Source organism: Cinclus cinclus, chromosome 8 (assembly GCF_963662255.1).
Source record: "Cinclus cinclus chromosome 8, bCinCin1.1, whole genome shotgun sequence".
In the NCBI taxonomy this organism is placed as follows: Eukaryota; Metazoa; Chordata; class Aves; order Passeriformes; family Cinclidae; genus Cinclus; species Cinclus cinclus.
Genome location: NC_085053.1, coordinates 17,920,184 through 18,064,362, shown reverse-complemented (window position 1 = coordinate 18,064,362; position 144,179 = coordinate 17,920,184).

The window sequence follows — 144,179 nt, the reverse complement described above, 5'->3', positions numbered from 1 at the left end:
ATGTATTTCTAAAGGTGTTTTTTTTTAAACAATGTGGATCTCAGTTCAAATTTTTTCCATGGATATTCAGCCAGCTACCATTCCCATGAATCTTCCCTTTTTAAGCATTTACCCCTACCTAAAATGAAATTAGTTAGTTTAATCATCTTTGATTTATTCCAGGGGGAATGTCTTCGAATCATTTCCCATTGAAGAAAATTAAATTTAAAAAAAGATCCTTCCATATTCCCAGCAGAATACATTTTTCCTTTTCCACCCACATCTTCCGTATTGAGAAATTACCTCACATCCTGCTCTGTGGAATTGATTTGGTGACAGTTTATTTGTTTCTGATTAACACAGACTCCCTGTTCAAGCAGCAAGTATTTTTTCTTAGTCCATTTTGCCTTCTATTAGCAGATGATCCTTACTTTCATTTTTCTAACTTCTTTACCGCTTCTTTTTGGATTCTACAGGGTTTTTTTTATTCCTGGAGTTAAGTTTTCCACTTCCCTTCTCCCTTCTGTTTTGGTTTTTTCTGTTGTAGTTTTTGAGTCTCCCAGACAACAAGCATATTATTTTGCTTTCCTCTGTTTCCCAGATTGCTCCACTTGTTATATTTTTACAGACTTCCCTGACTCACTAGTCTCCCTTGAGGAATCTCTTATATGACCTCTTGCTCAACAACTGCCCATAATTCTCCAGTTGCCCATTCAGTTTTCTCTCTCTTACACCATTTCCTCAAATCCACATCTTCATTCAACATTACCCCCAAGCACATCTCTAATAAGGTCCTCCCTTGATGAACTTTAGCAGATGACATTGCAGGCAAATATATCTTTCCATATAAGATAAACCCTACAGTTTCTGAATACAGTGCACATTGTCCCTGGATTTTTTCTTGTACCTTCCATGGCTGTCTTGCCTCCTTACAGAAGTATTTCCTCTTACATGTACCCGTAAGGCAAAAATCCCTCTCACTGCTAGATTATTTCTTTCTTTTTCTAAGGACTCCCTGTTGCTGGTGACATAGAGGTTGGTGGGACTGAATAGCTGTGCCATTATCAGCTTGGATACTGCAGCACTGAGGAGTGTATTGCAGGGTACAGAGTAATAAGAGCAAATTTGGTTCACAGTCCATCTTTTACAAAGCCATCTATCAACCAGGAGGCTGCATTACACAGCTATCATATACAGGTTTGCTATTGAGACTAGACTTCTGAGTGCCCTGCTGGAGTCAAATTCATCTGTTATTACCTGGTGAGTGGTCATTGGAAGTGGAGTGGTCACAATTGAGAAAATAAGAAATAAAATTTGGGGTCCAACTTACAAGTAAGATATTACCAAAGAACATAGTTGAGAAGTTCTGGGCAGTGCACAGGGAAGGATGATATTTCAGTCCTGTTAAATACTATCTGGGGAAGTATTCAAAGAGACAGAGCCTAGTTGAAGGATCCTTCCCCTCTCCTAATAAACTAATGAAAGTCCCAGACCTCCAGTGAGCCAAGAACATTTCTCAGAGGAAGCACTTTAAATGGTACACCAAAAACTGTGTCATATAGCATGTGTTAGAAAACCCAAATATATCCTCCATTACTTTTTCCAGTGTCCATGGGATCATTTATCTGTAGCAAATTTTACTTAAATAAGCAGTTTCTCATTCATTTAAGTATAGTACTTACCCTATATTCTGTTCAGATAAAAGCACCATTCTGGATTCTGTGTTACAAATAAATGTTGGCATCCCCAGAAATGTGAAACCCAACAGACTCATGCTGGACTCAGCTTGATTTGCAAATGAGCTAGAAACAGACTTTAGTCGTGGTTGTCTTTGTACAGAGTTTCATTCTATGTACCTCTGGACAACCAGTATTTTACAGTAAGACATGCATCTTGCAAGGCAACATGTGAATCTTTTGAGTGCTAATACAGGCCATTTTGTCCCACCAAATCTCACCAATTAGTAATTCTTGAAGAATGCAATTAAATCCATTCCCATTTTCAGATGTTCATGAAAGAACACATGACCAGCCATTCTACTATCTTTTCATTACTTTAGGTCTAATTTCTGAGCAAAATGAATCCATGTAGAGGTTCACAAAAATCTACCCCATTGTGTACAAAGAACTTTAAATATTCTGAACAAAAGAAACAAAGTTTATTTCAGGATCCTCTTGGATTGGATGCAGGTTCAAGAGGGTTGAACATACTCTCATATTTCTCTAATCAGCTTAAGTACTGCATTTAAATCAAATCAGGAGTGTGCAACAGGTAATGTTTGTGGTATTTATGGTAATAAGGGAGAAATTCTGAAGTGGTTGAATGCAAATTTTTTGTCTCTCTTTTGTCTTGATAGATTTTTAGATAACATTGAAACCACTGGCTGGAACACACACCATCATCCTGTTAGGGATCGTCCCGCATGCATGCTTTGAGTGCTGCCATCCCTTAACTATTTTAAAAGCGCCTGCACACTCACAAATAATAAATCTGCCATGGCACACTTGGAAATAACCCATCTCCACTTGTACAAGTTACTATGTTCAAAATATTTCTGCGTTTAAAGTCGTTTCGCAGGGTTTACCAGACTTATAATCGTTTGAGGCTTGCAGCCCAAAACCCCGGGCGCACGTCAGGCGGAGTTATTAAGTGTTTATAGAAATCTGATCAAATGGACCATCATAAGCTGGGGGGAGCAGGGGCGGGGGTGGGGGACTCGGTGTTAAACTCGCCCATAAAGACAGCTTTCCTCGTCTCACGGCTGCCGCATGAAGAGGGAGCTGTAGCTCTTCGAGCCGCAGCGCTGCCGGCTCAGCGCGCCCCGCCGCTCGCCGCGCTCCTGCGCTCGCCCGCTTACTCCTTCCTTTTTTGTCGTTGGCTTTTTTCTTTTTTTTTCTTTTCTTTTTTTTGTTGTGGGTTTTTTTTTTTCTTTCTCTCCCTTTATTTTTTTTTTTATTCCTGTGCCCCTGTGCCAGTTAATTTAAATGTATCTGTTCAAGTGGAGATAATCCATGCAAATCAGAGGCACTGGCTCCCAGTGCTCGATTCACAAAGAGAACTCAGCTTCAGGAGGTCACTCGTTCACAGCTGCTCCTCCCATTATATTTTTCCCTTATTGCAGAAGTACTGCATGTATACAGTGACTGAAAGGACTCAATTCACTGCAACTGCTGCCTGGCTTTACTTACAACTTTCTTTAAAGGGGGACTTACCTTCTATCACTCTTGCTAAGGTAGGAAGTCTGATTCTTCTAAAGACATGTAATGCCTCCAGTGTTTGCTCTTTATCAGATCCCACTATAATGATGTATATTGTTGTCAGAATTAGGTCCTAATAGACTTGCGCCAGGTGCCTGATGCTTTTATTACTTGTGTGTATAGATACAACTGTTTAAACAGCTCATTTACTGTTTATTTAGCCAGCTATGTATCCTCTACCCCTTGGTTCTCTTTTCCCTTACATAATGGCAGGTAGGAGGATCTCAGTGCAGAGGCTTTCTAATCTACAAATGTAATCTGCAGCCAAGTTTGTATTCTGTTTAAAAAAATGTTTTCTAACGTCTGTGTAACTAAATGCAGTGAATTGTACCCCCGCAAAAGAAAACAAGAGAGCTTTCTGGCCTGAAACCTTAGGAAGGTGCTATCTCTGGAGCAGAACAAACTGTTGAAAGGTTTTAAACAAAAACAAAAAGGTCACCTTTTGCTTTGCAGTGTTGTAAACAAGGAAACTCCAGGCCTCACTGCAAATGGGCCTGTCATAAATTTAGACCACAAGATAAACATATAGTTAGTAGAATTACCAGCAGAAGTAATGAAATGGAACTCTCACTATTCTGTGTTAATGTTTATTGTTTAGAAAGGTTGAATGTGCAGTGCTTGCTCTGCAAACAAAGTGCAACTCTGAAACAACTATTTGAATGTGATTCCTAAAAAACTCCTTAAGAAAAGGAAAGTCAGTCACTACGTCATTAGTTGCATTCCAATTTTGAGCATACATCACTTGAAATATTGAACTAATACATCTGACAGCACACACTGGTTTTATGGAAGCAGACAATAAATCTAGCATTTATTAATGTATATTTCTTTGAATACATTGTCAGAATTTAGGGCTGAAAATAGTTATATAAATAACTATATAAACAACTTTAGATATGTTAAATCACAAGTAATGGATTTGAAGACTGATATACTGCTAAAATTAGAATTTTTCTGACTTGTACTTGTCCCACAGTGAAGTTCTTGTTTGTTGTTTTGCACAGCTGGATTTAAAAAATGACAACAATTAGATTTTGAGCCACCCTGCTTTTGGATAACTTGCTATCTAGCATAGTCAAGTTAATCAAATAACAGTTCTGTGAGGCTCTAAACAGAGTTCAAAATTAAAATTTAGTTAACCAGCCAGGACAGAGAGGTATTCCTAAACATACCCTATCTAATTTCTTGAAGAACGCTTGAGTCATACATTTTCATTTTACATTTCTGGATTGGATATTTTTTACCAAAAATGCTTCAACAGATTATTTGCTTACTATATTAAGTATTTCAGTGCCTAAAATGTGCATCTTGCCTCTTTGATATACAGTCAGCTTTTTTGAACAAAAAAATGCATTCTGATTTTGGAGCAGAGTACAAACCTAGAGAGCCTTATCATTGTTAGCATAAAGAAGACTTCTACACAAGTATTACTGTGCAGAGGGCAATCTTTCTTTCTCTGGCATTTGTAAGGTTACTGTACATAGAATTTAGCAGATAAATATCTTCTGCTTCATGGCATTTTGGAGATCCTATTGGTATGCAGGTTACCCTGTGAGGATGGCAACTGAAAAAAAGAAATATGTTTTATAGCAGTGTGTAATAAAAGCCCTTCACAATGATGTAAGTAGAGTCTGACCTTTCCTTCTTATCCTGTAATTAGAATTTTTATTAACTCTTTCAAGTGCAGAGTTTTTTTTTAATAAATTAATGTTAGAGAGAATGAGCATGTATATAATGTGGAGGAACAAACATATATTTTTGATATATGAGTTTTAACACTAAAATTTGAGATTCCTTTCTAGACAGGAAAATAGAACTATATTCTTCCCAGAAACTCAACTTGCTCCACAGAAAGAAATTTTGATTTACAGAAGAGAGGCATTTGATACTGGCATCCTGCCTCCCAAGGAAAAAAAAAAAAAAAAAAAAAAAACAAAAAGAGAAGGGGAAGAAAGAAAGCATTTCTAAAAAAAAAGGACTTATTTTATTTTGTGAAGGACAGAGGAAATGCATTTTAGAGAAGAGAGCTGAACTTAAGGAAAGACATTAAGGATCTTTTGTCTGACTGAATCTCTGGCCAGGGTAAAGTTGGGAAGTAAAGGTGATCCCTGTGGAGTTTAGCAATATACAGAGATGAGATTAGATGAGTCACCACTGGAGATATGAAAAAGGCCTTTCCAAGGAAGATTTTTTGTAAGTGGATTAAAATATTCTTGGAGCAGACAGCTATTTCCTGATTCTTTTCCATCTTTTACCCAATGACCAATGTCTCACAGGGACAAAAGTGGTCCTTAGTGAGTCAGCAGCAGCATTTCATACAGTTACTTCCAAATTATGTGCTCAGGTTTCCTTTAAGTACACCAGGTTTACTTGACACAACTCAGTTTAATTCTTTGATACACTGAAATAAATGAGATGAAACCTGCTTGAGATGAAGTATTATTAAGGCCTCTGAATGTGTTTTCAGTAAACTTTCAAAGGAGCGAGACCCTGTGTTTCATTTCAGGTTAATTTATGCTATGGGGTTTTCTAGAGAAGATTGTCAGAGACTTTCTGCAGCCAGTTCCTTTTTCCCATTGGTTTGGTTTCTTCCTCTGCTTTTGCAAACCTGCCATTGCTATAGTAACTCAGTCAAACCTCTCCTGTAGAAAAAGTTACCTGATGCTCTACTGTAGCGTGCCTTGCAGCAGGATCCATAGGATGCAGTAAACCTCGTAGCTGTATATAATGTAGGGCTCTTGCTCCCATCCGGCCCTTTTTTGCTGGTTTTACCATCTTAAAAGAATGCTTTGGAGTTTGTTGTTAAGTTCCATCCAACTTCTTGAATGCCTTGTTTACAATTCTGAGCTAAACAACACTTTGACAGTATTCTGGAGAGAGGAAAAAATGGGAATCCTAAAAAGTAAGTTGTAGAGCTTTTGAGAAAACACATGGCTAAAAATAGGAAACTTAATTGTCAACAAAGTCCTCAAGGATTTGTTATTAGTATTTTCTATAATTGAGTAGAAAGACTATGTTCCCCACAGCTTCTCATCAAATTACATACACAATTATATCATACTCTCCTTTTTTATGATTGCCTTGTGCTGTAGATTTGTAAAATGCAATATTGCAGAATGAAGACATTGAATATCCTTTGCAGATAAAGTGTGCTTATACCTCCAGGGGTTAAAAGCTGAATCAGATCTATAACTTGCCTACTGACAGCCTTTGAAGTAGCTCCTTATTTAGTTATTTACTTATTTGGTTGGTTGGTTGTTTTTTACTCATTTATTTTAGTCTAAAGATTTGGATTGACAACCTTTAATATGTTTGGAATTCTTCAGCAGATATAAAATGCTTGGTAATGACTGAAGTTAACCTGAGGCTTTCTATATCCATCTTCCCCAGGAACTGCACTGAAGCTTTAGTAAGAGTTGAGAATTTTATGCAAACAACTATTCTCATGAGAACTTCTCATTTTTCTGCCCTATCTTACTCTCTTTATAATTTCTAGAGGTTTTTAAGCCAAGTCAAATCCTTTTGCTTCCCTCTCTCCCAAATACCTGTTCTGGGAGTCTACATGAAAATTTTCACAGATGAAATGCACCAAAGAGAGGCTGATAAAAAGAAAACAAGTAGAGTGGAAATTAATCTTTAAATGGCAAGTCTGTGAAACACTGAACATGGTTATCTGACATTATGTCAGTGAGTGTTATCTCTTGAGAAATGAGGAAGAGCAGTCCACACAGGAAAAGTAATTGTTGCTTTATTTCTGTCTGTTTATTTGGGATAGCTTGAACTGCCTCCCACTTTTTTATTTTTCTCAGTGTGAAAAGACTAAGTATTAAAAAGGCAGCCAGTAGGCATCTGACTCAAAAGCAATGCTCATTTGACCTTTGGACACAAAATATCTAATGAAAATGAAAATCTAAGCAACCTCAAAAATCACTGAGTACAAGAAATGTGGGTCAGTAGAAATTCAACACTTTTAAAAATGAAAACAAAATAAACTACTGAAATCACTTGGTTAGATTAATGTTTATTTCTCCATTCCACATCAGAGTATCAGATGCTGAACTTTTGCCGAGCTTACCTGAGGCAAATGATCTGTGGCAAAATTCTGGATTAGTTTTAACAACTCCAACTCGAAGATTTTGGAGAAGAATACAGGGAAAAAGGAGGATAAAAGATCCTTAATCAATACATACATATTTGTCAAAAGCTAGGTTTTATAGGACACAAAGAGTACATAGGAATTAAGAGGCATTTAAAGTGTGTGATGCTGCCCCTTCTTCGTTTAAAGGTTACACTCATCACGTAAGGAACTTCATCCTTCCCACTGTTTCAGTTCTGCTGTTTTAGCTGGGGGCTGGTTGGTATTTTTATCGTTTTGGGGAACGGCATGTGAAAACGCATGAGTGTGAATGGATAAAAATCTCTCATTCACTAGACACTATTTCTTAGTTCTCTTCCTGCCTAGTTATGAAGGAAGAAGCAGAAAAGACAAAATTTTTTCCATGTGAGACAAAGGACTGAGAGAGGGATACAGGTTCTGTCTCTGGAGAAATAAGACTAGTCACAACAGGCCTCTGGAGCCAGGACTTTGATACCTGACTTGCCCCTGCAGAAAATCTGTGACTTAGAAATTGTGCTCTAAGGAAGAAGATGAAATACTTGTTAAAGTCAAGTAACAGTCCCCATGCAATTTTTGTTCCTTGTCTTTGCCATGGCTATGTTACAAGAGCTCACAGACAGTAATAATATAATGTCAGTTGGCAACCTAAAATTTAAAAAAGGGAAGAAATCTTTTTCTCCTCCAGTGAACCTGAGAGTATATAATTCCCATTACCCTTACAGCTGAGGCAAGAACGGTTTATCTGGAGGAGGGTACATATATTACATATACATATATACACATAGACATATATATACACACACACACACACACACACACATATAGCGGATGTATATTTAGCTTTACTTACCAAAATTTCATTGTCTATGTTGAGTACAAACTTGATCACTGCAGAAACAGCTAGGTGAGCAAGAAGGAAGGCTGGAAGGGAGGATCCACAGGCATCCCGTGTTCAAGTGACTTTGTTCCATATTTTCTCCATAGATTCTAAAGTTTCTGTTTTACCTGTCCAGTGACTAACGTCTAACCTGATGCCTCTTTTCTCAAGGGAGGAAGAGATGGTCAGCAAAGAGGTGTTCAAAGGTTAAAGATAAGTGTTGAGCCTGCCAGAAAACTGTGCAGGCATTGCTTGATGACTTCCCAAAGTCTACTTGCCAGCCCCGAAAATACGTCTGTAAGTGGCAAGATCAAAAATGTGTCAAAAGTTCATGCTAAATGGCAAGTTTTTATGTGAACCTAGCAGGACAGACAGACAGACACTGAAGAATATTGAGGACAAGCACATTACAGAAGACTGATTAAAAGAAAAAAACATGGTTTAGAGTCAGAACATTTGGATTTAATTTACTTAGAAATTACAGTAATAGATTGTGTAAAAACAAATACAGCATGCCATTTCTGGGCATCTTCTTTGTGGTGTTTTCTATGGATGTTTTCCCTAACCTTATAGTCTCTTCACCAGGCTTCCCTCTATCTGCCACAAAAGACCCACAAAAAATGCATCATAAAACCTGTTTAATTTCATACAAAAGATTATACTAAGTGTGCTTTTAATGTAATGATGTCAGTGGTGGATGATAACATGTATTAGGTAGTGCAAACTGCTGATTATCTGTCAGGATAAATCTGTTTATTTCAGAAATAGCAGTCTGACAACCCCCTGTTGTTAATCATGAAAGTACATGCTAATGCCAGGTACTGTTTGGTTGGAGTTTCTCAGAGGAATTTGTTTGTTAGATTTGTGCTTTGACAGTCTTTACACTGAGTTTTGCAAATTTTCTGTATTTTTTTCACATATTTTTTAATATATGGGCTAGAACAAAGATGCTGATCTACAACTTAGGTTTGCAGCAATTCAGAGGGAGGAATGACTTGTGAAAAGAGAGAGTAGATTATAGGATTATGCAGTGGTTCTGACCGTGCCCAATGTGCATTCATCTGTAGTAATTTCAGTGCAGATCCATTAGTGGGGAGCAGAAATAAAGCAAAATGAAAGTTAGGGAGTTCTTGTTTCCCCCGAGTCACTCCTCTTAAATTTGTTTATTTATTTTTCAGCATTTACAGCAATTCTGAATTATATCCTGAACTAAAAAGACCATCTCCATATGATGTCCATACCATTCCTTCTTAATGAGGTAAATGGCAAAGTTAATCAGACAGCTTTTATAATATTGTGAATTTGACCCAGATTTTGTAATGTAGATAATTACTATTACGCATTTTGAGTGAAACATAAATGGAATACTGAGGTACAGTTTGTCAAACCTTAGGTGAAAAGGTGTTTTGTCTGACTTTATTGCATTTTGATCATTTCATGAATGCCATAAAAAGCTGAATAGCATAATAAAAATTGATATTTATATTGACATTTCAGGACTCTAAATAGAAGCAGAGAAAATCTAAACAGTCCTCTGTATCTCTGCAGCTGTTCCTCCAAAACCATCTGAGTTCTGACTAATTCACTCTTTCTCCCCATATACCCTCAATTGGAGCTAATATAAACATCTCTCTCTAAAGCAATTTCTCCCTGGAAGATTATGCACGTCTTCATCTTAATTCAGAATTTACATGTGTACTTTGCATATTTTTGCATCAGTATGTGTGTTTTAAATTAGATAAAGGTCACTGTCATTCATAATCAAGAAGAAGGTGCATAAAAGGTCAGGATTCAATAAAAAAACTGATTAGATGTAGAGGTTTGTTCATATGATTCAGTATATCATTGGATAAGTGGAAATCATGAGTCAACAAATTAACCTTGGTATAATGGGTTACTTGCTTCATTAGGATCAGAAATGAGATTCACAATTTTTTTTCAATATACTCCTTGTTTGTCTCCATAATAAGAAGAAATACTATGGTGTTAGTAGTTACATAACTGAATATTTTTATAATTTAATTTGGCTTAAAATGTGACACAAATGACAATTCTAATGTGAAAAAAAAAAGGAACTGAGGCAGCAAATACATTTTCCACACATATAAATATCGATGGAATAAAAATTATCCACTGTAAAAACAGAGAAGTAAATTTAAAATAATGGTTTGTATGTCTTATATAGGCTTTAGCTTGAGCACAAAAAAGAAGCTGTGATGAGTTAGGCTTTAAAATCTAGTGTCAGGAGGAGGGCCAGATGCAAGTGAGCCTGAACTAAAGGCTTTGTGCTCCACATGTTGATTCTGCCACAAACTTTCCACATGTTCTTGGGCAAATCACCAGCACTGACCCTATGGCCACTCACATCTGCAAAAAATGAAAAATAGTAACAGGACTTATATTCTTGTGTCTGCAGACATGGAGTGAGCACGAGGGTTAAGATTTTAGGATTTCCACCACTGCTCTATTTGTTACACCGTATTCCTGGTCATTTTCTGCAGTCAAACAGGCAGAGCTGGGAATCTACACTAGAAAACATCTGAGGATTCTTCACAAATATTCTCCAGCATAGACAAGAAATATCAGAAGTGCAAGACCATAATAACAAAACAATCTAGCCTAGGAAAGACAGCATCAATTATACAAAATGATAATGCTATGTTCTCAATTTTGGACTGTATAAACGTTGTGTGATTTTTATGACTCCACCATAAGCTTTTCCAAACAGTTTCTTTTTACCATGGTCTTTTGGATTTTGGGGTTGATTTTGGAGTGTTCTTTCTTTTTGTCTGGAAATTATTGTACTATTTCAAGCTCTACCATAGCAGAATGGTCTATTAGAAAATCAACATTACAATTAAAATAGTTATACATGTCAATGTTTCAGACATTGTGTATTTCTGTGAGCTTTCTTCATGTCTGTGTAGAATAAATATCAAGTTACCGCTTGTTCATTTTTTCCCCCTTGGGCAGCATTCTGTACCTATTAAATCCTAAGTATGAAAGAAAATTAGACTTGCCTGTTACCACTATAAACTTACACCCAATGGTTTTTAAATAACATGTAGGTAATCTCTATTCTGTAAACATAGAGAGTTGGAGTTGCTCGTAATTAAAGCTGCAAGCATCACAAGACAAGCTGACTCTTTTCTGACATTCATATGCCTCATCGTCTCACAAAATGCAATGAAAATACACTGAACCATAGAGAACTTTATTTACAATATTGTTTACATTTTATGCAATTTTAGCACAGCCATAGCTTTACTCTATTATTTCATCCTTTGAAAGTCAGCTGTGTATGAGTAGGACTTTCAGCTGGGGCTTAGTACACGAGATTGTAGAATCTGCTCCCGATCATTAAAAGGATGAAACAATTCTCTGTAATAACCTGGCTTAGTTTACTGCAACTCCCAACTTCCATTACTTCTCCTTCAGAGGTTTCTAAGTTGCAGGCATTTGACTACTGCTCACCTTACAGCGTTCTACTGTGGGCAAACTCCTGATGTATGCTGGCCTTGGAAGTACCAAGGCACAGAACCAACATGGAATTTGTACCTCCATGAGAGAGTACATAAATTACAAGTGCACTCTTGAAGGAAATCCCCCATTGTCCCAGAACATTGAGCTGCAGCCCAGAGACAAAATAGCCTCGTTCCTTCTGGATATCACTAAGCTAGAGGATGTGTTTCAGGAATGCTTCTGCTGGGACCTGAGCAGTCATGGGCATTCAAACCACAGGAACAAGTCACCGCTAGCCCATATTCAAACACATGACATGTATTTTGGGTTCTCAGCAATTGGTGATTCACATTACAAACTGAGTTCGGTTGAGTGGCAGTGCTTACTAAGGTAGAAATATATCCTGAGAAATATTTACATAGAGAGCTGGTATTAGACAGAATTCACCGACTCCACCCCTTATTTCAATATTAGAAACTCACTATGTTCAAGTCATTTGTTCTTGAGTCTTTGTGGAGACCTAACACAGAAAAGAACTTTGGCTGCTTCATCAAACCTAGGAAATCATACAGACGAAGGAACACTCATTCTGTAATGTGACCATGCCCCGTGGCTGTCAGCTGATGAGGAAGATGCTCATCATAGTGTCCCTTCTCAGCAATATCTGCACAGTAACAACTAGAATTGAGATAAGTTCCTCATGCTCTGCTGAAGCTGAGGAAGTGACCTTGGGACACTGGACAGGATGATCTGGTGCAAAACTTCTAAAAAGTATAAACAAAACTAAGCCACAGGAGTTTTGTAGCCACAGCTATTCCAGTCAGTTTTGTGCAACACGGTAGGAGGCAACATACGAACAGGTGAGACAAGGAATTTATATAAAATGACAAGACTTCTTCAGTGTCCTCTCCATGAGGCAGTGTGGCCTCAGCTATTTATGAAATTAGGCTGCTCTGGGAAGAAGGGAAGGTTCTCTTGTCCTTGCAATATCTGGACTATGGTGCAGTATTCCCTGCCCACTCCAACTTCCTTTAGCTGCACAGATTTACCATACTGTGATTTTCTTAGTCCATTTTTTTCTGCTCTGGAATCTCTGTGAAAACAAGGTGTTGAAAAATCAAGAATCTCCTAGGTCTAACACTTGTTTATAAGGTATCTTTGGAAAAGTCACCTAGGTGAATTTTTCCAAACTTAAAGTTGCAAATTTAAATTTCATGTTTAAGCATCCAAATTAGTGGTCTGATTTTAATGTGTGCTGACACTCACATTTTCAATTGACTTCAAAGGGAGTTGTGAGTTCTCAGAAGTCTAAACCTATGAAAATCAAGCCAGTTAGAGACTAAAACTTGAAAGGTTTCTCCCATACCATTATTGTTATTTGCATTACTTTAGTACCTTGACACCCCAGTTATAGGTCTAAAGTGCTAGGTACTATATTTTATACCTCCTTTTTTTTAAATTTTGCTATATGTAAAACCTGACACACAAGGATGTTGTGATGATTGTTTTATTAACATTTGTATACAGCGTTGAAAAATAAATGCTCTGTAAACACAGATTATATATTCATAAAAACACAGAATATAATTATTCATTCATTTTTGAAACAAGTTCCATGGATTTCGAACCTGTTCTTAAGAAACAGACCTGATACTGCATGCAGAATGCAAAAAATAAAATAGAGGGGCCAAATTCACCATTTGCTCTTAAAATATATACTATAGCTGCAGTAGTTTGAACAGTAAACAGAAATTAAGTACTCATACTCTGTTCAATTTAAACAGAAATCCACACCATTTAACAACTCCTACTTAATCCTCAAAGAAATTAAGTTGGATGATGAACCACAAAGCCTTCCTTGGAAACTTTTGTCTTATCCATACCTCTTCATTTTAGTTAAGCTGATCCTTACTACAAAATAGTAGACTCTTTGTAACTGGGACCTATGCAAAGCTTTCTTTCCCCCCCCTCTAGATTCAATAACTAAACTGCTTGCAACGCCTTTGATTGTGACAAAATGTTTTGCTTAAAAGTACGTTTTTGCTCACAAACATTTAAGAAATTTTCCAAAGCCCATTTTTAGTTTAAGACTTTAAAATATGAGGTGTTCTTTGAATCACTTTCCATCCTCTGACCAGCTAATGACTTCAGTAGCAGTGTCCCCATTGACTTCAGTGACACAGCACAGCCACTGTGTGTGAACAAATACAGCCACGATCTGAGGGTTTATAAGGCTAAATGCAATATGTATAATCCACCAGATCCCTAGTTTTAGATCAAAGCAGAAAACAAGCATTTCTCAAGAAAAGGAAAATGGGATTTCTCTAAGATTGTTTTACTGTTGGTGGTTTGGCCCTGGCTATGACACCTCAACACAGGCACACTCCAGTGCAATCAGATCAGGAGTGCAGTATTAATATATGCAAAAGTGCACGTTGGTGGTTTCTATTTAAATAAGACAGGTGGTTTAAAACCAGACCCTAACTGATTAGTAAGTTTGTTCATGCAGACTTTCATTCAGGCATCAGGAATAAGTGCTCTGTCTGCTTGATAAATATCCAGGCTAAATACAAATGTTGTTATTTGTCAAACAGTAACTGTTTTAATAGGCAATTCTTCATGATCTTTAACAGATCTTTAAATTGATCTCCAGGACTCAGATGTCACAGAATAGTCCCTGTATTTCTCAAAGAATCCCCTTAAAGAATCCAACATAAGGGAAAGCATAGCACCAAAGAAGGAAATGCTTTAATTTACTTCAGGGATAGAGTATATTAGGCATAGTAATGAGGATTTTACAAACAAGCAGCAAGTAAAGGATATTATTTTTCTACAAAGCAGATTATATAGTAATGAATCTAGATAGTCATTGTATATCTTCCAATACTAAGGATTTTAATAAAAGTAATCATCAGGAATTCTATTTAGACTTTCAGACCTTTACATCTTGAACCATTTAAAACATTGATACATTATTTTAATCTGTATGGTGTAAACGTATTGATCTTTTGCTTGTAAACTGCATACTCTTCAGATAGATCAATTTTCACATTTACCATACCTAATTATGTTCTGTTTCCTTCTGACTTTAAAAGGCATAGATCATTGAGGGCCCCCTTTCTTTAACTGACAGTTTAATGACAGCTAATACAAACAATAAAATACAGCCCGAAGAAGAAAGAAGTTGTATTTAATAAAAGTTTAGCACAAGTAGTTATGTCCTGTGAGTACAAAGAGCTGTGCATGTTTCTTTTATCTTGTAGTATCAGGTAGCAGCATTAACAGTATTTTCTGTATTTCATACATAAAGTTCCATGTGATTACAAACCTGAGCCTGGGTAGTTGAATGAACTCTGCCCAAAAATGAAAAGAAAGACATATGCTCTGGAAAAAGGACCCAGACCCGTATCCTTTGGGAGATCTGGGAAAGTCACTCTTTTGGAAGCTGTATAGAGAGATAAATGTGATAACAAAGGCTTAGAATTCTAGCAGGTTCCCCTAGAACAGTACTTCAAAAATGTGAGGTGTGAAAGAAAGGCAATCTGTGCCAGATACTGATTAAATTTCAGTCATCTATCCAAAGCAGTCCCTAGTTGCTTGTAAAATGCTCCATGTAATTACAGCAACTACAGTTTTTAAAGCAATTTACACATTAGCCTTTTACTTAGGTTTCTTTTTGTGGGTACATTTCTTCTTTGGAATCAATATCCTTAAAATATACATAAATAAGCTATATGACTTTGCAGCCATATAGACTTAAAAAGTTCCATCTCTAGTATTTGCTTCACAGCATTCTTGGCTTTTGAAAAAGCTTAACTGTAACAAAATATCACACTCTGGATGTTTAGCTAACACTGTTCAGTGACCCCAGCTGTAAGTCACAACCATATTTAAAACTGTTAAGGAGTTAGGAGTTGATGCAAAATCAAACCAGGATATATTAGAAGGCTGCAAGGATAAAATAATATTAAGGGCTAAACTTTGTCCTTTGCTAGTTACATAGGTGCAAATATCAAACTTGGAAAATCCTTTCAAAATTTTGTGTGTCCTAATCTTCCAAATCTTCAAGTCTTTGGGCCTGGAAGACTTTACTAATGCAGGAGCCACTTACATAGTTACAGGATGAACACCAGCCAAGTAAAAGAGGTCTGGCTCATAGCTGTGGTATTCCAATTTTAAATTAATGTGTGAATTTTGGAAGGAAACTGAACTGACTATTTCATTAAAATTCTACTGGCTAAAACCAGAAGAAATGCAAGGAGTGAATTAAACTCCTCACAGTCAGTAAAACTGTTCCCACCAGAGCTGCACAGTGCAGCTGCAGGTAGCTTTACACTTTTGTTGTTGTTGTTTTATTCTGTTTGCTCAAGGTGCCTTTTGTATGTGCCAAGCACAAAAAAGCTCCCCAGTTATTCTGCCCCTCTTTGTTACCACGGCTATTATCCTAACTGGGGCTAATAATATGAAGCACATTTATGTTTGTGTAGGAAAACTAGGGTCACTAGAGATAATCCAAAAAGTTGTTTCACAAGGGATTATCTAGGATGCTGTTTTCCAAAACTGTCACATATCAGAAAAAGGGCAAAGCACTTGTAACTCTTGTGATTGATCCTCTGTCAAGTCATGATTGCTGTCACCAGCAGGTTACATTCCTTCAGCAAAGCAGTAGACGCTGCTGAATTTTAAGCTAAACCAGTTAGGCTTCCAGCGTCATATTCTTTTCCTTATCTCCTTCTGTACTCCATTCTCTCACATTAGAAGAGATAAATTTTTAACTGGGAAGAGAAGATGACGTGGTGTATGTTACAATATCTTAAAATTAGTGCTCCTCTCCCAGTAATATATTTGGGCCTGAGGAGTCTACATAATTTGGCTTATAGGCCCTGAAACACCACAACTAAAGCATATAATTTGCTTAAGGTGAGAGGGTATGGAATGATTCATCTGATAAAAGTTAAATACAGGCCTTAGTGTCCTGTTAGACAAAACCATAGGTTTATGATTCTTGTGAAATAACAGACTTTTACAACCTGATTTTGAAATTACATGTTTGTATATGGCTCTGTCCAAAGACTCTGAAGCCACTCTTGTACCATCAGGCATCTTTGGTTTGTAAGGCTGTGGGCAAGGATGTAAAGTTCGCTCTATCTATCCAGAGCACTTCCTGTGTTTTTATTCCCTCTTGTCTTTCAGTCTTTGAAAGTGTTCAGTGGGTACATAGATAGTTCTCTGATATTCCATGCATTTTTTAAAAGAATGTCAGAGATTTTATTGATTTTTTCCAGTGAATCCTGACATTTGTAATTTATTTGCATTAATTTACTGTAATTAAATATCTAGTGTTTTTCAAAGGCATTTACTTACAAATATATCTTTTATTAAATCAGGTAGAGATCCACCTGCTTTCCTGCACACATATTAAGGTGCGAGTAAGATTTTTAATTGAGCATTCACTTCTTGTTTTTTAAAGTTTCCATTTTCAACTCTTGTTTAAAATAGTTTTGGGCTAACTATTGACTTTTCTAATAGATTCTCCACTGAGTGCCAGTCTTTACAAAACTATCTCAGAGAGCCCCGTTGGGCCAGACTTTAGCTTGCCTTGCACAAAAGGTGATGGTCTGTCTGCTTTGACTTAGACTTCATGGAAAAGCATTCCTGAACAACCAATGGAAAATGGCTTTTCCCCCAGTGGTCTGTCACCTTACTCCACCAGAAGCTGCCATCCTCCAAGCTCTGTTTGTGGAGGAGTTTGTGTACACATTCCTTTGCATTACAGACAAAATGGACTGGGAAAGCTTAATGGACTGTTGAAGGTGAGTATGAGCTAACCCAGCTCATTTTGCCTGAAATGGATTGAGAAGCACTCACATGACCCCTTTCCTCTCTCAGAGCCCTGGGGTAGTTGATTCCCTTGATGGAAAACAGCACCAACCAATTCAGTGAGGTCTTGAAGAAGACTTCTGTCTGTGTCCTGAAAAGCAGGTTCATAACTCACATTACCTTTTCTCCAGCCTTTAGAGAAAGACTTATATCAACTGTAAATGAGGAGCTGACTTTTAGGGGAAGCTAAGCAACCAGCTATGAATTACAAGTAGGCAACACAGTTTTTTCAAAGCTATGGCCATAGCCTCTATTGGTCATTTCAATTACTGAATGTCTAGGGGCAAAATGTCCAGTCCAAGTTTAGTGAAGTCTGTAACAGCAGTAGTTAAATGCTGTCTCTGGAAAATTCCCTCTTCTCTCGATGGTGGTTCATTTTTAAAAATTACTGTCTAGATGACCGAGTCTTCTATTATCTTTAGCAAAGAAACTTCTGGAGGTGAAAGGCTCCTTCAAACAGCCTTATTTTGACTCCCAATTTTTAACCCATCTTCTCTCTTTTAAATAACGTGCAGAAAGCTCAATAACCTAAAATGTCCACATAAATATTCCAAAATATTCTTATGTTTTCCATACACATGAATGTAGCTGATGTCTCCATTATTTCATACATAAGGCAACTGATTCATCTCTGCTACTCTTTTGCCCTCTAATATAATGCTTGAATAAGGAATCGTTACAGTTCTCATTAGGTTTGTTGTGGGGTTTCATAATGAATTCCTTTTCACAAGCTGGAGAGCCTTTTGATTTTTGCTTGCATATTCATAGAAGAACTATGTCATAAACAAAGTCTAAATCTGGCACCACTCTCCTGCTAAGCCATGCTAAGACTGTGTTGTATCTTTCTACACTTTACCTCATAAAGAAAACAATGTCAATGCCAAGCATGGAAGGTGAAGAAGATTGCTATTTAAAGGATAATTTTCTGGCACATGAAGCACCATTGGAGGCACATCGTAAGCAAAAAGAACATGCATTGCTTTTCTTCCACAGGCCAAAATTCTGCCTTGGTCTATCCCAACAGAAAGAATAATACACTTCTGTGAAAGACTGTTCAGTGAAGTCCAGCTGCTCAGTAGAAATTAATCTCTTGCCATATTTACATATGTAGAGATACGTAAAAAAATACACATATTTCAGAGTTCTTTTTTAACCTACACTCCCCCTCTAACACAACTGCTCCCATGAATCAATGAGATCTATCCTGTCAACATGAAAAGAAAGGCATATATTGATAATCTACATGAATGCACTGGTCAAGCTGTGGATTCGAGCTTAACTGATATGTTTCATTCAATGGTAAGTATATTTACTTAGGGCAGCAAAAAAATTCTGTATCTACTAATGATGTGGAACTGAATTCTTTATCTCCCCTGCTGCTAGCTTGCTTTTAAGACAGAACTGGACATATCTATGACAACTAAATAGATATTTTATAAATTGTATTTAGCTACCTTTAAGGAGAGGTCCAAACCACATATTGTATAAGCATTGCCAGAAATTTAATTGAGCTTGGATGGAAAAAACAACCTATTCCTACATTCTTCTTGCCAATCAGCACAACAGAATTTTTGGTTTTTTCTCTCCTCTCAGCTAATAGGCCAGTATTACAGACAGAATTCTGACTCAGAGTTGCTGTTCTCTTTTAGGGCCTTTTTAGGGTACTTACTGAAATGTCAACAATAATACATAAAATCACTGTCATGTGAAATAATTGATAGCTGATCAGTTTCCTAATCTATTTCTTTAATACATTTTCCCCAAGAATAATGATTATATTTATAGAAATATAATAACTTTCCATGCTAAAGCAAAATGGTATTTGACATTAACAAAAGGTCAGGTGTCATACTGTAAACCACAATGAGTATTGCTTTTAAAGATTATTGAATTAAGAGGTACATGTATTTGACAAAGTATAGAATTCCAATAACTGACATAGTATCAGTGCCCTTTTACATGCCATGGATTTATTGACATTTCCTAATTGTAAAAATGCGAAGTAGTTTGCATGTAATAGGCACTGTCAATTTTAAAAATAAAAATGTCTCATTCAGGAACATGTCTATTTTCCTTCTGATTTTGCATGCACACATTTGAACACTCAAATATCTGTGTATCCCATTGTGATTGTGGTTCATAGGGACAAATAAACGCTCACTTTTGGAAGGCACTTTTGCATTGTGCATCCTCATGCAATAATGAACAATACCTTTTCTTTTTCTTGAAACAATAGTGTCACTGCTCTGTAAACGTGACCCAAGACTTTTCAGGGGAGTTAGTTAAAATGAGTGTGAGGACAGCATCAGAGCCTCTCCGTGGTATTTGCCCACACCACAGATCTGTCACAGTTTGGTGTGACTGACGAGCCTTAACTGAAGTCCCAGGTCTTTTAAGGGTCAGAATCATTGCTGGAATGATGCCAAAGGCTCTCTAGAGAAAACACCAGAGCTTCAAGGACTGCCAGGGTGTTTCAAGCTGTGAGGCCAAATTAGCTAAAAAGGATTTTTAACATTGATAGGTTTGAATAATAATACTTTGTAAATGTAGCACCTTTTATGTGTTCCTGCAGTTAATAATAATAGAAAAGCCAGAGAGAATGAGCCTTCTATTCCACAAAGCTGTGCCACGTTACTGTAACACTCCTACAAGGATAAACTGTTTATTAACAAAATGAGGTCAGTTTCACTTTAAAAGGATATTATACATTTCAATTAATCTGTATTTTCAAACAATTTTTCTGGTAGTATCAAATTGCTTTCTTATAACAAGAGGTCTTGAAGTTTTTGTTGTTTGTTGGTGCTGTGATGTTTCTTTTAAATTTACAATAGATTTTTTGATATTCAGCAACAGAGCCAAAATTCCCAGACTGGCCATGTTCACTGATTAAGAGAGAGATTGTAACCTAAAAATCTGCCTTTTCAATAGTTTCCTATATGTAGAATGAGGATTCATTCAATGGAAGGTGGTTATCTAACAGCTTTTCATTAGTCGTCATCCACCTGTCATCAGCAAATGTGTAATTCAGGTTACCCTGAACTCTTCCTTTGTTCATCCTTTCTGGACCCTTTAAGCTTCCACTCTTTCTCACTTCTTCTGCTACCTAGAGGGTTCTTCTCTGGTCTTTTTCCTTCAAACTCACAGCAGCTGTTATACCCAGGAAATAAAGTTTTTATTATAAAGGAGCAGTTAAAATTGAAAAGAAAAAAATAATAAAACACCTAAACTGTAGTGCTTTTCCATAAATAAGCTGAAAAAAATCCCCAAACAATCAAATAAAATGAAACAAAACCCAAAGAGAAAATCTGTATGTATTGTAGCATCTAATACGTTGTGTACAGTACCTCAGGTTTTGGGATAAGCATTGCCATGGTGGATAGATTGAAGGCTCGCTTGCACTGAACAGCAGCACGAAGATTGTCACATATATTTCAAAGTCAGAACTCACTTTTTAAACATGGGTGCCTTGACACTACTGCCAAATCTTGGATTTGGTCTATTAAATGAGCACTTAGGCAAATAAAACAGTCATTTGAGTGATAATTTCAACAGACTAATGAGATATTCAGATGTCAGCAATTGAAAAATACATATTGGCCTTTTGAATTTAAGCCAAGATAGGCTTTGAGTTATATTAGGAAGGTTTAAGACTTTATAGAAGGATCAAAATAATTTCTGAATTTATTTTAATCTTTCTGTGAAAGAGACAGATGGGATTAAAGTTCTTTATGAAATTCTTCACTACTTTTAGATATAAAACTTTTCTTTGTCATCTTATTAATTAGTTGTATTTTGGTTCATATGCAGATCAAAAAGCATCCTTATTCAGACATCCTCACTTTCATTCCATACAGTTCCCATCATGACACTGTTCCTGTACAAGTGCCTACATCACCTCTGCTGACACAAAACAGTATCCCTTTTCTTGCCCTATTTCTCTCTCTCCATCATCAAAACAAAGGTTAGATGAGCCTAAAGGCATCTCTGTAAGACACAAATTTTGGCAGACACCCAGACCAGCTTTTTAAAATCTAAATAGTTTTGTTCATATAAATATCAAGTATTACATTTTTATTGTTATTTTTTTACATATTCATTGGTTTTCTCAAAAATGTTAAGACAATGAAAATATTGCAGATAATATTTATCATAGAGATGAAAAGTGTCTCTTATGCTTTACTTTTCTTAGAAAATTAACTAGAAAGTGTATCTTTAATTATAATCATGACTTTCAAGAACTAAACCAAAGTATGAGCTACTCAATGTCATTCTCTTTATTATTTTTTTAGTAGTATTAGTATGCTGACTACAAGCATAATAATTGGTTTTACTTGAAGTCCCCTCTGATGAAATCCTTCTGAAGAGGCTGGGGAAATTCCCGTGCTGTGTTTAAGTGCAAGATTGTACAAATACTATAAACCAAAAGCAAATGAGACAAAATTCACCAACACAATCAGTCGTATTCCTTGCAAACCATACGCCTTACCATTCACAGGTGCAGCAGAGCAAAGAGGTTTTAAGGAGGAATTTGAAGTGGAACAATGATGTGTTATTTAACAGAGAAATTAGCTCAGATATTATTGGGCATGCTCTATGCCTATTCTGATAATGTAATCTATTTTAGCTTATTTGCTAGCTCCTTGAAATTGCTAGGTAACCATTTACTGGATTAATTAATTAAACATATTTAAATTATGCATTAGTCATGGCTTTAGAAAGTTAAGAGTAAATAACATAGACTTTATTAATTTTTTCCCTCTCTTATAATTTTCCTATTCCCAGTCTCTAATTTTCATCAATTTCACTTTCTCTTTTTTCCCATTCCTTTTAAGTTTTTGTTAATTTTTTAATAGAGCTAACTCTTTGACCACTGGCTGAGACAGGAGCAGGTGTCTTTTCTCTGGAGTGACACCAGGGCTGATCTGTGGAACAACTGAGAACAGAGTTGTCCCTAAGGACTGAGCGCACCCAGTTTTTCCCATGACAAGTTGTCAGGGCTGGAGGCTCAAAAAATTAAAGGGATTTTTTTGTTGTTTTAAGCAAAATATTTTCCACCACTTTTATATTTTCAGAACATTGTTCTGGTCTTGTACAGGAGACAGGGAAATGTAAATGTCAAACATTCACTTCTGTTTAAATGGGTTCATTATACCACAACGTGTTGCGATTTTGTTCCCTACCGGCCGGTTCTTTTCACTGTCGTACCCTGTAAGCACTTTCTTTGCACCTGCCTGAGGAGACTAATCCTCTATTAAAACATGTTCAAACTGAGCAAAGGCAGAAATAGCAGCCATTTCACTCAAACAGAATGATTCAAAACCTTGTAAAAATAAATAACTCGGGATAGCTTTGGAGAAGACATTTGGCTGTTTGGTCTGTAGCTGAAGCTCTGTTACCTCACTATATTCCATCTGGAGAGCATGCCTTGCCCTTAGGGCCTGGACCTGTTTTGAAAACAGTGCAAAGAAAACTCCCTCCCACATAGGTTCTGAGCTGCTTACGTGTATCGGTGGCACACAGACCTCATCATTCCAGGGGTGCAGTCCTCCTGCACTAGTGCAGCAATGACTGGCCAGGCTCTCACTTTCTTCAGGATCACGGCTATTTGCTTAGATGGAACAGTAATAGTATGGATAATGGGTATTCCTCTCCCAGCTTTGGGGCAGAGTTTGATTCAACAGGGAGCTGCAGAAACATTGGAGAGAAAGGTGATGTCGCTGACTGGTTCACTGAGGAGAGAAACTGCCTCCACCAGAAAACAAAGAACTGCACTCTAACAAGGCAAAAGATGAGGGAAAATCTGTTCTGACACGGTAAATCATCAGGCTACATCTGTGGGCCTGAACTGCACTATCCAAGAACAGAAGTCCTGTTAGACAGCCCTCATCAGTGCAAAGCACAGGGCAGATCACACTGCAGTGCTCAAAGGATAACTATATTAAAAAAAAAAAAAACCCTAATAATAAAATAACAACAGACACCCCTCACCCCCAAAAACATAATTGCAACTCCTGCTTATAAAGCCAGCTAGTTAATTTATGGTACAAGGTCACATTTTTCTACTGCCAAACCCATCTCTGTTGAAAAAAACGATATAGAGATCAAGGATAAACAGTGAACTGCTCAGTTTGCAGGCAGTCAAATTATATGAACAAATGTGTTCACGCTAGCTGCAATGAAATTTCAACCCCTTTCAAGTCCTAAGCATTTTGTATCTTTTTAAGTTGGGTCTATGAATGGATCAGGTTGACATATGATGACAATAAATGATTTATAACCAAAAAAGTCACTTGAAAATGCAGTACTCACCACGTTCTCTCTGTTTTGGGCAATTTTTGTTCTCATTTGCTTCATAACATTACCTTTTGTAGCATGGCTTTTGCTGTGTGCTTCCTAAGAATTTGAAAATTCCCGTCTTATGAACCAAACCAGTCACTGAAATTTTCCCTACAAGAAAGGGGAAAAAAGGTCTGTGCTGTTGCTGAGAGACATTCCATATAGCCTTAAACCTAGACAAAAGAGAACTGGATTGATGCTGGTAATTTTTCTGGAGGCCCAGATGTATCTAGATACTTCTCAGAGAAGTTGCACGGAAGACTAATTTAGAATAATATACAGCAAAAGCAGACATAAGTAAATCTGTAGATAACACCCTTTAGGTTTCTGAAGTTCAACTAGTACGTTATTTTATTTTAGTCCCAAGTATTTTGTTATATATGATTTGGTATCTGCTGAAAAGATTCCTTTCCTAATGCTAGCAAAACACAGTTAATGATAGCATGTTTCTGAATTAAGATTGCATGGAGCACATCAGCAACTGATTGTGATTTTGATTACAGATTCCCACAAATGATTAAAAATAGTAAGAACTCCTTTACAGTGCTTCACAAGTTTCACATAGACAAAGAAATTGTACACCACTGGTCATTCACAGCCTGCAGCAGAAGCTTTAGTATGGCATAATGTCAGGTTTCTGCCCTTCCTATTATGTGTTTGGGCAACTCAGCTACTTTCTGATCAGCTCAAAAATCACACCCTAGACATGTCAAAGACAAAAAACTAGAGAATTCAAGACACTGTTAAATCATAAGTCCTGCTGAGGTACATCTTATGGACCAGTTTGTGTTAATGGTTGCTCTTCAAGACAAATTCTAGCCCCTAGAGACACCCTGAGATTTCCAGCCCATGCAAAAGTATAATTCAATATATGAAGCTGCATGCCACCAGTAGGAGAAAACATGGCATATGTGGAACAGTGGAGTTTATATGACCCTGGGAAGAATGCATTACTAACGGTGCTGAATTATTATTCGAGGTTTCAGGTTTGTTTGTTTGGGTTTGTTTGGGAGTTTTTTGGGGGGAGGGGAGTTGAGGGGGGTGTAGACAAAATTACAGATTTCTTCAAAATGTCGCACTATATAAAATAAATGGAATCCCTAAATATTTTAATTTCCAGATTACACCAAGCACATCAGTTGAAACGGTTTAACAACTTTCTTTTTCTTAAAATTTTGCTAATAAATGTGTCTCATTCAGTGTCTCATTTCTAAATTATCAGCAAGGATTTTTAAATATAAACCTTTAAATACTATATGTATATACACACTATATTATTACTATTATATGTACTATATATTATTATTCCTAAAGCTGCAAGATCCACAGAATCTGGACATGGCAAGTCATAACCATAGTAATTAGTGATGAAACTCCACTGATTTTGGTAGACCTAGCCCTGATGTGATTAAAACATGACCTTTCATTGTTCTAATCATCTTAGGCAGAAACCTTCTTTCACTTATAAAGTGATATGGTTTAATATATTCTTCTTGTCCTCACTACTGCTTTTGGATTACTTTAATAACAGTTGTAAATAAGCAAACCTCATACGACTGTCTTATTACCTACTTATTATCTTTAGATCCCAAGATGGATTGGAGAGATACATGTGGGGAGATACAGATTTCAGGGGACCTTTGTCTGATATAAACACATGACTCATTAATGAGTTAACATTAATGAGAAACTGAGACAGCACTTCTCATTTAAACATCTTGTACGTAATAAAAATAAACTAAAGACATTTTTACTCTTTACTCAAAAAAAAGACATGGGACAGAACTATGCATTCTCATGCCTGGTCATTGAAGGAATAGGTAGGTTATGAGATACATGGTGAGAGAAGTCACAAATTCTTTTCAATCCGTTCGGTTTTGAAGGTCTGAAAATCACAAATGTCCTACTGTAGCCAATTTGAGAGACAACAGGGATACAAAAGAATTGTGCTGATACTGTCTTCAGGGATAAATGCAAAGCTCATTCTCAGCCAGGTGATCTGTTCATCTAATACAGTCCTTTGTTCTACACTGTAAATGTACAGCCTTTCTCAGCCTCTCTCCTCCAGCCCAGATATCCCCTTTATGCTCCCCTGAAATCCTGGTCTTTGACTCAGATCTCTCAAAGTCTGTTTGGCTGAGGAATATCCTTACTTCCTGCTGTTCAATACCCTGAGCAGGGCCCTAATTTGCTGCCTGAGTTAACTTCATCCAGGCCATTGGGCGCTTGTAAATCCCATCACAGGGACTACATGATATTCTTAGTTCTATTTTATTCTGAAAACCCCACTGCCCAAGGTTATCATATTGAGGGAGTTTCATTTCTCTGTGAAAACACAAATCCCAAAAGCTGAAAACATGAGAAATAAATAATAATCCAAATTATGGTTGTTGAAGGGGTTTTAATCTCTTTATTTTTGAGACAAGCACTTGATTTTGCTAAAGCATAAATCATGATTGCTAAACACCTAGCTATTCTGTACCACTTAGCTAGGAACAATATTATTTCAAGAAAATTAATTTTAGAGTATCTCATCTTAACCCATTATTCCTTGTATTTCAAAGAAAAATGTCAGTGCTCCTCATGCTATTAATGTCTACCATTTTCTGTTTGGTAGTGTCTAATACCCTAAGTGTGGTACTGTTTAGGCCAACTCAAATTGAAGCACAACTCACAAACTCTGCCTATCAAAAGACATGTAATGCTTTGTAGTGCCTAAAAACTGTTATGGAGCTTTAACTGACAAATCCAAAGATAGCATTCATCTCTAAGAAAACACACAGAATGACAAGAATGTTTGAAATTATAACGAATGCCAAAAGAGGAGACAGGAGGGGTGTATTTTTCCTTTAACTGAATTTCTTTGGTCTACTCCACAGCCCAGTGTTTGTTACTTTCATAAAATTCTTAAGAAATTAGAATAAATTTTGAAATTAAGATCCAGACAAGCTTCTCTGGAGTAATAGTCAGACATAGTAAACAATTACATTACATAAACCAACCATCTGAGCAAAAATGATAATTAAAGTAATGCATTGGTGTGCTTCATTGATTTATGAATTTGTTTAATGATTCCTGTTAGAGCAGAAGAAGCCATTATGCATTCACTGATTTTAAGACACAGTATATAGTCGTGTGACCTTTCACTAAAGAAGTAATATTCCTGAGCAATTAAAAAAAAATTGTAAAAGAAGTGTTGTTATGAAAAAGTTTTTACAACAATTTGAAAACATCCCAAGCCCATTAATTTTGTTCGTGAACAAAGCTGCTCCCATTTTTTCACACTACTATTCAGAAAAGAGTAGAGGAATTTGCCTAGTCTATGCTTGTATGTTGGATCCTGTCTGAAACAAATAAAAGAATCCAAGGCTAAATTTATCTGCCTTTGAGTCAGATGCAACCCAACCAGGTTCCCCGCTGAAAGACAATGGCCCACACTCCCCACTCAATTACTGTTATTCATTGGTGCTTGGTGTGCCCATCCAAAATCAGAGCTCTGCTGTGTGAATTGGGGTTAACACAGACACTGAAATACATACACTGAATATCTCTGACCCAAAGCACTTATGATCCAGACAGACAGTTGGGGAAAACCTGAGAATACAAATGAAAGCATACAAGTAATATCCTCCTGATGAAATCCAGGGAGATTTTACTCTCTGTTTCAAGCTAATTCTCAGTGATACTGAAAATCTCACCCACAAAGACCAAGCAAATGTATTATCTTGCCGTTATGGAGATAGGGAGTTTAAGCAGAAAAAGATGAAGTATTAGCATCCAGGTCTGTGCAGGAATTTTGTGGCAAAATTGAGTCATAAAAACAGGATCATAGATTTCTCCGCCAGACCAACTTCTGTCCTGTCCCCAGAAGTTTTTGTGAAGAGGGTGTTCTCCCACCCCTAATGTGCATCCATTTGTGCTAGTGAAATCCACACCAGGTACTAAAAGTAAATAGTATTGAATGCCTTCAAACCTCGACACAGCAGGAGGCATCCTGAAAGTAGGGAAGGAGGAGTCTTTTAAATTAGCTGTTGTAAAATAAATGGAAGGGTCCAGGGGGTGCATTTGACATTTATCTGTGTATTTCCTTGCTTTTGTTGTTTTCTGTCATTGTCCTATCATTCCATTCTCCTTGATTTTTATGTAAACTTCCTTGTTTGTTTGCTTTTCTGATAACTTGGAGAGTAAACTTCTCCTTCACAAGAGAAAATGCAGCTGGGAGAATAAGGCAGGGGGAGGTTTTCTGGCTGAAATACTTTCAACATGGCATCAGCATAGTTGCTTGTGACTTTGAGCACTGTGAAACATTTTGTTTGTCTTGCTTTCTTTCCTTGCTTTTCACAGTCCTTTCCAATCTTCCAAGCAGCTGATGGAAAGAGAGAATCCCCTACAACACTAAACACATTTTGTTATTTACTGTTAAATCTCTATTTTCACACGCAGCAGAGATTGCACATGTCAATATATCTTTTTAATTGTATGTGGAACTTATCACATCAGGTTGTAAGCCCCTTGAAGTCCCAGAACCCATTTTGAACTGGGTTGACACTTCAAAGAAAAAAAGGAACAAGTATGGAAAGCTCTTTGAATCACAAAGAACCAAATGAAAACAGTCTGATTGGACTTCAATCCTCAATTATGCTTTTTCCCTGTGTATTTTGTCTGCCAAAATCCATAAATGACCTTCAGAATGGCAACATGACGGTCTAGAGACCAACTCTTTATCCCTTGGTATCAATTCAGCAGCTCAGCTCATTCAGGCAGTTTGACTTTTTTTGTAGGAATACAGAGGTGGATGAGAAACTCTGAATTTGCCTCAGCCCTAAACTTGGACCTTGTCCTAGAGATACCTTCTGTCATCTGCTGAGATGGCCATTCACATTCAGTAGGTGAGAAAGAGAAGAGTTTACAGATAAAAGCAGGGGATGGTCCTACTATAACTGTTTGGAATATTTTCATTTTGTGTTGTAATAAATATTATTTTTAACAGAGGCCCATAGCTGCACAATTCTTGAAAGAAAGTGAGAAGGTAAGAAAAGGGATATTTTGATTTACATTCAGGCCAGGATACATGATGACCATTTCAATTCTTTACAATACTATTAATTAAATAGTCCTGTGATACTATAAACTGCTGAAGTATTTCAAAGATATCTAACAGAGAAAGAAAAAAGTACAATAGGAGGAGGAACTGGAAGAAGAAAAAGGTGAGAACTCCTTTTGCTCCATGAGCATCCACCTGTCCCTGCAGAACCTCGGTGGCTAGGGAAAGCCAGCACTCTCCCCTCTGCTCCACAAAATTACCTGCAGAAACAAAAGAGACAGCTGCCTCCCCAGCCCTTTTTGCTACCAACTCTCAGTGAGAAAACCAAGATTTAAAGCAACTGAAGAGTCTTTTTCTCGCCTCAGAAACAGTGCAGGAGCTAACACCCACTGCACTCCTTAAAGGCTACTTAAGACCTGAAGTACTATGTTAAATTTGTCTCTCTTTCTACGGACATTTAAACCCAAGATGGATATCATTTCAGGATGCAAAATCTTTGGATGTAAACTATTGCTGTAGCCCCTATAAGTTATCACATAGCTCATTGTCTGTCTTTGGAACATATTAAGGTACGGTGGATTTTACCTGACTCCTACACATGCTTATCTTTATTCACTGTAGGGAAGCTCACTGATGTTAGGAGGGCTTTTTTTTACTATGCATTTACTGTGTATCAGATTAAGTACTTTTGTAATTCACTGATGAATCATTGAATGAGTGGCACCAGCTTTTAAGTTTATCACCATTACTGGCAGTAGCTGGCAAACCCTTAGAGCTGGTAGAGACCACAGTCAGAAGGCCTGTCTTAAATCTAGCAGTGAAAAATTTGATTGAGATTCCATTTTAAAGAGCAGTTTTCAAGCGGAGTTTTGAGTGAAAGCAAAGTATCAGTGTGAGTCTGAAACTTATTCAAGCTGTCAATCTCGATGTCTTGTGCTTGTTAGCATGCCCAGCTTTGGTGTTATTGTTTGTTTGCATGTTAACCAAAATGTAGGTCTACATTTTCCCAGCACACACAGACTTGTGCTGACTGACTTCCATAAATCAGATGTAATTGAGTGGTAAGTGGCAGCTAACTTCCATCAAGCAAGGCTTTAAGCATAGGCTGGTGGAGCTGGCTCTGCTCACGCCTCCCCTCACCTCTTCAGGTAGCAGACACTTCTGTATCACGCAGTTACTAAAACATAGGTTATGCCAGATATTCCCCCTGGAAGGTGTCGTTTTACCCCAAAGATCAGCAGCTCAGGCTTATGCAGACCCACCTGTCTGTCCGGACTCTCACAAACCTGCTGCCTAAAGTCAGCACAGACACCAAGACCCATTTCAGCACCCGTATCATACCCATAGAATTGTTTGTAAAGACATCAGCACACATCTTCCCTATCAGTAAGCGAGTTAAATGCAGAAAAATGCATCTAGGTAGACTTGCCAAAGTAGTAAAAACTACTTAATTTTAATGTTTGACATTTTATTAGCCAGCAGCATTATGTAAGGAGGATCAACGTAACCTGCTTCAGAGATAGAGGCGTCTCCTAAATGTCTGGGCCAGTAAATGAAAATAAAGTTTAGATGTAAAATATGAAGTCTAGGAGCAGTGAGCCAAAGCGGAAAAAAAAAAAATCTAACCTATTAAATGACAAAAACGTGCAGCATACTGAAGAAGGAAAGAGACGAAGGAAAGAGATTTGGGAGATTACTGCAAAAGAAATGTTGATGTCTTTCTCTATGTGGCTGCATTAGAAGAGGCAAATATGAAGGATAAACCAACCCTAGAGACAATAAAACAAAACAACACGGAGAACCTGAGCTGTATTAACCACAATCCAGTTTAGTATAAATTTGTCAGGGAGAGCAAGAGGCTTTAAGGTAAGATTATGACTTTGGGGAAGAGGCATATTATAAACAGCATCTGCCAGAGGCAGCCACAGAAAGCATTTTAGGAGAGATTCCGCTGGAAAATGCCTCTTCCTTCCTGAGCCTCAAAGCACAGGAGGAGTTGGGAGCGGGCAGCGATCAGGAGCCGAGGAGGAGCCGGGGTGTGTGCTGCAGGGGCACGGCGCACAGGAACGCTCTGCCCGCTGCCTGGGCCTGGTGCTTGGCTGTTTCCATGGCGATGAGTGAGTCTGTGCCGTGGTCTTTTTTCCGTGTCTTTGGGTGTAATGTCCGAGCCCCAGGCTGGGGAGGTGTTTGAAGGAGCGTGAGCTGAAGTGACTCGAGGGTGCAAAATGTCCGCTGTGCTGTGGGGCCTGCCGCGGGAGGGACGGGCCGTGCGTTTCACTGCTCGGGAATATGCCTGGTGCGAGAACAAACTCGATGTTTTTCATGTGCAAAACTGTCTCCTGTAAGGTATTGGAGGAGGTACTGAAAGTGGCTCTGCAACAGGCTTTGTCTGCTTCATTCTTGTCCTGTGACAGAACTAATTTGCGTAAAGGACAGCACGTTTTTCCCTCCGGAGATTCTTTTCGTGAAGTTTAAATTTAGGGATTTGCTTTCATTAGATTTGGTTTGCCTTCCTCTGTCACTCACTTGGCTAAAATCAGCTGTGTTCCTGTCTTTCCTGGTGTCTCGGTTTCCCCTGTTTCCAGAGGCTGTGCCCGAGGCTGGCGTTCCCCCGGCACCGCACGCTGAAGGTGCTGCTCAGCGCCGGGGCTCGCTCTTCCCGTGGAAGGGGAAAAAAAACAAAGAAAATCTTTGGAAAGATGAGGGTGGGAAAAATAAGAGCAGGCGGATAGGCATAAAAAGTATTTGTAAAGTTTGGCCCTCATTGTTTAAGATGGAAATGTAGTACTGGTAACTTTAAGAAAAGAAGGTGGGTTGATAATTAGTACACATCTTTCCTATGGGTTATAATTGCCATTCGAGGTGCTCAAGACTTTTGTTATTAAGGAGGGGAAGAGAGCCCAGCAGCAGCATTTAACACATTTCTGTTGTGCAGTTTCTCGTCGTGTGGTACTGCAATATGTCATCTGATTGTGCAAACCTCCAAGGAGCAAGTGGAATTCTTGCATCACTAATTTCACCTGAACACAGTATTCTCTTTATGGCATGTGTTAACACTCTAAACAAATAGTAAGAGTAGAGTTTTCACCAGAGCATTTGTATGGTTGTGATGGATTTTAAGTAGCTTTGGAAACACTGGAAACCTTTTGGGGAGCTAGTTTAACTATTTAGTGGCCTATTAAAAAAAAAAAAAGCCACATATAACCCCTTAACTAAATTGACTTTCCTGTGGTCATACATAGTCTGAAGATGAGTGGCTGCAGCTTGTGTTTCTCTAGAGAAACAGAATTAAGATGGAATAAATAACCCAGAGTGACTTTTGCACTGAAGAAAGAAAGGAAACTAAACTATGTAGATACAATCCAAATGTTTGGGGTGCATTATGGCCAGGTCTGCTAGGTCTGTGTATTTAGTGTCTCTGGCTGGTGGACTGTATTCTTTTTAGAGGATCTAAACAATTTCAAACACCAGGCACACAGAGAATTGAGGTCAGCAAGTGTGACCTGTACCATTATAAAAAAAATTTAAGAAACCAAAACAAGCCCAAACCAAGCCCTGAAAACAAGCAGTATTCCCAGGGAAATAAACCAAGATGGGATGATATTCTTGGGCAGACTGATAGTGACCATGAAATCTATTTCAACAGTTTCTTGTTTGTTTCCTTGTTTGTTTGCTCGTGTCCTTGTTTTTTTGTGTTTTGACTGAAAAGGGAACTGCAGTCCTCTTTGTGACTCACATTTAGCCATGATATGTGACTCTGGCAAGCATACTGAGCCAGAAGTTCACAGAGCACCTGGATTCTGCCTGATTTGTGCTGTTTCAGGGTGATTAAAAATTCTTTCAGGCAGTTTATATGGCTGAGTAAATTAATATTTATAAAGCCTGTAGGATAGCTTATGTTCAACACCTCTAGGGTATTTTTATTCAGGAAAGGCCTCAGTTTTACAAAACAATGTACAGATACTTCAGAGTGACTCAAGAAGGGTGTTCAAATCTATATTGCCTTGGGACTGCTCAAAAAAAAAAAAAAAAAGCTATTTTTCTCTGGAGACACTGACAGCTAGAATGCCAAAGTAGTTAATTCCTCTGCTGAGGATATGGAGTTTGTGAGCTGTGGGGGAGTAAAGGTGAGTAATGCCTTATATATAAGGACCAATGGTAAAACATTTTTGTGATGACTTTAGTTCTCTCTCCATCTCACCAGCTCCTGGCTTGTCTGTAGGTGTGGTGCATGGACAAGACATGATTTTGACACAAAATCCCCTTAGAAAAGCTCAGCTGCAAAGCTCCCAGTGAAATGGAAGGCCAGGCTACGCTTTCTGATTTCCCATAACTTAATGCTAGCTAGATGAACATACATTTAAAGGCCATAAAGAATCTCTGCATGAGTGCAGTAAATGATAATAAATTTATTACCCTGTTATTATGTGATATCACTGGTTACCAATATAATTATCTCTTCAGAATAAATACTGCTATACATATATATATATATATGTATATATATATGTGTGTATATATATATGTATATACATATATTTGGTGGGATTAGAGGCAGATGGTTTGACCTACTGAAAGCTTTGTGTGTCTGCTCATACTAGAATGCTAAGGAAATGACTTGTTGCAGTCCTGGGCTGTGATTAAAGACAGGCAGTTCTCCTCCCTGTCCCCACACCACAGGAAAATCAGTTCCTGGAGATCTGGTCTGTGGTCTTCCTCGCCTGTATTGCTGTGTTTATTCTTGATTAATGTAAAAAAATGTTGCATTTTCTGTCCACGTTTGTGGCAAAATATTTTGCTGTTGTTTCAAACTGTATTTTTAATAGCTTTTTTAAAAAATTAATTCTCCTTAGACATCTGAATAGATACACATGTATTCATAAATTTCTGGTTAACATTCAGTGATGCTTGAGCTGATGTGGTGTCATGGTTTGGTTGTCAGTGACTTTGGCCTCAAAGCTGTCCTTTTTTGGTACTTAAGCTTGAAATGCACTTTTTAATTTTTTTTTTTTTTTTGGCAGTGTGTCAAGAACACTATAGTCAATAGTGTTTGGCACAAAGATTTTCCTGCCACTAGCATTGTTGGGTTAATTGTGTGTAAAAAAAACATGCACTGCATATAATTTGCATAAAATACCAAATGATAGAACTATGCCTTGCATCATCAAGGAAAAATGAGTAAATAGCACCAAAATGTCAATGAAAAGCCACTCAGTCTGTTAGCCCAGCAATACATCTTGTAAAAACACACAGTGCATGTTTATAAATGTAGCCAGAAGTTCCCAATACATTGCAAGCATGATGATTACAGAAGGAGGTAACAACGATCAGCTAATAATTACCATGACAAATTCAGGCCCAGATTTGGCCCAGCCTGCAGAAGTACTGCAGTTAGTTTGGGCTTTAACCATTTAAAAACAGGAGTAGTCTGTGCTGTTATTTGCTCCTACACAAATACCCTTGTGTTGAAACTGTCTCAGCTACTCAATCTCACAGTCTCCTCCAGTCAGCACCACTTAGTCTGGGATGTGATGAAGGACTTCAGCATCGGAGAAGACCTCTGAGAGAGTCTGTAACAAGTCTCACTCTTGGTTTTCAGCAGGCAAAAAGTGAAGTTGGTAGAACACAGGTTCCCACCTGTCTTTGAGCTCTCTTGCCAGCAATTTTGCTGGCGAGCCTCTGGTTGCCCAAAGCGTCTCACCTCTGAGTACTGACGAGAGGCTTAGCAATGCTGTGCAGCTTCTGCGCTGCACAGGGACAGTGAAAACAAAATCACTTCAAGAGCCATGTGAATGTACTTGGCGCATTAAATGTGAATGCTGGAGCCCTGAAATTATGGAAACACATATGTTCAGAAGTCTTGTGGGGTTCAGTGTTTGCAGCTATTTAGAAATCCTATACCTTGAGCTATTCACATTTTACAGCTTTTTACTGTTTAAGATGTTTTTAGTTTCTATGTGATGTACTCCAAGATGACAGAAGTGCAAGACTTTTTATAAGACTTGCAGTATGATTCTCTCGTGTCAGAGTATTATTTTGAATAGGAATTAAAATGTAATAAGACCAGTATTGAATTATATTTAATAATGAATTTTCCTTTAATTTTTTAGAAAACTTCTTTCACAATCAGTGGTCTGCTGGACTTGGACAGTGGACTGTAAATGTAGAGCTTTAAGGGAGTAATTTCAACACCCAGCAAAACCTTTGCCAGGCTGGATCTGTTTCACTGGAGGTTTCCTGTTGCTCTTGTACAAGAGGAAAGGATCATTCTGCAGTGTAAGCATCCTCTAATTTGAAGAAATGGCTTTATTGCAGCAGTAGTTATTACAATAACAGCTGGTACTGTCAACACTCCTGTATGGGAAGAGCTGTAGTGGTAGAGATTTGATTCTCACCTACAATAGCAAGTAGCTTATGAGCCTCTCACATATTTTTTTTTTCCTATCCAGGAGAATTAATACAGATTAGTTTTAAAAAATAAATGTTGTACATACAGATGTATCAAAAGAAGAAATCAAGAGAAAAAATTATTTAGCCCTTTACCATGGCTGTATATTTTGAGACCGAGAATAATTGCACTACCTACTTCTGGGAATGTAAGAAGCCACAATGTGGAATAATTATTTAAAAGTTTGCAGCTAACATTCATTCTTTGTGGAACGAGATGCTGAATTGAGGATTTACAAAAGCAAAAGCTATCTTAGTTAAGATGCCAGGTGTTCCAAAGCAACAATAGTATTTATTTCACTATCTACTTTCAGACAGTAATTTACTACCTGATAGATTGCTTGCCACTGGTTTTTTTTTTATATTTTAAAAAGAAAATAAAGGAGATTATGGCAATCTTCGAAAGAAGGCATTAATGCATTCAGCTAAATCTTTTTATAGTGCTTATACACCTTACATAAAGGTCACAGATGGAGGGAAAGCAAAATGTGCCACCTCCCATGTCAAATGCAGTAGTTCTTGAGAGAAGCAAATTGTTCTGTTACTTGAATCTTGTATCCATTTGGGACTGAACAATTTTTTTTCTGCAGAGCATTCAAATGTCTCTTCTGTCTGGTAGAGTATATCCATCACTGTACTGAAACGATTCTTCTAACCCTGAAAGCAGTTTTCCTCCATGGAGGAGTTTATTCTAAAGTGCCAGTTCATGTGAAAAGCCATGTACCTGAGTCGGATTTTTTTTTGTTTGGGTATGAAGTAGGGAATAAGATGGTCAGGAAAGGAAGGATGGGTGTGTGAATGTTTGTTTTTCTCCAAGAGAAGGGCATAGGCAGGCTAAATTGATTTTTATTTCCAATAAAGGGTGGAAACTGGAGTGAGAAGGGAGCTGTCAGAGGAAGTGCATGGAAGAAAAATACATCAAATAAAGCATCACTTAAATGTGTATAATTCAAGTGCAGAGGATCTATCTTGTAGGAAGGATTGGATCAAGCTTCATACTGAAGTTATGTATTTTAAATTTTTCCAGTCCCATTATTACTGTGGCCATTGCTGTTACATTACTGGTGACTAGAAGGTTGTTCGGACTTCCTGGATGGTTTCCTCAAAATGTGGGTGTCATTGGTTATGCAACATCTTCTGCAAACCAAATGTTACCAAGAAGTTATTCTCAGTATTATCTGTACTTTGACCTGCTTAAAAACAGAAATGTCTAACTTCCTTTATTCTGTGTGAAATGAAGTGGTTCAGAGACCACTTGTACAATTCCTGCCAGAAACAACCAAGACTCTAAATTAATAATATTTCCATATATTTAGCTGATCTCTAGAATATATGACTTGAAGTGAAGTTTTGGGGGATTTTTTTTGGCAACTTGTGTGATAGAAGTTGTTATTTGGCACATTAGCAGAAGTTATGGGACAGGAGGAAGTGCTGTTAGGTAAAGCTTAAGCCATTGGATTTGTCTTCCATTGCCATACTTTAAAAAAAGAAAAAAAAAATCATCGTTCAGGAAAACTACCTCAATCTTGTCTGAGTAGTATTTTTGTCTGTATTATCTGTAACAAAGACCTTCATAGTGTAACTGTTCCTTCAAGTGCTGTTGCACACTAAGTAGACTGAAGTCACTGCTATCAATTTCCTACAAAAATGGAATGTTTCTGTAACTTTTGATAGTGACCTCTTTGTTCAAGTCTTATTAGATAATGCAGGATTTTATTTTTCTTTTAAAAAGAAAAACACTTTCTTTGAGAAAGTTGATCTATACTTTACATGTAAATCTGTTTAAAATTGATCGCTTCAGCAATGTTGTGACACAAGTCTTTCAAAAGTCTTTTTAAATGACACTAGCTATTTTACAGATGCCTTTGATGGTATTAAAATCATATTGTGGTTTTGTTAACTGTGGTTGTTCTTTCCTGGTCTATCTTAAAACTGTTTTCTTTTTTAAGTTTTTAAAAGTGAAGCAATTCCTTTAATATTAAATCAACAATTTCCATGTTTTATTGTTCGTGCTACAAAACTAATTCTGGCACTAAGGAGGTAAACAATAAAATAGAAATGCAAGGGCCGGGGGAATACCCAAACACAGCCCACACTTAAAGCTGAAATGGAGGTGCTAAGAAGGACTGGAATTGGAAATTATCATGCAGTTTTTCACATGACTCCATCTACTAAGGACACCATTACAGGAAAACATCTTCTACAGCTTATTTTAGAAATAAAGTGTTTATCTGGTAATGCCTATGACATTTACAAAATGAATCAGCATGGCTTCTCATGATATGCAAAGGTTTTGCAGTGTCTAAATGGTCTTAAATTGTTATAAATGAGATTAAGACCTTCAAAGACTGTTCCATTTAAATAGCTAAAACCAGATTTTAACTAAACCAAAACAGAAATTTTCCTTAAAACCATTCTTGAGGGCGGAAACAATCCTGGGTTTCAGTGAAGTGCTTCACTTTATGTATTTCTATTGTTTTTTCATCATATGTTCCAGTGACAGAAACTGCGTGCCAGTTCTCAGCTCTCCAGGCTTCCCACGGGTCCCCAAAGTACATCCTGCTGCCCTTACCCTTTGGCAGTGCCCTTGAGGAGCCCCCAGTGCTGCCACTCCAGCTCCTCCTGGGGACAGCCCCAGCCTGGGACGGGTGTGACGCACGGGGAGCATCACCTGCAGCAAGAGCTCTCTGCTGGTAACAAGGCTGGGGTTGTGCATCCAGTACCTAAAGCTTTAGAAGCAGTTTGCTTCTTTAGAACAGAACTTTGCTGCCTGTTTCAGCAAGGATCAGAAATGGCAATGACAACATCAAAATATTAATGAGATTTTCTTGTCAGTTGTTATACGATTATAGTAAAATGATGCTTCTTGTCGTGATTTATAGGTGCTTCAGTGTTTGCAGTACAAGTGCAAGTGTTACCATTTATTGACTTCAGAACGAGAGACCATAAAAGATTAAGGTCAACTTTCTCAAAGGCTTTGCTGATTTTTAGGAGAGCAATAGATGGTATATGGTCTGACTTCTTTGGATTTTCACATGTGCAACCTGTTCAAAAATCTGGTCTTAGAGAGACAGGGCTTTGTTTAACTCTTGATATTTTTGTAGAAGGAATTTAGATGTGCTCTGTCCTATAGACAAAGTGATGTCATGTAGATATTCTCTTGGTTGGTTCAGATGCATAAAAGCTTAAGAGTAGCTAATTTTTCTTCATACAAGAACAGTTCAGGCGAGATTTCATTTCAGATGTGAATTAGAAATTTGGATCTGTGCACATAATATAAGCAGCTACAACTTTTGGAAATAACTTTCCATAGTGCCTTTAATTATGGGGAAATAATATTTGCATAGTTGAAGGAAAGCACAAATCAAAAGATACTTTTTTCACAAAATCAGTCAAGGAATATTTTTCCAGGCTTTTAAAAAGCCATTCATGACACATAAGTATCAGAATATTTTACTTTCTTTCTAACTATTGGGTTTTTTTTGCAAATAAAATCACTTAATAGCCTCTTTCTTACTCTGGAGAAAGTATATTTCTATCAAATATTTCCTAATACAGTGTAATATTATATTTTGTCCCATTATTAATAGGAAAACAGATAGCTTCCAGTAGTAATTAATGTGAGGTTATTTTGGTTTTGTAAATAACTGCTGGCTCTAAGGATCTGTGCATGGATACTGGAAAAATGCATGCAACATTTTAATACTGTTTAATTTCTAAATAGTTAGCATATAAGTGTCAGGACAGCATTATGTAGTCAAATTATTATAGCAAAATGATTTTGTTTTAATGAAAAAAAATCTCAGGTCTTACCAGAAAGTCAACCCAAAGGTACACAACACATTATGAATATTTCAACATCCAAAGAGGAGCAGTATCTCTCAATATCTGGATAAAGTAAGCAGTCCTTATTTGGCAGATGTCAATATTGCTATTAGATTGTAGATCTTAATGTTTCTACCTAGTTGCTTGATTGATGATGATAAAATCTAAGCCGTGTAGCCTTCATCAGTTTATCAGCACATTATTTGCATGCAGACTTCAGTCATTATCTCTAGATTGGTACTGTCTGGTTTCTCTTAGGGTAGGGGAATTGAGGGTTCATAGTATACGGAAAGCAGACACAGCTAACACAGAACTTTGATAGTTCTAGGGAGCTGGAGTTCATGCATTTGGCTTCGGGTTTTGTTTTCATATGCTGACAATGATTGGGCATAAATTTAATTGAGTTTTCACATGCCATTCAATAATACCTTTTCCCCCTAGGGTTCTGCAACCCAGTCTCATCTACTTTCACCAACTTCCACTCACAAGTGCCAGAAGACCAGCTGAATGCTAACCAAGCATCTAGCCTGGCACATAAACCCTCAAGGAGGCAAGAAAGAATTATCTGTATTAGAGTGGCATTTCAGAACTAATCCCACATTCCAAAAAGGGGCATATTTGGGTTTAGCAGTGTGCATTAAATAAGCGGGAGGTAAATTTGCAACAGAAGACTTATTCTGTCCTCCCTAGAGTAATCTGTTATTTGAGATGCCTTGCCCAGTAATGTGATGTGGGTCTGTGGTTGAGTTGAAGTACTTCTAAGTCCAGTGGGAAACAGATAGCATCATCTTGTTTGATTTCTTTTTATTAGTTCTGCCTTTGAGTTTGTAATACAAAGAAGGATGAAACGAAGGTCTTCTAAAGCTGCAGGATTTGGGAATTTAGATATAGCGGAATATTTCTGTGTTGGCTTTCTTTTTCTTTTTTAATTGAGGGGAGCAGGCAGGAGTTGACACAGAGAAAGGGGACAGTTGCATACCTGGTGAAGAAGCTGATTTAACTGAGATTCACTGCACTAATTATAGCCAGGAAGAATTACTTAATTTTATCCTTTCAAATGTGGTTCTTTGAACTGTTGCACCCATAATTTCCATTAAATTATATGAAGAGCTATCTCACCTCATGGTCAATCTTACCTGAACTGTAACACTTCCAAGATTGCATATTGCTCTCTAACATGTTTTCTGTCCTTCTGACAAGATCTCAAATGGGTACAAATTTAAATTTGTTTAAATTCAAACTGAGTTTCAAGTGGTATTTTCTTGGTTAATAAAAAGGCTATGCTATAGCACAGCTAGTACTGGCTCAATTTATTTCTGGATTGTACTACAGTCAATAGCCTGGGAACCACAAACATTCAGCCCTACCATAATCCATTTTATGTTTGAGATCCTGCTAGCTTCTAATACCCTATTCATCTGTGTTATTCCACAGTCGTTAGGTAACCTACCATAAAAAGCCTATATTATGTATAATGGAACCATAGCATCAATCTTCAAACAGCAATCTATTTTCATCTAATATAATACTAATATTTTGTGTTAATATTATACTTTGCTGTGAAATTCTTTTCCTCCCCACAAATTCATGGAAACATGTTAATGAATTGATGATTTTTTTGTTGTTGTTGTTTTTTTTTGGTTTTTTTTGTTTAGTTTGAGGAATCAGGTGTTCACCAGGCAAGGTGGTACATGCAAAAGGAAAATCCTGGGTGTTAATGTGGGCAGAGCAGAATTAAACCTAGACTTAACCCAGTACTCCCTTGTTAATTTCAGATATATGGGAAGAATTTGGTTGCCTTTTAAACAGTCTTTCTTGTTTTCATCTGCTCCTGCTACCTCCTACAACAATTTACCAGAGAAAGAAATGTTAAAGCATTGTCAAAAGGGCTACACTTACATGTCTCTTGTCCCAGAGCGAGCCGGAGAGTCAAAGAATTATGTGGGAGTAAATTTAATCTCAGACATTTCCTGAGTAATTTTGCAGACACAAGAAGAGTGGCTGGTTCAGATTAAGGCCAGGATAAGAAGTTAAATTTAGACTGCACTTTGATATGAAATCTTTGGAGTCAATAGCAGTGTAAACAGTTTTTAGCTATTCTCTGCTCTCTGTTTATGCCCTTGCAGGTTTTTTTTCTCAGCTGTACCAGTACCAGCATGAGAGAACTGAACCTGGGAACTGATCTAGAATTTCTGACACAATGTTTGTAGAATAAAGAGCTGGGAAAGGGGAATATTACTAAAAGGATGGCAGAAAATTTAAACGACTTTTGCTGCTGAGTATTTCATATTATCTAATCACGGCCTTAGAAATAGCTTTGTTTGCCTGTAAACAGCCAATTGCCTATGTTCTTAATGTTCATGGAGTAAGTTTCCAAAGGACAATGAGAAAAATATCTCCTCCTTTTAATAAATTCTGATTGTGCAGAATGATAGTCTTCTCTTGCAAGAAAGTGGGAGTTTGGTCTTCCACTGGCTGATCTAGGCTTGATCCCATAAATCATGTGGTCTGGGAAATAAATGGGTTGGGCTCATGTGGTTGCAGAATGTGATAAATAAAAGGCCCATTCTGGGAGCTAAATCCAATTCCAGCTTCCCAGTCTAGGCAAATGTAGTGTGATCCTTAGAAATAGTCTGTAAGGCGAGAGTGTTGAATAGAAATAAACTAAATAAACCTTCCCCTATGGCTCATTGAGAACACCGGGATCTTCTGTTTGTCTGAGTCCTCATCTGGTTTCACTCAGTAGAATGTGGATTTATACAAGGTACTGCTTATTTCCGACCGTTTCTTACCAACTCTCATAGCGCAAGAAGTTCATAGGGAGCAACAGTAATAGTTTTAAATGTGCCCTGATTAATAGGGACCACCCTATGTCTTGTGTGTTTGACATTTGGAAATATCTGTTATTTAGTCCTAATGAGACAGAACTCAGCAAGAGCCTACAACTGTTAATAGTTACTTTTAAAAACTTGCTGCTTAATATGTCCAACTGAGAATCAAGCAAAGTTGGGAGGGTGCTATTTTTGTGTCTAGTAATATTTTAATCACTTAATAAAATGCAAAGTCAATATGATTGCATTAGTGGTATGATTCGAATACATGGAAACTCAGATTTCTGGAAAGCTGTCCTGACTGGAGGCTGCCTGCTGTTTGAGATGACTATCACTTCCCCTGTGAAAGGGCAGGGGGAAATGGTTCAAGCAGGTAACAGTTTCTTAATTTGCTTTCTTAGTCTCACATCACCCACATATGGAAGAAGCAAAATCAGGTTAACACCCAAATTTAAACATAGTAGACATGTATTCTCATGATGTCAGTAATAAAAGTATGTGTAAAGCAGCATGTATATTCTGGAAAGGAAGCTAACCGTTAAAGCCAAGAAACATAGTCTGGCACAAATCTTTTTACAAGTCCAGAAAGACTCGGTGATCTACAGATAGGTGTAGCTTAACAGTGGGAGCAAAAAGGAGAAGGGGGTTGGGCAGCTGTCTGCTGTGTTAGTAGTACCAAACAGTGCCAGAGTTGGGAGTAGCTTAAATGGGTAGCAGTGCAATTCCACAAAACTATTGCTTTGTTTCATTCTGAGTTTGGAATGAGCACAGTCCAACACTAAAAGATTTCACTACACAGTGAGGATCTGGCACAAACTGTGAACATAAAAATAGAGAGATTCTTCAAATTATCATGAGTTAAGATCATATTTGGACAAATGTTAGCCTGTTGTCTTAATTCCTATGATTTTTATCTGAAATATTAAATTCTCCTTATGGGGAAATACTCAAGACAGTTTATGGGAAGAATGCAGTTGCAGTTTCTAAAAACCTGCTGGAGTAAGATATAAGAATCAATTGTTAGTCACTAAGGCAGTAAAATGCACAAATAAAATCAGTTTTAATAACTACATATTCAGAGTAGACATGTTCTGCAGGTAGTTGCCTGTTTCTGTACACACTGCACAGCGTATAAGCAATCAAGGAAATCTTTCTGGTTTAATTTAAAGGACTCTAATTTTTTCACTCTGTTTATTTATTGATGATATTTCATGTTACTGGCATAAACATATCATACCAGGGAAGAAAAAACAAGCCCGTTTATTGGCAAACAAGCACAGAGGCCCCCTTTGATAAGAATTTTTACCGTAGGCCTTTGCAGCGCTTTGATTTTGGAGGGAGCGATGAGTTGGACTTCCTAAAAGGACCATTACCTTAATATTTTCAATCTGAATACTAAAGAATATTTTTGCCCGATGAGAGGGGTGCAGCTATTTACAGGGATGTGTGTGTTGCCAGCAGTAAACAGAGCAAGGCTGGGGGAACAGATTCACACCAGCAGCACAGGAGCTGCTCTCCAAACTGCAGAATGAGACACCAAAAGATCTGTCTGGTTCAGTGCACTAATTCTGGTAGTCCTGCGCTTCTCTGAAGCTTTCCTGATGTGTATTTGGGCACCAGCTGTAAAAATCTTAACCAGCCACATTCTCAGCCACATTCTTCCCAGGGCAGTCACTCCTAGGGCCAGAATCACATAAAGCCTGACTAGATGGTTGCATAGGGCAGAAGGCTTCCTAGAGAAAGAAGAATTAGTCAAGATCTTTCTTCTGTTTGTCTGGCCCAGAGCCCTTGAAAACCAGACTTGACACTTAAAAAAAAGTTGTCTAGGGGAGGGAGGGGGTGGGGGGTTTGGGGTGGGAAAATTGCTACTTTGTCCATTACCCTTATCGGTTCTGGGCTGGCTGGCACTGATTCTAGCCCATCATCCTAGGGATGGAAATTCTTTTTTTTTTTTCTTGTATTACTCTTTGCCCATACTGAGAAGCCTTGAGTTAGATTCTTGCCTGCTTTTTAAAGTATTCCTTCTGTACTCTTAGCTGCCTGGTAAAGTAGCACGTTAATAATTCTTCTGTTACCTTTTGGTTGCCAATACACTGACGTTTGTAACAATAAAGAAAGTTTCAAAATCTAAACAAAAATTAGGATAAGAATGAGCAAAGAAGTTTCTCTCTAAACTACCCAAAGCTGTGTTATGGCCTCTTCATGTCTGAGCTCAGCAGTGGGGAAGGGGAAGCATGATAAATGACTGAGGAAGGACGTGCTTCAATAGAGCTGTGCTTTGGTCTTCAAATTAAGCCAAAATGAATTGGGCAGAAACATACTTTGAAACAACGTCCTGTTGCCCCCTCCTTTTCCCCTGAGTACATTAATGATTACAAGATGTGGGATAGGTATCTGAGCAGCAGCAAGAGCCTGCCTCCCAAACAGGAGAGGAATATGGGAACGCACCCAGAGGAAACATAAGTTAGCCACCAGGCTCTTAGCATTAAAAAATACTATCAGCAACAAGGGATTGTAATACCACGCATGTATCAAAACCAGGCTTTGGTTCTGTATTTTTATTGGGATGTTAAAGGTATAAAGTGGCTATTTTCAAATAAACAGACAATTGCCTTTGTTTCTTTTTTTCTGAATACTTGTATTTAAAGGTCAAAACTTTATTCCATTTATAACATGAACATAATAGCACTTTGCATTCCCTGGATATGAAGTGGCTTTCTAAGACTTAATCCTATTTATAGTAAAGGAAGCTGAGGCACAGAGAGGTGAAATAACTGACAAAAAAGGCCAGAGAAAAAATATGTTCCATAAAATGCAGTCCTGTTCATTGATTAATTCTGTGTATCTGGTGAGCAACCTTTTGTCAACTCTTGAGTGACTTTTTATTGTTCTTAGAGGTAAAGCAAATTTGAGAGAGGCAGAAAGAGAATATTATCTATGAAACAACATAAATCTGTCTTCCTGTGCCTCATTATTTTCTTCTTTGAGAAATCTGGGAGAAAAAGGCCATGATTTTTCATACCTTGCACTGTTTGCTCTGAATGTATTTATTGTGGATGGATTGGGAAGGTATGTTCTCAAAAAAAGTATTTCTCAGATTTATTGTTTTTCTCTGCTGATGAAAGAATTCACATTTCTGAGATTTTTATGATGTCATTTGGCTACATTTAATTTTTCATATAATTAATATTCTGATATCTGAACTTAAACTGTATAAATTTTACTGTATGAGTAAACTCTTCCTTATAAGAAGACAGTCTCTTGGATGATCTGGCTATTTTATTTCTTCCTTTTTTTATAAAAATTCTCTCCTGCTCACAAAATCCTGAATGGTATTCTCAGCGTAAAGGTTTGGAGTGGGACAAAATATGTATTTTCCCTTTCCTCAGCCTAGGACTAATGGTGTGATGGGTGCTTGCAATGGCATCTTGGGCCACAGTGGTGTGGTAAACTACAAGATCCTCAAGAGCTGCTGTAAATTTAAGAGGGCTGCCTTAGTTCTGCACTAGGAAAATACAAACAGCTTGTAAGATGTCTCCAATCTCCTTCCCTTCTTTCTCCCTGGGCTGCCTCTCCTAAAAAATGCAACTCAAAGATTGCCCAAAGCCTTTTGCCTGTATTTAATAACAGTAAGAAATAACATACTGGAATCTGTGTCTTCAGTTTCTGGTTAGATGAAATACTAAGCCATTTTACTAACAATTATGTACTAATGCCTAAGTTATCATCAAGGGAATTCATTGAGAGTTTAATAGCGCTGGAGTGTGTTTGGATTCAGAGTTTTCTCTGTAGTCAGTAAATGTATAGTGCTACATGTGCAACCAGATTTCAGCTTTGTGTGATTTATTCCATGGCTATTTTAACAGCAAGAAAAAACTGGATACCAGTTTTCTTCAATTAAAAAAAGACAAAACAAAACAAAACAAAGTTCAGGTTAGGACTAATATCTTTTGTCATCATTGCCTTCAGAATGACTCTGGGCTGAATTCATGTGCAATCTATCGTATTCTTCAAGGACATTCTATGAATAACTTCAAGTCAGTGCTACCTTTTGTGAAGATATAAAGGCAGAATATCAAAGTCAGCATTAACTTTCAATAATTTGTTCCAGGGTTAGCTAATGCAGGTCAAAGTATTCATCTATGTGATATGTCAAGCCACAACAAACTCTATGGACTGTGTATTTTCTTCAGCCAAAGTAGGATCCAGAAGTGGAATAGATGTTTGGGGATGTGTAAACAGAGAAATTCTGCTGTTGTCTAGGATAGAAAGGGTGTATCCTAGCAAATCAAGAACTTCCAATTGTTTCACTTTCTCACCTCTGATATTTTTTTTTCAGAAATATAGAACTAAAGTAGTAAAAAGTAGTAAAAAAATGTCAATATGTTATTACTAATGCAGCCTAAATTAGATGTTCACTTTGCTCAGCAATAACAGATGTTTTCATGGCTTAGGAAGTTTTTTTCCTTAAAAGAAACTTAAATGAACTTTCTCTAATAACTCTGCTTTTTAAGGAGCATGGAAATCTAATAATTTCTCCTGGCCATACTTCCTTGGCTGTTAGAGATCTGCTGTCAGTTTCTTTGGATAATAGAGATAAGAAAGCTGGGCTCCAAAGATTTCATGCCAATTAAATGTAAAAAACTCCAAGTGTCAGCACAGATACTGATAATGTGCATTTACCTCAGAAATCTGGAGGAAGAAAACCCTCATCACTAGATGGGTGTGCTAATGCAGGAGCTTATTGTGCTGGGGTTTGTGTGTGGGTACACGTGCAGGTCCTTGCACACACTGGTGCAAATGCACACACATCCAGTAATTGGGTTTGTCTTATCTCTTATCTTAGTCTCTTATCTTGCTGTTAGTGGCTGTTCTTCAGGGACTGACAGACCACTGATAAAAACATTTGGTGAAGTTGTCTCTTGATACTTGAGTTTAAGTAATTTTACTCAATTATTTTGAATTATTAGCTTGTCTTTCCCATCAGAAATACTGGTCATTCATGCTAGCTTTAAACAGGAAATCTTGGATATATTTCATGGCTTTCATGGAAACATCTTCATTACCCCAGCTGAGCCATCACTACCATAATCTCATAGCTTTATTTGAATTACTGAAGGGGCTCTAACACTCGTTTTCTAAGAATTGACACTGAACCAAAGAAGTAGGGCAAAAGCATCCTCTGAGGACCTGGAACCTGTCAAGATGGGATACAGGAAGTTGCAAGGAACTCCATTAATCATTGCCTCTCTCCTGCCAATGAAAGAATGGGGTGGTTTAGGAGAAAACACAGTGGACTCACAGGCAGCCAAATGCTGTTTCCTGAGTTTTTAGAACCCCTTTTTGCATATGGTGGGATCCGTGGTGACCTTGAGGAAGTTGTGCTGTTTATGCAGATGCACAAAACCCTTAGGCAGTCTGTATTTCTTGCTTCCAAGGGAGTTCAGGCTTTTCAGGACAGCTGAGGTAGGGTATCAAAAAAAGTGATATCCCTGCAGGGTATCTTTCCTCAAGGAATTGGTAGCCAAGGGAAGTATGAAGTGCACTAGGAACAAGGGTGCTTTCAGAGGGTAATACTAACAGTGTAGGCAGCCAGCTAGGGTAGGCTGGTAAACTTGTGCTAAGAGCTTTGGGGGAGAGAAAAAGGGAAAAACATTCAGTTAAACAAATCCAGGGTTGGTTTTATGGAACTCTGCGCAAGGAGTGGGGATAGACAGTTCTTTGTGACAGCAGCTGAGCACGGGAGACTGGGGTGCAAGAGTTAGGGGAGGATGTGTACAAGGAAAGGGCAGCATAAGCCACTGTTGAGAAGGAACAACCAAACCTAAACACTTTGAATACAACTGACCTGATCCTAAATTTTAGCAGAATTCTTCACAAAAGCAGAAACCTGGAAATAAAGCAGCCTGTACAGATTTGGAGTAGAGTTCAATACTATTTTAAACTTTGTTTCAGTATCTAGTCTTGATGCAGTAGGCATGGGGAGGGGACAAGCTGTGGCATCTCAGCTTTCAGAAAGCTAAAAGCAGAAGATTACTACAACACATTGCCTCTGGCTGAGGAAGAAAACAGCCTAACTCACGTTTTCTCACATTAAGGAGGTCTTCAAATTATGGATGAAGGCATGATCCTCTCTAAAAGCAAACAAAAAAAAAAATGAACAAGTCCTTAATTTATTGTCCAGAAGAACTGAATTAATCAAGACTGCTATACTGTGACCTCGCAAACTCTTCTACTGTAGTGCCATGTTTAGGAGCATCAGGAAGTGGCCTGTTCTAACTTATTTTTTGGCTATGGTATTAGCAGGAATGTTTTCAACTACCTTACAGTAAAGAGATCACCAACCTAATAGTTTTCAATAATACTCCATTAAGCTGAGTTTCCTAAACAGATTCAAACAGGTTTAGAAGAAGAAGACAGCTTTGGCAAAATAGTTCATGCATCTTTATACCCTGAAAAATGGTCATATTTTTGCTGAGCTTATATGGGCCTATATGTAAACAGAGTTAAAATTCTGCCTTCAAATAAGCATCAGTCTAACATTGTCATTTATACAACTTAGTGGCTTTGTAAGCAACCTGCAACACTCTTGTCTCAACTTCAAATTGTAGTAATGCCACAATATTGACCTTGTTGGCATTGTTTTTTTTTATTGTTAGAGGAACATCAGTTTCTATATTGGATCATGTGGAAATTGTAATGTAAAACAAAAGGAAAAAAAAAAAAAAAAACGTAAAAAACCAAACCAAAGAAGCACAGCCTAAACGAGTTCATAGTCAAAGCAAAGTGATTAAATTCTCTTCAGCTATAGTTTTGTTGGAACAGAGCTGGCAATTACTGCCCAAAAGTAGAGATGCTTTAGAAACCACAAAATAGTATTAGATAATCTCAATAACCTCTCAGCTCAAGGTTAGTGGTTCACTGAGTTTTGTCTAGCAAGAGACAAGTGTTTTTGCTTTATTACACCTTGGGATGCGTTCTTCCTTTAGCTGAGGTAATTTCCTAGATGAAGTGCTGACCGCGGCTGGGGCACTGCAGTTTGTCTCTTGTTCAGGTCTCTGATATGTGGTGTCTCTTCTGCCTGTTGTTGTGGCCTTTAGCCTGCTTGTGCTCCTGTGAGTCTCCTGAGGAGCAGCTTCAACAAAACCCTGCTGCCCCTTTGTGACCATGATGGGAGGCTTTGCTGTCTCGGAGGCCGGCTGCAAGGCTCTCATATGCCCTGCGGAGTTCTGAAATTCATGTTGGCAAAGGACCACTCCAAATTGCATTATTCTGGCTGCTGCAGGAAATGAACAGTGGCTGGAGTCTTGCCACGCTTTTGGTTATGCAAATCGGGAATTATGCAGAGGAGCTATTTGAGTCTTGTTTTATTTTTGCTTAATCAGTTGTCAGCATGTTTATACAGTTCAGTCACTGTCACTCGCCATTGTTTTGCCCTGACTCCATGTTTGCGGAGGAGTTATCACAGGGAAGGGCAGGCAAAGAGGCTGCTCCTTTGAGAAGCAGCCGGGTGAGGCTTGCAGGCATTCCCCAGAGGCACTGGGAGCCACCATCCTACCCAGGCACTGCAAACCCCATGAGGCAGAGAAGAAAACAGAAATTGCCGATTGGTGCATCTGCCTATTAGGCCCATTCCAAATCAGTTCTATTTCATGCTGGCTTGTCCTAAGAGGGATTCCTGTCTTAATGAAAGCTGTGCAGATCTGGAGTAACTTTATCATCTGTAATTGGGTTATCCTGGATTTGTTCCGCCCTAAGGTTGGTATGTGGTGCAGATCCTCCCTCATGGTAGGAGGAGGGAAGGGTGAAGGCAGCAAGCTTTAATGTCTGCACTGCTACCTAACCAGGTGCTGTGGCCAAGAAAGGCTGCGACAGGTAGGAGTGAGAGTTACTCCCATTAGGCAGACATGGAGTATAAACCTATCATCCTTATTGGGTAATGACTGAGTGAAGCCAGCAGCATTCACCCACCTTTTCTCGTTAGGGTGGATTCCACTGGGGCTCAGGGCTTCCCCTGGCATGAAAAGCTACAATTCATATTTCACAACACCAGCTCTTGTAAATCTCATGTGGAAATCAATACATTCATTTTTAAATTAATGTTCCTGTTTTCAGGTTATTAAGAAGTTCCTCATAGCCTACTTTGTACAGATCTTACTGTGTGTTCTGTCATATCACCTCTAATTTTGTGTTGCTTCTTAAAAATACACACTCATTTTTTTGAACTACAGAAACCCTGAAGGAAATTATTTTTCAGTTCTCAAAGCACCATTAATCATAACAGGTGTTGTAACTCATAGGGGCAAATTGTGAGCATGTTTTTCTGGGGCTTTGGGATTTTGGTGACATTAGGTTTTTTTCCCCTCAGATAACCTCATAGTTTGCAATTGCTTTCAAGCAGTGTGTAAATGATGGATCCAGTGTGTGAAACATTGGTCCCCCTCTAAAGGGTAATTATGGATTTATACCTACTAAAAATGGCATTTTCAGGATATATAGAACAATATTCCCAGCACTCAGATAAAAAGCAAAGCTAATTTACTTTTTATTTATTTATTTTTTTTTTTGTAATCATAGAATTGGTGGCAGGTAGGAACAGCAGCTTGTTCTCATAAATGAGAAGAGCTGTAAACATTGATTAATCTTCATGTAAAATCCTTTTGCCACAACCCTGCTGACAGATCATTATCCTCTCAAATGCCTGTCTCTTTAGCCATACTGCCTTGCGACTTTGTCATCCTCTATTAAGTAAACTGGGTTGTGCATGGCTTGGAAAGGAGAACAATAGAGACTTGGGTGTTGCAGTCGGGGCTGTTGGCAAATTAATAGATGACACCTCTTGCTACTTAGAGAAGCAAGAGCAAGACTAAATGAGTTCATCAGCACAGGGCTCAGCAGTGGTGTTTTGGCTCGGTTTATTGCAGCTGATGAGACACAAAACTAAAGTCTAACATTTGCTCAGCTCCTTGCATGATTGTTAAGCCTGGTATCTTGGCCAAGTTCCATTTTGGGTCATTATGTTGTCCTTTCTGCTGTTCCCCTGTAGTTTCAGCTGGATTAATTCTTTTTTACTTCCCCTTCTGGAACCAGCTATTTGGCACTCCTGGCACTCTTTGCTGGCATCCCAGAGGCTGACTGCATGTCAGTGGTAGGTGGATGTAAGGGAGTAATCTTCATCTAAAGGCTATAAAGCACTTGATCTAAAAAGATCAAAGGACCCTAAATAAAGGAAGAGATATCACTGTTATTCAGTCACAAATAGAAGGAATTTCCTATGATCATCATGTTGAGGTTCACACCTGCTACTCAAGGAGAGGAAAAAGTCTTCTGAGATCGTTTTGGTTTTCCCATTCTCCCATTCATACTGCAGCTAAAAGCCTGCCTGATCATATTGCTTTTATCCAGTTACTACTGGATAAAATAATGCATTTATTACATTGCAGTATTTCCAAGGTAACACTTTGTCAGCTACAGATGAAAATTTTTGCATTCCATTTCCTCTGCACAAATGACATTTCTCAGTCAAAATGCACATGATAAGCAACTCATTGTCCATCCAGCACTGAGGAAGAACACCTCCTGAGTTGTTAGCAATGTGCATTTGTATGTATGAAACAAACCAAACCAAAGCAAACTTTTCCCAAAGCACTATGCTGTTAAGTGTAATGAAACAATACTAGTTATTATCTACTGTTGGTAGCATATGAGAAATGCCAGATTAAATGTAAAGTGTTACAAATATATCTGTGCTAAGTAATTTGCGTATATTTGCAGAATATTTCTTGTGTGTAATCAAATACTTACCATTAGCTATAAATCTTTTAGCTGCCAGTGTTGTCAAATGCCTTTGTCCATCATATTATGGTCTTAAGCAGCCTCTATTCTGTATTTTCATAATCTTCTTGCTAATACTGTGGAATAATAGTCTTTGGCCTTTAGTTGAAGGTGGGGACTAACTATTACAATGAGAAAAACAAATGAAGTGAACATGCTGACCTCATTACAAAATAAGTGGTTGCCAAACAAATATTGCTAGCTTCTTCCTTAGAAACAATCTGATATGAAGCAGACAAGTATGTCTTGTGTTCAGCCTGTCAATACTTTGCATAAGTGTAATTAAGACACACATTTTTTACCCCCTCAGTCAATTTTAATTACAATCCTCTTGCCTTTCAATGTCCGTATTTTTCTTATTGAGGTCATGGGTCAATTTTAATATTTGGAGGAGATAACAACAGACCTGGGGTCTTCCATGGAAACTGAGATGTCAGATTATTTTTATCAAAAGCCACATTTTTTTTTTAGACTGAAGGTCCAAATAGTCAGTCGTAAGAGATGACATTGCCAAAAAATTTTAATACCCCTACTTCCCCTCTTTCTTCCAAGAAATCTTAGTATAGATTTTTTTTTTTCCTTGAGAAGAACTAGAAAATTACAATAGTTAACATTTGGGAAATTCAATTTAGTGTAAGGGAGGAGGATATATGTAAATGCTAGAATGTTAAACACCATTTCATTTTATCTGTCTTTACATTTTTTTGAGTATAATGCAAAAAAGAATCTTTTGATTAGAATCTTTGTATAAAATTAGCACATAGGATGTTTAGTTTGGGTGAAACATTAGCACGTAATTTTTAAGAAATTATGTTCTTTGGGCAGTGCTTGTATGAAGACTTTGAGCTTATTTTAGAACTCTTTTTTTGTCCTAGAAAATGGAAAAGCATGCTACTTTGTCTTGTAACTCTGGTAGTTCTAGGTCTTGTGTTTACTATCTAATTGTAGAAAAATAAATGAACAAGTAGTGATACAGTGGTAAAAAATGTTGATTGTAATGTGATTAGAAGTTTGAGAAAAGAATGTAGTTCTTCATAAAACTATGCTATATATTTTTATTACTGTGATTGCATTAGTGTGTTGGTCAATTTTCAGAGGCTTTATTTTACAGAAATCAAAACCATATTAGTTGTCTTACTAAATCATATATGCATTAATGACAAAGATTTTTAATTAAATCTGGGTAAAAGGTTGAGTTTATCTTGACAAAGTCTCTAGAAAGGCTTTACATGATGTACAGTGGGTTAGTAATTTTATTTTGTTTCCATGACAAATGAACAGTAGCTTAGTCTGTGGTTTTATATTAATATATATTTGGTGGGCAAATGTCATGAATGTTGCTAAGAACAGGTGAATAGTTCTTAGGAATAGGAGCTAAGAACTTCAAATAGAGGCATAAAAATCAGACTCGGGTAATTTAGAGCTGATGCATCTGGCAAAATTAAACACAGCAGAAGAGTACTGAAAAGTTCAAGAAATGCTCAGACATCAGTGAAAAGTGAGCTAGACTTGAGTATGCAGGAAGGAATGACTCATATTTGTCTGCCCACACACTGGTGTCAGTGTAGCAGGGCTGTGAGGTGTGACAGTGTCTCTGCTACAACTACAAAACTATTTAATCAACACAGCAGATGCATTAGCAAATGAAAAGGTGTCTGAAGAAGAATTTGAGTATGCTACAAGATAAATTGCTCTTTCATAGATAGGTCACATAGACTATGCGCATCGACTGCCTGGCCTGCAAGATCCTCCTGGCCTGCTTCTTTGAAAGGTCACAGAATTTAAAAAGGGAAAACTGGAGGCTGGATTGGTTATATTGCCAGGTTTATAGTTTATGTGCCTGTGGAATATTCTCTCTCCTTTCCTCCACCTTCTGTAGCATCTGCCACTATCACAAAAACAAATCCATACTTATGCCAGTGAAATGCACATAGGAGGAGGTCCTGGTAAATGGCATATGTAATGCTGGTCACAGGGTGGCCATTGGTATGTGTGTCAAAGCAGGTGACTTAATGCTGAGATGTTCTCTCCCAGCTCACACCTACTCATTGTATCATAGGGATGTATTTATGTCTCAGTTTGCAACAGGTAATCTTGGTCCTGGGTACTATTTACCAGATGGCTTTTGCAGCCTTGATTCTTCTTCTGGAATGAAATGTGTAGGCCCTGAAAAGAAAAATTATTTCTATCCCTGTGGCTCTTTTTTCCCTGCTCTTATCCAATAGTTCCAGCCCTTTTACTCCCTATGTATGAGACATTAAGCTCACTTTTAAGCTGCTGCAGAAGTAAAAGCTTGTCTTTCTGTGCTGAGGACAACATAAGTCAACTTGACTTGGTTTTGGTGACTGTTATAATTAGGGCATGACTCGTTATTCCCATTTAAAGTAACTTCTTATATATAAATCTATTAGGCCTGTCTAGATAGGAAGCTGGTAAGAATGTAGTTCAAAAATCCAACTTAAATGTACTTAATCATGGCAAATGAAAGCTGGAAAATACCAAAATTTCCATAAAATAAGTTGTGAAAGTACCTGTACAAAGGTGTTGTGTGTGTACAGAGAGGGTATTTTGCTGAATCAGAGGGATTTGTGGATTCAGAACTTGGAGTCCTTCTCCAGATAGAATATTTAGATATCTTTGGGGTATCAGGGTACTTCAGTTCCTTTGTAAAAACTTAATGAACTGCCTTGACTAGAAATCTGAAAGATCAGAATTCCCTGTGTGGACTCCCAGCACTGTCTGACCTGCGTAAGAAAAATCCACAACCTTTCTGGTGTCTGTGGACTTCTAGTGCTTAACTTGAAAATGCCTCTAGACTTGAGGTGCTCCTAGGGCTAGGGATCACCTGAGCAGGTTTTGAAGTTTTGGACAAGGCTAACTATAAAACAGAAATTAAGTTGTTCGTTAGTCCATCTTGCATGGGAGAATTGGCTGTGTACGACCCTTGGGAAGCCAAGAAACAGCAGGGAGGAAGAGAAGCTCTGCTTTCTTCTGCCATCCTTGTTTGCAAACACTGGCAAATGCAAGTAGTTCTTGTACCACAGCTATCCAGTGGAAGCTGCTATTCACACAAGAAAAAGCATTTAAAGAAACATCTGAATTTCAGAAGTTACCAGAGGAAAAACCAAGGAGGATACTGAATGAAACTTCATAAACTTGTGTGAAAATAAGCTTAATATTTATTGAAAAAAAAAATGTCCCAGTGGTTCCCAATAGTTCATGTGTTTGTGTGTCTGAAGGACAAAGTCTAAGAGAACGACGGGATAGGGAGATGCTTACAAAAAAAAAAAAAAAGAAAAGGAAAAAGGCCAAGTTTAACATAACCTGATTTTAGAAATATAGAATTGATAAAACTTGGCAAGGAGTTGCATGTGGTTATCCTGTTTATCTTTTTAGAGAAATCAACACTTGGAAGTAACGTTGTGTCTTTGAGAATCAACATAGACTCAAAAAAGATATTCTAATAGTTGAGAATAAACTTTAGATCTAGCAAAACTCTTCAATTTTCATATAAATTTCTTGAATAAAATTTTATATCTGAATGAAATTATGGAAATTGGAGTTAGTATTCTTGGGGATAAAGGAAGGACTGAAAACTGTGAGTTTATTGAAAAGGGAGGCAAATTGTCTGCACTTTTTCCAGTGTTCTAGAATGATAATAATATTGAGTATTACAAGGAATGGAGAACCTATCCAGAACTGATTTTGGTATGTGGGCATAATTTCTAGCAATACTTCTTGTCATATGTTCTTACGAGATATCACAAGTAAAAATGATAACACCAAAATTACAGTCAGTATTGAGAATGAATTCTATAATAACTGCAAAGGGATTTTGTGTTCTTAGATGTGGAGGGAACCCAAAAAGATGTGAAGTTGCATGTAAGTCTTGACATAGATTCCTGTAAATTAAAATTGCATTGTGCTTGGAAACCTCTGCATTAAAAGCTGCTGATAACAGAAGACACCTACTTTTACATTTAAGCTCTGAAATTTTTTTTTTGGTCCACTGTGGGCAATGAAAGGATTAGCTATAATCATAACTAAGCAACAGTTGTTGTTCTGTAGTCCTGTAATTGTAATGAAAGTACATAATCCACTTCTTTTCTTGCAAATCCTAATTTACAGATGTTGGTAGAAATTGGAGGTAAATGTAGTTCTGTCATAATCTACTTTCTGTCAGAACTCCACAACAGAAATTAAAATAGAAGATTATTGAACAAGGAAAGGATTTTTTTTTATTTATTTAAAAGTTTTTTTCTTCAAAGTAAGCAGTTTGATAACATTTCTGGCACTTGAAGGCTATCTCCTTCAAAGTGATGGAAACAAAAATGTAAAGCAAGTCTAAAGACTTGCATTTCATTAGAGTTTGCTGGAGAAGGGGAATAAAAGCTCTCAGAGATGAGGTACTGGGGAACAGCAAGTCTCAATATTGAAAGTTTCCTACCAGAAAGAGAACATATATGAGCTTCTGCTGTGTCCTACAAGCCTAGAAACTCTCTTTTTTTCTCTCTCCCCATTTTTGTTTCAAAGAGGAGGTAAATCAAAAACTAATTTTTCATTTCCAGAAGAAAATGGTTTAGAAACACTGACCCAGTTTCCTCATGATGAGACTTGGGAGATGTTGGTATTAAAAAGTATTCAAAGTAAGTATGATTTCACTTTTTTTTCCTTTTAATATGCTTCTAATTTCTATAGCGTTCTTTAGGTAATAAAGTGGGTTAAATTGTGTTCATCCACCAAAGTTGGGGAGCGTGTTGTTAATGCAGTTAGTTTTCACTGGAAAGCCTTTATTCTGAATAATTGTGTATTCTGTTCAGGACTTTGCTGATGGGAAGCAAAGTGTTTCTCTCCTTCATTTGCAGTACTTAAGTCAAGAGCCAGATGGGTCCAGTAGCTGAAGTTATAAAAGAAGCTCTCCTGTGCCTTTGGTCTGAAGTTCAATATCGTTACATCTCTAATAGCAGCTGCTTCTGTTTGAACCCAGGGTTATGAAAAATGAACTGCATTAAATGGGAAATCATTAACTATCAGCTGAGTAATAGTACTGTGCTCTGTTGGCCTGCCTAAATCACCGGCGTCTGCCTCCTCACATGCAAAGAGCTGCTCTTCAGAATAACACAGTGAAACATCAACAGAAGGGCTACTACTTAAGCCTCAAGCCACACAAAAAAGCCCTCTCAAACAACTTTTTTTTTTTATTTTATTAGGTTTTCAGACAGTTACTGATGATCAGCATACAGGCAGCTGAGGAAATGATAGAACAGTTTTATGCTAAAATCTCCGATGTGTGTGCACATGTGTGAATAGGCATACATATACCGAATATATAGAAATTGCTAGCTCTGTTCTTGTTCAAAAATCTCCCTGTTTTGTGCTTGTCCTGCCTTAAAATTTGTTAAATTGTACCTGCCTGCTATTTTATTTTTTTTGTGAATGCTGAATTTATTACTTTTATCTTGCTTTTATGCAGAGTATGAAGACCACAAACAGAAAAATGTATGCTATTTGAAAATCACATCAAATCAGGAATGATGTTGATGGCCTGAATAAAAATTGTTCCAAACTAGACCTTTATTTGTCTGAAAGAATTAGTTTCTATAAAATGTCACAACAGATTAGTACTGGAGAGCTCCCTATTGTGTGTAGTCTCAGAGTGCTCAAACAGATCAGCTGTGGCTTCTGAATCTTCGCAGCAAGATTTTTTTTGCTCAGCTCTGCTGTTTTGTGTGTTTGCAGGGTGTTTGTTACTTCGTTTTCCAGTGTTTCTGCTCTCAGTTCAGTATCATTTTATATTGTTATATAGTCAAGAATAATGTAACAAAAGAAGTAGCCATTACCATACAGCTCTCAGCTCAAACTTCTATAACCTCATTTACTCCAAGAGCCAAGCAAGACATGAAATGCCCACTCCCCAAGTTAACGATGCTGAAGTAAGGCAAAATCATGCACATATGAAAGAAAGGGATTGCTCTTACCCTTTTTAACACAGAAAATCAATGTCTTATGAGGTGACTTATAGCTAGAATTTATATGAAAACTTTCAGTGTTATGCTGTTATTCGTATGAAGTGTGCAACAGGTGGTTCTTGAGGTTTTAACTTAGAATGAAACTATTACCACTAGTAATGTTCCACTCATTAATACAGCTCCATGAAACTGTGTGAGATAAACATATGGGATGGGAAATACGTCAGGAAATAGTAATACTATCCAGACTTACACAGATGTACTGCAGACTTCTCCATAGCTTAAGTTTAGAAGTTATAAGAGTTCCAAATCCTGATCTATCCTTACCTTCTCTATCCTTATCCCTTTTCTTGATGTAAGATAAAGTGTCTGAAACTGGTGCAAAAGAGCTTGTAATTGCAATAGCCAGTGCTGCAAAGAACCATACTTTATTGCGTTACTCTCTTCATATATTAGATAATGAATGCAATGACACAATTGAGCAAAACAGCAAATTATATGGCTACAGCTAGAGAACATACTTTTCTGCAACATGAGATAAATAGTATTTAAATAAGAGGTCATTTAATCAGATGTGAAATTATGATAAATGCATATATTACATATTCTTTGGTACTTGCTGGCGTATAAAAGAACCATGCTGTCTTAAAGAAACTCATGAAAATTGCTGTCTGCACTCTTGGTATGGGTACATAGTGAAAATAGAATCCAGAGGACTTCTAAGTACTGAGAGAGAAGATTAACCCTCTGATTTACAGCATTACCATCTCTTTCATTTCTGTTGCTCAGACGTACAGTTATATATGTGATGGTGCCAAGCCTGAGCCCTGGATATTCCTGTTGCTCTCTGAGGTCTAAAGGCTTATTAATTGTTTAGTGCAGATTAGTTGGCCATATCTGACTGTTCTGGTCTAGCAAGGATGTCTGTGAGGCCCAAGAATAATGAAACAATAGGCCCTGCTAAGTTAAGATGTCAGCTTTAGATTCTCTTGGTGGTTTGCTGTCTCTAGAGATGAAATTGGGAATCAAATATTCAATAAATGAAACTTTTGTAGAGGCAGACCATGCAGTTCATGATGGAAACAAGTGGCTGAGATCCTATTGATCAGTTACAGGCTCAAGTATAGACTGTGTCCCTTTCCTTTTCCTTAACAGATGAAGTGTAGCAGAAATACACTGTGAAAAGTGATTGAAATTGCCCTATCTCCATTCTTTGCCTTTAAATCTGACAGAAAAGACAGCAGTCTGAAGGTCCTTTGACTAATTTGAAAACTGTAAGCAGTTACATCAGTCAGCTGTGTTGTATAGTAGCCAAACATGGCTAGTGTTAGCAAATACTGAGTTGTGTTTGTTGTTGTGGAGTTTGTTTCTATGAGATCTCAATCACTTCACACAGGACTCAATCTATTGCTGAGCTGTAAAAAGTGAGTCCAGCCTCACTGCACCCTCATGCCATCATGGCATCATTCTGCTGATATTTCCAGTGCTAAATATAAGTTCAGGCTTGAAGAATTAGATCATACTCCCTAACTTTAGTTTCCTTTTCATCACATTAGAAGGTGTGTCTTGCTTAAGTACCTGGTTAAATATCTCCTGGCTGTTCAGCAAGGACTGTTGGCAAAGCAGTGGAACCTTACATTTTCTTTCATCACCATTAGGGTATAAATTAACTTGTAGAGCACATCATTCTTAACAACATGAAAAAATAGGCCTCATAGTGAAGGGCATCATCAAATGTTTGCAATTAAACATATCATCTGCATTTGCAGTGATAGTGTCTGAGCATTCTGCATTTAGAATGAGCTGCGCTGGAAACAGCATGAGAAAAATGTAGCCACCACTCCTAGGTCAGGACAAAATACCAGTACTCACCATTCCCAAGATGTCTTTCTTAATCCCTATGATTAAGTACATGAATTTATCCACCTCTTCTCCCTCCATCTCTTATCTCTTGTTTGTTTTTGTATCAGGAGCCACAGTGACTGGGATTGAACCTTGGTAAGCATGAAAGGCCCTATGTGGGACACATACAGGGATTGTCACAGTCTCTTCACACCAAACAATCATATTTGGTGGCACTATTATAAAGCTGTTTTAAACAACCCCTCCCAAAAAACATAGAGACAGTCTGTATCTTTCAGTACTCAAGCTGATGCATCTTTCAGTTTGACTCTAACATTATAATAATAATCCACTAGAAATAAGATTTAACTGTTAATACAAGATTAAAGGCTAAGCACCCTTTACAACCTGAAAAGCTTAAAAATACTCTATATCTTTAAATGTTTCTTTTAAAAGAAGTTGTTCTAATCAATTTATTTTCAAAGCATTTGAGTTCCTAGCAGCTTCCTAAAACTGTAGAGAAATTTCTGTTCTTAGTAAACTAGATCAATCTCTGAAGAGCCTTATAAAAATAAAATAGCTTAAGGATGAAACAGCAGTAAGGAAAGAGATCCATCTACCAATTTATCAGTCTATCTATTTTCTAGCCCTATGTATCTATAATGGTTAAAAGTTTTAAAGGACACTAAATTTAAGTATTTTATATTGCTTTTCATAAGGGCATTTCAATTTATCTCTATTCCTTTGGAAAGATGAATATTGTCATTGCACATTGTAGGCTTGTGTTGGCTAAAAGGAGTCAGGGGCATGACAGCATTTATAGAAGGCATGAGCTCAAATGTCACTAGAGCATCCAAAAATGGATGAAGCATCACCCAGTCACTGCCTTCTGTTGAGTGTTTCATGACAGCTGTATCTCCTGACCAGAGCTGGTGCAGATAATCATGAAAGGCACAGAGGAAGCATACAACAGTTATACAGAGAAAGAGGAGGGGGAAATTCCACTTTAAACATTGTTTTTAATTACACCATAATGTTTTTTTAACAGACACCATGGTATGTAGCTTAGGCTCTGGCCTGAGTTAAAGCAAACAATAAACCACAGTGCAGCTGAAAAGCAATTGAAATTTCCTCTGCAAGAAGGTTGTGTCCAGGCTAAGTATTTAATAGTGTTTCTCCCAGAGACTTTTGCCCTAAAGATACTCCTGCTGCAACAAAAGAAGAAAAAAACCCCAAACAACAGCAAGGAAAAACACCCCACAAAAAACCAACCAAACAAACGCAAAAACAGCCCCAGCCTCAACTATTGTGTTAACAAGACTATCAACCCAAATGTTCTTGTTATTGCCTTGCTTATGGGAATGTAGGGTTTTTAAACCTTTTTCGTCTTAGAGAGGAGGGAAATTCTGGCCATGAAATTTCAAGTCGTAACACTATGAGGCGCACTTAAACTAAATGCTAGTTTAATAATAATAAATGTCTGTGGAATAGAGTAAAATCATTCTTTTTTTCTATCATTTTCCCCAGCTTATGGATGTAGTTTCTCCCCCAAAGCATACAAAACTGCCATCTGACTTTATTGTTTCTGATGCAAACTTTCATAAGCTGGGGAGACTTCCAGATGAACTGGAAAACCGGACAAGAAATCAATGGCTCAGACAGTAGCAAAGGGTAGGTGTCATTGCAAAGCAAAGTCTTTGATGTGAAAGCCTTCTCTTATCCTCTTATCTAACCCTTGCCTTCCCATAGCCGTGTCTCATATTGTTCTGTCACTTCAGTATGTCAGGGTTGCTGTTATTACAACTCTGGGTTACCCAGCAGATGTTGCTGTAAAGTGGTACAGCACAAACAATGGGAGTTTAGCTCATCCCTTTGATAATGCTAATAAAGCATACTGCTTGGCAAGTAGAATTGCTTAAAGATACATTATTTGTGAACATATCTGAAGTTGGGAGCTGAGACTTGTAGCAATTTCAGTTAGCTTTACATGTCTACAACTTTATGGGCAAGTTCAGGTAGTGTTAGATGAACTTCAGTGCCTAACTTACTTGCTGTGTTGCTAATACAGCTGTTACATGTATAGGGGGTTTAGATCTTTATGATTTAAAAGTAAATCATGGAATTAAAATCCTAGCATAATGAATGCTACAAGCCATGCCTGAGCCTGCAGCAGTCTGAGATTATTCAATAACTCAATAGGTTGCTGATATGGTCAAGACTCAAAATATTATTTTTTTTTCTTTTGTAAGAGTAAGGGAGGTTATGATTGCTGCCATGTAGCTCAACAGGGTCCTCAATATCTCTAAAGAAATGATCCCTCCCAGATCCAGATAACAGTTGACCATGTAATCTATCAAAAAAAAAATTGCCTTGAAGACATACAAGCCAAAGTTCACTTGTAGTACTGGTTCTTCTTTTATTAATCCCAGAAAGATGTCAGGCTGTAGTGTGGCTGCAATATACTTTAGAACAGGTTTGTTTATTTCTTACATCCGTTCAAACACTAATAAGATGAGGAAATATGTAATTAATAATAATATGAGGAGGGGTGCCAAAGGCCACGACTTGCCTTCCTGATGCATTGCTGCATATCTGAATTGCTCTGCTAGTTTAAATACCTTACACAATGTTAGCCTTATCTGCCAGCTAGCCTCTGTTACTATTTGAAGTAGGAGTGGGTAGGAGTTATTTCTGAGATATGTGTGATTCCATAGTGTTGGGTTACACTTGAGAGAAAATGACATTTCAAATACATATATGTATAAAATGTACATTAAAGCAGTGCATCTTTAAAATACCAGTTCTGCTTCTAGGTCAGTGGGAGGCTCTGGCTTACTGCTACATTAGTGTTTACAAAATTCTTTGGCATTTATATCTTTTTATTTTACAAGTTTACTCTGAAAGAAGCTAGTAAAACAAAACATAGGTCTACCCTCCCCCTGAAAGTCACTTTTATGTTTCTTTCTTTTTTAACATGGCAAAGTGGTTGTAAAATGTACTCTTGATTCTTAAATAAAACAGCATGTAAGTAGGATGGGTATGGGAAGTGGGCCCCTTTCTTGAGATTTTATAGACCGCACAGGACCTCAGACAGGAACAATGATGCTAAATGCAGATTTATTTTTTTTAAGGGTTTGCACGGAGTGCTTCGTATTGCTGAGTAAAGACAACAGATACTTCTAAAAATTTCTATTTCTTAATAATCAAATTTACGTTCAGTTGTAATAAAGTTAAGGAAGAAATGGGTGATTGCAGAATAGCTATTCAGATTCCTGTGAAACTTATCAGGGAAGGGGATTGCCTGTCTAAGAAGAATAGGACAGACCATATAATTCGACATCTGGGATCTAGGAAGACCCCCAGTTGAGGGTACTATTGAAATTCAAAACCAAGAAAGAAGTGGGGGGGGGGGGGGAGCTTTGCAATAGCTGCAGTTGTGATGCCTGAATTGTTTATGATTAAAGCTGATTAAAAATGCAAAAATTACATTTCATTGTAAAAAACAGCAAACTGGAAGAGAGGAAAGAAAAGGATTTAGGATTCAGTTCTGCAATTTTTAAATCCAAGGATTAAATGTGGAAAGGAATAGATCGGCAGCATTTTGAGGATTGGGGTTTTTGTTTAAGACTGCAATTGTGTGCTCTTTTTTCCAAGGTAAGTGAATGTTAAGTACACTGAGATGTTATTGCTCCATGCTTCCATGCTAATAAAGCGTGCTTCCCACAGTGTGTGACAGAAAGGATGAATACCATGCAGAGCTAATGGTTAATTTGTAGTGGCATGTGTGTTCCTTGAATGTTTGTGAAGTTTCATGATTCACCATCACACAATTGAATCGCTCCTTTTTTAAAGATATAGTGATATGTAATGAGATGAAGCAATGCTGACAGGGTTTTTGAAAGATACATTGTCCTCCACAGCCTATTCACTTCGTAATAATACCCCTTAAATTTGTTAATTTCTCATGATTTGGGGGCTAGAGTGAGTCCTCGTCAAATAATTTCAGTATTGACCATGCTTTAAAATGTTAATTACTGTGGAATTTGTCACAGATAGCATCAAACCACAGTGATACTAATCTATGTCATGGATTTGAAACTCCTTTGGGAAGCTGATATTTAGACTTACTGCTGAGTGAACATGACTGCTAAGATTACAGAGACCGTGGACAGTGAGGAAAAGCAGTAATGCTTCTTCTGAGTAGAAAGTAAACAATAGGGTGATTGTCTGCTTACACATTGGGGCTAAACAGCCCAACTGCTGAGAAGCTCTAGGTAAAAAGCCTCCTATCAGCAAGGAGTCTTGATGTTTTCTTCATGGAGCTAGATGTTGTCAAGGATTCAGCTGAGCCACCCTAGTGAGTGTACAGGAAGCAAAACAGGATATTCTTGTATAGGGCCTGTTTTGTGTAATTATGCAATACTTGAACTCTTGTGTATATTCCAGAATGGGTAACACACCTCTAAAAGGATCAGCAGCAACTAGTGACTGAAATATTCTTATGAAAAGTGCTCTTGATTGAAATCAGTGTGTTTACATTTTCAGTTATCTTTGGTAAGGATTGTTCCACCTCAATGCACCCTCAAAATTAAGAAATTATTTTCACCCGGTTTCATTTCCTGTGTTTGTTTCTTTTAACAAGCAATCTAAATAATTTCCGCCGACTCTTAAAAAGGAACAATAAGGGAAATGATTAGGAAAATATCAGTACATCAAATATCCTCAGATATTTCTCAGGGATAGGCTGTATTTGATGAAACACTGACAAATTTCCAGGGAGGCAGCAGAACAGAGGTTCATAGCCAGTGACTAACAGAACTGTACTGAGGGCCTGGATACCCAGAAAGTCCTGGGATGTGCAGCAAGAGTTTTGGGCCCGCTAGGTCCCAGTGTGTAATACAGGAGCCAGAAAACACTGGAAGCCCTGGCTGGGCGTGCATGTGCTTGCACGTGTGTATCTACATAAGTACACTATCTGCATAAGCAGTGTGCTGGGTTTATTTAAATGATCTGTTTCAATTAGAGTCTCTTTTGTTCTGTTTCTGTAAATAAAAACCACATGTTAACTTTTGAATAATCTCTGGTTTTAATAGCCTGAATGCTGCCATGTCCTGTTTGTACTGCAGATAGTAATGAAACTGCTTTTATGATTAAGAATCGGGGCTGAATATTAGAAACTATGCTTTGTTTCCAGCTATAAGTTTGCGTTTTGTTTTTGTGTTTGGGGTTTTCAGGTTTTTTTTTTTTTGGTTTTTTTGGGTTTTTTTTTGTGTCTGGCAATAACGTTGTTCAAAGAAAAAATTTTGGCTAATGCAAAGTAATGGACATCCTTCTGTGGTCTGTGGATTATAGCACAAGCACAGATTTTTCCATCCCATTATAAGATCACTCATAAAGAAATCTGTACTCCCCGAAACAGAAGAGAAAAAAACCTCCAGATTCTTTATTTAAAGAATAGCACTAACCCCATGTTAGACTTCCCTTGCTTTCTAATCTGTATACACAAACACAAATTGTAGTGCTGAAACAGTGACTGTCAACCAGGTTGTAAGAGTGCATGTGATGGCAGAATATGGCAACTGATTTGTAATTTTTTCTGTTCTCAGTCTTCAGTGTAGCTGATGCCAGATAGCCTGCCTTGATCTGTGCTCATACATAGTGTGGAAGTCAGAGGGAAATTCGCTTTAGTTCTCATATCCCACTTTTGTTACATTAGCACAGGGGGCTCTAACCTGTGTCTTTGCAACAATTTTTTTTTTTTTTTTTAATTTGTGAGGTGAATGGAACTGCATTTAATATTTTTATTCTGAGAAATGAAATAGGTAATATTAGAATGAACGGAACAGGCCCAAAACACAAATGTCTGTCATCTCCATAGCTCCAGGAATATTTTAATGGTGAAGATTTCATATAACTATTAAGCAGTTTCACATATTTCTCCTCAGTGTTTCTTAAAAACAATCAAAAATATCTGCAGGAGAGGAAGACGGTGTTTTTAATTAAGAGAGTGGTGTATTTTGTACTGGGGTGTCAGCAAGTGCTGATTTCAGTGCAAGGGAAGGAGTACGACCACATGGCTGGGAACAAAGCAGGGGGGTGAGGCAGCTTCCCCAACCAACAGCGGCAAGCTGTCAAGCTGGCTCAATCGTCATGTGAAATCTCAGCCATAGCAAGGATCTAGGCAAGAAATCTCAATATTTTTTTCTTTCTTTTTGTTTGTTTTTTGTTTTGTTTTGTTTGTTTGTTTGTTTTACTATGCTTTTAGCTTAAAGAGTAACAGTTGTGTTAAACTGAAAAAATGACGATTTTAAAAAGTGTTCTGCAGAACCCCCAGTAAAAGTATGCATAAGCAGTCTTGTTGTGGCAAAATGAGGCTGGGCTTTTTTCTTACATGTATTATTGAATTTGGGCTTTTTTTCCTCCTTCTAATAGGTTTCTGTGCAATCTTCTCTTTTTTGTATTTTTCCTTTCTGTACTTTTCTTTCAGAATTTGTTTGTTTTGCCTCCTTCACTGCTATTCATGATTAAGATTTAGACAGTTTCTTTGTATTTGCTTATTCCCCATGCTTTTGTTTTAATTGTCAGCTTTCAATATCTTAGTGCAAACTTTTTTATGTTTTAAAATCTGGTATTTCTTGATGTTCTTGCCCTAGATTCATATTATTTCATGACCCTTTCCCAGAGTCTTGACTTCTTATTTATTTGGTATATTCTAAAGAAAACTAAGCTTCAAAATGCATAGGAGGTATGACCACCACCATCACAAAACCAAATTAAAAATTAAGAGAGCTATAGATACAAAAGTTTTGGTTGTTTTTTTCCAGAGCTTTACACTCCCCAGATTCTTTGGAACTTGTCACATCATTTTAAGTGTTTTAGATGCCATCATCTATGTTTCAGCAGTACATTGCTTTCAAGAATTTTGGGCATAAAACGTGGGTGAGAATATCTGGGGGAGGGTGTCACGATCTCTGCCAAATTTAATTCTGGGGCATAATAAGAAGCTTTCTGAACAAAATTTTAATTTGTTCTCAGTCAAGCACAGCAGCCTGAGATATAGTGTAAATTATGGTGAAGTCTGTACTCTAATTACTTTTAGAAAGCTTTTAAAAAAGTTTACCCTCCCCACCTTGTTCTTCACAAATGTCTCTGGAAGGGCTATCCTGATTTATATCCAACTCTTAAAGTCCTTGTCACTTCTTTGGGGTGCCTTTTCACTAGCCCCAGTCCGATGTCGGCAGCTTCTCCTGAGCACTGTCCCTGCAGGTTCCCACCAGTAGGTGTGGTGGACAAAGTGCTTTGAAAAGGTTAATCAGCAGCATTCATTAATAACTAGGTAACAGTATCCAGCCTGCGGGCTACTGGTTGTTGGCAAATAGCTCGCGTGGTGCAAAGCTTGTAGTTTTTGTTCAACTGGTTGAATGCCTTGTTGCCAGGCTTCTTGCTGGAGGAGGAGTTTGGCTGGAGAGCTGAGTGTGTTGGGCAATGGCATTTGCTGAACTGCGGTGCCGGCACCTCCGGGGCTTCCCAAGGCTTCACATCTTCCACGCTGAGCTCACTCGCAGGAATTCAGTATTTTAAGCAAGAACAGAACAGCCTTCCTTACAATCCTGATTAGCTTTTGGATTGCTTCCACTGGTGCTAGTGTCCAGCCTTGCTAGGCTGAAACTCAGGAAAATTTGCTTGATTGTCAGTAGTCTTTTGACACTTTCCAGCGGCTCTCTTTCATGTGATTAGAAACATGGATAAACTCTCCAAGGGCTTACTGAAAAAAGACTCAGAGAAGAGATCAATTTACAAAGGTAGGAAAAAACTCTACAGTGCGCCCTTCAGCAGCAGCACAGCCAGTCTCCATCTCAGCAGTGTCACTGTCACGTACACACGGGTGAGCAATGCTCCACGAAGATGCTGTAAAGAAGGAAGGCCTTGGAGTCAGGCTAATCACTGGGTAGGCTCAGCCTGGGTTAATGGCTGAGATCGTGTCCTGTTACATTGCTGATGTACTTTCAGACAGGAGTTTGTACTGAAGACTTGGCCTCAGGTTTTCCTGGTTTAATATCTCTGTCAAAAAGGTGCATGTTCTTCATATATCTTTGTGTATTCGTTGCGTTTTCTAGGTTAGACAAAATACTGTTTTTCTAGCTGGATTCTATATTAAAATGAAAAACAAACAAAAAAGAAAATTACAAACTTTCTGCCTTTGTTTGGAAGATAACATACCACAGTAACAAAAACAAAGAGCAGAATAATTTTTTTAGGCCATGTAATTACAAAAATAATATTTGAATTAGCTTTTAGGATTTTTAGTCTTAGTGTATCAGACCGATATTTGTCAAACAGGCTTATGGCTTACTCCAAGTGATTTTAGAAGCTCCGGTGGGGCTAGTTATGGTGTGAATTATTACTCAGCATGAGTAAGGAGATCAAAACTAAGCCTAGATATGGTCAGAAGGAAAGAGGGTTTTGTCTGATTTGTCTATGATAGATCCACCCTGCTGCCAACTCCCTGGTCTTTCATTTAGTTGCTTTTTAGAGACTTTTGTTAAGACTTACTAGGAGTCCTGAGAGGACAATCGAGCTTTTACGGTTTTTTTTGCAGAGGCAGGAAGAAAGAATCAAGTTGCTGGTTTTCTGTTATTGTTGATTTATTTTCTGCTTATCCTGCAAATATTTCTTTTTGAAATTTATTTAAAAAAAAAATAACCCACACAAACTTACTTTGAGGAAGTAAGATGGTGAGCTTCAAGGTTGATCTGTAGATAAAGATTTCCCAAGTATACAACAACATTATGATCAGCTCTTGCAGCAAGGAGGGTTATAGCTTTTGTTTTCTAAAAGAACTGATTTCCACATGAGCTTGTCTCAGTTCAGAAAGGTTTAACAACCAGAAAAAATCAGATTTTTTTCACAAGGTGTTATAAAAGTGAAACAAACTAGTATAGACTGTTAAAGTTAGTGGGCCACTTGCTGGGCTCAGTGGTACAAAATGAACCTGAAGGCTTCCCTTAGGCAGCCTTAGGGTCCAGCTTCCCCTTTGCACAGGGAAAGCTCCTAGGCAAATTCTGGCTGTGTCTATGGATGAGTCCCTGGGACCAGCTCACAGCAGGCTGGACTTTCCTAACTCACCCTGCTCTGAAGAAAGCTCCAGTTCTGGCAATAGAAACAGCTTCTCTTCGCCAGAAGCTGTCTCTTACTCTCTTGTCCTTTCAGGTGCTTGTATTAAATAGTTACAGCAAACTGGAGAATCTGTGCTGCAAGATGGTCAAAAGAATTTATGGCCTTTGGAGCCGATGGGACTAAGTTTGCTCAGGAGCATGCCCTTAGTTAGCGTCCTGCAGCAAAAAGGCCTAGAGTTTAGTAAGGAAACTCTCTCAGGGATTTATAGTATTGATGACTGTAACCAAGCCTGGCAGCCCTTGGATCTTACAGCTCTCCCTGGGCCTAATCAAAGGCCATTGACGTAAACTAAAACATTTGACTTCAGAGAGCTGTGGATCAAACTCTGCATCTATACTGACTGGGTTTGCCTTCCCCTCAGACACAACCTCACTTTAAATTCTTTTCTTCTGACAGGCCTGTAGCCTCATTCTTTTCTCTTAAGCTGGGAGGGCATTTCACAGCTCTCTAAAATGCCCAAAAGTGGCTTTTCCCTTTTTACAGTGCAGTTTCACATTATACCTTATTCAGTGTAACTACTGGCCGATCCCAAAAGTCCCCTCCCTGTTTTACTGATATCAGGTTTAAAGATCATATAATTGCAGCAGTATGACTTGACACAAAATTAACCCAGTCCAGCACACATCCTCTCTGTGTTGTTTGTGTCCCTCCACCACCACAAAAAAAACAGAAAAAAAAAGAAAAAAAAAAGAAAATGAAACAACCAAAAAACTCAAAAAATTAACCAAAAACCAAACAACCAAACCCAAAATGCTGCTGTCCTGTCAGCAGTTTTTCACATTTGCCATGGATTAGTGTAATGTGACTCTGCCATGAGTCTCAAAAACTCTGCCGGGGCATTACATAAAAGCAAAGTTAATTTGCATTAAGGCAGAGAACCCAGACAAAGAAAACATTAAGAAGAATTCAAATGAAAATGATACGAAAGGTACTATTACCATCATACAGGGCCTAGTCCAGAAGTATTAATTAGGTACTGATCCAAAGATAATGGGCAAAATGGATATTGCAAGTGTGAAAACTAGCCTTAATTTATATTATTATATTTAATGTGATTCTTCTCTTATTTTTTTGCTCAACCTAGTTAGCTGTCAGTCAGCATTTAGCATCTTGTTGGAAAGTTAGTTCTTTATTTTCAACCAAATGTTCCGGGGCCACTGCAGATCTAATATCACTGTAAACAGGGAATGTTTCTCCAGGCTTTCCTCTTTCTCCTATAGACTTTAGCATTTTCTTTCAAGTCCACAGTCTTTGTTAACAAGGTAGTTTTTACTGCATTCTTTTATCCAGACATTGATGCATAAATAACTTCAGATTTACATGATTAGCTCAATTTTTTCTTCACTTTAGATACAAACTCATTTTATCTGCTCCCATATTATTCCCATTTTCAAAGCATAGACTTGAACCTCACTTAGTCTTGAATTCTTTTACTTTGGATATGCATGTTTTGAAAATAAAAACTCATAAAAGAACTACAATAACTATAATTAACCTCTAAATTTCAAGATGGCTTTGTACCCCTACTGGGAGTCTAAGCAAATGTTCTGAGTTTCGCTAGGAACAGTAATGTGAAATTTGCCCTATGTGTTCTGTCTTCTCTATGGCTTGAAATTTAAAGCTGTGCCTGTAGCTTTAAAATGTGCAGCATATCTTTCTGAAAGATAAAGTTTATATCAGATTTAAGCTACCCAGCTGTATTAGAACTCTCCTTTAATGTCAGGTTTTTGGATTTTTTGAGTGGAAGCTGACCTGCGTATTAAGATTCATATTAATTGTAACTTTTAATGATACTTAGTAGCAGAGGTATTATTCTTTATCTTTCAGTCTGATTTGCTATTCCAGTTTTTGTAATTTGAGAATGTGTTCAAATACCTATGGCAAAAATCACTCAGAAAATAAGAAGCTACTTAAAGCAGATGAAAGAAGAGTTCATTGTGAAAGCTGGAGGTGAAACAATTACCCCCATAAAGCTCATGAGCATTCTGACTGCTTCCTTGCAATGAAATACCTTATATTATTGGCCAGTAGTTTTCTAGTGGTGGCTTGTTCTGCTCTTATGTAAATTAAATGTGTGATGTTAGAAGCTAAGTCACTTAGGAATTGCCACTCTGAGCAAAGGAGCTGCTAGAGCCTTTTTGAAAAGATTCAGAGGTGATGAGAGAGATCTGCAGTTTCCAAAGTCCCCAAGAAAGAAGCAGGTTTTTTACTTGGCATATCTTTTTCGCTTTGTACCTTCTGTGTCAGCTGTGACCAGCACAAGTCCACCCACTTTCATCAACGGAGCTAGAGGTTTGGTTTTTATGCTGTGTAACATAACTTCTTATTCATGTAAATGGAAAAATATATTGGAATATCTTCTGATTAACTGGTTGGAAGAAGCTGAGGTCCTTGCCACTCAGATCCTTTTGAAAATCTCAGCTCTGTGGTATTTGTGTACTCATGTCTCTGGAATGTAACATCAGTGAGAAAAGACACCAACTCTCAAGAAAATGTGACTTACTATCACTCTTCCTTGAGAATTAGTTATTCCTTTATCTTTCTTCATGAAATAAATTAATACAGATAGGGATTTTCTATCAATGTACTGTTTAAAAAAAATACGGGTGGACTTAGAAGATCAGAGAATCTCTAGCTGGAGTATAAATGTGTGGGAAGTGTAAAAACTTTTCCTTGATGTTCTTTATATTTCAGCTCTGGAAATATCTGTATCAATGCAATAATCTCATTGTTTACTCATCCATCTGGGACCTCCATAGACAAAAACGGCCAGGGAAACACGAAGGCTGTTGGGAGCAGGATGAGAAACACATGGTTTGCAGAGGGTTCTTCCATATCTTCTTTTGCTTCCATTGTCAAGCTCAGTGACTCTTGTCTTTGCAGGAAGAACAAGGATGTCTTTATCAAGATGTGGAGGCTCCCCAAAGACTGATCTTTGTCCATACCATCAGAGAAGAAAATTGTGCAGTGGGATGACCAGATGTGTAGTGACTTGATCTTGGTTAGATGCTCACTAAGGCACTCTGTCACTCCTCCTTTTTATCTGGACAGGGGAGAGAAAATAAGATAGAAAACAGCTCATAGGTTGAGATAAGGCAGTTTACTAAAGCAAAAGCATGTACAAGCAGTGAAAAAAACCCAAAGGTTTTCTTCCTTTCATCAGGAAGTGATGTCCAGACATACTCAGAAAGCAGGTCCTCAGTACAGGTAGTGGTTGCTCTGGAAGGCAAATGGAAATAACAAATGACCTTCCTTCCTCCTCCTTTTCTTAGCTTTTATATCTAAGCTTACATGTATGACCAATGCCATACGGTATGGAATATCCCTTTGGTCAGTTTAGACCAGTTGTCCTAGCTGTGTCGCCTCCCATGATTTTGCCCCAACCTACTGGTGAGGTGGGAATGTTGGAGAGACAGCTCTGATGCTGTGCCAGCACTGCTCAGTAGTGGCCAGGACACTGGTGTGTTATCAACAATTTTCTAGACACTGGTGTGTTGTCAACAATTTTCTTGCTACCAGTGCACAGCACAGCACTGTGAGGGCTGTGCTATCCATCTCAGCCAGACCTGACTCAAGATGTGAACTCTATAGGCTCTGCAGCACTTTGATATTCAGCTCCAGATATTAGGACATTCAACTCTGTTGCCCATGTGTTGTCACAAGCTCCCTGTCAAGTTCCCAGCTTCTCTCTATCCCCTCTTTCTCACTGATATCTTTTCTCAGAATCTGGGGAGATGTAAATAAGGGAGTAGATGCTGTTGCAGAAAAAAAGCAAGACGATAGTTCCCAAAGGCCCTTGCATTTCCCTAGGACACCTCTAAGCACTTTGGCCAACTCACACCATGTGCACAGAGATCTTTTCAAGGTCACAGCACCTCCAAAATACCAGCGCTTCTGCCATGCCAACACCAACCACTTGAATTCTTGGCTACATCACTAAGAAAAACTTGAACTAGTGACTTCTCTGTCATGTACAAGATAGGCCAAACATCCCCTCATAAAATCCAAAACATTGTCATCAAACTCTAGAGATTTATGTCCTGTGGGCTGTGGCCCTGGCCTGGGAAATTTATGACCTAGGCTCAGCTTCATGTTCTGCCAAATTCAGTGTGAAAACTCCTCAGAATAGAGCGTACCCAACCGGCTACACTGAGTATCAAAACAACTGCTTTAATACTATTTTGTTTCTGCAGATCTTTGATAGGCTTTTTATGTGCTCAAAGCAAGGCAACAAGTTTCAAAACCTGAAAAAACAGATTTTCTGTCTTCCCATCAGTTCTAATTACGTGACCTTTCTTAAAACAGGTTCTTTCCTTCTCAGAAGCCATGGTAGTGGCTAAAGATATGGAAACTAATTTTCCCACAAAGCTAATTCTATTGCTGAAAGACTCAGATTCACTTTCAGTGATTTCCACTTGATTCTATATCTCCCCTGCTGAATAAATAAGCAAAGGAGGTATCTTCCATGTTTAAAGCTCTTCTAGATCTCCTTATTTACAGGGATGTGGAATTAGTGTAATACTTGCCTTTCTCAGAAATAAAAACCTGAGCCAGATTTGCAAGTTGCCTTGTTTTTACTCGTTTTTATATTAAAAAAAATCTGAAACTCATTCTGTGAGAGTAAATTTCGCTATTAAATGCAGATGAGAGCACATTTTGAGGTTTACAAGTGTAGTTTGCTCTTCTTACCTGATTCCCCTGGGTCTTTTGAATCCCTGTATTGCATTCATAACTTCTAAAAATCCTTCCTTTGAAAGTTTGCTTAAGTTTCCTCTTTATTTTCATATACTAAAGTTGTTTGGTTTGGGGTTTTTTAATTACCCTTATGCCAGTGTGTACTGTGAGTGTACAAAAAGCTCTATCAACTTTTTTTCACAATTTTATTCTGAGATGGTTGCTCCCAAAGCTATCCTGAAATTTCTTCCTCAAGACAAAACAAATTTTTCTCATTAGGTATAGAGGAGTACTGTTTCATATCCAAAATTAAATATTCCCAGGAGAAATATTGTCTGGTATTCAGAATATTGCATTTTATCATCTTGAGAGAAAGGTTCCTAAGGCTTTCAGACTCTCTTCTAGCTCATATTGTAAAAAGATAAGCTTTAGGACTTGGTCATGGAGCTGGGTTTCATAGAATCACAGGATACCACATGGAAGGATACCTTCATCTTGCCTGTAACCATTTATTCTATTCCATGCTTTCTCAAACACTTCCTCAAGCACCAAATTTTAGGCAGGAGGAGGTAGGAAGATAAAACTGAGTCTTGCACTCAGAGGGATACCAGGTGTGTAACCTTCCTTTCCTGAAAATCAACCTGCCAGGCAAGAGATCAGCCAGCAAGACACGTTGGCTTTGGGCCTCCTGTGGGGTGGGCACACCTAGTGTGGCAGTGGAGCAGTATCTTACATCTACCTTCTGCAATATAAATTGTTTTCCACCTTGATAAGTGAGGGATATTTCCTATTTTCAACTAACTAAAGTTGTAGGGCAGTAGAAGGGAATGTGTAAACTTAAACTTTTAAGGGGAAAAATGGTCCCTGTTTTCTAGAAGGAGCACAATAAAATCATTGTCTTCTATTTCTTAAACATCTGTTCACACATCAATTAAAAAAAAAAAGCAATGGTGTATCTACAGCAGAAGAATGCAAGCATAATCTTTAGCAAATTCGAACGCCATTATGGTTAAGCTGCAGACATACACATCTCAATCACACTATCTTTTAGTGAAACGGGCTAAGCTTTCCTTCACTGTATGAACAGATGAAGATTACTGTGCTTTTCCTTTGTTATTAAATTGTGCCTAAAACTGTGAAATAACGCTTTGAAATAAGTTATATCTATTCTTGAATTATTAAGAAAAAATCTGTGTTAAAGAAACTGGCCTCCACGGGCCTGTAAATTTGGTGCTGACATGACTCTTTTATATGGCCCATTCAAAATAGATGACAAAAGAAAGTAGCTCTTCTTCTGTGCTGGAGATACTTGAAAAACATAATTTTAAAATACCTACAAGCATTAACCCTTGAGGGAATTTCTTTCTAACATTGTATTATTTCAAGCATATAGACTTTTAATCCAACTATTACAGACCAAAGTATTAAGGAAAGCTGTTGAACCTCAACCTCTTCTTTCTCCCCCACACTCTGAAAATAGAACATTTCTAAATAAGTGACCATTGCCAATCTGAGCCAGAGGGCAGCATTCACCACCTTATGTATGTTACACTGCAACTTCTGATGAATCTCAGCTACTTTTTAACTTCTGTTTCTCTGCACACTACCAATCAATGCATTTAAAAATGGCTTGCCTTATATGGCCTATTGCAAAATTGTTAAATGAATAAATGACATTGCTATTAATGTTCAGTTATAAATACATTTGAATTTTAAACTGAACATATGCTACTTTTCTGCTTGAAGCTACCAGCTTTTTCTTGCAAATACTATGCCACAGACCCAGGCATCCCATAGTAATAAAACTTAGGATTGAGGATGTCAAAGCTCTTTTAAAGATGGTATCACTATCTGAATTTGATTCATTAGCTACTAAAGAAGTTTCTTACTTGAGGCTGCACAGCGATCAAAACTGATACAAGAATAGAGCTCTTCTGTCTTAGCTGTGATCTTGATTTAGTTCCTCCTTTACTACTCTGGGTATCAATTTCAAAATAAGCTTTTATTTATTGGTTTGGTTTTTTGTTGCGAAGCGGTTGCTCATTTTGTTTCCTTTGATAATATTGTCTTCTATCTCAGCTTAACATCAAATTTCTATAGCAAATTTAGGCTGGAGAATTCCTTGAATACTCAGTTATTAGTAACTCCAGTTTCACACTCTCCTCCCCCATAACCATTACATAATAATTTCCTCCCAAAAATAAATTTGATCAGATCAGAAATGTATGAAAGACTAGAATATATTTCTTGGCTTCAAGACACATGTAAATCACTTATTTAAGTGAGAGCCAGAGATCAGATAAACAAGTTAAAAGAAAAATAATTAATGAAACACTTGTCTGTTTAATTTGGGCAAAGAATAAGTTTGAGGTTTTATATTGAATATCAGGAGAGAGCAGAGGAGAATGTAAGAGAGGGAGGTGGTTGCAAAGATTATGTAGGGATGGGGACACTTTGCTCAGTTCAGTTTGTGGAAATGTATTCTTAGCCATAATGCCAAATCCTGAAGTAACTTTGGTAAATCTGGCGGGAACTTGTGTTACCTGGAAGTCTAACATTCTCTGTGTTGGTTTCCAATGAATGTCTCCAGATTTCAATGAGGATATCTCAAAGTAAAGCTTGACCAGAATTTCCCAGATGATGATGAGAAGGTTTTAACTGTGTTTTGTTTCACAGTAAGTGATGAAGGAGTTTTTATATGCAGTGGCTAAAATCAGTTTGAAACCATTTGCAGCTAAGTACTGGCCATCACTTTGAAATTTAAGAGAAACCAAACATATTTCAGGAGATTTATTTCAATCACAGATAGAAAACAATGGGGTCCCATGGCAAGCTGGGAGTCTGCTCCTTTTAAAGGAGCACATGCCACTTCAAGGAAAAAAAAGCATGAAAGGAATCAGTGGTGTGCAAATCAAAATAACCCCTTTGTCTTTCTCTGTGGATCCACGCTTGGGGAAGAACAGAGTGTAGGGGAAGAATTCAGACCTGTCTTTGTTCAGTCTCCAAAGGCAACTACTTTCTCTCCATGAGAAAAAAAAAAATTAGTTTTAATGGTGGTGGGAGCCTTCCTTTATTTCAATGATCAATGCAGGCAGTTGGCAAAAATGCTCTCCTCAAATAACTAATTGTTGAAGATTAGGAATTAATTGGTTTGGGTTTGGTGTTTTGGTTGGGATTTTGTGTTTGTTTGTTTGTTTTTTATTGCTGCCCTTCTTCTGCTACATATGACTAATCAGTTTTTCACCTGCTCTCAGCCACCAGACTGAGCTTCTGGATTCATTCTGTCCTTTGCTTTTTTTGTTAGATAAATATTGATTCATTTCTGATGAGGAGTGTGATTAAATGTATTGTGTTTTACTTTTTTAATGTTTGCAATGTTTGTATCTTAAATCCACAGATATTGTGTGCTTTTTTTTTTGCAGGTGACCATACTCCAGTGATACCACCTTACCTGAAGCTGGGCAGAATGAAACCTAATCTTGGATAAGAGACCTATAAGTGATTTGAGGTACTACTGTGACAAACATAATTTGATGGCTTCTTCCTTGCTGTTTCCTTTCATCCTTTCCTTAAGGCATTGCTGATGAAGTTGAGCTGAAGGTAGGCCCCTCTAAATTTTTCATGTGCATTTATCCCCTGAATTAATGTTATCTTAGTCAATTTTCACCAGTTCCTCAATGCAGTGCTGCCTGTCTGCCCTCTGAGCTTTCAGGTTAGCTCAGGACCCACGCTCAGATCACAAAATTGCAGCATGACATGCTGCCACTTAAGCACTTAATTATACCTAAAGAGACAAGGATCCACATTGTACCCTTTACAATAGAGCCACAAGAAAAAACAAAGTCCCAGTGCCTTGCTAACCAGAGAAATCTTTGTCAGCACCAGGTGGTGGGAAGCATGAGGAAGTGAGTGGGGTGACTCCTGGCACTGCCTGTACATCCATGGTCACAAGGTTTTTAAAAATGCTGCTTTTGAGAGAGAGGCCCCTTGGTGTAAAGGGGTTGAAGAGGGTGCCATATGGAGCTGAAAAGCCTTGTAGTCATTCCTGATTAACCATTTTCAGTGCTCCCCTTCCTACCTGGATGATTGTACTTACCTGGCTACTGGGGTCTTGCATCCAGGTTTTGCCAAGTGGTTATCTTCCTGCTTGCATCTGCTTATTCTATATCTGCCTCTCTGGAATACAAAGTCTGGAAGGGTGCAACCAGTTATCTGTGGTGCTATTAGGATTGTTCTGTTTGGTTGAGCTAATTTCTCCTGGAGTTCTACCAGTGGTCTAACTTAATTACCTTGTTTCAGATGCAGTTTTAGTGGGAAGTGCAGAGGAATGCAAAACCATGAAATTCATCTATTTACATAAACATATACTGTGTTTGTTTTATATCATTGGTGATATCTGTACCCAGCTTCTCTTTTCTAGTAATGATGGACAATCTCTAAATCGTTGGGTAGGGGCAACTAGTTTAATGGCAAATGTAGGTCTTGCAGAATTTCTGAGCTTTGTACTTTCATGTAAGTTACAATACTACTTGCTTTCCTTTGAATTCAAACAGCATCATGCTGTAACCTCATCTTAAAGACTTTTCTGTTCTCTTACTAGAAGGAAACATGCCTTTGTATAAGTTTATTTGGAGGACCAAAGTATGTTATATAAAATAATTTTGTGCTAGATAGGTGTAGCTGAAATGAATTGCTAGAATGTTTAGAGTGGATGAAATCTGTATTCTGTATGGACACTGACTGGTGTAGAAGGTTGAGGCATTGTAATATGCTCTCCTGTGTCTCTGGTTTGAATTTATAGGAGAATAATAGCACCACACTTGATGGCATACTGTAGTGGGACACTGAAGTCATGCTGCAAGGTGTTTAAGGCAGTAATAGAAAAATATAATTTTAAAATAGGAAGGTGGGTAGTCAGTGCTTAGGGCTTTCCCTAGCACTGATTTTGTTGTAGGTTATTTGACAAAATCTCATCTTTTTAACTATTGAACAAAATGTTATGTGAAACAAGAATCTGTCTTCAGGAAAATGTATCTATTAAGTGTTTGAAGAGAGGTTTACTTTGTATTCTACACAAGCTGGACATGGATATGGAATATTTGCTTATACATTCCTATGGTCATTGAAGAGATTTTACCTAATTCTTTTCATTTTAAATGAAAAAAACTATGACAAAGACCAAGATTTTAAGCCGATGATTGGGATCCAAAGGACAGATAATGCAGACTCCGACTGTGTTTGTAATAGTTCAATTCTGTAAGTGAAATATGTTCTCTATCTCAAAAAAGAATTGAGAATATGAAAGATACTGTGTCAGTGATTCTTCAGATTTTCATTCTGTTGATCAGAGTTGAAGAAAATGCATTTCCATACACCTATCTCCTTTTTTCAAATTTCTAGTCTCAGTTCTTTGTGTGCTCCATGGAGAGGCTGTATACAATTATGCCTTGCTAGTAAAACAAGATAAAATAATATAATCCCATTGCATTGTCACAGAGATAAAGCGTATGGTAACTTATTGTTTTAGTTGATCAGCAGGGCGGCCTGGTAAAATGAATTCCCATCTCCTGGCTTTGGCTTATCTTCTGATTCCTGAGAGACACAACAAAGAAAAATAACAATAATAATAGAAGTAGTATTTTTGCTTTCATTTGATGTGAATATTACAATAGTGGAGTCTCATGACAGAAAGGACAAATAATTGTGTGTACTACTAGAACATCAACGGCTTCACATGCTGTAGTGTGACTCTGTTGAAATGTTGGACTTGTATGAAAATAACTGTACAATTATAATAACAGTAATAAAACCACATTGAGTATGCAATCACCTCTAGCCTCGTTATAATTGGTACCAGATCTAAAGGTCCTAAATTAGGTCTACTCAAGTACTAAGCATAAATAGCATAGGTTTCGTCCCTAAACAACTCACATTTTTAGTATTTTCAGTTCTGGAATGTGCCACTCCTGTCAATTATTGCAAACATTTCCCTGAAGGAGACAAAGGCTCTGAGTCTCCTCTGCAAAGCTTTCTTTATGTATCCAAGAAGACCAGTCAAATCATCAAAATATTATTTTCTCAGAAATAAAAAATAGGCAGCCTCTGCACTTTGTATGTTTGGTTTATTGAGAGTGGTTGTCCTCATTTGGTTTGAGCAACCTGAAAGGAAGCACACAGAACCTTCTGCGTTCTATCTTGCTTTGCATGAAAACACTGCCCAGCTTCCAGACAGGGTTTTAGCTGAGGCCATACTGGATAATTTTGTTAAAAGAGTCTCAGCACATTATTGATATTGGAGAATTAAGAGAGGTTGTTCCCTGTACACTTTTTTCCCTGTTGTGCTGTGAAATAAAAGTGAATTTCACAGGTATAAAATGTATTTGCCCACGTCTTCTTTGCACGCCAGAGACAGACTACTGCACAAACCACTGTAGAATACCCCTCTGAGCCTTGTTCAGGAGGCCCTGAATGCCTGTGCTTGGACTAGGGCTCTGCATCTTTATTAGCAATTCTTGTTAAACACCTTAAATTTTGTGGCGGGTATCACAAGGCAGGATCATTCTGAGAACTTGCATAGCACATCATAGTAATGTCCTTCAAAATCTGCACAGTACCAGCCTCTTCCCCTCCTCCACCCTTCAGTAAGCACCATAGAGGGGCAGCCTCTAGGAAGGGCTTTAAAGATCAGCCTCACTGCCGTTCTTTAGGGGAGGCGGGGGGGCGTTCTTGTGCCCTTCTGAGGCCACTGAGAAGCAGCAAAAGCTATATTCCTGAGCCTGTAATAGATGCAAATTGTGCAGATGAAGGAGAGGAAGCTCTAACAGCCGTTGAATGCAATCTGTGAACACTGTTTCATTTATAGTGATGCTACCTAGGCATTTGCACTTAAAAGGAACAATAAAGAGGTGTCAGAACAATCGCAAGGCTGCAAAATTTAAACTGTGGCAAAGACGTTTAGAGCCATGTGAAATGTTGCCTGCAAAAGATCTGGAGTTTTTTTTTCCGTTAGGTTTTGTTATTACTGAAGGCTGTTCTAGTTCTCCTTGTTTTATGACACCGAGTGGTTCATTTGCCTTCAAAGACCCAAGATGCAAAGAGGCAGGGAAACAAATTAAGTCAAAACTGCAATGGCTGGTGAATACTGCACGAAGAATGTCATGGCTGCTCTTTATTTGTCTATTTAGTTTTGAAGTAGCTTTACTATACAACTGGATGGCTGATTCACTAACTTGCAAGCTGCTTCTAGCAGGCAGCAGTAGAGTTGATGTAATGTTTTAGTGTTACTCTTGCTTGCAGGACAAAGGGCTCATCCTCAACTGATGCAACCTTTGGAGGTATGCATATTACCCTGGTAAGGATCTGAACTGCTGTTGCCTTTTTAGTCTTTTTATTTTAAATAGAGAAGAGGTTTTGAAATAGAGAAGGTGAGAAATTGCACACTAAAAAATTAAATAAAAATCTAGTGGCTGTCAAACAACAGTTACTGATTAACAAAGAATGATGGGCTTGCATATGCAGTCCCGTTAAAAGCACAATAAGATGTGATTGTGTGCTGAGATTATGATTGTCTGCAAGCACTTGCTACTTACTGCCTGCAAATGTGAAAGCTCTGTGTGTGTTGGAAAAACAAGGAAACAGAGTTGCTGTACCACAGTAGGTGTGTTCAAAGTGCCCTAATCCTGCTGAATATGAGTGAATACCGCTTGAAAGGGAATATGGAGTTTAAAAAAGGAATATATGTCATTTGTACAAAAAAAAAAAAAAAGTTGGAATAAAGCTGTATGCATTTTAGGGTATGATTGGCTTTGTAGCTACAGCAGATTAAGATGCATTAGAGGACCTGTTGTCATTCTGTTCTAGACTTCCTATGGGATATTATTATCTGATTTTTATTAATATAAGTCATTTGAATTCCATTAGTGTTCAGAGACCCTGCTTTAGACTCAGTCACAGTAATGCAGCTGTATCACAAAGAACTAACAGTTTAAATAGACAGGATAGGCAATTAGTAGGCAAATGTCCCACAACTAAAGAATATCAAATTACCTAAGACCTTGTCATATCTTAATGTTAGTTCACTTTGTTTTTTACATACCTTAGTAAAATGAGTAATCTATAAAATATGAACATGCTGTTCTCTTATTTTGGAAAAGTTCTAGAAAAACTAATGATAGTAAAATGCTCTCAAAACCTGTTATTTGATATAGGTTTAAAGTGATGATGTTTTTCATATAATGTGATTTTGATGTGTGTGAGTCTCTTGAATCTTTAGCTTTTAGTGAGGAACGCATGTCCCAGGGAAATGCAGGAGGGGAAGCAAGACTGTTTGTTTTAATAGTTCTGTGTGTGGGTCTGGACATGTGAGTGAACAAGAGATCAGCAGGGCAAAACGTGCCCTAAATGCTGTAAAGTCTTATACAATTGTGTCAGGCAGTAAACCCAAATGAACTTGCAAAGTCATGCACTAGTTCAATTTTGGAAAGGAAAACCTGGCTTTGAAGCCAACCAAATCAATCCCTAGTTCAAATTAAATTTGGAGTATCCTGTGAAGCTCCAATACACAACTCTAATAACAATCTGTACTTAAGGTTCAGGCAAATAATGTTTCATTTAAAAGAAATTGAATAAGGATTACTGACAGAGAAAGTTTTTGATGCTGTTTTGTCATTAAAGTAAAATTATAGCATTATTGTCTTAATCCCATATGTCTCAATCATCTCTCTCTCCTTCTGTCTGTCTTTAATGCACAAAAAGCCCTGTGCATAGTTGGTCTTGTGTCTTCATCTCATTAAAACCTTGCCATGCAAATGTATCATAAGTGTTGCCTGAAGACTTCTGTCTCATGCAAAATTTAGCTTAAATTCTACTGGCATCAAATAATTTGTTATGCACAAACCTTCTGTTTGGTTTGCTGACATTCCTTCTTAGCTGGCTCTCATGGTGATTCATTATGTTGTGATATAGATTTCCAAGTATCATCTTTGTATTGATTTTTATATCTTTAATAACCACTCCACAGAAGATGGCTCCACTTGGTGTCATTGATCGCATCAAAAATTCAAGGCTTACAGAAATACTAGAGGGCTAATTGGTAGCAGAACATTTCAGACTTAATCTTAATACAGTCTTAATCTTCTGCACTGACCTGACTTGAAGATTTCCTTATTAAGGCTAAAGGGAAACTTGTGAATAACTGGAAATTTCCTGGTGAGATCAGGTAAAACGTGGTAAATGGAGATAACAAGGGTTAGATCTGAAAAAACAGCTCTCTTTATTCTCTTCCACTTCACCTAAGTATCCTCCTTAAGGAAGAAACAGTACATAATTCTTGTAGCTGTGGAAAAAAAAACTATGTTCACAGCATCACATACTGTGCAGTGGGCCAAATGGCATTGAGTTTCTAATAAATCAGAGACAGTTATTAGGTTTGACAAGTTAAAAATGTGTGCTGTAGGTCACTTCTTTCAAAAAGAAGCGATCAAAGAAAGGTAATTTCAATCTTTAATTTTTCATGTAAAAATTAAGGACTCTATTTGTAAGCTTGAAGTCTTAGACAGTCAAGTCTTGGCTAGGTTTGAATCTAAAATATCTGAAAATGTGCACCAGAACAACAATCTGAGAGTCCTTCAGTCTGCTTAATTTGCCTTAGTGTGTTGTTTAAAGCTTCTATCTTGTTAGGTTTTTCAGCAATGTGGTTTGTCAACGACAGGGAGGTGACATGTGTGTCCATATTTTTTCGTGACTGTATTTTTTCACTGTGACACTTTTTCACTAAGATTTTTTTACAGGATTTTGCACTTTTTATATTCTAATATTTGAAAGTAACTGAAAATAAAACGCACTAAGTTATGGAGAAGGGGTTTTTTTTTAGAAAATCCAGTGATAGACAAAGAATATGTAGAGACAGCAACATGTTAAAGCCAGGAAACATAATTTCTCAAAAAAGATGCCCTTGTAAATTGTTAAAAAGCTGTTACAAAAAAGTGTCTTCCAACAGCCACATGGTCTGTGGATTAAACATAGCAAGGCAGATTGTCCAGCTACTACTAAGAGTATCAATCAGGGCTACTCAATCAGTTCTTGCCAATAAAAGGCATTGAGACAGCACCAAGTCTGCTGGTTCAGTCAGACACTGCATGCCATCTGTGCAGTGGGAGCTGCCTGGTATGTTTCCTAAAAGATTAGAAGAACGTTCGAAACATAGGATCTCCCACAGGAATGTGAGAGACGTCATATTTCTGGGAACTTGGTGAGAATAAAAATGAAATGTGCTCACAGAGCAGGCTGGAACAACCTTGGTCCCTTTTGACCTCTGTGGGAAGCAGACCTCTTTTTCCACTAGACCCTATCAAATCTGTCAGGTTAGCACTAGTTTCTTTATGAACAGCCTAAATTTGGAGCTGGCTGTAAGAAACTCACATTATTCTCATAAAGTCCAATCAAAAACACATTACACGGTTAATGCATCCACACACCTCTTGTACCTTTATTATGTTCCTGTTGTCACTCTCAGACAGAGGAAATTGTTCACATCAACCAAATGTTCTCAAACAGAAATCCAGTAGCTCTTTTCATTCCAGATTTTTACTGTGTTCATCACTAACCTGACTGAGGAATGTATTCATGGAGTAAACCAATCAGTCAAGGAAATGCTGTCTCCTTATTTCCAGGGGGAGGAACTGAAAATATAAGCCAGTCCAAGCGCTTTTTGTTTACAGGGGCGAACAGTGATTTGTAGATTTTTGTCTAGCCTTGCAGAACAATTGCTGTGAATGATTATATATGAATACACTCCTTAGCCATCAGAGGGATGTATGGTTTGGTCCAGGGTAGACTATGTGACAGAGGACAGTGATACAGCTGGAATGTAGTCTAAATTTACTGACTTCCAACTTCATATTGTTCCTTAGTTTAGAAATGGCTTCCATTAAAAAAACAAACAAAAAACCCAAAAACCACCCACAACAAACAAACAAACAAAAAACAAAACAAAACAAGCCAAACTGAAAAACCAACAAACAAACAAAAAAAACCCCAACAACAACAAAAAAAACCAACCAAAAACCAACAAACTTTGTGAGCATTCAATGAAATTAATTAGGGACATGATATTTATTATGGACATGTACACTACCTACCAATAAAGAGATTTGGAAGATGTGATACTGACAAAAATTTGGTGGCTGTATACTTGTACCCAAATTCAGATGTAAACACCACTCCTCCTTACCCTCCAGTAGCAACAGAGCAACAGAAGACTGGTAACAGAGTACCAGAGAAAACATGGTTCAGATGTCTATTGAATCTCTACTGTTCTGTCCTCTTAAGACTTTTTCCATCTTTTTTTTTTTTTTTCCTAGCTATATTATTAAGCATTCAAGGATGGAGAGAGGCAGTGGGCAAAAAAGCTACTTGTTCTTCTGGCAAAAAGGAAGCACTGAACACTAAAAGCTTAAGTGATCACCCATTAGCTTTAATTTCTACAGCTTTTTCTTTTTTAAAATTTATTTATTGTTTTGTTTTCAGAAAACTTCATGTTTGGAAAGAAGAGACCTGTGGTCTCATGCCTTAGTTACGGGCTACAAGAAAAAGGAAGAATCTCAAAGTATAACTTACATCTTTTAGTAAGCACCATTCTTCAAATCTGTCCCTCACTTTGTCCACCTGCCAGTGTTCATAGTTCACAACATGTAGCTGTGAGGCCTGGTTGTGCTGCAGGACATAAGGGTAATTCCCATTGATTTCAATGGGTATTACATGCATCCTGCAGCGGGAGAGTAAGGCCCTCAGGTTTCACTGAATAGCAAATGGTCATGTAAAATCCACGGATCCTATTCTTTCCCTGCAGGGTATGTTGAAGTCAATGGGAGCTACTTGTCAGATGCTGTGATGGGAAATCTTATCCTTATAAGATGAAGCAGTCCATTCATAGTTGAATTTGATTAATTTTGCTTTTTTTCAAAGATCCTAGTAATTAGATTTTTTATAGAAAATATATCTTCTGACCTTCTTTATTCCACTTTATAATTAAAAATTAAGCTAACCAAAAGGAAAACACATACAAAACAAAATCCCACAGAAGAAATGTGAGAAAACTGAATTTACAGAATTGCCATGAATTTAGTGTAGAAGTTAAATAACTCTTTGTGAGAGACTAAAATGTTATTCTCTAGAAACACTCTCTGCTCACACTAGAAAACCTAACACAAACTTCTAGCATTGATTCTACTGATCTAAATAAGGAATTAGAATTTGGCAAATCAACCCAGAATTTGACATCTGTTTCTCATGGCTTGAATTTTGAGAATGAGTTTCCATCAAAACAAAGTTTACACCAGAAGCAGATTTTCAATATCTCCTTCACTAGCATGTGAATTAGCTGAAGGAAAGGCTTTCTTCCCATCCCCCTGTCCTCTCCTATTCTTCCACCCTCCAAGTGCTCTCCTTGAAAGCAGCAAAGAACTTAAGAAATCTGGGCAGTCTATCAGTTTGCTGAGGTTCATTTTACCTAATCCAGACATCCAGCACAGCAGGGGGAAAACTGCTGTATCTAGTGAAACAAGAGCATGAATAATTAAAACTCTGTTATTAATGAACTTCCAGTCGTTATGTAAATGAAACTGATTTCAAGTCTAATTTGTCAGCCTGAATTCTTTTTCTGTTCTCCTTTTGTCTAGGACAAGAACTCATCATAATGGACTTGATAATAAAACACTGGCAGACATGCTGTGTGCAGTGCCCATCTGAGTTAGGGCTTTTAGCATGGTTAATTGATACAGTTACTGCGGATAAGTCTATAAGGCATTTGTATGGCTTTACATTTTACAAGCTTTTTCTCTTTTTTTTCTCTTTTGACAGTGCTAGCTATTCTTTGCACATTCCTCATTACCGTTTACCTTTACATGAGGGGTGGCTTGTAATTACTGGCTGGTAAATACTTTCCTTCTCATTCCGTGCGCCGTTCAAAGACAGCAGAGTTCAGAAAGGTCTGTGGGAAGGGAAGTCTGTAGTTATCAAACAATGGCTAACAGTCACCAGGAGAAAAAGCTTGTCAAAGCACAAGGCTGCTGGGCACTGGGTCCTTGCCCCATTGTCTTGGATCAGGTGTCAGTCATCGTCCTGCCCACTACATTTACTTTGATACGGAATAACCAGCATTGAAGTTATATAGAAAGGACAGGCACTCCACTGGGAAGGGTGAGATTAGGTTTTAAAAGAAACCCTGAATTTTAATTTTTTACTTTCACCAAAACCAAGCAGGATCTTTTGAAATAGCCCATGGCCTAAATTGATTAAGCCTGTGGTAGACAGCCAGATAGAGTGAGGTAGATGGGGCTGAAGGGTTGCCTTCAAATAATGATTTTTTTGGGTTTTTTTTTTCCTCTTGCATCTGTCCTTCAATTCCCACCAGTTAAATCTTTCTATTTTTTCTTTCTTTTTTATCCTTGTCATTATATTCAGTATATTTTGATTTATTAGGTCTGATTTATACTGTCAGGAAAAAGTTGTTACTGTGGGTTCAGAAAGTAACCAAAGAGAGTAGCATAAGTATATATTCCCCTATATACTCTGCACTAAGAAAAGAAGAGGTTAACAAAAGAATCCTCAAAATAGGATATTAAGAGTATTTAAAAATAATTAAATAATTAATTAAATAAATAAACCCAGACCTGGAAAGAACAGTGTCTGCTGTCCCCTGGAACCAGCCTAGGTATGATATCAAAGGTGGAGACTTGAAACTGGACAAGAAAACTGAAGAAAACTTCATAGAAAAACTGTGGAGCGATAATTATTTATTTTATTCTGTGTCAGGAACAACCCATCTCTCTCTCTATTTTTTTTTTTTTTGGTAGCTGACTCTTTAGGGCTTTTTTCTTTTTTATGATGAACTCAAAGTGTCCTTTATGTACCTTTTTTATATTTTTTTTTAATTTGCTTTCTTTAGAAGAGGCAGAAAGCATGGCTAGATCTCTGGTTCTACTCACAGGAAATTGAGCAATGATGAAAAATTCTCAGTTTAGAAGTGGAAAAACATATTAAAGACTTCTTTTCCATTTTTTTTCTTTTTCTCCTCCCTAGGCTTTTTCTCTGTGCCATCATTGTTCAGAGGGCTAAATAAATGCATATAGGGTAATATTTAGAATTACTGTCTGAGTAGACTGGCCTACTTTACACAGGTAGAGCAGGCAAAACGTGAAGGCCTGGGAGCTGGAAAGAATTAAGAGGAGGACAGTGCTTGGGTCAGCTTGCCTGCACAGGGAATGTTTTTGGCTTGTCTGCTGAAAGCCAGTGTGTTTGGAAGGGCTTCTGAGCCTGCCTTCGATGCACTGTGATACACTCTCAGTTGTGCTGTGCAGGATAGTGGCCAACAACACTCTGTCCTGCCTGAAAGAGGTTCAAATGCCATGGAGATAAAAATTCCTTGCTTCTTGCTAGCTGAGGCATACACCAACCTCAGGCTTTCCTCTGCGTAGCTGTTGGGGACATTTCAATTCCCATAGTATCTATCCTTTCCTATGCAAATTGTAAAAGGTAGTCAGGGTCTATCGTGTATTTTCTGTCAAAGGAGGAAAAAGTTTTAAAAACAACTCATTTCTGTCACACCTTGAGCTGGGAACTACATGGTGCTTTGAGCGTTCTGTCAAAAAGGTTTGGTGTACTCATGGTGTATGATAAAATTGCTGTGGGAATATTACTGGTTGAGAATATCTATTAGACGTATATTTAGAGGATGTATTTTAATATCTGCTAGCCTGACTTTATTATCATTAAAATAATAAGACCTAAAATAAATTACATACTTGCTGAAGCTTTAAAACATTCTTGCAATGTTTTACAAGCATAATGTAAAATCTAATTTAGTTCTAAGGTTAGATCTGAAAAGAAGGAAAAAGAGAAGGGAAGAGGTTCCATGTTTCAGTGAAACAAGTTTCATGCAACAAAGCAGGTGTTTATGGAATGCTTCATTTTAATTCAGTGGAGCTAATATCCCAGTTTATGTTGTTTTGAGTAATAACAGTGTAACACAGAGCTGTAGCAAAGATTTGCAGGTTTCCTTTAGGTCAGTAACAGTTGCTATAAACACGTCCGACTGTTTTTTTTTTATTATTATTCTACTCCATCAACATCCCATAACTGGAGGGGAGGGGAAGGGGAGAGGGTTAACAGTTTTTACAGTTTAGAAGTCTTTTCTTTTTTGTCACATTTAAACCGAATGTACACAGGTGGCTAGGTGGCACTGTGGATTAATGTACGTCTGAATTAATGTGCCTAGAGTGGCTTGTATCACAAAGTGAATATATCTGAAGTGCAAGCTTGCTTCCCTTCCTGGATCACCATGTGTGCAGTCACTTGAATTGCATTATTATTTATATCAAAATCAGAAATCCAAAATAATAGACAATGGAAGGAATCATGAGAGAATTGTATTAATGAACCTGTGTTTTGAAGTTATGTGCCACTTTGCAGGCCCTGCTTCTGTGCTGAGGCTCACTGTTTATTCTAACTTTAAGAATGAGAAAGTCACCTAAACTGCAAACATTGTTTTAAAAGAAAAAAAAATTAAAAAAAAGAAACAAAACCAAAACAAAAATAGCTTTTCCCGTGTTGTATTTTGAGTTTAAAAAGTTACTTTGCCAGAACTATGGGCACAGAATGTACGTGGGGAAGCACTTTAAGGCTGGGAGCTGTGGGGTCCTTTTGAAGCAAGAGGTGCTCAGAATTGCATGCTGTAACTACTGAAATCCAACAATCCCAAGCAGACAGGCACACATTGCCCAAAGCCATATACAAATGATGCCTCCCTGCAAACCTGTTTCAATGTAAATATTATCATTTTTTCAGGGGTAGTCCTTCCACTGCAATAAAATTGATAAATGTAACTCAATAGCAACTTTGGTTAAAGTTAATGATTGCAGTAGTCTCTGCCTGAAGCCAGATGAACCTTACTCATTGAAGAAGTTTTCCCCATTTAAAATGTTTTGCTTCTCTAAGAAAAAAGAAGTAGAATGCATATAACCAACAGAACTCAATTATTGCACATTCTTAGTCTCCTCTAGTCAACTCCAGAGGTAATAATCACTATAGGGATTTCTAAAAGGTAATTACTGTATATTGCTTAATTATAGTTTATTAAGATCAAACATACTTCACTATTTAGTTGATGTAACAGGAAAACACAGTCTGTGTTTATAGTTTTAAATGCAAACAGTGCAATCTGCACTGAGGCTTAAAAATGTGGATTTTAGGATACAGCAGTTTAGATGTCAAGACTACTGCATTAGCCACCTTCCCCTTTCTAACAGAAAAATGCAGTTTCTGTAACCTCAGGCAGTAGTTCTTTATAATGCATTGCATATATTCATTCTTCATCCTTCCTACTGAAGTTGAATGTTGTATGTAGCAGAGGGGAATTGATCAGGTATAGAGTATTAACTGCAAGGTATTCTTTCATGTGCAGTATTAGCCAAAGATGTATACAATTAGTTAAAGAAACAACTCTGGAAAGAACTAAGTGCCTGTAAAAATCAAACTGATTAAGAAAGAAGTACCTAACATCCAACTAGATCTATTTTTCTTAAATTGAAAATGAAAGCTGCCACTTCTACTAAAAGCCCTTGCAGCCAAGAGATTTCACAGCAGTTCAGTGAAAGCCTGGCTAATGAATATAAGTTACTTTAGTGGATTTTAGTTGACTTTGAAATTAAAGTCTGAAAGCATTGGATGCTACTAGTAGAGCTAGACTACAGCAAAATGGACTTAATAAACTCCATTGTGCACTTAGATCCCTAGTGAGATTTGCCTTCCACCCATGACCAATTGGTATTATTTTTGTGGTGACTGGTACTTTTGTCTCCGAGACTGGGATTTCTGGGAGTGATTAGCACTTTTCAGCAGTGATTGACAGGTTGTAGCAGCAATGAGACAATAGGAGGAATCATTAGGAATTCAAATGCAGATTTTTGTTTGCATGCTTTAGGACTGGTTTGTGTGGAAGTGAAATCTAGATATGAGGGTGGAAATCAGCTATTATTTCATCAATTTTAGCAAAATATGAAAGGAAAAAGATGAAAATGTACTAAAATAAAACAAAAAGTTAAAAGAGAACAAGATAGACAATAAGGTCACATTACTGTTAATAAGTTTCTCCCACTATCTCAGTTTTGGTGCTTTTATTTTTTCTGGGGTTTTTTTGTTTTGTTTTGCTTGTTTTTTGATGTTGTTTTTTTGGGGTTTTTGGTGTTTTTTTTGTTCTTTTTTTTTTTGGTTTGGTTTTGTTGTTTGTTTTGACATTTTTTAGTTGTTTTTTTTTTCCTGGAGAATCCTCTCTTAAGTGTTTTGTGCAAAATGCTGCTCTAAGTTTGTAATGGGAATGGTAGAGTGCAGTTTGTAGTAGTAATATTTTTTAATACTGCTGAATTAAAATCCCAGAAAAAAATAATATCACTTTGCAGGGGAAATGTGTATGTTGGTGTCATACTGAAGCTTGATAAAACCAACTCTACTGCATCTAAACAAGAGACTGTAGGGAAATAATTATAGTGACTGATTCCAAGCACTGACCAGCAATTGATAATAGGCCATAAATAATTAGGAAATAATTGCACGTCAGTGGTGTAAATTATGTAAATTTAGTAGCTATGACACAAGATACTGATTGAGTGCTTTAGAAGTGATTTTTTTATTCAGATTATAAATTTAATATACTGTACATGACAATTTAATCTTGTTTGGCATCAAAGCTACCAAGATAATACAGAATTATACAAGCCTAATCAAAGAGAGAAAAATCAGATGAACATCATTATTTTGGAGAGCTGGTTTAATGGGAGTTGACATTTTCAAAAGAGCATGGATTCTTCCTTTTTTTTTTTTTGAGACAACAATTAATCTGAACTAGGTTTCTGAAGCAATAGGCTAGCAGAGAAAACACTGACTGAAATTACAGATGTGAGTGCGTGCTCACAACGTATTAAATAAATTAAAGTATGATTTCGTATAGCCCACCCTGTTTACATGAAATGATTGTAGCCCTGGATTTTTATGCTTCAGTTGTGCTCTCTATAGAGCAAAGGCTGTATTTTTTTGTGTTGTAAATTTCTGAGGATTTCGTCGTCTTTTCCTTCTCTGTTGATATCAGCAAAGTCCGTAACTTTGGTATTTTATAACTTAGTACAAATCAGATTATGTTAAAAACCCAGTCATATTAGCAAGCACAATTGCACAGAAATGCATAGTGCCTCCCAAGAAGATAATTTAGAGCACAAGGGATTGGGCTTTTGTGAATGCTTCTGCTTCAGGTAGTCTAGTTTTGCTGGAGTTGTTAGCATATGGGCTGAAAGATGTTACAAAATTGATGAAATTTAGTCCTGATGGTGTTTTATCTCACAGACTACTTAATGTTCACAAAGTGACCATTTTACTATGCATAGTTAAGAAAAATCCTAGTATTAATACAACATAGGAATTTTCCATAAAATCAGCTAGTTCATGGGTATCATGCAGTCTAATTTGAAAAAAGCTTATGAAAAGTTCCAGGTAAGATATTCTGGTGCCAAACTGGTGACCCAAATAGATGTGTCTCCAGCATAGTGCACCCATGCACAGAGTAATTCTTGCTGCAGTGTCCCACTGCTGCTTCAGTGTGGGAAAGGTTTCAACCCTCCTCTCTACCTTCAGATTTTCATTCTTATTAATTGGATTTGGCATCCAGAATAAAACAGAACCTTTGAATCTGCGTTTAACATTCAGCACATATTTGTTTCCCACTGAAGCTGGCTCTGCTGCTGCAGGACCTGGAGGGTTGCACTGGCTCAGTGAGGACAGCACATGAGGATGGTGGATAAGGTGGAGGAAATGGAGAGGTCTGGGGGTGGAGAGAAGAGCAAGGGAGACGCAATTGTGCAAACCAGTGCTACCTTTCAGTGCCCTGCCAGCCCGGCTTGGAGCAGCTGCTGTTGCTGTGTGAGCTGAAGTGAAACTGCCCTGCCTGTATTTGCCTGTCAGCAGTGCTAAATATTTCTGGTTTTGGTTCTCTTGGGTCTAGATGCTCACCAAAAATGCCATCAATTCAACATTAATCTTATATAAAAAGAACAAAAAAAAGTACCAAACTTTGCAGCCAGCTAAAGTCTCTCCCTCCACCTTTGTTTTTAGTAAAGAACAATTTTAAACCCACACCTCTTCAAAGCATGATCTTTATTTACATTTAATTTCTTCCTTTTTTCTTTCATGTGGTTTTATTGATATCTCTGATTAAGAAATAGCTCATTATCACTTGGCATTGGAAGATTTTTTTTCCCTTATGTAATTAGTTATAAAAGGTGCTTTTTTATTTTCTTTTTTTCTTTTCTCTTTCTTTTTTTAATGTCTGATTGCTCCTTCTGCATTACAGTCTAGACATTCTAAGGGAACTAACTAGGCAAAAGTCATATCTGCATTCTAAATTAATAAGGTAATTTTTAAATAACTCCCAAGATAAAATGGACATATGGTAAGAGATAAGACATAACCTAACCATATAGATATTTAGATTCACACTGCCTTTTTCTGGTTCTGTCAGTGCTTTGTGTGGGGAGATAAGGGCAGACTCATAAGGCTATGATTCAGTTGAGGCTATTTCGACAAGTTTCCACTCTGAGATTCTGTTCATCAACCTCTAATTAGCACTTCATCGCTTTCAGCTTTGTGTCACCCAGCTGACTAGAGGAAGATGACACCTCCAACTTGAACTGGGCTTTTTTCCATTTTCTTGGAGCTCATCAAGACATGTGGTGCTTTCTTAAAGTGCAGCTGGTGCTGGCACTTTCATTGTAAATTTAAATCGCTGTGTTTGGAAAAAGGTGATAAGAACAGTTTGTTTCATGTCCCTGGTGTTTAGCCTGAGGCAATTCCCAGCAAATATATGCAAGGCTCCTTCTGGTTTGATCTGCTACACTTTTTTTTGTACTATTATTATTATTATTATTATTATTATTAATAACAATGCTAGAAGATATGCACCTGAAAGAATACCCTGTGCAGTGTATAAATTTTTCCCACAGTCACTAAAGTTTAAAAGAAAACAAAACCCCTTTAAGCTTCAGTTTAGAAAAGTGGCAAAAATATGGGCTTTATGTATATATGTTTGGAGAAGGAGGAGTCAGGTTTTTGCAAGTTCTGGGGTTTTTTTTGCATTTTTTGCAACACATGTTTTGGAGAAAAAGACATTTTATTTTTATTGATTTCACATTCTGCTCTATTGCTCTTGCAATAACATATACCAGTAATTTATTACATGGGGGGTTTTTTTGCCTATATAATTCTTATATGACTTATGAAATAAATGTAATGAGCAATGGTATGTATTTATCTCAAAATAATTATGCTTAGAGAAATATGCTGAGAAAGCCAGCTTTCAACATTTTAGCTGTGTCCGTTATACTCTCATATGTTTATTTGTGTACATTCACACTGCTAAGATATGAAGGTATGCTCCTTAATGGATACATTTTCTGCTCTTTAAAGTGTCTGATGAGTACAGCATTAAGAAAAGGGACTAAGAATTTACACACCAACTTTTCTATTTTATATATTTTAAAATTACTATATTAAGCTTTTTTCTTCTGAATATGTATACTATATGCCCAACTTAGTTATACTTAACCAAATTAGAGAAATTCCATCTCAAAGAGCAGCTAATGTATGTTTTCTTAGGGGAACTTTCCAAGCTCACTATTAAAAATAATATTTCTTTTTGCTATAGAGTAGGAATCAAAATCATGTTTGCTAATCTTTTTTTTTAATGTTTTTACTAACCTCCAGAAATAAAACTTATATTAACAAAATTCCTATCAGGGTTTTTTTTTTTTTATATTTAGGTTTTCTAGTTTGCTGCTGTACATTTTAATTCTGTTTGAGACGTAGGTCGTAAGTACTGCAACACCATAATAAATGGCATTAAACGTCTGAGCAGCTTTTATAAAGGCCTTATGGAGTGAGCTTAGAATTGTGCCTCTCTTCAGTAAGGCAGAAATGAAACCATAAGTGAGAAAAATTTAGCTTGATCCAACTTTTAAAAACTGAGCCAAAACATTGGCTTAGATCTATTTTTTGCATTCTGACTAATAGTTCTGGTGTAAATTGCCATATTTCCATTGCTATAGAAATTGAACTCTGATTTCTGTATGTATGCAGAGAGGCAACATATGTAGATAGTGGCACAATCCTGTATTTATGATATTCCATTTTCCTATAAATATAGATGTTCTGTGATTATCAATAGAGCTTCCCATTAAAATTCAGATTTAGACACAAAATTATGCCATTTTGTCTTAATATTCGAAAACCTAAAAATATCTCTATAGCACTTTGAAAATCTGTATTTTAGCATTTACATTCAGCAGTTTATTGCAGTAGGAAATATTTCAAACAGAAGAAACAAATTGTTCCATCAAAGTAATAATTTAGAAGACCATTTTTTTCCCAGCAAACCAAATATTAGGAATGAAGTTTAATCAAAGATCTAGTGCTCCTTTTCCACTGAAGGAAGGAAATAACTGATTATTTCTCTGAGTTTTTGAGAATCAGCCCTGTTAGGAATAAGATTAAGCTCAATTGCAGTCTTGAAGAATTGGCGTCCTCTTTACTGCAACCCTGTTACAAATGGTTTTACATTGTGAAAGGCTTCTCTTAATGATTGTTTGCTCTTCTGATGAACTAGCTAATTGTCCACTGCTCCATTCATCTTAATTCAGACCCATTACCCTTCATTTTTCCTCTCCTCCCTTCAGCAGCTACTGCTATGGCCTCACACTGCTATCACATCCAGCTACCTAAAACCATTTTGCTGCAGTGCCACGAGGAGCCTCCTTGTGCTCTGTACCCAGTGGATGTGATGTAAATGGGCTCTCTCTATTCCACAGACTTTGTGGAGCTTTGACTCTTTCATTCCCACCTTAATACCCCAAATCCCAGTTTGGCAATTTCCTTTGTCTTGTTACTGACTAGCCTGACTAGCCCTGACTTGGGCACCCCAGGCTCTCAAGTTAACCCTTCTCCTCTGGCATTTCAGAGGTTGGGTATGGGCCAAGGAATATCCTAGAGAGACACCTGTGACACAGGATGAGGGGTTTTTTACTTTGAGCCCCTGGCTTCTGCCTTCTGTTTCATGACCCCAGATGACAGACAAAACTGATTTTGCACATGCAGGAGCACGGGGAAGCCTCTGCACTGATTAGAAAATGCATTTGATGAAGGTTTACCTACAGGGAGTTTCAGGCTGTCAAGTGCATGAATCTCACATTCAATATGTGGGCCTTGGCTGATCTGCATCTCTCTGCCTCTGCATTGTCTTGGTTTTCTGCCACTGGTAAAATCCTATGAATGGTAATTCTGAATTTCCCAAAAAATTTCAAACAGAAGATTAGTTATATGTATTTTGGTTTTACCCAGCAGCTGTCAGATCAAAGGTATTTTATAACCTTTTGGCTGTATAAGTAGTTACGTGAATGAGTTGCTTGCAGTTTTCACATATTTTGACTTTCCCTATGTAGTGCACAGCAGTCAGCATTTCTGAGAATGGCTAATGTAGGACTGGATGGAGATATCTGCATGGATTGACAATTGATGATAAATGAGGATCTTCTTATTAACTGGGGATAAGAGATATTTCCTGGTGAGGGGTGAATTCTCCACATAGAGAGAGACAAGAAAAGAAGGGTGGCAGGGACTATCTGTTAGTTGCTAGGCACTTAATTCATCCTCAGACCTCAAGGACTCAGCATGGGGAGCAACTGAGATACATAATTTGCATTGGCTGTGTCATCTCTTGCTTTTGCCAGAAAGTGTCAGTTTTTCCTTTCCTAGTGATAGCACTGGTGACAATTACTGTGTTCTAGTATGTTTGGTAAAGGATAACCATGTATCTGTGCATAAATGTATATTAAATAAATGGTGCAAAAAATATTATGGTAATGGAAATGTTTGTGTGAGCCAAACCCTATCAGATAGACAGGGGTTTTTTTTCAGTGTAATTCACCACCACAATGATAACCCAGTAATATAACCAATATAAGTACAGATATAAAGGTATGAAACAACATATTGTCAGAAGCAATAAAAGAGATTTAGCAACGTGTAAACAGGATAGATCCTCAAGAGGCCGAGCATGGCAGTAGTTTATTATACATACCTACCTAACTCAAAGTCGTACTGAGAAGAATGTAAAAGAGAAAAGAGTGATAAATTGTGATGGCTGTTTTTATTATTGTGGTCTTTAAGAGAGATCTAAATTGGAATTTGCATTTCACAAGAGTTCTGAGGTTTTTGTGAGTCTCATTTTAAGAGCATTTAGCATTTATGTAACTTCTTAATTCATCAAGCATGAACTCTAAACAGCTGCAATAGCAGCTCAGATGAGAAAGTGTGTGTGCTGCTGTACCCTAGTTTAGTGTACCACTAAACAGGGAATAAAAGCAGGGATGTGTCCTTTGTCCCCCCTGTGCAAGAGCCAGCTTTGGTATAGTGATGTGCAGCCCCTGTTCACTGATCTTTATTGGCAGCACAAACCTGCCTAAAGCCATCACAGAGAGATGGGATGACAGTAATACAATTGCTGCTTTTGCTCTCTTTTGTGTAGTGATGCTAGATTAGTAGTTAAAAAAGAAAAATAATAAAATAAAAATCCAAACTGCATGCTTTCCTGAAGCTCTTTCTCAGCATGCACTTGCTCAAAGCTCCTGGAAGCAATCTTACCAGTCCCAGCATTAGCAAATTAAGGTGACACATTTATGCATTATGAGATTGGCTTAAAAATAATAAAATTACAGAACCAGAGGGGAAGAAAAAAGAAAAAGAGCTGCATTTCTTTTTTTTTTTAATAATTTGCTTTCATTTTTATTAACTTTTAGAATGTATTAGAATAGTACTTTAAAACTTTTCCTGACCTCGTATTTTAAGAACTAGGGTTCTGAAAAGTAGCAAGGATTGTGAAATCTTAATAAACCCATGAGTTTTTAATGCACTTTGCAGCTGAAGTGGGCCAAATGCTCCTATGAGTCCTGGGGCAGTGCAGGCTTTCAGAGTCCCTGCAATTCTGCACTATCTAAGTGAGACTTTGTGTTTCTGAAACCTCTGGGAGACCTCATAGGAAACTCATACACTTACCACTTGTGGTGGACAGAGTTATAAGAAACACACCCAAAACATACAGTCATCATTTTTTGTATCTTATGATAAGCCTACATCCAGTAATAAAAGATCTAAAGAAAATGGGTATCATTGAGCAGCAGAATATCAATAACATGGCCTTAGCTGTAAACCTTAATGTAAGGTGATTGTGAAATAATTAAATTAAAAACAAGCATCTTTGGCTTTTAGCCATTCATAGTACTTAGGGTATACTTCATGTAAACCCAGTGGTGAAGGTAGTCTTGCAGTACAATGTAGTCTTCTTTAAGTCAGCCATATGGATTTCTGTGGGACAAGGATTTAAACTGTAAGCCTTCCAACTAGATAAATTACTGAAAAATTTAGAACATGTTCTATCCTTTTCCTCTTAGGAATTATATTATGCTATTTTTACTGTATTTGGGGCACAGGAGAGTGTATTTTCTGAGAGCAGGATGAGTTTTTTGTGCTTTTTACCATAATGCTTATTCTCTTAGAACAAAACATACTCTAATTGAACTTGGTGGACTGATATGTATTTTGCATGTATAGATCCTGCTGGGGAATTCATTATACATATACAGATGAGGATAACTTCTCTCTTTCCCTGCATTGTTTTGATCTTAGTGAAGCTAAGCTTCTGCAAATAAAAAGTTACATGTTGAGCTTTTAGCTGTTATGTACATTTACAGGGTGTATATAAAGGTAAGTTATCTTAATTCTGAACTCTTTCTATTTCATAGTGTGATTGCTTTACAAACCAGAAACAAGTAGTAATGGCTTAACTGTGCCAACAAAGGGGCACAGGTTTGGAAATGAACTTCAGCACAGGCCTTGTAGACATCTGAACTCTATAAATCCACAGGTGTTTAAGTAGCCCTAAGGGTGAGGTCAGATAGCAGGCTTGTTTCAGTATGACTTTACAAGGATTTAGTACTGTGTAAACAACACTTGCAAGGTTTTCTCTTTACTGCTGAGTAAAACCAGTAGCAGGAAGAGCAACCTTTGATTTTTGTACCATAAAATGTACAGTGTTCCTTTATTCCATAAGCAGTGAGATGCTGGGATGGTTTTGAGCAGCACTGCATACAAAGTTAAACTTTGTTAGCCAAGGAGTTTTGAGACAAGATGATAGAAATGGTATAATTCTTGAAAATAAGTTGCAGGGTAGCTGGTGAATATGTTAGCATGTTTTCTCTCATTCTCTTTCCCGCTCTCCTGTTTTCCTGGGGTGTTTTTTTTTGGTTTTTTTTTGGGTTTTTTTGTGCTTTTGTTGTTGATTCTGGTCTTTGTTTTGGAAGAAGCATTCAAGTCCTTCTGGAGAAAATAAATTAGGTTGTAGTTTTATATGTAAATGCAGTCTGCAGATCTTAGATCTGTGCATTTCCACCTAAAGTAATGTTTTTGTTAAAATTTTGTAAGCAGATGGGCTTATTTCTCAGTAAAGTAACCCCAAAAGCATAAACTAGCTAGCTAGCACAGAAATACTGCTGAAATGATGTTGGGAGGAAGAAAGAAAAAAAAATAAAAAAAAAAGACTAGCTAATACAGAGTGCTGAGAATAATCTTTTTTTGCCCCAAAATCTGGTCTGCTAGTAATAGTGATGGATTTTCATCAGTACCTACAACACAAAACAAAGCTACAAAAAAACCCCAAACAAAACCAGAAAGCAACCAAACCAGGAAAACAAAACAAAACAAAACAACAAAAAAAAAAAACAAACCAAAAAAACAAAAACCCACCATCCCCCCCAAAAGAAACCAAACCAAAACAAAAAAAACAAAACAAAACAAAAACAAACAAACAAACAAACAAAAAAAACCCACTAGGTGACTACCCTGAATAACATGGTAAATCATCTTGAATGAGGAAACTGGATCCTACGGAGAAGGCATAGGGAGCTGAAAGGAGTAGAACAGCACTCAGAGGGAAAACAAGATGACTGGAACTTGAGTGGATACAGTAATTAGGAACTGGAGAAGGAAATTAAAATCCTTAGGGAATCTAGTATCTGAGAAAGGAACTGAGAGAAATCTATTGAGGTTTATGAGAGGACAATTACTCCAAAAGCTTAATTAACTCACATACAAAGCTTGGTTGAAGCTCCTCCTTGTCCTTGTTTTTACACTAGTGTATGGCTTGAGAAAATAGAAATAATTTCTCTAGTAATAAATGAAAGTTCATTGATCACTGTATTAATCTATAGGATTGATAGCTGAAAATTAATTCAGTCATGCTTTCCTGCAGCATTTTGGTTTCTGCTCCTTTGCTCCTTATTGTTTTAACTTAAGTTATTTAAGTTGTGCTGTAGCTAACTACAGTGTTTATGATGTGAGATTTTCTTTGCCTAATCAGCACAGAGATTTGCAAGAATATATTGTGGAGATAGCTAAGTGCTTGCTAAATTTTGATGACAGAGAGGGTTGTAATTACCTTCACTGTCCTGGACTGCGCTTTCTGGGAGAAGCTGGCCCACGATTGTGCTGTTCAGTCTTTTCATTTGGACTGAAGTGTTTGTCACAAATGCACACGTTGAATCTGGTGTTCTCTGTGCCTTCAAGCTGCTGGTTACCCTGACATCTCTCTGCCACTGCCAAAGTCAGAGGTTCTTTTCTCAGTCTGTGACTGCCCGTAACGTACACAAAGGTATAACTTCCATCGATCCAACTTAACTGAATTACTGCAAGTGTTTCTTGGAATGTGATGATACTACAAATGAATTCTTTGGAAACACCATTACAGATGTATAAACCAGAAAATTTCAGTGCTGAGCGGATATTTGAGAGGATAATATGTATGTCATTCAGAAATTTTATCCATCATCAGACAAATGCCCATATTTTGGTTCCCAAAAATGCAATCTGATAAAATTGTAATCTTATCTGGAAGTGGACCCAAATTACGAAACCATTCAAAAAATTCTGAATGAAGTCTTAATTTGCTCACTAGTTAAGCAATTTTTAATTAAAAAAAAAGTGCCTTTTTTTTTTTTTTTGTCTGGGAAACACTTGCTTTGAAGCATTGTAAATCAAGAATTTTATTTTTCTTTCCTCCTCCCATCCCTTTCCATTCTTCAGGCTATTTAAAAAACCTGCCTCTTTACAAATCACATTAGGTTTGTTGTATGCATTAAATGAAAGGCTTTCCACTTCCAGAGCAGGCTGTATGAACAATTGTCTTGTGTGTACATCAACCAGCATCCTACCTAAGTGCAATGAATTTGGTTTGTGTTAATTACAAGGTGCATTTGACTGTGTCTACTTGATCGATTAACAGTTCCAAATAACATCATATGCAAATGAAAGGATTTTTTAAATTATTATTTTATGGCACAGTTGAGAAATACAGAGAATTCTGAAAAGAAACAGAAATGCAGCTATGCTAGTTTCTTGATAGTCTGTTTATATAAACTCTCAACAATAAAAGAAAACTTACATGGGATTGAATTATTACAAAGTTTATGCATGGTGGTGTTATCTTAAAATCTGAGTGTTAAAAAAAACACTGGAAAACCTAAACTAATACATACCATTTTAAATGGTGCATATGGATATTATTAAATATTATCCAAACATATAGAAATACTCATAAAGCCAGTATATTTAGTTTTCATTTGTGGATTTCAAGATAAGTTTGTAGTTTCTTGTGGTGTGTTTTGTGTTTTGGTTTGTTTGATTGGGTTTTGCTTGTTTGTGTTTTTTTGTAATTTTTGCGTCATTAATCAATAGAAAATCTTCTTTATACATCTACCTTACATTCAAGAGAGAAAATTTGTTGTAAGAATATTTTCTAGTACCTGTCTACTGCTTACAAGAGATTCTGAGATTCAGCAGGCTTCACAAACAGTTCGGGTGTAGTCTCACATTTTCACTATCTCATTCTAACTCTCTTTTGTGTTTTTTTTTTGGGTTTTTTGTTTGTTTTTTTGGTTTTTTTTTTTGTTTGATTTCATTTAGGCAAATTATTTTAAAAATATAAGACTCTTCTTTTCCACTGGCATTTTATATGCTTTAGTTAATAATTGTAAAGATGGTGATGCTCTCAAGAATTGTTGTGATTAGGATTATGTAAAGTGCCTACAACAAATGGTGTATTCATGAGCTGAGTATTTTAACAATGGCTGCAAGTTTGCCATAAACAGACTTTGTTGTAAGGCAGCATGTGGAGAACTAACACAGACAATTTTGCATTTCCCCCCAGGTACCCCAGGCTGAACTCTGTACAGTTGTCATTGCAGAAGGGAAGATTTGGTGTTTTTAACAAGGTTAAGTGTAATTGGTAGACCTTTCTGGTCTGGATTTGCTGTCTGTTAATATGAGAGTGGTTAGACCTATTAACTGGTGTTATTACTCTACCTTTCAGTCAGAGATATCCTTCAATTCTCTGTCAAGAATAAACATACTACCTCCCCTGCTTTCCCATCAGGTTTTCAAAAGGGGTTAGCATTTGATACTCTGTTTTTCAGGAATTCCTTGCTTGGATAGGTAATCAGGTTGCTGGGGTTTTTTTGTAGCAGAAAAAGAATGAAAAATGTTTAAGACAGCGATACATTGAGGAGGAGATTAAAATGTTCCTACTGCATTGTGAGGCTGTGTACTTAGAGCCAGAGCTTCATATGGTAAGTGGCTTTAACCATGATATGAGAAAGCTGCATTACACTAAGGTGCAGCAATAAGAAGAGTTTCATTAGGAAGAAAGAGAAATGCAAATGTTAGACAAGACAAAATGTTTCTTAATGAAAACGACTTGATATTGCACTGTGTTTTAATGTGTAGTACCCTTGGACAGCAAAATATTGAAGAGCCTGTGTTGTTATAAAGATATATGATTTTCATATTTCTTTGATTTCTTCTCTCCATTTCACTGGCTACTTGCCTATGTTTAATTTGGTGTTAAAAATTTTGCCTTATGAATTATGAAGATAGAACATTTTTATTAATTTTTCTCAGAACTGCTCACTTAATACAATACATCAAGGTAAAAATAAGGTTGACACCAATCCTTGAAATTCATGGAAACACATTGACATTGGAAAAACACCATAAAAATAAATCTGGATTTCCAGTCCTCTGGTGAGCTATGGGATAAGAAATGTCAAAGATTGATGCATCTTTAAACCAAAAGAAAGTGTAGTCCTTATTTCTGATCTCTAGAATAACCAATTCACAAATACAGAGAGTTCTGCAATTCATGGTTTAGTTTAGTTGCACCTCTAATTAAAAGGAAGCATATAGTGCATTTTTTGAATTCACTTTGAATGAGAGGAGGCAAACGCTTTCTTAAATAACTTCTCTTTCTTTGCACAAGTTGCAGCTCTGAGAGCTCTGAAAGGACCTGAAATTGATAGAAAGTGGCTCCCCATAACTAATTCTAGCTGGGAGGGCACTGCCATTTCAGCCTTTTGTATTGTCTTTCTATTTTTAAAAAGATAAGGAGAAATCAGAATGCTAACCAACAGGGACTGCCAGAAAAAGATATTAAAAAAAATAAAAAAGTAGAAAAGCTAGGCAGAGATTTTAATGTCTGTGGCCTCACCAAAGGAACTGTCAGACTGTTCTGTTTTAATAATTCTGCATTACTTTAGGTTTCTGGTTCCAAAAGTAACAAAATAGGTCATCTTGTGGTTTGAAGATCATTTTATACTGCATGCTAGTCTAAAGACTCTCTAGTTTTGTAGAAGGGCCTCTTTTTTAATGGGCATTATGAAATAATTTACAGGACTGATCAAAGTGATTCTTCTTGTGTTCATCATAACAGTATTTTTGAAATAAGTACAGTAAAATGTTTTTGATTCCCAAACACTAATTTTTCTTAACATTTCAAAGGTTACTTGCTTGTGAAAAGACTGCGCTTGAGTATTCACTACAATTCTCTGAATGCTGCCTCTGCTATCATTCATCTGTGCTTAGTTCTGTCTTGCTATGATGTCTTCTTCTTGCTTATTTTCCATTTCCGTTGTACCAAACAGTCCTTTGGCAATTAGCACTACTAGGGTTTTTAAGCTGGTGTGTGTATATATATATATATATATATATATATATATTTACATGTACACACACATATACACATACCTATATATACACATATAGATCTATATATCAGGAAAATGCCATCAGACTAAAAAAAAAAAAATAAAGCATGCACATCATTATCACTGTACATGGGAAACTTGTTATATGAGGCCAGTACTTGATTTGAGAAAACAGTTTAATTGAATTTTGATGCAGCTAAATAGCACCTTTGTTAAAATCAAAATGACCTTGTGTAAATGTACTTCAGAAATTCACCCAGGTAAAAGAACAGGTATAAGAATTCAGTGACTGCAGTGCATTTTGCAAGGTTGTATTTTCATTAAATTGATCACAATTTTGCCCTTTATTTTTTTCCATGTATGGGGTGGAGTAGATTAACAATTTCCATTTTTAAATCTTCTTGTTTTATAAATTAGTTCTCTTTTATATAGCTTTTATACTCCATGCTCCAGATAATAAATGTGCTCACAAAAGACTTGTCTGAAATAATGAAGCTGTTAAGGAACATTGTAATTTTTTACTTTAATAAAATTAATCTGGCCCTGTAAACCATTGGAAGGCAAACTTGCTCTTCGAATGCATCACAGTACCACGTTTGTGACACTGATAGATAACTATTAACTCCTTTTAAGCTTTAAAATGCTTCAGAATGCCAGAGTAAAGAATCTAAAACTGCAGATCTTATTCAAATGAATCAGGATAGAGCAGATGGTTGAAGAAGGCACACAAGCAAGAAGTAAATCTCCTGTTCTCCCTTTCTGATTGCTTTGCCCACAGAGGAATAATGATTCAAAGAAAATCAGTAATCATGGCGGTTGCCATTAGCATATTCCCAATAAGGGAGCTTACATGAAAATTCCCAGAGAAAATGAATGGCTGCTAGTATAGATCAGTGTGCAAATAGTGCATTTCCAGCTGCCTCCTAAAACATAGATTTTTTTCCAAGACATTTAGAAATGAAGTTTGAAAAACTGAATTAAAAGAATCGCGCATTTGCTTCGAGAAGAGATGGATATTTTATTAACCTAGCAATGCAGCTATATTTAACAGCCATATCAGTTGTAATGCTGAGCTGAGTAGTCTCAAAAGCGTCCTGTGCTTAAAATGAAGGTATCAGCAGCCCTTCAATAAATTACAGGGAGAACCTTTTCCTACTTGGCTGTTCCTGTCTGGAGAGCGTGTGCAAACTGCTGTAAATCCCTTTCCAGACATGTTTTCTGATTGCATTATTATGAACGCATGTGGTAAATGTCTGCTTTCTTGTTGCTCCACAGAAGTTATTAAGTTGCTCACAAATCAGTGGCAAAGCAAAACATTTTCTCAAAGTGTTGGGGAAGGAGCACTAACCTAGATAAATGGGTGTTTTCTTGTCTGTCCATAAGCAATGGGAAGCCCATTAGCCAGCGTAAATGAGCATAGCGCTATCGGAACAGTCAAGCTGCCGCCTTTCATTTATACGGAATTAAGATTTTCGCTTGGCATATTTCAAAATGAGAGCAAATTCAAGAGTCGCAGGCAGGGTTTTGTGACATTCTTCTACTTAATATAGTTAAGAAAGTAATGTAACATTGTGTTATTCTCACTCACTTTAATTTTGGTTGGGAGGCAAAGTCTAAATCATGGCTGCTCTGGCCTCTGGGTTAGGCAGTCAGCTGCCATTGTTGAAACTGGAAAATGCATGTCTAATTTCTTGTGTGCCAGGCTGAATGTGTAGCTCCTATTGGTTCCAAATACAACAACAGACTAACAGTCACTAAAATAAGTGCCATCACCTAGATGGCTGATAAATCTCCTTAGAAAAGCAGCCATGAGACATGTTATTGACAGGTTTTGTTGCTGAAATAAGAGAGAAACTAGGTAAGAGTGACCATGTTCCTGCAGATGCCATCATTGATTGTGCCAGCAGGAGGCAAATGGTTAAAGGATTCAATGGAAACTGTCACAATAGTTTCAATTTTATTATTGAAGCCCAAACTTTCAGTGGCAGTGGACAGATTGCCTTCATTTTTCACCCATGAAACATCTTCAACATTTCCGAAAAAAAACAAAAATCTTTTAAACTAGCTCTGCAGCCAATAGTGCCTTTTATGTATACTAAGATGGTAGAAACCATTAATAAAATGCCTGTCAACAGCGCATCTCCCTTTTCTCTTTAGCGAAAAAGGGAGAAATCATTAATTACAGTTTCTGTCACACACAAAAGACATGTTTTTTTGTTCTGGTCTTTTAGCACTTTAACAGCATGAATTCACCTAGTGGCCACCTATTCTGCAAAATTTGAAAAGGGATGTGTCCTTATCCATCTATGCAAAACCTCCTGAAGACATTGCATGTGTCTGCCTGGGCAACAAATGCGGTATTTTGGGTTGACACTGAAAAGGAGGATTATGAATATGGATAGGATGCAAATACTCCATCTATCTTAATCAGAATACAGGAATTCAAGCTGTTGTAGAAGGAGGGGGAAGGAAGGGGGAGAAAACCCTAGAAACCTAAGCTGTAGGGGCCTGATTCTGCTCTTACTGCTCTCAGCTGGAGTTTTACCACTGCAGGTATTAAGGTCAGGATTGAGCAGTAAATTTACAGGATCTTTTGTAAGATTGTCATTTTACACACAGCTCTGCCAGACACATTGACTTTGACTGAGATTGCTTGCTCTGCTGAACTCATATGTATTTTAAGTATTTGCTGGAAGGTGGACTTTAAAATCACTACTTGCTTGTTCATTTTTCACATTTGAAAAGTATAAAAGTGTGTATTATTTCATATAAAAAAATTTAAAAAAATCACATATTGCAAATTTGAAAGAAATGTTAGGGAGTCACAAGCAATAACAGTTTTGGGGGCAGACAGTTGTTATTTTGATTTATCTAACCAGGATAATATCAGCAAAAAGATCTCCAGTTTCTAGGTTTTTCCTAGCTCACCATTTCCTATCACTTAGTGGATGCCTGTGGTGCATGTAAAAGATTACTAACAAAATAGCTTTTAATTTATTTTTCCAATTTAATTTGTCTCTGTAAACTTTGAAAATTGCATTTTTGTAGGTTTTGTTTTTGTTCTGTGCTATCCAAATATTTTGTGAAACCCATACAGTGGATTCCTCTCTCTTTTGAAAGAAGTCATCATTGAAATCTGGCAAATCATAAATCAAAATGTTTTCATTGTGAGCGTATGAGACTTTTTTCAACCTTCAGATCTAATGAAAGAGAAAGCAAATACAATACTCTCATTCACTCAGAAGGTAAACATATGTCTATTAGAGATTTCTGAAATGTGTCATTTATGTGTTTCAGTTTCAATATGTGTCTCATCAATTGTAAATGAAAGGCCCAACCTGTCTATTTGGGCCTTTTATAAAAACATCAGTCTGAAAAACAAAAAAAAAGAAATAAGAAAAGTCTTAGTAAAATGGAAATTTAGGAACAAATCCTCACCTGATATAAAAACAGTCTAGATAAACAGATTTAAGCATGTGTTTTGCATTATAAATTCAGAGTATAAATCTAGAAATCAGGACTTCATTTTCTTAATGTTCCTACATTTGGTATCATCACTTACAATTCCTTGATTAAGAAACATAAAATTTTACATGGCTTTTTTCTGATGTTTTGACTAGAAGTAGACTGATTTTTTTTTTATAGTCCGGTATATGGATAAAATATGTGCTAGGAAAAAAAACCCATTTTAGTATCTTTAGCAACTTTAATGACAAAGTTAAATGGATTCCCAGTAAAAGCCATGAGAAGTTTGTCTTCCATTTCTTCTATGCTTTTGTATTGAGAAGTCAGGAGCTGTAATCACCCATAGGAATGTAAGCAAGTAGGTTTAGCTCACGTGTTTCACACAATCTTCTTCTATGATTATGTGCCAAAATCAGTAAGGACCTACTCCTGCACAGCTACAGTCTGCAGAAATCTTGCAACACATCTGAAGTCACAAACATTGCAACTCTGTGTTTTAATAATTGTCTGACTCTGAAACATATGGGGTTAGTATATTCAAAATTTACCTGAGCTGTAGTCTTCTTACATGCATGACTGAATTTGAAATTTGTTTAATACTCTTTTTTCTTTGCAATGTAGAGTGAAATCTGTGATGTTCTTGCTCTGATGTCAATGAGGAAGTTTTGTCAGAGGAGTCATTCATTTGGGGTCAGATGTCTGAGTATGGATGAGCTACATATAGGTTTTGATCCAGGAAAATACATTATTCACATCACTGAGACACATAATATGAGTGCAGCTATTAATCTGTTGGTTGTGAAACACAGCAACCAACTAACCTGGGAGCTACACACACTATTTTTACCCTAAATGTATCTAAGCCTGTGGTGAGCAGAATGTTTTAGTAGTACTGGTCAAAAATGTCATATCTGAAAAACCTGGTAAGTATTGAGAGTCATTTAATCTTTCACCAAGATTTAATCATAATAGTCTTATATCTCTTTTGTGCTTTGTCAAATGCTCACCACAATTTGTCTCCCCCCATGGTGGACTGACAGATTGAGCAAATAAGCAAAGAGCCGGAACATTTGCCTGTAATTGCAATGTCAGCACTGTTAAACTATATTTATGAGAACAAAGTTAACACTGTGACATTAATAATTTCATCAGTTTTACACGTGTTTGCTTCATAAACAAGCAAGCTTTTTTCTACAAATTCTCTGTGACCAATACCTTGGTCATCTAGAATAAGGCTACAAATTCCATTTTTGAAAGAAAAGCAAGTACGAAAAATAGTTTGGGTCTGTATTACTATGCTTGGGCAATTAGAAAAAATCTTTTAAATAGCTCTGAGTTAAGCTTTAGAAACTGTGGCTTTCTTGCCAATAAGTAAAAGAAAATAATTACTAGAAACAAGCAGTAGAGTAGGCTGTGTTAGGAAGTGTAGTGTTTTGCTGTGCTTCAGCTCAAAAATTGCTTTCAGCAGATACATGAAGTCTTTAAGTTTTTCTTGACTCTTTAAATCACTAGATGCTCACCGGCACTTTCAGTGATTTATTGCACTATACCAAATGTACAGGCTAATAAAGACAGTTTGTTACTCTCTAATTTTGGAGGAACATAACACATAAAATGGCAGCAATCTCTTGCGTATTTCATACTATAAGGGGAAACATAGGCGAGAACATGACTTGTATTAAAGAAGTAAATTAGTGTTACACTCCTTGGTCCAGTAAACCACTGTTGGCTGTCATAACTCTGACTACTGAGCACTGACGTGTTGTTTTGTACTACAGCTTAATCAGCTGGGCCTAGACTGCTCCTTGGTGTTCATGTGCCCTAGGCAGTGTAATGCTGTGATTCACATGCATCATCACATGGCCCTGTGCTGTGCATTTTGTACAATGGTGAATAAAATTATGTGTTAGAATGATTGATCACATACTTTCTAGCTACTTAAATTATGAGAAGGTAGAGTTTAAATATATATAAAGTGGTTTACAAAATTTTGAAGCCACTTGCATGTGTATTTAAACCGTGCTGCTTGTGATTCTAGCACAGGTGAGATTGCCTCAATAGGCTTTCTGGTTATGCTTGAGAACAATATGCTGCAAAAGTCAAACAGTGAATGAGGAGGTTAATTTAGAATTCTCATTGTCTTCGATCTGTAAATAGATGTATATGTATACATACACCCAAGAAAACATCAACTACTTAACACTTACTGTGCTTCCACAAAATAGGAAATGTTCTGGACTCCATGACAGGGAAAGAGAACTAGTCCCATGTATGTTTGTTTGCTGCGTTCTCCCTTTATCAGTCATCAATATGATTGATAGAAAGAGAAACATTGAAATACGAAGAGGAATAACATCAGGCATTTTTTTCACTGAGGTCCAGTAGTTGCACCTCCTGTGAAGTTTCTTGCCTGTGCCTCAGTTAGAGGAACAGGTAGATGATGAAGACTGTGAGGGCATTATGCAAGAGACCTGTTTCCATAGGATCTAACGTATTTCCTTTTGGCTTTAAATCTGCCCAGATGGTTTACAGCTCCTTTAAGAGACTCAGTAGTGTGCTGTGATAAACTGAGCCATCTGGACCCAGCAACCTCCTGAGGTTCCTACAGTGACCAGAGCAGAGCTAGTGTGGGCTTGTGTGATTGTTGGCAGATCACACACATGGAGAAACTGAGATTTCTGCTCTTTAAGCACTATCAATCACAAAAAAAAAAAAAAAAAAAAAAAAAATTGAGATGCTTTAATTTTAATGAAGTATCTAATAACAGTGGCAATGAGATCTTCCAACAAAAAGTCCACAGCAGGAAGTTCATATCCCACAACCTGAGGTCTGTGGGAGTCCTCAGATATCATGTAAGGACAGCATGAACCTTCTTGCCAACTATCCCATCCAGAGATTGCTTTGATTTTTTCCATAAGCCTTCTAAGCCCTGAGCTGCTGTAATATCTCTTCCCCAAATGTAAGTCTCATACATGCCCGGAGACAGCAATCTGACTATAGAAGGGAAGAGTAATAAAAAGCTATGGAAATTTCGTTAGCAAATGTTTTCTAGGTAATTACTATTCTCTGTATGTCTGGAAAGGCCAGGTACAATATGCCTTATTGATGCTGACAGGGTAAGAATAAGTAATATTATGCACATGTGTATCTTTTATATCTACGGGAAACCTGGAATAGAAATTTCAGCACTAGACAGACTGAGGAAAAAAAAAATATCCTCTATAAACTGAAGAAAAAACTTACAAAAATGTCATGAAATAGTATCCGGATCACCTTGCACAATTGTCAGATTATAAAAACAGGCACACATGATGTAGCATAATTCATAGAATAAGCAGATCACAATACAGTTACACCAAGGGCAGGATGTCTTGCTGGATAAAGCATCTTGCCTTTGAGGTCTCTGGAACATCATCACTTCTTCTTTTAAGACAGTTGAGCTGTCTGAAATTTGACCACATCACAAAACTAGGAAAGCTTTGCAGTATTTGGTGCAAATGATGTGTTCAGGTGAGGTCAGAACTGAGTAAGCATGAAAAATGGGTCATTTGTCACCAAGAAGAGATTCCAGTGGGAAAGCAGAAATGTATTCAGTGGGATAGTAATGGGGAATTCACATAACAGCTGTCTGCTTTGTACATCGCCTGTAAATACTTTGAAAGCTGCTTTCTGTATAAAAGCTTCACAATCCTGAGGCTTACTCTGTCTTTTCAAAGAAAGATAGGTTAGAGGCCAGTTGGTTAGAAGACGTGTAAAACTTTTACTTTTGTAGATAAGTATCTCTCTCCAGCCAAGCAGTGAGTTCACTGCCAGAGGAGTACAGGGAAAACTCTTAGTGAGATAGTCTTCATTTCAACTGGCATATAGAAAATAGGATTGCCTCATTTATTTTGTATGTCTGTTACTCACATAACCTCTGCAAGGTGAAATATAAAACTGAATTAGTTTGCAATTATTTTCGGATCTTGATGTGAATAACCTGAGTCTCTTGAACATACTAAAACACAGTGATTGTGCTCAGTAAACTTAATATGGGTTTGTTATGTATTCAGTGCAGTCAGACCAATACATACGCGTACAGTATGATTATTTTATCTGTAGTGAGAAGTTATTGTCCATCTACAGTTTTTGCAGTAGAAATGGTAAAATGCCCCTTTATCTCCTCTCTGCCTTAGTGGAATAACTATTATCCAAGCTATGTTTTGGTAGCTTTATTTAGCAGACCAGTTCTGACATTTCCACATCTTAATCTTTCAAAACAGCTGAAAACATGAGAAATGGCTGTTCATAAGAGGAAGCAAGGATCTCCCCCAGTGCATTTCTTTCACTGTCCTATTGCCATTGTGTAGTTTCATTGACCTGCCCTTTTCAGATAATTGCTTTGTAAGAGATGCAGAATAAAAGAGCTTTTTGACAGATAAGTTCATATTAATTTACTGTAAATCTGTCTGCTTGCACTGTAGTAAAAGACAGGTAGGCACTAGGATTTAAACAGCGATGTTTGGTTCTGGTTTCCTGCCCTTCCTACCTCCCTTCCCTAGCTGAGCCTATTTCCACATCCTATGGAAGACCATTCAAGCAAAAAAGTCCTTTTTTAACTGTCATTCATGGAAAGAGTATTAGACTGAATATAGTTGGGCTGGCACACTCTCTGGCTGAGCCTCACTGATCAGATGAATTGTTTGAGCCAGCTATTTCTTACAGGCAAACAGAAAGAACTTGTTCAGACAGTACAGTCACCCTAGAATGGCAGGCAGGGATTTAGCAAAGTGCATGCATAGGATGGCCTTTTTAATCCTTGTTAGACTCTTTCTACAACACAGCACATTCAGGAATGATGAGAAATGGCTCTCACTTGTTCACAGCCTGAATTGAACCCCAGAATTTTATAGTTTGTTGAGGTTGCTGTGTTTATATGTTTTTTATGTTAATGCCCCTACAGAAATAAAAAGCTTCTTTTAACCTTTCCTTAAGATGAACAACAATCCCATGTGATATGCTCAGATTAATGCTTCCTGCCTTTTTTTAGAATGAGCACAAAGTAGTGACTAATGACTTAACAGTAAAATTAATCTTATGTACTCTGGCAGTATTATCTTTGTTTGGGAAATTAATATTACTGTGACTACAAAATACACAATGATAATTGTATTTAGGAGCACCTATCTGTCAGCTGGAAACAGGGGAAAGTATATTTCACATGTAAGTGGAGTAAAGCAAAAAGTTTATTGAAAAACTGTTTGGAAACAGGGGGGACTAAGTAATGTTACAAACATATTTGTCCATGCTCCCAAAAGCTGGTATTTTTCATTAATATATGTTGTGTTAATTTTCTCTTGAAAGAGCCACAGGAAGAAACAATATATTTTAAAGAATTTAAATCTGGGATTGTTTTACATTTTTGATCTTATGCATTTAAAATAAATACAGTAGCAGCAGAATTATCATGATTGCCTATGTGTTTTAGTGACACTGAAAATGAGATTTGCCAGCAATCACAATAGATTGGGGTGGAGTTTTGTTTTTCAATTCTGTTATTGCCAAGGTGCTAGAAGAATGAAAAAAGTATTTCCTTTTTAATACATTAGAAAAAATAATCTTCACAACTGTTTTTGTATTTGTTCATAGCTGGTGAGTTTATTCAGAATACTTATAAAACAATTAGTTTGAAGAAGAAACAATTATTTTATTGTTTGCCAAAATAAAGCAGGAAAATTTTCAAAATAAGTAATAATAAAATTTATTTTTAAATCAAATGTAAAAATATAGGATGGCAAACTTCTACAGCTACATTCAAATACTTAGAACAAAACTGAGCCTCTTTCAGCAAAATGTGTTGGGATACATTTTGATATTTGATTCAAACCTCATACCTTTTATGGAAAGTGAGGCACTGAAAAACATTATTAATTAATATCATGTCCAACTCAAACTTCTGTTCAATATTTTATTTTAATGACAAACATTGCTGTTCCAATATTTTGAACATGAAATCAATCCTTCAAACAAATTAAAGTAGCCAATATCAGAAGCGCTGGTTCTGTGAGAATGTTAATCTTTTGTTGAGTAAAGGAAATTAATTTATTTGGAGACTGTGTGAAAAAAAAAAAATAAAGGTAGTTGGAGAGTGCAAAGTGAGAGAAAACAAGAGAAACTGAAAAAAAGAGAATGAAGTGTCAGATAATTTATTAAAATAATGAGTAAATTTTGCTTCTGGTTTCTTAATTTTCATACTGAAATTTTTAAAAAAATACTCCTTATATCTGCCAGAGGCTTAAATGTAAGAAGTTTTGTGTCCAGCACTGCCAGAAATTAAGAAGAATCACGAGGATAATTTTTATGTTTCTTATATAAAATTTTAATTTCATCATATTCTTCACATGCTTCTTTTTTTTGTTCTGTCACAGTACCTAAAAATGTCAGAAGTAATAACAAATAAAATCTGATTAGTGTCATTTCTACCTGGAGTGCTTTTGAAGAACTTTTTATTTAAATGGAACTAATTTTTGCCATTAAATATTTAGGATGAGGGCCATATCATCAATGGGTGTTAATAACCTTAGATTTATCAAATTAAAATGGAGCAGATCCCAGTTGTCATAGAAGAGAACCTGAATGGAAATGTCAGTCTCTGCTGGCACATCCTTTAGCTGAGGACTCCAGCTGTCTGTGCAGTGATGATCATGCCAGTGCTCACGTGTAGTCCTTATTGACTGGAAATGTATATACTGAGTCAAAACAAAAAGGAAATTATTTTTATTTACTTTTTGTACAGCTGTGTAAAATATCTTGTTACACTGCTCTCTTCATTCTTGCCATTCCTGTGTATATAGCTGCCCATTCTAATGCTTCTGGCAGCACCATGCACTTTACCAAGTCAGTGCATCTTTGGACATCTGCAGGAAGGATCATAGCAGTAGTTCGGACCAGAGGCCCCAAAATCCCAGACAGTGGCTGAAGGACACAGAGATTGATTCTACCCTGAGCATGCTACCACTGAGCCCAGTTAGTCAGGCTGATGCTTAAAGAGCTGTAAGATTCAATTAGGGCACTTGGCAGTTCCTTAGGAAGCAAGGTGAGCAGCCAGTATATGTATTTGCCAGATATTTACCTGGGGAAACTTCCAGTGTGTGTGCTGCACCTCTTTCCAAGCGAGAGAATTTGCTTCACATATGCATTCTTTAACTGAAAGTGAATTGTCACCTACCATGGTGTGCTACTTGTTTCGTTCTCTGTTACGGTTTGGAGTGCAATGTTCTACATCAATTAAAAACAGATGAGAGAACAGTTTAGCTGAAGACTTTGTTTCCTTGTAATCAACTGCAAAACAGACCAAGGTCATGTAACAGATTTCTTCTTCACTCTCACTTAGCAGAGAAGGCTGTGTGAATGCAAATTGCTTTATTGGTGGAGGGAATTAAAATTATAAAAAGCTAGGTTTAAAGAAGTGCAAAATCAGGACTGTGTCAGAACAGGGACAATATAATTGTGGTATGGATTCCCATATGGGACTAAATTATCTAGATTTTACTAATGTCAGCAGTTCTATGTGACTGCTGGAATACAGCCAATGTGCCACATTTGCTTCATTTTTTTAAGATGGTTCTGATTCTACACAACTTTAAATATGCAGAACGCTAAATTTGCTCTAGGTGTCATAGTGGCACTTCTGTGCTGCATAATTTTGCATGTTAATTTTGCTTAAGAGAAACATAAAAGTAGCCTAGAATGTATCCTAATCCGAAGTAAAGTTACTATGATTTTGGTCCAGCTTATGATCTTTTCAGAAAAAGACTGTTCAGTTCTACAGGAACATATCAAGGTTGTGTCCCTTTACAGAGCATTCCATTCAGTAATACTATTTTGTAGCAACTCAATAAAGCTGATAGTTTTTCTGGGTAATTACCCACAGCCCCCTGCAGGACAAATTAGCATTCATGACCTGAATAATGCTTACTAGAAAGAGTTCAATGGAATTTACTTAATCAGAATCATTGCTTTCTCATGTCTACACTATTTTTAACTGAGTCCCTATTGTCTGCTAATAGCAAAAATCCTGTCTGTGGCAGGTCCAACTTGGCACAGGGTGTACAACGAGAGAAAGATTATCCTCCTCAAAGGTACACAGTGCATTTCTAAAGCTTATGGACTGTATTCTGCAGTCTTTACTCAGGCCTTGCTTAGGTAAAAGTGCATTGAAATCAGTGGGAGATTTTCCAGATGACAGAGTGTTGAATCAGACATTATGAAAAGAAGTGTGTATATATATTTGCAAGGCAGTCCATGGTTTATAATTTCTGGTAACCATGAAGAGCTGACAAAGAAGACTTTCAAAGGTGAATTTTCTTTTCTGAGTTTGTGAGAGAAGGAGAAGTTCCTGCCTGTGTCAAGAAATTTTGTAAGGTTGTTTTTGTTTGGGATTTGTTTTTTCTTTGTTTTGTTTGGGTTTTTAGTTTTGCTTTTTTTTTTTTTTTTGGGTAGGGGAGGATGGAGTAGGCAGGGTTGAGTATCTTTTTAATTAACACTGATACTTTCCAAATTATATAAAATTAAGAAAGCTATTCCTTTGATGTTTTGTGTTTTGTCTTCCACTTCCTAAGACTGTGTAACATATCAAGGTTAATATAACACACATGAGCCCTTCAGAGGCTTCACGAGATGCTCACTAGAGCACACCCAGGAGGATTGGAGAGAATTTCTGAAATATTGGAGAGATTAAGTGTGTGCATGCACACACACTCACAGCCACAGCCACCAACTAAAACAGAAAAATAGAAAGCAGGAAAGTTATGTGAAGTTGAGCTACCATTTCCCCTGAAATAGTTAATGCTTTAGCTGTGTTTTCTTTGTGCAGGATGTATCAATCACAGTAATAGGAAATGGGAGTTGAACCCAATTTGAACAGAACTCAAGGGTTTTGGCAGTGTTGTTTGACCAGTAGCATCAAACTATGGACAAATGACTTTCAGTTTCTGGGCAAAGGTACAATATTAAAGAAATCATGTGGAGAATTGTAGTTCTCTGATACATGTATAAAGGGTCCTGTGCACTTTTAAGCAAAGGTCATTTGCAGTGTGTGTTTGTGCAGTAAGATGTAGCTAAAAGGAAATTTTAGTGAATGATTTAATGTCCCTTGGTTGTAGACAGTAGGGATGCTGAAAATACAGAAACCCTTGGAGAACTTTGGAGGCAATAGTCTTAGTGAAAGAGAGTATGTGAATGAGTATGTACAACACAGAAGTAGCATTCAGTACACCATAAAATAGTTTGTGTTCTTTTTCTTTGTGGGTTTTTTTTTTTTTTTTTGGTTGGTTTTTTTTTGTTTTTTTTTTTTTTTTTCTCCAGGTCAGCCTACAGGAGTCAGAATAATCCCAGGTGAGATTAAGCAAGAAATGGGACAGGTTGAATAAAACAACATGAAGTGTTGAGTAAAGAGAGACTCATCAAGGCCAAATTTATCCTCAGCTATGTGTTAGCACAATCCAGTTCAGGATGATCCTGACTTACTTGTTTTTGTAATTGTTAGGAGGCATTAAGTGCTGCTCTGGGAGGAATGGAGCAATAGCATTGCAGCCAGCAGTACATTTAATTGTTCATAGGTGCAAAAAAGGGAGTTGTCCTTTAGGTTATAATTTCTTTTGCTTTAGCAGCACAGACTATGCCAGGATGTTTCAGACAGAACATTTCCTCTCTGCCATCACTGAAGAAATACAGAATGCTCAAGTAAAGCAATAACAATTGCTTACTTGGGGAGAGTGAGTAGTCCAGTTTCAAATGCATTAGATGAAATAACAGGTTAATTTATTTTAAATGAGCATCATATTGTTTATTTGAAGAGGAGATGTAATTACAATGGAAACCTTAACACTAGCAGAATTTACCAAGTCTTAGTCACTGAGGTGGAGTTTGTATCATCTGTTTAGCTTTGTTTGGACTGACTCACTCCCAAAGCAGACTGTGAAGCCTTCCTCTTGGGTATCATCCTGTCCCACACCCATCAGTTATTTAAAACTTCTTTTCTGGACCTTCACATCCATCCTTCAATTAAAACCTTTCCAGAAGAAGAATAAAACCAGGTTCCAAAATTCTAAATTTTCAAGTTCAGGTATTACTTTTAAAATTCCTTTAGTGGATTAATTTAAATTTGAGACTAAATGGGATTTTATCCCAGGTTTATATCCAGACGCAGAGAGATTTTGAAAGACTGTCACAGCTAGAAAGGGAGCTTGGTTGTGCAAATATTCTTTAGGAAGTCTGGATTTTCAAAAAGCTGGACAAGGCAATAGATGAAAAAAAATGGGTAAGAGAGCTTCATAGGAATTAATTTCTCTGTTTCACAGCAGTAATTCCTAATTCTTTGCTTTTATTTCTGCTTTTTACAAATGTTGAATCAAATGCTCACATTCTGCCATGATACTGACATGCATTTGACATTATTTGATTTTTAGTTTATATTACTCTTGTTCACATGCTGAAAAGTAAACTTTATACAATTTTACAACAGACATTAAAAAGCAAAACAGTGCCAGAAAACATCCAGGCTCCCAGAACCTCATTTTTTCTTTAATACTAATATAAGAACAGGTCTGGCATGCAAAACATCGAAGTTAAGCTCAAAATCATTACAGAAATAGTGAATTTGATTAACCACTCCCATCAGGGTCATTTGCTAAAGACAGTGCATCAGACCTGTAGACAAATTGGTGAAGGAACAAGTAAAGAAACGTCAATGATTCAAAATAGTTTGTTTATTGCCTGTGGATTCAAAGAAGGGGTTATTGATAGTGTTTAATATAAAACAATTAAAACCCCTCCATAGATGCAGGTGTGCAATGCTGATTGCTTTGAGCAGTATTCAGCAATGCATGTCTGTCTGGGATCACAGTTTTTTGCCCAAGAACTGTTTATTCATTCTGATGCAACAGCAATTAGAAGTCATACACATAGAAACTCTGAACGCCTTGAGAACAATTAAACTTGCAGTGGTACTGATAACCAACAGTGACTGTGACTGTTTCCTTGATGAGATTCATAAGCCCATTTTGCCTGGATGCACTGATCTCTGGAATTAAATTCTGAGAGCTCCTTGCTAGTCAGAGTTTGTGGATTATCAGAGTACCCATCTTGGACTTGAACTGAGGCAGCAGTACTCTTATCTAGTCAATGTAAGATCACAATTCTCAACTGTAGTCAAGTACAAAGTAGAGACTTAAAAAAAAGCATTTTAGCTACCTCAGAAAACTTTAAAATTCCAAAGTGTGAGGAACAAAGAGGTATCAAAAATACAGCACCGAGACTGGTAAACTACTGCAGTAGTTTGCAAGGACATAAAAATTAAATTCCTCCTCCCCAACATGTGCCGACCCTGCTTCTATTCAGTGTCCTAAGTGGAGATAAGGGACCGGTTTTGCTTTGCTCATGTGGGAACAGGAACAGCAGGAGCCCTGTGTTGGCTTCTCAGGCAGCTGTAGTCTGGGAACCAAGATAAAGTTGTGTGATTAGAAGTGAATAACTGAGAGATTGACATGACTTTAGTCTGTCTTGCACTGTGAGGTGTTATGGCATCTGACAAGACTGAAGAAAAAAATTCCCTTGGAAAGACGCTGTTGTGTTTGCTCTGTATTTCAGTAGAAGACAACTTGCCAAAATACTGCCATTCAAAATGGCCAAGATGAGAAATAGTCCAAAAGATGATGTAATATGATACTTGATGGTGAGCAGAACTATTTGTCACAATCTAGAGCCATGCTGCTCATTTATTAATGTATACAAAGGGAGTGGGAAATTGTACAAGACATATCAAGGGAGAATCAGGCCCTTGGAGTCTTAGTGATCTATTTGGGTGAAAATGACACTCTGGAAGTTGTTTAATTGGCTTTTCCATCTATTAAATATGTTTTCTTTTTCAAGAGGGAACTAACAACCATGTTTATGACTTGTTAAGAAAAGAATATGAAATATCATTAGTTTAGAAATCTTTAGTTTATCTTGAAGAATAAGCAAATATTCTGTTGCAATGTGAGAGAAACTGCTTAATATTTTGCCTTCTAAACCAGTAGGACACTTAGAAATAAATATTCAGTATCTAATCTGATGAGATTGTTAAACTCTTTTGCCAGGTAAGAGTTGATGTTCTGACACTGATGTTCTTTATTAAATATTCCCTGAACTTTCAACATTGCACAGTGGCAGAACAAAGTCCTAATAGATTAAATGGTTTGATTTAGACTTTTATTTCTGCTGTTTGAAAGTGCAAACTCCTGCCTCCAACTAGCCATGATCCAGTTTCTTTATTTCCTTCTAGGTATTTCTGCAAATGGTAATTTTCATGTTCTTCACCATACTACTGCTTATGCTTCAGAGGACATCCAATTAGTATCCCAAACGTATTTCACTGGCCTTATTTTAACTCTCTTTCAACATCTTTTGCTATGATGTTACAAAAATACGTGGCAATGGTGAGGTCACTGGGATTTCCATTCCAGTTTTGCTAACCACTATGATTACACACATGATTTCTTGCCTGTTCTCTGGATCATCAGTGATATGGGGAAGGATGGTCACAGCCTTGTCCAGGGCCAAAGGATCTGATAAAGTGATGATGATGATGGGTGGAGGACTGCACACAATATCCTGTGTTTGCAGTGGTAGGTGATTTATGTAACTCATCCTTTCTAGAGTGGATGTGCTTAGTGTTATACTTGAAAAGCTTGTTCTAGTCCTTAATAAACTTCATCAGTGTGAGCCCTGTTGAAATTTACTTTTTTTTCTTTTTTCTTCTGGTTGTTTTTGTAAAAGTCTTAAGATGTTGGAGTGGTTTTTAACAGAAATGAATGCTTTAGATTTGCAGTTAGAGTGACATAACATTATCTTTCAGAAAGCAAAAATAGCAAGTCAAGCCGAGCAGTAGATCTTCCATAATATTTGAGTGGGAGCTTTTTTATCAATAATGTAGCCTTGCCAAAACCAGAAGTGTGCTGGAGACTATGACCTTTGGAAAATAATGTTTAACGACATTAATCTACATCTAATAGAGGGGTTTGTATCATCACTTTGGTTTATATCTGCATTATGTAGCACATAGGCTGTCACCTGCATTTATATAACATGAGACTGATTATTCCTTATCATGCACAAAATGCAGACCTCGGGGAAGAGTTCATTTTGGCCCATTTCCAGGGGTATGTGTAACGTGTTATGAGCAGAATACTGCTTTTAAGGCTATTGAGTGCAATTTGCACTCTTTTTCTCTTCAGTATGTCTTACGCTTGACAAGATAATTGCCCCCCATAACACACACACATCCTAAAACACATTTATTACAAAGCCATTGTATTGACATATAGATACAGATATCAGTGAAGGAATGTACTTGATATTCTTTATATAGTATGAGATGTCTGGAGTATATCTTCATAAGTAAAAGGGAAGTTAGCAATTTTAATAAGCTGAAAATGAAGAAACAAAGTTGAGAACCTTGCATGTGCAAATGTTCCACTTGTCAGGAACACAGAATGCTCTATTTCACACAAATAACTTTTAAAGAGATGGTGGTGATCAGAGCTTAGTTTTTACTGTGGAGTTTCTTACAAGTTTGTGAATCTTCTACCTTTTTTTGTTGTGAATATTCCAGATGGTTTTTATTGTATACATTGCCTAAGCATGTATGCATACATATACACGCATTGAGTGTGCAGCTATATGGAACATGTGTACTGGAATATTTTATCTGAAAAATTAATTGTTATTATTTTGATTTTATACGTTAGATATATAGAGAATTTTCAATAAAATACAGATGGTATTCTGTCTTTGAATATTTGTAAGTTGTATAAGATATATTCATCATCATTACCAATTCTGACTCTGGAGCTTTTTAGAATATAAGCAAAAATAATTTTAAACCAGTTTTGTTAATTTGCTTCACACACATTCCTGGTGTACACTAGCATCAAGGTATTATAAAACTTTATTTGTATTTACTCTCTCACTTTTACAGTTTATTTCAGCAGAGATTATAGGCCATTCAGCAAAAAGCTCCCCCCCCCAAAAAAAAAAGCTCAAACTAACCAAAAAACAAAACAAAACAAAACAAAAAAAACCCAAACAAACAAAACAAACAAAAAAAAAAAAACCAAACAAAACCAACCAACCAACCAAACAAAAAAAGCAAAAAAAAACCCAGAAAGTACTAGATGTCTTATTTTGGGCTCTTCCATCCTTTATTGTGAAAATTCTATATGGGTCTTCATTTTCAAAGCTTTTAACAGAATTGCTGATCCTTTGATATGGTTGTATATAATTTTAACATTGTTCAACTATGATAGATAGCTGTTTGGTGTGGTACTTCCTGTCTATTGCTTAAGCTATATTTTTATTGAGTTACATAATCAAAGAAGTTCCCATCACTGCAACATCTGACATTCCAGTTTGAAGGGAGTGGTATATATGATAAGTAACAGGGAAAAGCTGGACATGCAAAGAGCAGTCATTCCCCTTAACCTCTGTGGTGAATCATGTTAGGTAAGCTGTGATCTGCTCTTCCTTTGGAAAGCAGTTTGATTATATCCACTCATGAGAGTAAAAGTATATACTGTGGGAAATACTATTTTGCATCATTTCCACTAAAGGAGGTTCAAGTAATGTGAAATAAAACATATATCAAACAGAATTCTGTGTGGTAGATTCTACCAAAACTTGTGTTTATTTACCAAAATATTGTGTGCTTTCGAATGCAGATGGAAAGAAACCTTCCTTCACAAAGATCTGTGCACTATTCCTCTCCTTGGTGGTTATAGGAGTTATACTTTTGCTTGGTGGCCTTGATTTGTATCCACAGCTAAAAGCAGCCCTGTTCAGTGAAGCTAATTTTTGTTCTCCCCTAAACCTAATACAACAGGTATGAAATCAATGGCCCAACATACTCAACAATTTTATATTTTTTTTTAATAGTGAGGAGTTCCCAGACAAGCAACATTTTTTCAGGGCTTGAATTTGCAACACCAGCTGTAACAACAATGAGCAAGTGTGTTCAGACACCACTCTGCTTGCTTGGTGCTCCTGAGTGACAAGAGCTTGGTGAACCACAGAGGGTTTCAAGGTTGCATTACATCAGTCCAGACAAAAAAAAAAGTCTGGCTAAGCACAAAGTAAAAGTGAAAGATTGACATTGTGGTGCAGTGATTCAGTGCTCTGTTCTGTTCATTAAGTCCATATATAAAATACAGACCAATGAAAGCTTGCAGGAGATAGACTTTGTTTCTGATGTTGATGATGAAGTCCATCTTTAAGGTGATAGTTTTATAAAGGCAAAGAATATTTAAACATTTGGTTTGAACTCTGGTATTTTTAAACAGCTGTTTAATTTGACCAATACCCTAAAGCAAGGTTTGGGGGGTGGCAGGGTTTGACTGTTCATGTGGATGAAGGTGCTTTTCTGCTTTATTTCCTACAAGTGCAGTCAGGGGTATTTTCCAATGCACCCTCTTTGTGCTGGGCCTGCAGTTCATTTTCAGAGAGGTTGTGTGTTTTCTTCAAACTTGAAATTTACTCATTCTAGCCATAGGTACTTTTCAGTCTATCACTTGTGTTTCGTTCCTAGCCCCGTAAGATTTTTTTGGTGTGTTAAAATCTGATGTAAAATTACATTATTTACAGAAATATGAATCTATGATAACTCCAGTGAAGTTGGATTTGCATGAAAATAACTGAGAGTTTACACATGCAAATAAGTGACATATGGAGTTTTACATCCACAGACTATTGATATGTATTAACTGTTTACTTGTGTGCACTGAAATTGTTAAATCCAGTTTAGCTTAACCTGGAAGGCGTAAATTCCCAGAACACTTCCTTAGTGAAATTTGGGACAAGTGAGGAGAATTGACTAGGTTAGTCAAGAGTATCTTTCAGTTATAGCAAAAAATATGTTATGGATCTATCCTGACAGCAAAGATGTGGGAATATATAAGTAGTTCAGTAATATGTATTCCATTTGAGAGTTCAGTAGGTTTGGGGGTTTTTTTGTGTGTGTGGTCAGTCAAGTGTAAAAACTGGACAGTAACATTACAAAGGCAGTGTTAAAATAAAAATGCATGTGCAAATTAATTTCAGTAATTATACATGAAATTTATAAATTTCTTCTTGTAGATGAAGTTGCATGCATGAAGTTTAGAAAACTTAAAGTCCAAGTGAAACATATGGAACAGGAAGAAAACAGACTGAAAATTCTGTAGAATATGATGTCATCCATTTGCTGTAGGTCAGAAATAACTCTATACTGTTAATTATAGGTATTTATCATAGTTCATATGATTTTGTGGGGCCTTGTCAATGATCAAAGGTGGTTCTTTGGACACCTGTCATCAAGTGAGTTAGTAATTGTAGAATAGCTTATTTACTGAATCTAATATGCCATTAAAGAGACTTATTTTCCCCTTTTAGCAGTTAATGTTGTTGATAAAAGGACAGTTTTGTTTTAGTAAAGTTGATTTGTTGCAGTCAGGTACCATAATTATGTTCTCTTATGCATACTACATGTTTGCTCATTAACACATAAAAGTTGTTCTGTTACAGCAATTTTAAAAGTCTTCACACACACATACAGAGAAAGAAAAAAAAAAAATATATATAAAGGCAGTGAAATTGCTGTCATACATGTCTTCAGTATGTCCAGACAGACACTTGAAATTGCTGTAAAAAAATAAGCTGGAATTCAGTCCTCAGATAAAAATGATGCATTGAAGACATGAGGTCTGCTTTTAGAAATCACAGTGAACATATGGAATACAAAAATAGTAAGATTTGAACTGGAAGTGAAGTAAATAGTACTGCTATTAGACTGTATGACAGGTGGGAACTTTCTCCCCCTGTTACTCTGAGCCTGAAAGTACATTTGCTCTAACCTTGCACCTGGGTGCAACCTGCTTCCTTTGAATCGGCTTGCCTTCTGCCTGGGAAAACCATTTCTGGGAGGAATGACTTCTGGGATTTTCCAGCTTGTTTGTGGGGTAGATGTGTGCCAGTACAGAGCCCTCCCTTCAGTGTCCACTAAGACCTTGAAGAGTTCTTTAGCCCCACTAGGGCACAGAAGAGCCTATTGAGACTGTCAGCCTTTTTTTCCTGCTAGCTACTTTTTTTTTTATTAGGCTGATAAACTCCTGAATTGTTGAAAAGCAGCTGCTCTGAGGAGGATTTAGTTAATTCTCAGGGTGCTTTTGGGTGTGTGGGAGATATATTTACATCTGGACTATGAAGGTCCCTTCCATTGTTAGACCTAGGTGACCTCTTGCTAGATCAAAAAGAGGTTGCTGGAATGCAATTAAAATGCAGTGTTACTTTCTTTTAAAGCCCCAGTAACACAATCAACAGTTCTCTTTCCCCATCGTTTTGCCAGTTCCTTTGCAGTTTCAGATTTTATTCCCATTTCAAGTTTGTGCCATAATTTGGTTTTACCTTATTGGAAAATACCTCAGATAGTACTGTTAAACTCTCTTTAAAAAAGAAATCAAGGGGGAAAAAAAAGTGTCCTGTCTTATTATAGCCAGTTCTGTGGAGGTTCAAGCTATTAATTTTCACATCTTGCTCAAGTAAGCAGAACTATGTGCATTTGATTTTTTTCCCTAATAATCTCAGATGTAGTTTTGTTGTAATGTAGTACACAATTCATATTGATTAAAGGTCTGTAAGTGAGATATGCATTTTATAGACACATTCCAATGTGAAACATGAAATCGAAGTGTAAATAATTATGTTTTTTAAAAGGGTGGGCTTTTTCCAGTTCCATGGCAAAATTAGTACTTACTGAAACAAAAGTTTGATTAAAACAAAAAACAAATTTACATTTGCAGGAGTTTCAGCACTGTTGTTTGGAATTTGTTATATGCCTTTACCTGGCATGCTATTTCACCCTTCATGACACACATCAATACCTTCTTTATGTCTGGCTATTACCACTCATTTAAAAATCTATTTTACATGATTCTTTCAGCCAAAAATGGACCGTAATGACATAGAATAGAGCCTGTGCTTCATAAATTCTCTAGGAATCAATACTTTGGCTGGGAATTTGTCAGTCTCACAAAGCTATGCATCATTAAACTTTACTATTATTACAGTGGACTCTGCTTCAAAGTTCACTACCTAGCTGATATTGGATGAACCCATCTAAATCAAGGAAAAGATATGAGACACAAATGCTTCTGTACTGACATGTATTTATTCAGATAATGTTTAATTTATGAAACAGAAGTAGCTCTTAAACTGCTTATTGGTTTATGGGCAAAGTTCAGCAATATCATCATTAAAGATTATATACTGATTACAAGTTATTGGCAAATGACTTCAAACTGAATCCATTCAGATTATTTTAAATATGATACATTCTGCCCATAGGATTTCATACATTAATCACACAACATTGAATTTGTGAGTATAAACATCCTATTTAATTCAGAATCCGTATCCAGTCAAACCACATTAGCAGGAGTGTTTATTGCTATTAAATACAAACAGGGGTTTTTTTGTCACTCTGCCTATTTATAACATGGGTTTTCTTGGTAAAAATGCAGGTATTTGTGCAAACAAAAATATTTGTTACACACTGTTGATCATGTGGTATGCATCATTATTTTGTGTGAAATATTTTAGCTCCCTTACCAAACAACAAGGATTTTTACATGGCTCCCAGACGGAATAATGAATAAACAATGAAATTCAGAAGTTTATGGATGACACTTGGGAGAACTGTTTATTTCTACTTCTCGAGATTAATCTTGAAAACAGAAAACATATCTACAAATCAGGATTAACTTGCCGAAGGGTTATAAGAAGAATAAAAGCTAGATTCAAAAGAAGATTATTTGTATGCAATAAACGAAAGAGAGTGTATATACTGTCTGCCTCACATACTTGCTTGATTGACCAAGATTTGAGAGCTATCAGATCTCTCAGGACAGCCTTCCTTAACTCTTCCACAGCACTCCAGACCATGGCCCAAATAGCATTCAGCTCAGCTGAGCGTGTTTGTCGTGACACCCGTGGACATCACAGTGTGCAAGGACTTGAGAAAATACTTAGGATCAGGCTTAACTAAGCATTTTCTCAAGTACAAGGATCAGGATTAACTGAATTGGTTCAAGGGTCTCTTGGTTCCTCTTGCCTCAAAGAAACATGGATGTATGTAAGGCTCCATTGAAATCACAAGCTTCTAAAAATGCAAGTATTTTTGTTAGTCCCTTGAGAAGTCACCTGCAAAAAGATAAAGGACAAAATCAATGGTTTGTTGGCAGGCACACACACAGGCACATGCCCTCTCTATCCTCTCCTTGGGATCGCCACACCTGCTTGTCTGCTGTGTCAGCATCATCTCATACTCAGGGGATCAAAAAAGGAGAAAACAAAAAGGGTCATTAGTTAAGAGGCGCAGGTGTGAAGAGACTTTCAAAACCATAGACTTTGTGCACCTGCTCTGGGGAGCATTGCTGGGAACTGGGGCAAGTGTACTAACCTCTAAGCTTTGCCAGGCTTGCAGGGGCTGCTGGCCATGGATGCTGAATTTTGTATGTGTGCAAGAGAAAATCCTGGTCTTGCTGCTCCTTTGTGGTGTGATCCAGCACATTTACAGTCCAGGGCAAATTATGGCGCTGTGATCACAGCTGTAAATGATCTGCAAAATAAGCTCTTGTTCAGAGCTAGAACAAGTTCTGCATGTCTCACATCAAATTAAAGTCTGCATTTTAAAAGGTGCACTCCTGCTCTGATTACCTTGTGCATTTTTCCTCTAAGTCATAAATACTGGAAAGAACAAAACTGCATGACTAAGCTGGAATATTGAACTCAAGTTTACTCGGCTTCCTTCAAACATTTTAATGTCAGTTATTTTTTTAACAGATATATTACAAACTTTTCCAGAGTTGATTGGGTTACTCAATTGTTTGCTCATGTTTTGATGCTGTCTGAAAGGTATCCACAAGGTCAGGTTTATCATTCTAGACCCAAGTTTATGTGAGAGCTTAGTTAGGTGCCCAAATAACTGTGCTGGGATCAGTGCTCAGTTCTAAAGATGCTGTTTGGAAATCATTAGTGCCCTATGAAAATCTACAGTGTCTGCACTTCATTTGAAGCAGCTGAAAACCAGATGCATCTCCAGTCTCTCATCCGTGCACTTTCTTTTGATATATCTCTACATATAATATCTGTATACGGTTTTCTCATCACAGAGAATACTTGAACTAAATATAATTAATACAATGGGAGTTGCAAGTAAGACAGAGTAGAGAATGATGCAAAAAGAGGATGACTTACAAAGCAGGGATACATGCGGCATGGCCGATAGAAGATCCCTAAGGTTTTAGAGAAACTGTTCAGCTTTTCACTAGTATTGAGCACTTCCTCAGGGACTGCAGCTACACAGAACTAGAAAGATAAACTTACGCTTTCACGAACAATCCCATTCAAAATCTTTCACAGCATTTCCAAGGCAAAGGATATGACAGAGGTGCAACTGCTGTATTCATTATTGTCTTAGTATTCTTTCATTTATAACACACACCTACATGACTGGCATTTCAAATACAAAAGTCAATCCAAGGCCTTTATCTTTGGCATCTTGCAACCTAATCTAATCAGCACAAATCACATCTGAAGCAAAGTTACTATAAACATGTATAGCTCTATGGGGGGAGGAAAAATAGTGTGAAAACAAAAGGAAATTTCCAGGAAATGTGTTTTTATTTGATTTTTGTTAGCCCAATTGCTTTAGTACTACTGCCTGATCTTAAGCAATGATAAGAGGTGGAAAGGGAGGATAAGAAAACTTAAGGAAGAAAATGAGGAGTTAATGGAAAGGGTATGAGGTCACTGGATGCACTAGGGAAATGGGGAAGAGGGCTGACTGGTTGAGGCAGAGACAGCAGCCTGGACAAGAAAGTGTGAAGTTGCAAAGAGACAAAAGGAGCACAGCACAGGACAGTGTCTGCAGAGTGAGTGTGGAGTGTCTGGGGAAGCAATAGAAAGCCAGAAAAGAGATGTACATGGATTAGAATCCTTACAGGGATCCCTGAATATGAACAACAAAAATTACTGGTTCTTTAAAAGAAACAGAGAGGTCTATTGTGAGATAAAGTGCTGGTGTTCTGAGCTGAGAGTGCAAGAAAAGGCTTTGTTAGCTTGACACATACAGAAGTTCGTAGGACAGATTCTTCCTCCAAAGCACCTGTATAAATGGTGCACAAGTATTGCCACAGGCTTTAGGTTGAGACAGCAGATGTGTCTTTGTATCTGCCTTTTGAGTCTAAGACTTTGTGACACATTCTGAATCTACATGGGGCCAAGCCAAAAGAAACATCCCTGCTGTCCCTCCCAGAGCTTACTCACCCATTGGGGCTTTAGCTGCCTAAGAGATGCGACCTTTCAAACCTACTGAGGAGGTCATCTTTTTATGCATGAAGTACAATCCTGACCCATTTGAACATTAACAGGGAAGTTCCCACAGATGTGGTGAAACAACAGATTCATCAAGGTTGCCAGTGGCTGCCAGCAATCCCTGTGTTTTTGAAGTGTTTTCTCTTTAATACTACTACATAGAGGATATTGGTGTGCTTCTCACCAACTCCAGCTTGTCTAGTTTTACCTTTCTGCATGTATTGAAGTAGGCAGTCCTGCTACTACTGCTTTGGTCTTTCAAGGTTCAGAATTAGGAATGATTTGTTTTTTTAATACTCTGCCTAACAATTTGTTGTGTTGACATTTGAGGAACGTGTATTTTTAACAAATATATTCTCATGAAGAATTCCTATTGGACTGCATGAAGAATATTTTTTAAATATATTTTTCTCTATTAAATGCTCTACTGTGTTTTTAAAATTTCATATTCTTGGTTTTATTTTATTTTGTTTTATTTTATTTTCAAGTAATTTTTTTCTCAGTTATATTTACAATCCATTGGCTTTCTTCTGTGAGATACTTGGCTCAAAGGATTCAAACACCTGTTTTTTATGACAATTCAAATTCTCTTTGCTTTTTTGGGGGTTGAATACACTGCCAAAACTTTTAGTGGGAGGTATAGATAGTGCATTCTTTATGCAAACAGCTCAGAATTTATCAATTCTTTCTGAGGTATCACTCAGTAAATAAGTAGGTTTTTTCTTTAAAATTCATTAGGAGTAAATGGCTAGTGGGAACAGTTTCTTCTCTAAATTCATAGTGCTTGAAGTTCTTTCTGCAATGCCTTTATCGTCCTTGCAGAGTTCAACGATTACATATTTGACTTCAATTTACAAAAGCTTACCACTGGGGTAAAGGTAATATATTTGGTGTTTTGATATAATCTATTTCGTGAGCACTACTGTCAATATCTATAAACTTCTCTCAATACACCACACGAATGTTAACATTTTCCTTTTGACTATTATTACCTCCTAAGCAGCAAGGATGTTCAGGAGGGAAGAGTGAGAGAGATGTTTTGCATGATTTGCCAGCTACAACCCAGGGGACTACAGATGCTACTGGCCTTATTTTTATATTTATTGTAAAATTAAATGTTGACATAAGGTCTGAGGGATTTGCATGAATACAACAACGTCATTATTAAACAGCTGGGATCCTTGAATTTTTCCAAACTAATTCCAGGGGGGGAAAAAAAGAGAGCAGAGCTCAAGTGATAGAATAGAATGAATAGTGCCTCTTGTTTTCTCAAGAAATTATTCTGTGCTTTTGAAAAATTATCGACAGTGGTAATTTCAGTGCTTCTTTCACTTAATACTTTTTTCATTATTCACATGAAGTCTGTAAAGTCATGTAGCATGCACATTGATCTACTTTTTGCTATACCAGGTGCCAATTTTATTGCAGAATATAAATATGTACTATACAGAGGCCCATTTTTCTCCTCAGACAATAACGAGATATGTTTTTGTTGTTTTAAATAGCGTTGGTTGTATTAAAACATCTGGTTACAGAGAAGGGTTGTATTAAGCAAAGGGTTATGCCTGCCTCTCATGGCATATTCAGGACAGAAGGTCAAATTTTGCATTAAATGGGTGAATGAAGGGTGAAACGTCAAGACAGGTGTCCCTGGCTGTGCTGTCAAATATTTAAAGCCTAACATCTGCTGGCAAACCCCAGCCAAAGCCAGTGATGTCCCAGAGCTGGGTATTTAGTGTATGTGCTAACTCTTTTCCCACATAGCTTCTGTGTCCTTTAAACATCAGTCCATAACCTTAACTGCCCTCCTCTGCTGGGCCCTGGGGAGCTGCAATGAAGAGAACTTTTGCTCTCCACGGAGATGGAGACTCTCCCCAAAGAGGCCCAGCACTCTCACTGCTTTAATAGAGCTGCATCAGGCCTTGTGCATCAGTTTTGTGGTCCATCTCCTCACCACAATAAGGCACAGTGCATGAGCGAACGCGTATGCATTAAAAGCATGTACACTCATTGACTGAAGTTCAGAAAGACGGGCAAACATCCTTTCATCCAGGCTGAAAATAATATGTAATTATCTTTTTTATACTACTTCATGCCACCCAAATTGTGGTTGCAGCAGGGTAGGTAGTTTCATTAACTCCTGAAAGAGTCCTATTGAATTCCTTCCCTTTTCATTAAGTGGGCCACTCAAGGGTCAGTATAAGTGAGAAGCCCAAGACAGGTGCTACTAATTGTGGAGCCAACTATTAGAAATAGAAACTCCTCTGTCCTGGAGCCTGGCAGATTGATGTTCACAGCTGTTCCTAACATTATCAAACATTCTTGCCACTAGCGCACACCTTATTTAGTAAGTTCTGCATACAAAATATGGAAAATAAATGGTTCTGCTTGTCAGCAAAGCATCTATAGCCAACATTTGTAGCCACATTTTGAATTTTCTATAATGAAAGATTTGTCAAAGGCAAGTTTGCTTCAAGTCCTTTCGCAATTTTCAAATCTACATTTTTTCTCAGCTTACTAAAATGGCAAAGGATGCCAAACTGCTACTCAAAAATCCCAAAGGACTCACAAGAAGCACTGTATTATTTTTTTTTCTGTCTGTCTGTTGTCAGTCTTTCTTTCAAGCATGGAATTTCAGCATTAACATTTGGAAAGCAAGGTCTTCTCATCACAGCTTACTGAATTCCAATAAAGACTTTGCAACTTGTCAGTAAAGCTTCCAATGCGTTGGAGGCAAGAGAGCACAATGCATCAACATATTTCTAAATTTCATTCACTCCCATCTTTGCAGTTCTTAGAAAAATGGAAAGTATGTCCAAATTCTTGTCATATCCCTTTACACCTATTCTGTATGTCTTCTTGTCCTGATTAATCAGCCAAGTAAGGGAAAAAAAGCTAATGCTGATCACTCACTCACTTGTTCCCACTGTCCAAATTAATGCCCTACATTGAACCAGGCTGTTTCCTCACATCCATTTCTTCTTTATGTGTAACTGAGTAGAAAGAAGGGAGTACAAACCTGGCCTTTGTACCAGCACTCTTTTTCCTTCCCCACATAAGCCCTGTTCTATACCTGATTAGGACAGCTAGCAAGCCAAATAAGGGGGAAAACTGACTTTTGTAACTGCAATAATGTAGCTGTTGTGCAGCAGAGGAAGGGAAGGGGAAGGATGATTTTTGACTTAGCCATGTCAAAGTTGCCTTGCTATGTTAATTATACAGCTAGAAGTGACCACTCTTTGTAACGTAGAATGTCCCTGAACTTATCCCTTCTTAACTGCAACAAATCTTTCAGAAAGCTGTGGTCTTTTGTTTCCAGAATTTAATTCTTGGAAAATACACTGCTATTACATGTTATGCCGTATTCATGACTGCACTGAAAAGTTCAATCTTGCTTTTAGGGTCTAGGAGACACATTTATCCCCCTTAGTACCACAGAGAGCCTTTAATAAAGTAAATGCTTTTCCTCCACTGAGCAGAAGGAAAAAAAAAAGAATGACTGGAAAAGGCCTTAGTGAATTGGGGCATGGTTCTAGGGAGGTCTCCAAGCTTCAGTAAGCAGAGCAGAGGAAAGCTGGGACAAGGTTGATCTAATGAGTGCATCATGACCCAGTGAATCAACTGGGCTTTCCAGCTGTGCTTTGCCTCTCCAGCTTATTTAAACTGATTTGTTCTGCCAGTTTATTGGTACAACTGAGTGATTTTTCAGAACCCATCCTTGTTGTTTAGACTCTCCACAATTTTTCCCTAATTATGTCATCTCATCTCTACAGTCATCTTTATAGTTTAAGCCCCAGCACGACTGTGTTCATCCCCTTTCTTATTGTGCAAAGTGGTCTGGCCCCTATTCACAACAATTTGCATCACTGATTGTGAACCTGGAGGGTTTAATTTAAAGACCAAGCTGTATTTTATTTAGCGTGGTACCTTAACAAGTGACAAATTTCTGAGTGCTGATTGTTTGACTCTGTTCAGCAAATCTTTTCAACAAGACACCCGCCATAGAAATGAACTTTCTTGTTGGGAAAGAATTTGGGAACATCTTATCTTAAAAACCGCTTTGGTACACCCTTTGGATATGTGGAAATAGCAAGGATGTATAACAGAGAAAGACCTTGCTGTAGGAATCTTTAAACTTAGGCTGAGCTAAGCTGTGTGTTCAGACGTAGATGCCAATCACTTGAGCCGGCTGTGCTATATAAACATACTGGGAAATATAGCTCAAATGCTAAAGCATGTCCCAGTCTCTTTCTGAAGGCTACAGTTTCCACTAGCTTCCAGTAAGATTTTTTTTGTTACAGTGTCACATGCTTATTGAAAGTTAAACAAATGAATCTGTTTTATAAAAAAGAAAAAGGAAAAAAAGTCAGACTGACAACAATTTATCCTAAAAGACATAAAAGCAACTAAAATCTAAACTCAAGATGAAAATTAAAATTAATATCATCATTGGCTTTTTGAACATCCTTTTTGGAAAACTTAACAAAAGGTATTTTTGAGGTTGGAGAGTCCAATCTTGTATTAGTTCAGACGGGTAGAGGATACTTTGTATCAGATATCTTCTGAAAATTCACTGTGAGTAATCTATAATTTTGGAGGAATTGTTACCTCAGAAGTAAAGCATCAAATCATAAAATTCAGGATTGTTTTGAAACCTTGTAAATGTTTTTGCACCATTTTAAGGGCCACTTGCACCATGTGCATTAATGTGAACTGTGATTGTCCCCATGAAATTAATTTCACTTAGTGTACAAGAAGTAGAGAGTATTGAAGCAGAAATAGGTTTTTGATTCTTAATAAGTACCAGTGCAGTTCTGAAGATAATAGGATTATTCAAAATGTTAATTACTCTAATTTGCTCCAGTCTGATAAGAAGTCAAGATTCTACTTCTCTCTCTTTCCCAGAAATGGCATCACTGTTTCTCTGAGCTTTTAGACATAAATACTGAAGTGTTAGGGTATGTAAAAGCCCTGGTTTTTACAAGGTAAACGTGCCATTGAAAAGAGGATTTCTTGTCTGAGTTCATATGGTGAAAGAAGGGAGGAGAATGGTTAAATGATTGATTTTCAAATCCTCCTTGGAATTCCAAAATTACCCACCTCCATCCAGTGACATTTCAATTTTATTCAGTCCCCTCCCTTGCCTGGCTGGTGACCCTGATGTCCCCAGGACAGGGTTGTCCCGGCTGGCTGCCAGGGCACTGCTGGCTCAGCTTGCCATCAGCCAGGAGCCCCAGGTCTCATCCCGTGACACTGCTTCCCAGCTCCTCGTTCCCCAGCCTGTACACACACCCAGGGCTGCCCTGGCCCAGATGCAGGATCCGGCACTCGCCCTTGATAACCTTCACACAGCTGGTGATTGCCCATCTCTCTAGTTTGTCCAGGTCTCTGCAAGGCTGCTCTGCCTTTGAGGGAGTCGGCAGCTCCTCCCACTTCAGTGTCACGGGCGATCTTGCTTAGTATTCCTTTGAGTCCAAGTCATCCAAGTCATTCCTGAAGGTGTTGAAGAGCACAGGGCTGAGGATGGAGCCCTCTGGAACCCCCACTAGTGACAGCTTGCCAGTCTGATGTCATCCCATTCACTATAGCTCTTTGTCCCCAACCTGAAAAAAAGTGATTCAACTGCCAAAATTTTTCAGCCTCCTTTTACTTAAAATCATCACTATGAAGAGTAAGACGGTTTTGTTTCAGTGCTAGGATGGGAAGTTCCTTTAAATTTGGCCCTTGTGCTTGGGCTTGGCTCCTACAGTACGTTCTTCTCTTACAGTCTGAGCTTCTCACGTCTTTGTGATATAAAAATATAAAGAGTTGATGAGATAATAAAAATTCCAGTTAAGCAAAAAGTTTTAAATTATCCTTTTTATTTAGTTTAAATTGATGTTCTGGCTTTTGATTGGCAGAGGAGGTGAAGATCAGTATCTATCACTCAGTAAAAACATTTTTGTTCAATTGTGATCAATTATTCTTGGAAGTGAGGAATTATTTACTTGTAAAAAAGAATAGTGCATGAATGTAGGAAGATATCACAGGTTACTGGCATTCCTTCAAAACTTTCAGAAGCTTTATTTTTCTTCAAGAGCTGGTTCACATGGAAATTAAAATATTTTCTGTCTTCATCTGGCAGATAAAGGACTTTATTTTTGTGTGTGTCTCCCCTCTCCCCCCAGTAGGACTGTGTAAATTACTCTAGGAGTACATGATACACTAACTGATGCTAATGAGAGAGAAGGCAGGAGGTTTAAGGAAGGAAAGTCATTTAAGCCTCTTTTACCTCAGAAAGCTATGTTCACAAATGTATCAGCAATGTAAACTTCTTCATATTTCAGTCTTTACATACTTCAACATAGGTCATTTAATCTAAAATATCGGTTCAAAAGGTGCAGAGTCATTCATTCTTGAACTTTCAGAAGACTGCAAATAATTCTAGTTGTGTGGCGGTTATTTTTATGGTGGGAACACTTACTTCCTGAAGTTGGATTTTGATTGACAAACTCATTTCATGTTGAAGTATCACATAGCCATCAGGTGGTTAAAAGCTTTCAGCTGTTTCTAGACTTGCCTCGATTTGAACCAGTAACCTAAGGACAAAAAGGTTTGTATCTCATTAGTAAAACCCTCAGCTATGCTGTGCAGCCTTTCATTTCAATTTAGTTTACTTTAAATGAAAAAAATTTAGTTGTGATATGAAACATAAGAGAACATTTTACATTTTATTTTCTGCATGTGTGTTTGTTTTTGTTGCCTTTTTTTTAATATTGGTAGATAGAGTCAAAACAGAGGTGAATTTTAAAAATTAACATGTAGCCACTGCCATAACTGTTTAAACATCAGAATACTCTAATCTAAGCAGTGACTCCTGCCGTGACTAAAGAAAAAGCAGAAAAAAGGAACTTTGCTTCTTTGCTGTTCTAACATATTTCTAATAATAAAGATTATTGTCTTTGAACTTGCCCAGCCTTACTCAGCCCTCCTTTGCTAAAGCCATTAAAGTTATTAGAACTTCAAGCAGGGTTACAGTGTTAAAATGCTTGACTTTTCCTTTTCTCCAAACAGAACAGGCTGGTTTTAAACATGGCACCCCGCACCATAATCCAGTCTAACTCTTCTATCAGTCTGGCTGAATTTTTTCAACAGATTTGCCCAAAACTGTGTTAAAAAACATAAATCATGGGATTAAACCTGTGGAGAATGATGAAAGCTGAATTCGTGTATATACATGTGGTGGTACAAATGGACTCTTTTATTATTTAACCTGAATGAAAGCAATAAATTTGAAACAGGTTTAACTGATGATATTGGTAATCCACAACAGATTTCATGAATGTTGTTGAGTGAAAATTGGTTTTGTTGAGTAATCTCTCAGATTAAAGAAGGGATAGATAACTTAAACAGTGTGCTGAGGTTCATATTATTATTTTCCTGTTAAGTTTTGCTCTGAATGAAAACTGTAGGGGTTATTGCATTTTTTAGTAATTAATAGATAATAATGCTTGTTTAAAGCATTTATTGAAAGTCTAGAAAGCCCATATTATTTATTTCTAGAACAGACATTCTTAAGAACAGAGAACTTTTTCATTGAGTTTAACTCACTCCAATTAAATTTAGAATTTAAATTCAGATTAGTAAGTTTTGGGAGTCTTTAAAGACTGTGTTAATTCTCCCCTTGAATTGTAAGGAACATGATTCTCCTATAATTTATTCTGTCCTGTAATTTAGGAAGCCCTTTCCTGGCAATTATGTGAAAGCAATATTTAGCTGCAGGGAACCTTTATGGTGATTTGAATTTTCTAGATGAGGAGGATTTGAGCATAAGCAATTGTGGGTGTGTGCTGACACAAGCATCATCACTACCTTTGTCTCCATTTGATAATGACAGAACATGTAATACAAGTGTATGGCAACAATATGCTAATCAAGAATATTTCACCAATGGGAAAAAATTATACGGCAGCATCAATGATTGTATCAACAGATCACTGAGCTAGCCAAGCTGGACTGAAACACTCAAACTGAAAACTTTGAAGAATCACTTTGAAAAATAATGGTTAAGGCTTGACCTTGCTGCAGTTGGAAGTCAGAAACAATGTTTGCCATGACTCAGAATAGTCCTTTAGGTGGGGGTAATCTGAAAAAGAGAAGAGATTTTGAATTAGCCCTATGGGAGATGATTTTGTTAAGGAGCTGTTTTGATGTTTTAATCTATCCTTGTCATGTTTGAGATTTTAATGAGAGGCACAGCACCATGCTTCTCTTTTTAAATTTTAACCAACCCACTTGGCTCTCACATCTACAAAGATAGGTCGTTGTGTAATCTGTGAAAAGAGCAAGGCAGGTTGGTTCCTACTGAAGCACACATGGATGCACATACTCCTGCAAACTGCAATGAAATCAGGAAAGGAACTGCTAACATAGCTTAGAGTATTGAGCTTTTAATAAGTACTGCATCACATATTTATGTGTGCATCACATATTAAGTTGAATAATGTTCTGCACAAACTGTTTCCTGAGCTTCTCATCAAATGTCATCGATGTGGATATTTAACACTTTTGGTAATTCAGATGTATGCTTATTTGACAGCAACAAAAATCACTCAGCTATATTGTTCTCCAATACCAATTCAGCAAGATATTTAATCATCTGCTTGTATTGAAAGTATCCATTTTGTCTCATCTAAAACAATGAGAATCCTCACATGGTTTAAGTTAGGCAGGTGCTTAAGTATCTTCATGAGCTCAGTGATAACTGTATAACTGTGGCACATTGTTTTCAATGTCACAGACAATCCTTAAATTTTACTTGCCTGTCACCAGGAGTAAAATTTGCTCCATGCTGCTTTTTCTCCTGCTGTGTATGTTTTAATTCCTGAACCACACTCTCCACATTAAATATTTCTCTATGACAATTCCAGTAACATTTTCTAATCACAAAATAATATTTACCATCTTCCCCCATGCGGTTTTCAGAACAGAGGGAGCTGCTGCAGTTCTGTAGAGGTCGTGAACCTGCTTGATGAAGCACAGATGAATAAAAAGTATTCTACTGAGTTTAACAGGCTTTATTAATGTGCAGATCCAATATACATTTTTATTTAAATTTGTATCAAGTCTAAAGGACACGTTTTTCAATTGTTATTTTGCATTTAGCTTTGTGAGATTAGTTTTGCATGTTTGAAAAAAAAGTGTGATTGGAGATCTACAAATTGCTTTCCATTTTTTATAGTCACTGCACTTCATAGCATTTTTGGACTTTTAAGGCGAGAATCAACTAGCAACTTAATTTGGAATAGATTTACACATTTGTCCCTAATCCCTTCAATCTCAGTTTTGACTAAGATCCAAACTTTACATTTTTCCTTTGATAATGACACAAATAATTCTTTGAATGTAATTTTCCCCTTATTTTCTACTTCCCATTTCCTAATGGGAATTCCATCCATAAATGGGAATATTTTTTTCCCACTGCCATTGGGAAAGATTTTCAAAGAGTCTATGTCAGTTTGTCTGCTCATTAGTAATTTTCCACACTTGATGTGTGACTAGTTCTTTAAAGGCACTTGAGTAACTAGAGACTTAGAGAAGTGCTTGCTGACATTTTTCATAAATATTTGTTGATTCAGTGAAAGACAAAGTCTTTATATTCAAGTGGATGTATTGTAAATTCCCATACTGTGGGTATCTTTAAGCAACTCAGCCTTTGTCCCTGAAGTCTTTAACACACATTCTCTTTGCAGTGCAACTGCTGTGTGAGATGTTATCATTTCCCACTGTTTCCCCACTGCTGGAGATTGCTGTTCCCACTGGAGAGCAGGCAAGTTGGGACACACACCCACGCCCCAGTAATGTCAGTGAGGAGTCTGAGGGCTTTACTTTAAACTGCTGACCAAGGTGCCTTTAATCTAAGCCCTGGGACTTTGCATTTAAGCAGCTGAGAACACCTATGCATTCCATTCCTTGTACTCAGCAGAGGGGCAAGGCAGATAGTGAGAGAAGGTATCTGGCAATTTTCTGCAATTACATTTGCTGCAGCCTACTGGTAAGTGCCCTTAGTCATCTGAATTCCCATTTTCAAAAATATCCTAGACTTTCCTAAAAGATTGCTCTTTTTAATATATTTAGGTGCTGAAGTTATAGCAGGTTGTTGCCAAGAAGTGGCATGTTACAGATTGTACCCATAAAAACACAGCTGAGTAAGTTTTAGCTGCCATTTCTCTCCCATAATTCAATCTTAGAAAGAAATGGTGCATTGCTTCCTGAAAAGTAGTAGGGAGATGCCCACTGAGCAACATTGGCAGATGCCAACCTTGCCATCTGGCACAGCCCTTCACACTGCATGCCAGCAATATATCCCAGACACAAGCTAAAATGAATTGCATACAGCATTCCAGTGCTCCATTTATTTATCAGTGAAGATGTGTGTGCCAATTAGGATTAAGCTGTTGTTTCTAGAATATAAAGGAGCCAGCCAAAACAACAGGACTTCTGCTCTACAACCAGAGCCATTTTCTGAAACTTAAGCTTCAGGTGCTCACCAACTCCACCAGTTCACTTTTCTGATGTCCTGATAGGGGCAATCTGGTATTCATTTAGCTTGTCCCTCTTGTCTCTCTTAAAATGAGCTGAATCTATTGCTAATAAACATACCTAATCTCAGTATGTGAATGTTTTGTTTCAGTGCAGTTTTAGCTGCTTACACTTTTAAGTCTGATTTGTTGACTCTTGACACTGACAGCTGGATGCTTTGCTTACAGGACCATATCTTCAACTGTAGAAGGAGTTGGCATAGCTTGGGGATTTTAAGTCATCTTTTTACTTTTTGATCCTGAGGTATTCTAGTTGTGAAACGTGTCAGACCTGTTCTTGGGCTGCTCAGTGGCATCAAGAAGTCATTGCATCAGCCTGAAGCCTATATAGGTGCAAAGTCATCCTTCCCTCTAGCCATGTCATCTCAGCTTGTTATTTCATAGCAAAGCAAAGGCATTTTATTGACATTTGAATTAATGTAGAAAATGATTCTTCCTTGGTTATTAGAATGTCCAACATGCATAAATGATCTTTGTTATGCTGTTACATACAGTTCAAGAAAGAAGTAGAAAGCAACTACATCTTGTTGCATGAAGTGATTATAAGCAAAAACAACTACAACAAGCTTGCCAGCCTGGTGAGGAAGGCTTTAAACTATGTGGACTAGGATATGAGAGAGCAACCTTGTAGTTAAGTAAGGGAACAGAGGTTATAGTTAGCATGTAGGGTGGGTTAATAGGATGAACCTTCAGAAAGGCTAAATCCCACCCTGAGGGCCAACCTCAAGTGCCCGTGCACAAAGAACACAGCCTGGGAAATAAACAGGAGGAGCTGGAGCTCAACGTGTTGCAGAAACATAACATCTTTGGGATGACTGATGCAGTGGTTTATAGGACTGAAGTGCAGTGGTTTATGGGACTGAAGTGCAGTGGTTTATAGGACTGAAATGCAGTTAGGTAGAATGGTGCAGGCTCTTTAGTAGGGGTAGGCATGGAAGAAAGTGCTGGAGGAGAGCCATTTTCACAAAGTAGCTTCTAGGGGCTTTTCTGAAAAAGGGGCGTCAGGCTGGGTGAGGAAAAACTATTCTGAGGACCCAGTAGGTGGGGTCCCATTGAAGGCAGTGTTGAAAGACAAAGGTCCTCAGGAAAGCTGGCAGATCTCTAAGAACAGCCTCCTCAAAGTGCAACAGTGTTTGTCCCAACACTCAAAAAAATGTTAATTATCTCAAGAACATCTTGGATGTTCTTGTGACTGAATTCCTGTGCTAAAAGGACATAGACATAGTAAACATACAAAGGGAAAGAGAGGATACTAAACCCTGCCTAGACAAGCAGAGGAGGTGTTAGGAAAACCAAACCTTAGTTAGAATTGAAACTGGCAAGTAAAAGTAGAGTTTTAACCCGGCAAGGGATATGAAATTCAACAAGAGCCTCTACAGCTGTAATTAGAAGTAAAAAGGCGTGCTAAGTGGGTGCTGCTGAATAGTAGCAGATAAGGCTCTAACTCATTGCCCCACCATTCACGGACAGTGTCTCCCATGCCTCTGACTAGACACACAGGACTGAAGGAGGACAGAAACTACCAGCAGTGGGAGAGGCTCAAGTCAGAGTTCTCTTGAAAAACTTTGATCCCTACCAGTCTGCAGGACCAACTGGGAGGCATCCAGCAGTGCTAAGAGAACATGTGGATGGACTGGCCTTAATCCATCATCTTTGAGAGGTCATGGAGATCAAGAAAAGTCACTAATTACTGCAGGAAGACAAAATTCCAACCTTCAAGGGCATCAAGAAAGACAACCCAAGGAGCTCTAGACTGGTCATTCTTGCTTCAGTCCCTGGGAAAATAACTGAGTGATGTTAGATTTTGGGCACGTGAAGAATGATTTGGTGATTTGGAAGAGCTGACAGGAATGTACAAAGGTAAATCATGCCTATCAACCTGATTGTCCTCTATGATGAAACAGGTAGATATGTAGGTGTAGGGGACATGATGAGTGTCATCTACAATGACCTTAGCAAGGGTTTCAAAACAACTTCCCTTGCATCCAAGTACGAACATCACAGTTTAAATGAGGGAGCTACTAAGGTGAAAAACTGGTTGGATCATCCAGCTCAAAAGGTAATAGCCCACGGTTACTACTCTGCTTGGGAAGTGTAGTTCCTCTGTGACCTATACCAGCACTGGTTTATACCTTCACCAGTGACCTGGAAGAGAAGACACACATCAATTTTATGGCTTTTGAGAGACTGGGAACTGGGACACTGGGACCTAGCTAATTTCATCAAGAAGAAATACAAGGCCCTAGCTCTGGGTTCTGCATCAACTTAGACTATGGACTGCTGCACAGCAGCTCTGGAAGATAGTGGGAATTTATTGGAAAATAGTCCATACCAGAGTTGTCAGTTGTCCTGGCAGTAGTGAGAACAGCATGAAGAGGTTGTGTAACCAGTACAGGAATACAGTCAGGAGATCAAGGGAAGTGATTATTCCTCTTTAAATAGCATTTGCTAGAACAGATTTGGACCCCCTCCCCCCCCCCCCCCCCCCCCCTCCAAAGAACAAACATTGAAAAACTGGATCAAATTCAGTGGAAGTCATACAAGATGATCAGAAGCTGGACCACTTGGGCTGTGAGGAGAGGCTGAAGAACTGGGATTTATTTACCCTGGGAAGGGGATATCTCCAAGGTAACAGCAACCTTCCAATATCTGCAATGACCTTACAGAAAAGATGTAACCAAGCTCTTTACAGAGATGTACAGCAGCAACATGAGAGCTAACAGTCATGTTATTATAGGGAAGGTTTCACTAGATGCAAGAATTTTTTTCTCTTATGATGTGACCATAAGTAGTCTTTAGAGGATCTTGTCCAGACAGGTTGTGGGTTCCCCAAGAGAATAGATACTCAAGTCAAAATTCCTGCTAAAGGCTGAATTCTTAGTTTTTGGTCTAAAGTCAGTTTTGAGACAGCTTTAAGCAGTAATTTAGCAACCTTGCCAAGTCCATTCCAACCTGAATGTTTCTATGAATTTTGGTTTTCAAAGGTTAAATTTGCAAACTCTAATTAAGCAAACTGTTAATCTTTGCATGTTATTGACTTGTAGAGCAGATCACCTGCACAAAATTCACTTTGCATAAGTGCAAATATACATATGAGAGAAGAGGTCAAGAAAAAAAATCCATGTCAGTAATTTGGTGATATTTCAGCCTCTCTGCTTCTCCGTGCTTTATCATTCAGCTGCAGTATGCGAACAATGCATTCTATCACATTAAATAAGAATTGGTATATTTTGTAGACTTCTGAGGTGCTGAAGATTTTTGCAGTAGCTTGGGACAGAGAAGCTGTTTAGCACAGGTAGTTCTGTACTTGTGATTTGTTGGGAGAATTTAGTGCTAAATGGTCCTCTGACAATCAGGGGCAGGGTTCAAATTAATACATTGCCCTAAAATATAAATGTTGCAAGAGCAGAGGCTGGCTCTGGTGCCAGGTGGGTCAGATGGGTCAGATGGATTACACCTGATCAGCCACCTGGGCCAGGTGTTCTGGTACAGATCCATTCTTAGCTGCAAGACACGTGAGTAGAAGTTGAACTCACAGTGGAGTAGGGATCTTGTGTTGCAGTGTCCTTGCCATTGTAAGCTTAATGCAGTGATGTAGCATTAAATTATTGTGATTTGTAGTATTTATGCTGGAAAACACAGATTATTTAGCTTCCTGTTTCTGAAACTGAATTCTTTGGGAAAAAAAACGGCTGTGTGGCTTGGAGCAGTGTGATGTTCAATAGCCCTTAAAGTAAAAAGGAGACAAAAATACTAATTAAGTTTTCACCTCATCCAAATTCTTGAATGAGATGGCCAGTTAGGAGCTGCTAGCTATTTTGGGGTGTCAGTGTTTCTCCTCTCGACAATTTCAGTTACATGGGCATGAGTCCATATAATGTCCAAAGCCTATAGAAGTGTTTTATATTCTACCAGCAGTTTTAGCTCCTACTTTTCCATGTGGTGGCTGAAGTAACCACCTCACACACTTGCAAGTATCCAAGGATTTGATTTTTAGGGGGAAGTCCTTTCCTGTCTTTGTATGAAGTAAAAGTAATGGAAATTCTTGGGGCAGCACATGCTGTTCAAAAATACAAATTGAGGTGGCTCCTTTCAAGCCAATTAGGCACTTAAGTACAGCAGCAACTTTTACTGCTTTGGTGGTTTTTTTGGTGTCTTTTTTTTTTTTTATATGACATGTGCATCTGTCATGCAAAAGAAGTTGCTGAGTTCTCAAGCTCATCAAGCTTTTAGAGATTTTGCCATCCATTACATCTCTACATAATAAGTGAGATGTAAGTGCTAAGTTTGGATCATGGTACCAAACATAACTGATAGTAGCCCTGGGGCTATCCACTGACTTCAGCTAAATTTAAAACTTTCATTCATAAATGCAGATGAAGAGAGCACCCAGATTGTTACGGCACAGCGGCAGTCCCAGCACACAAATGTGTCTTGCATGCATGCACACACCATTAAAAGGTAACCTTAACTCAGGGAAGTTTTGTGCTCAAAAGGCTCTAAAGACTCGCTGGCACAATCCCTCTGTAGAGCTGAGTATCTGCCACAGCGTTTTATCCAGCCACTCCAGGGGAATCTCAAATGCATGCGGAAAATGTCTGCCTTCACCTAACATTCTTACTGCATTCACTAAATGAAAATGAGGATATTCAGTCTTAAACAAAGCATTTCCCTTTTTTATAAAGAAATCAAAACCAGTTGCAATGAAATAGAAAACAAAGAAAGAACTGGAATCCATAAAACATCAGGGGCAATATTTAAAGCAAGAAAACTAAAATCAGTTCAGCATTTCTCTGCTTTATTTAAATACAAGTGCACTTATTTTTAAAGTACCCTAACACTTAATTTTGCTTTCAGTTGTATTTTTTTATTTGGATTACATATGGTATTGTGATAGGATGTATCAGAAAGCCATAAAGCGTTCTTGCCTGTAAAAGCAATGTCCTTTCTTGTTAATGCCAAGAATTCTGTTCCCAAAACA